The sequence below is a fragment of the Aythya ferina genome (assembly GCF_964211825.1).
Source record: "Aythya ferina genome assembly, chromosome: 2".
Classification (NCBI taxonomy): domain Eukaryota; kingdom Metazoa; phylum Chordata; class Aves; order Anseriformes; family Anatidae; genus Aythya; species Aythya ferina.
In genome coordinates, this window is record NC_140297.1 from 69,450,391 (window position 1) to 69,594,569 (window position 144,179).

The 144,179-nt window shown below is 38.1% G+C and overlaps 1 protein-coding gene and 1 long non-coding RNA gene across 2 annotated transcripts in view; both read left to right on the forward strand.

Moving 5' to 3' along the window:
* Positions 1 to 23,845: 23,845 nt before the first annotated feature.
* Positions 23,846 to 102,667, forward strand: LOC311432454 (uncharacterized protein; the record flags this gene model as incomplete). The annotated part of the gene is made up of 16 exons (XM_084510904.1): positions 23,846 to 23,877; positions 23,981 to 24,036; positions 30,232 to 30,298; positions 30,603 to 30,785; positions 42,082 to 42,168; positions 45,621 to 45,704; positions 50,551 to 50,720; positions 64,207 to 64,283; positions 66,430 to 66,559; positions 68,739 to 68,978; positions 82,851 to 83,114; positions 84,992 to 85,130; positions 89,708 to 89,869; positions 97,359 to 97,447; positions 101,188 to 101,327; positions 102,577 to 102,667. The coding sequence occupies exons 2-16, from the start codon at positions 24,025 to 24,027 to the stop codon at positions 102,665 to 102,667; spliced, it is 1,935 nt and encodes a 644-aa protein (XP_084367030.1). The 5' UTR covers positions 23,846 to 23,877; positions 23,981 to 24,024.
* Positions 102,668 to 135,148: 32,481 nt separating this feature from the next.
* Positions 135,149 to 144,179, forward strand: part of LOC311430823 — a 10,106-nt gene continuing 1,075 nt past the window's right edge. Inside the window, exons 1-2 of the long non-coding RNA XR_014689045.1 lie at positions 135,149 to 135,328; positions 139,890 to 140,053. This is a non-coding gene — a long non-coding RNA (uncharacterized lncRNA). The remainder of the gene's footprint in view (positions 135,329 to 139,889; positions 140,054 to 144,179) is intronic.

Below are 144,179 nucleotides of genomic sequence, written 5' to 3' on the forward strand. Positions count from 1 at the left end.
GGTTGTTTTGAAAAGCTTTGGAAGGCCACTTCCAAAGATTTCTGACTGTCTGAGAGTGGGTAAACAGTCATTCATTATCTTCACCAGACCAGATATCAGACCAGATATGTCTGGTATCACTGTTATCCAGAAATGATGAGATGACATTTTTATCTGAGGAAAGGAGTTGGCCACTTGTTGTTGATTCGTCTGGGTTCAGAGCAACTAAGCTATCTGTGGCTTAAGAACTAAAAGATGTCCAAGAAAGAAACCTCTTGGAAAGCCTGGTAATTGGTTTCAAGCATTTCTGTGTGTCTGATGAAACAGTGAGGAAACAACTTCCCTCCTTTGGCTTTTTAACCCTCATACAAAAAGAGGATGGTGGTGTCCCAGCAGTAGAATGTAACTGAGTGCGTGAGAAAGAAGAGCCTGATAATGGCAGCATTCGATCATGGAGAGTTGATGAAATAAGAAATAATGGTGTGCCCTCTACGAGTTATTACTGGTAGTTTCCATAAAAGCTGAGTAAATGAAGTCTGAGGCTCAATTAAACCACATCTCGTCTTTCTTCTTGTGTGCCCAGGACAATACATTGTTTGCTGTGAATAGACCACCCGAGGGCTGGTCATGTGTTTTGGTAGAAATCATAGTTTTGTCAAACAAAGCAAAAGACATAATTATAGACTTTTTATGTATAAAAAACTATTTTAATTATTATTGTGCATTTCTAATTAAAAATATGTTAAACAGTTGCCATTAAAGGTTTAGAAGCATGAAAACAGCAAAATGCCGGAGAATTTGTTCTGTAAAACCTAATACTGATTTGGCTCAGTAGCAACAGATCAGCAGGAATTCCTCCCATTTTTCAGAGGGTTGGGGTGAGGGAGTGGGGGGCAAAAGTTGTTTTATTTTACCAGATGAGAAAAATCTTAAAAGTCACAGTGTCAGTCACAACAGTTATGGTCACAGAAAGAAAAAGCAACCCTTGAAGCTGTAATTAGCCTTTGTATGAAATGTGTGGTAGCTAGCCATATGTGTTATTGGCACATATATTATGTGTATTCCTTAGATGTATGAAGTCTAGCTAGCAATATTAAGTACCTGTGAAATATAACAAATGTATAGAGATAGAAAGGAGGTATATGCTAATTCTTGTGGAGTTGTTGGGATTCTAGATGCGGTGAGGGGTGCACAAAAAAAGATAGAAACATCCCTCTGTAGCCTCAATACACCTAGATGTAAGACTCATTGAAAAATTTCTTTTTATGGTGTGCATGCATGGATGTCAATTGTTTTCAGATCCACAATGATTGTAACAAAAGTTTCTGCTCTAGATGCTCTGAGGACAACTGTTTATCTTTCATGTTACTTTAAAACCTTCTCTTCTGCTGGTATTTCTTCTAACCCCCACGTAAGTTACAGGGCAGACCTTGGAAACTCATCTCTGTTCAACATGCTGTGTAATATTCTGACCTTTGGTGCAAGCCATACTTACTATGGAGTTGCTCTGTTTGTTGTCAGCTTTGTTGTTAGATGTCCATGAAGACTGAAAGAATGCTTTAAATTATTCCTTGATTTCCTGGATGCTCCCAAGGATTCTTGTCTAATGTGCTCACCATTGCCACCTTTTCTGGTCTGCTTTTTCCTGTTTCTGTGGTGGAGCTGGCTATCGTTCCCTGTTGGAAAGGGACTTGCACTTATGAAACTCTGCTGACACTCAACATACAACCTTTCTGAACCCTATGGCCTTTGTGGTTTCTCTGAGAAAGATGCTTTTTGCATTTATTTGCTTAAAAACAAACAAACAAACAACAACAACAAAAAACAAATACTGTATGAATTAGAACAGGCAGCTATCTGCACTTCAGTTGTGGGTGTTTAAGGGCAAATCTATGGTCTTCTGTAGAGCAGAGCACAGGATGCTGTAAGAAGGAAAATACTGAAGAAGTTCCAACACTTGAGATGAAAAGATGTTCTCTGTGCATAATGAGTGTGCAGACTGATGACTGGGTCACTTGTGTGCAGTAATCAGTTCCAGGGAGCTACTTCTGGCTCCTTTTGGGCTTGTGTTTCCTCTCAACTTCCCTTTAAAAAAAATAAAAATTATAGTATCTAAAGCCTCAAGCATGGAGCCAGTAATGCAGCAGGATAAGGGCAGCACACAGCAAAAAAGCATTCCTTACTCCCAAGTATTTACAGTTCAAGTGTTAGAAAAGAGGTTCAAGTGTTCAGAGATACAGCAGAGATACAGATGTTCAAGAGTTAGAGATATAACAACGTATGAATAAGGATCAAGAAAAGTATATGGGAAAAGGCCTCAACATAGTAGGCATGACACACCAATAACTGAGTTTGGGACTAGCTTTTTAACATGCATTATAGCAATGTAAGTTTTAGTATATACTCTTTCTGTCATGTCTCCTCTTTTCTGCTTTTCTGGAGTGTAATGTGTAGTAGGCTACCAAAATCCTCATCTCCAAAGTAACGTGGTGTATATATTTTTTGGCTGGTTAAAAAGAATGTGGAAATTTAGAGAACTAACCTGTGTCTTTATTTCATTTTCCAAAATCTGGATCAAATAGGACCCTTAAATTTTGAACAGATAATTTTATAAGTGAGAAATCATGAGTGAGCTAATGGCAACAGTATATCACATGCAGTAAATAATCTGGGCAAGACCTGGTGCCATGAACTCCACTGGACTCCACCTCCTCCCCTGTGGTAATGCGAGCACTCTGCCAGACACCTTCAGCTGCAAATTTGTGAAAGATAAGTGAAGTAATGACCATCCAAAACATCTACTGTGTGTGTTTTATCAGCATGTGCTGGCAGCAGACTGTGGCAGAAAGTTAAATGTTTCCCTGGCATATCACCCCTGATTTGGGAACCTATGGGGAAAGTGTCACTGGGAACCAAACAGATCTCTCTGTGCCTATAAGCTGCTAGAAGAAGATATGTTGCAGCAGAGGTGTGCTTTGGCATTGTATAACATCTAGGTTTACGCGTCCAAATGTATGATCAGAGCTACATATAATATCTGATGTTTTGTAACCCCAGTGACTCACTGCCTTTCTTAAGGAGAGAAAGTCTCTGAAGCCACCTCCTGTGGCTGCCTGAAGGGCACGCCTTTGTAGGTCCCACCTGCTGCTCCTCACTTAGCACTCGATAAAATCTCCCCTCTTGCTTCTCTCTCCACTAACCAGGAAACATCCTTCTGTCATTGCTGGTATCTTGTGCCAGGTGGATTGGTCGTTGCAGGTTTTCATCATGTTGTTTATCAGCCACTTCTACTTCATAACACAAATATCTTCTCACTGTCAAACCCTCTGGGAGAAATTACCTGTAATTAGTTCATTCTGTGTATGTTATCCAGAGGCAGTCTTTGATAGCAGTGCTATCACATTTATTTTCCAAGTACCAGTAATTATTATTGAAGAGAAGAATAATAAGTGGTCTAAAAACTTTCTTATTATCTAGACCCCATTCTCCCCTACCCCTCCTCAGGCATGGGCTGGCAGTTTCATACTCATACTGTTTTCTTTACCAAGCTGTTTGTCAGCCTTGGTTCTGGAGATCGCTGCACACCATTGAGAAGCCAAAGAGTGGAGAGGCGTCTTGTGCCTATGGATTTGCCCTGGCACCTGCCGCGCATGCCAGCAGCTGTCTCATCGGGGGGGGGATGGGGGTGGGTGGGGGAGGTGGGGGAGGACGGGACCTGGACGTCACGGTCACCATAGAGACAGCTGCGAGGATTTGGTTTCAAAAGGTGAAGAGAAGCTGGGAATTAGGAAGGTAAGGCTGGGTCTGTCTTGCAACTCTCATGAAGGATTTTCAAATGGCACTCTATTTGAACAGGTGCCACAGTAAAGAGATGCTTTACTCTATGTTTATGTACATGTATATATATATATATGCATATAAATATATCTAAATACACAAACATTTACATGTACTGTTTTGAATAGATGTGTATGTGAAAGGACCAAATCGAGTATTTTTAAAGATCTTGCTGGTATTCTGCTGGCACTACTCAGATTAATTTTTCATTTACAGATAGCACAAAATGAGACTCAAGTTCTGTTTAAATTTTATTTTAAGAAGTAATAAAATATTCACTACTTAAGATTGTATCAGTTTCGCATGTAAGCAGAGTAAACTGCATGCATCATAAATTAACATTGTTCACTTCTGCCTCTCTTCATGATCCTCTGCTATGCTTTAGCAAGGATACGCATGTAGAGCAATGGTGAGTGTTGACAGGCAAGATAAGGATCAGCCATGAATCATTGTTTAACCACATGGGACTTTAAAGCTTGGGTTTATACTGGTCCAGAACAGCTTGCAAACAATCCCTCTCTGCCCACTCTTATATCAGCAGATAAAACTGCCCCTCCTGATGGCTTATTCCCTCCTTTACAGATGTGTAACTTATTTTTGGTGATGCATGGGCTTATTTAAAGGTTCCGTTTGTACATTTATAATCCCCAGCAAGGTGCTGATGCCAAATAGTTGTTTTTTTGTACCTTAACAGCATATAACTTCGTGGATATGTCTCTGAGGGGAAGGGAAAGTGGAAGGGAGGAGCCCATACAGCAGAGCAACAGGTGAAATATTAATGAGCAATGCTGTATAAGCATTACTGCAGACAAAGTACTAGAAGGCTTCTAGAGACTCATACAAGACCACGTCTGCAGTGTCGGGTGTCACTGGGGCAGAAGGGGCCGCATATGTCTTTCTGATCTCAGGCCACGGATGTTCAGCAGAGCCCTTGAGCTCTTCTCCTCCTTGCCCAGCCTGCCACAGCTGTGGCAGGGAGTAGCTGGGGCACAGCAGGTTTTGTAACCGTGACATGCTCCTTGCCTTGACAGCTGAAGGAAGTCTGCCATGGGAGCCAAATGTATTGGCTTAGTGTCAGCTCTGGGGTATCTTTCCTGTTTTGGGAATTCCCCATTGGGGAAGCACCACTGCTGTTGGGAGCAGAGATCAGAACTCAGCCCCTGGGGCTGGGGCTGTCCACTGTGGGAGAGGGTTTTGGCAAGGATTTTTTTTTTTTTTTTCCTATTCCTAGGTCTCTTTGATTTTATGAATAACTGAATGACAAGTAAAACTTCAGTATTTACCCTATGGCTGGATTTTCCACAGGGGTGTTTGCATGTGTGCGTAATGCCACTTGCGTTTATTATTCCTGCTGCTGTCGTCACTCACACGTTGTCTGCAAACACAGAACAAAAGGCAGCTCTCTTTGCAGTAGGCTTATGACCCAACTGCTTCATGAAAAGTGCAGAGGGAGAGCCTGGGGTCCCAAAGAAACCCTGAGATAACATTGGTTGGGCTGCCATTGTCAGACTTTTACAAACCATGGTAATATATGTATGCTTCATGCTACCAAAAGAGACAGCTGGGGTATATGTGAAGAACTGAATTCTCTATTTACAATGCAGTTAGTGTTTGTGTTTTTTTTGGGGGGGGGTTACCATTGTTGGGACATGCATCTATCTGGCTTCCATAATAAACTTAATTTTAAACTGATTTTATCTGATGACTGCCGCAGAATCTTGCCTACCCAGATTTTAATCATTCACCTTGACTTCTGTTTCAAGAACCTTCTGACCAAATTGATCTTCAGTATTGATAAGAAAGTCTGTGCTGGTGAATTTTCAGGTTTGACTCACTTTCTGAGATCAGGCAACATCTCAGTTATCACATGCTCTTGATTAATCATTTGATCAGGCTTTTTAGGGAGTCTAGGAACTGCAGTTATTCAGAGTTCATCCAGTTCAGATCCCTGTCTGCTGTAGTGGTGACTTACAGTTGTTTCAGAGAAAAGGAAACAAAATCCTGCATTAAACAAGAAGGAGATAAACTGTTGCTCTTTTGAAGCTCTAATAGAAACTGTTTCAGTATTTTTAAATATTTTTTTTCGAGGATTTTTATTAATAGAATGCACGAGAACATTCTTATCCATGAGTTTATCCTACCTTTTCTGGAATCCTGTTAAATTTTTGTCTTTGTGACATCCTTTGGCAAGCGTTTTTCTAATTTACCTTTTCATTGAAAGTATTTCTTAGATTTCTAAGAAATCTAGAAATTTCTAGATTTTCTTTGACAGATAAACCATTCTCTGGGAACTTGACAACCAATTAAGATTATTACAAAGTCAGATGTCAAGAAAGAAGCTGGATACTAACTGTACTTAGGGGGCTGATCTGAAAGATTTTACTGATACGAAAGCCGCTTCTGAAGGACAACAAAATCAGAAAATGTGGAAATAAAGCTTTTCTTGATAGAGACCTGTTCCATCTGCCACATTCAATCCTTTGGTCCCCTGTTAGCAGGGTCCTTAGTTTCTGTTCTCGTTGCTCACCCCTACAGTCTGCTCTGGCCAGAGAATACTTGTGCTTGGCCTGCTGTGGGAAGGATAGGAAGCCACACCTATTATAACAACAAACATCTTCTAACCTCTTGTTGTTTATTAGTGGTGGGGGTAATATAATTCCTCTGTCTAACTATGCATCACTACCTGTATGAATTGGTCAAGACTTGCATCTGGAAATTATGCTGTGACAAGATTAGTTTCTGGTCTTGGTAAATCAGGAATATTTATACACACTAAGTTTATGCCATAGTCTACTAGATAGATGAAGTTGCTTTACTTCTTGTACTATCTTCTCTCTGGTGTTATTCTGTGATGCTTTCACTTTGTAAGATTTCTTGAGTCTTTCTTTGACTCAGGAGGTTAAAGTAAGCCATAGCTGATTTCTTTTTGTATTGATTTGAGGATAAGGGAGAACAGAAATCATGCTGCTTGTTGGCATGTAGATAATTTACCGGTTTGTGTTGAGAAGATAGGTGAAAGCCAACGTGAAACTGATGCTGGACATGATTTCAGAATATAGATCTTGTCAGAATGTAGAGCTGTTTGTTCTCTTTAGACATCGCCATTGATCAGTGATCATCACCCAAAGGTAGATTCCTCTCTTCCAAGCACTTCCATTCACTGTGGTATGTGTTTGGGTTTTTCCAATTGTCTCTGAGTTCAGTTTTTTGTCTTTCAAGTGGCCCTCAAGGTACCTACAGAGTTTGTTTATTGTCACCTACATTGATTGTATAGGAGGATGAATGAGACAGGAAAACAAAACAGGAAAACAAACTGCGTTTGTGAGTACCCTATGTTGCAGTGAAGTGAGTCCTGTTTTGTGTGAATCAATGGACTTTGGGAAGGGCTTCTGGGAGCGTGGAAACCCTGTGGTGCTCTTGCCCTTTCTCTCAGATTGGGTCCTCATCAGTGAGGATAAATTTGCAGGCTATCCAGCCAGATTTTTTCCACATCGTAAAGGGAGTTATGAGGAACTCTAAGCTCTGAGAAGATGACTCAGTGCTGCTGGTGCTGAGTTAGACCTATCACTGTAGCCATTATAGACGCACACAGTCCACACCCAATTTCATCCTCTGCCCACACATAAATGTGTCATCTATCTGTGTATGACTTAAGTGCTTATATCAAAAACATTTACCTGCCAAAGTTGTGCGAATTGTCATAAAAAGTAATTATCTCCTTCCAACTTCTCAAGTGTTACTCTCCTCTGTGATCCTTCTGTCCCATCTTTCGATCTATTACATCTTCAAAGGGATCCTGTTGTGCATGTAGGTCTGTTTGGGAGAACCGTATTTACATTGCCAACTATGAGTCATGTCAGTGTAAACTAGCTAAACTAGCTAAAATAGTGTGTGATAGAAATCGACCTTCTTGCTTATTTTGGATTAAAAATATTATCTCTTGATGCCAAGTATTCCATTTGATGTTTAATTTGTATTACTGCAATTGATAAAGGTGTAAACTTTTTCATGAATAGCAGTTGTTGTTGTTGTTTTTTAAAATAGCCATCTGCTATCCCACTTATGCAAGTCAAGTTTATTAGATTGTATCAGAAGAATTGTATGAAATATAGCACTATGAAATTAATTCACCTTCCCCACACTGTATAAAACAGCCTGTGATTTCATTCAGCTAGTAGGAAAAAGTGACTTTCTAATCTAAAGGTATGTGAACACAAGTATTTTTTACTTTACTTTACTTTTACTTTACTTTATTAAACTTTCAGGCATATCAGAGATGTAGCCTCAGAGGGCCTAGATCAGGATTTGTGTGCATGTTCTTATCTCTGAGATTAAGAACTCTAAGCAAGGTTCCTTGCGGTTTCTTAGGTCTTTTGTGAAAGTGTAAAGCCTCAAGCCATCTTTCAGAGCACGAGATCACAGAGTTTCCCTAGGCAAAATGTAATCAGACTGTCTCAAAACAAAGGTGAAAGCTAAGGCATGACTCTTGAAGAAGGGGGTTTGTAAGTCATCTTCAACAGAAGGAAAAGAGGAGACATGATCTCCCAGCTGTGAAGAACTGTTCTATGTGCTGGTGACAGACCAATTGCTTCCTAATGCTAAACAGCCTAGAGCTAGAGAAAAGGAAGTCTTCTACTGTAGAGCTGGAGAAAGAAGGGAATAAGAACAGGGAAAATCAGTTTCTCTACCTAACTTTTCCCCCTGAGAGGCCTAGGGGATTCATGGCTTTAGAGGAATGGGTACATGGAGGCATGGTAGAAGACCACAGAAGAAAAAGCAGCTATTGTGAAACTTTTCTTGATTCACTTTGGCCAAGAGTCCTGAGAATACCTGACATGATTGGGTCTGCAGTGTAAGTCTGGGGGAAAAATACAAAACCCAAACCTCTGTGAACTGAAACCAGAATACTTCACAGAGTCCTACTCCTGAATCTAGTCATTTGTGAGTCACATCCTGCCTTACCTGACATTGCACAAGTGATTCAGAGAAAATGGCGTGATACGACTCCTCTATGGTAATTGAAATGAGAAGGATGTTTGCTGGCATGCATTTCTCAACATGCAGTACAGTAAAATACTTTTTTTGCAAAACTGTCAGCAAAGGCTGGCAGAACAAAGGAGGCCCAGGCACTAATCTGGGATAATGTACAGGAGATGGCAGGAGGAGCTGAGAAGATTTGAGTCTTGTGACAACTTTTACTGGAAAGACAAGAGCTCAAGTTTGACTAGTTCTCAAATGAGACTAAACTGTTTAGCTAGTATTTAAGAAGTAGCATAGAGTGTTAATGGCAGCAATACAAAAGGAAAGAGGAAGATCTTTATCAGTCATTTTCACTTTGGTTTTGTTTAATTTTTTATATAAAAATATTTAAATATAACTGTGTGAGCACATACCACGTTGTGTTTGTATGAGTTATTAAGATACTGTTACATGGGAACAGGAACAAGTAGGAGTTCCATTCCACAATGTTTGCAAATGCCAGAGAGGTTTGGCTTACCATAGGGTGTAGTGTTGGCTGGAAGGTTTGGACCTAGGACTGTCACTATTGGCACTATGCAATGTGCGAGGTGCAAAGCATGCTCCCTTTTGGGGTAACAGTTGCTTGGTAAAGGTTTCCACCACGAATCAGAGACTGTCCCCTATGGGTATAAAATAACGTAGCTCTTCTAAAAAGTGAGGATAGTAGCTTAGAGTGGTTGGAGATCTGGCACAAGGTCCCTGTTAACATCCACCGTTTTCCTGCCATCATCTACTACAATTCATGTAAGGACAGGTAAGAGTACTGCTGTTACAAAGCCCTATCTGATTGGGTTTCATGCAGCTTTCTTCTTCTGCATCCAAGATCATGGCAGCCTGTTTCACACCCACACCTGATTTCTCAATTTACTCTGCTCCGTCTTTAAAGTCTCTTTGTGCCATATAAAGCATCTGGTAACATTCAGTAACTTTCTGCACCTGTAGTTCTACTGGTTCAGGACTTTGCAGTAGATTTTCCTCACTCTAACATGTTAACATACAAAATGTGCCCCTGGGCCGAGTGCCAGAAGGTATTCAGTAGCACCAACTGTATACAGTGTGAAGGAAGCTGGTCTCAAGGCATCTCATCAACATCCAAGCTGAAGCAAATTCTTTGACACCCTGATATGAAACCAGCCTGTTCCTTTTGTCTGCGTGCCAAAGGAAGCTGTTTCTTCATTGATGAATAGGGTATGAAGTGTAAACTTTGCACTGAGACTGTGCAATAACCTTGCATGTTTTCAGGAGAAAGGGGATTGTGTATTCCTCATCATCTTGCACCCAGATGTCAGCATATGGGTTTTCTTTTTGAAGAATGCCATGCAAGCTTTTTCTCAGTTGGAGCTGAAGCAAGTGTTGTGTCTTACTGAAGTTCTTCAGATTCTTTTCCTCCTCACCTCCGATTTCATTTCTAAAATGATCTGAAAAGGGGGTCCAGGAAGGCTGGGCGCTCTTCAAGAGGGAAGTCTTAATGGCGCAGGAACGGTCTGTCCCCACGTGCCCAAAGACGAGCTGGCGGGGAAGAAGACCGGCCTGGCTCAACAGAGAATTGTGGCTTGATCTTAGGAGGAAAAAGAGGGTTTATAAGCTTTGGAAAAGCGGGCAGGCCACTAAGGAGGACTTTAAAGAAGTAGCGAGGCTGTGCAGGGACAAAATTAGGAAGGCCAAAGCTCATCTGGAGCTCAATCTGGCTACTGCCGTTAAAGATAACAAAAAACGTTTCTATAAATACATCAACACAAAAAGGAGGACTAAGGAGAATCTCCATCCTTTACTGGATGCGGGGGGAAACTTAGTTACAAGAGATGAGGAAAAGGCGGAGGTGCTCAATGCCTTCTTTGCCTCAGTCTTTAGCGGCAATACCGGATGTTCTCTGGATACTCAGTACCCTGAGCTGGTGGAAGGGGATGGGGAGCAGGATGTGGCCCTCATTATCCATGAAGAACTGGTTGGTGACCTGCTACGGCACTTAGATGTGCACAAGTCGATGGGGCCGGATGGGATCCACCCAAGGGTACTGAGGGAACTGGCAGAGGAGCTGGCCAAGCCCCTTACCATCATTTATCAACAGTCCTGGCTATCAGGGGAGGTCCCAATCGACTGGCGGCTAGCAAACGTGACGCCCATCTACAAGAAGGGCCAGAGGGCAGACCCGGGAAACTACAGGCCTGTCAGTTTGACCTCAGTGCCAGGAAAGCTCATGGAGCAGATCCTCCTGAGAGCCATCATGCAGCACTTGCAGGGGAAGCAGGCGATCAGGCCCAGTCAGCATGGGTTTATGAAAGGCAGGTCATGCCTGACGAACCTGATCTCCTTCTATGACAGAGTGACGCGCTGGGTGGATGAGGGAAAGGCTGTGGATGTGGTCTACCTTGACTTCAGCAAGGCTTTTGACACCGTCTCCCACAGCATTCTCCTCAAGAAACTGGCTGCTCTTGGCTTGGACTGGTGCACGCTTCGTTGGGTTAGAAACTGGCTGGATAGCCGGGCCCAAAGAGTCGTGGTGAATGGAGCCAAGTCCAGTTGGAGGCCAGTCACTAGTGGCGTCCCCCAGGGCTCGGTGCTGGGGCCGGTCCTCTTTAATATCTTCATCGATGATCTGGATGAGGGCATCGAGTGCACCCTCAGTAAGTTCGCAGATGACACCAAGTTAGGTGCGTGTGTCGATCTGCTTGAGGGTAGGAAAGCTCTGCAGGAGGATCTGGATAGGCTGGACCGATGGGCTGAGGTCAACTGCATGAAGTTCAACAAGGCCAAGTGCCGGGTCCTGCACCTGGGGCGCAATAACCCCAAGCAGAGCTACAGGCTGGGAGAGGAATGGTTGGAAAGCTGCCAGGCAGAGAAGGACCTGGGAGTGATGGTGGATAGTCGGCTGAATATGAGCCAGCAGTGTGCTCAGGTGGCCAAGAAGGCCAACGGCATCCTGGCTTGTATCAGGAACAGCGTGACCAGCAGGGCTAGGGAGGTGATCGTCCCCCTGTACTCAGCTCTGGTGAGGCCGCACCTCGAGTACTGTGTTCAGTTTTGGGCCCCTCGCTACAAGAAGGACATCGAGGTGCTTGAGCGGGTGTAGAGAAGGGCGACGAAGCTGGTGAGGAGCCTGGAGAACAAGTCCTACGAGGAGCGGCTGAGGGAGCTGGGCTTGTTCAGCCTGGAGAAGAGGAGGCTCAGGGGCGACCTTATCGCTCTCTATAGGTACCTCAAGGGAGGCTGTAGCGAGGTGGGGGTTGGCCTGTTCTCCCACGTGCCTGGTGACAGGACGAGGGGGAATGGGCTTAAGTTGAGCCAGGGGAGTTTTAGGTTAGATGTTAGGAAGAACTTCTTCACTGAAAGGGTTGTGAGGCACTGGAACAGGCTGCCCAGGGAAGTGGTGGAGTCACCATCCCTGGAAGTCTTCAAAAGACGTTTGGATGTAGAGCTTAGGGATATGGTTTAGTGGAGGGCTGTTAGCGTTAGGTTGGAGGTTGGACTCGATGACCTTGAGGTCTCTTGCAACCTAGAAAATTCTGTGATTCTGTGATTCTGTGAAAACAAAAGCACTCGAAATTCTCCTGCTGGGAGATAAGACCCCCCCATAATCTGCTAGGACACTTGCAGTTAAGGAATTTGAGTGTCAAGCCCAGTTTCTTGCATCTGTTAGATCCACTGGGGTCCAATTCCACTGTGCAAGAAAGCCGTGACCCCAGTATCTGTGCCCAGGTGGTGATGGCCCTGCATGGGACAATTCTGCTCCCATGCCAGCCTGGATATGTCTCTGTCAGGCAGAGTGCTTCATCCTTTCTTCCTCTGCCAAAGCAGATTCCCTGCAGTGCTGACCCATCTAGTGAACATCTCTGGTGCAATGCTGTCCACTAATCCACTACTTCTTTGAACAGTTTGAATTTCAGTTCATCTGATGAAACTCTGTTTTCATGTTCCTGCTCTGTTCAGTCTCTAACAATCTGGTATTATTCCTAGAACAGGTCTCTTTTAATTATTCCTCGCATTTTACAGGGTGGGAAGGGAAGCTCTGGATTTTTCTCTTTTCACAGACTCTTGGAGTCTTGACCGTGGTCAAACAATAAACCTTAAGCATAGCCAAGAACTGAATCTATGTTTTGGGGTCCAAATAGAATAGTTCTATTTTGAAGTCATTATTCTTCCTGTGATTTTTCTCTTTTTGGAAGACAAAATAAAAAGTTAATGCTTTTAATACACTGAACGTCTCTGTGTGCTTTGTTGTGGGATACGTGGTGTAGTGAATCTGTATCCATCTTTTGTTAAGGTGAACCCATCTTTGAGCTCAATATTAAAGAGCACAAAGGTGTTTTGACTCTCATATGAGGACAAAATAAATATTGGAAAATATTATGCTTATTATTTGTGTTATTATGCAGATGGCATACGTGAGAGAGGACTCTTGGTTCTCATCTGTTCTATTTTGGTGTACTGATATTGTGAGCACCTGATGGAAAAAAGGAATAAATACAATGAAGCTTCATTGTTAGCATCACAAAACTACCACCTTAAAAGCTTAGCAAGCTTCCCTTCCATCCAAAAATATGGGCTTCAGAACCTCTAGCCTGACACTGTAGACAGTTCTAGTTTATTGGCATTAAATGATGTGTTCAAGGAGAAATGAGGTACTGGGAAGTTTATAACATGTTACTGAGGGATAGCACTTGTATATTTATTATGATCTTGGATACATTGGCATGGCGTACAGTATGAGGTGAAGAAAAAAGCCTCCCAAATTAAAGGCAAGCTTCGTAATGACCAATCTTTCTAATTCATGCAAGCTGAACGTTCATTTGATGCAAGTAAGTCGCTGAATGAATTGGTTATGATGGAGCACGTAGAAGACAGACTCTGTTTTTCTTAGTCCACAGCCCTACAGTCATGCCATGATAGAGGACCTTAGGGAACTCATGGAGTCCTGCTGGATTTGGTTTTGGGAGAGGCTTGCCCACACGCAGCTCACTGCAGCATCAGCTCCTGTCATGTTTCTTAATTACCTCAAGTACCAGATATTTGCAAGAAAACATTATATGAAAGATTCATTAGCTTCACTGGTTCAACAGAGAGATAAAGATATTTCCTAATCCAACTCTCTACTACTCTGGGAACATCTCCAAAAACCAATGAAAATCCAAATTTGACATTCTTAATTCAGATGTAAAAATAAGGCCAAAAAAAAAAAAAAAAAAAAAGGGAAAAAAAAATATTCTAAACATCCTTTTATCCTTTTTGCATCTTAAGAAAGCAGAGCAGGGCCAACCCCCTTCTTTTTGACCTTAAATATCACCTTTAGGGAAGCATGAAGTGTTTAAAGTAACTAATCAAAGGTTTAAACTTAACCCTTAGGCATGATGATAACTTTGAACTGAAATGTCATTCCTTTGTGTTTTCAGGAGTGAAATGAGAAATGGAGAATTCATCCATCCATTCTGAGATAGCCATTTGCAATACAGTTTCCACTTGCAATGCACCAAGTTTTAGCTAGCAAGAGTATATCCATGAGCTAGGATCTGGAAGGGACATTGTAAGTTATATATACTTCATTTTGCACTTAACTTTGCTTTCTCTTTGGCAAGGCTCAACCACAGAGAAAAAACATGTGAGTGGACAGATGGACCTGAAGATTCACTGAAGGTTGCTTCCAAGTCCTTAGGATATCTATCTATTTTTGTGTGAAGAGCTAGGGGTTAATGATTCCACTTCCTGCCTTCATGATGCTGGGGATGATGTTGGGAAAGATAGGACTTTATAAAAATTTTCGGTGGTAGTTGTGGTGTTAGTGATTTAGGAGGTGAACTGACTTTACAGAGAATTAAATAAAACAGAGATAACTTTGGATTTGTATTTTCAACCATCATGAGAAAAAAAAAAAAAAAAAAAAAGAAAAAGGAAAAGAAAAAAAGAAAATGTCAGCTAAAAATAAACATGCAATATAAATGATATTTGTCAATCACCTGTCCAACCTAAGATGCACACCTGTGTGAGTTTTAGCACTATGAAGGTCACTTACACTCCTTCTAACAGATTTTCTGGATTTTCCAAGGTTTCCAGTTGCTACATTTTGGAAAGGACTTGTGCAGTATTGACAACATGCTTGAAAATGTTTAAAAGACAATGGTAGTCTTCTTGTTGATTTCTGCACAGCACCATGTACAGGCTGCAGCAAGATGGTCTACAGTGGCAAAATTGGTCTGATCTAAGAAACTAAAATTCATCAGCAGTTGGAAGTTACTACTGCTCCAGTGAGTTGTTGTAACTAACAGGGTCCAATCTGTGCAATTGTATTTGCACAGATTGTATTTGTATTGTATTTGCACAGTAAACCAGGCCAGCAAAATTTTCACTGGATATGCAAGAGAGTCATAGAATGACAGAATGAATCTTAAGTATCTGAAACTGCTCTCACCTTCACCAGAGTAAATGAGAAATAATTCCATCAAGGCAGTGAAATTATTCCAATTTGAAACTTCTGAAAATGGCACTAGAATGAGATCCTTCAGTCCTTAATTTGGTATCTGGGGTGAGGGAGGAAGGATAAGGAGTCAGAAAAAAAGAAGTGTAGTCACATCTTTTTAGTTCTGCTGAAGTTTTCACATTCCCTTACTACAAACACCCTCACTTGGGAGTTAATATATTACTCTGCTGTATTCAGTGAATTAATTCATGCAAATACGGAGAAGTGTATGCATAAGAGTTTTGCAGGTTTGGGACCTATAAATTTTAGAATAGACTGCTTTGTTTCCAGTTATTTTCTCCCATTTGTTCTGTAACATGTTTTTCAAAATAGTGAATAATTGTATCATCATCCAAACCAGATCCTAAATAGACAATCAGCTTGTAGACTGCAGTATCTAAAATGAGTAATGATACACTTTGTAGGACTCTTTTTTAAAAAAACCCTCTTTTGTAGTAGTGAAAAATGTAGTATTTAAAAGCTATATTTAGATTGAACTATGGGTGTAACCCAAGCTAGTAAAAGCCAAGAAAGCCCAGACTCACTTATACTCCAATGAAGCTGAAGATGGTTTTTTGATGCTGGGAAAATATCAAAAAACATCAGAAGCATCATAAAACATCTTCTGGCTCATCTTACCTGCTTCTCAAGTGAAACAGGCTATGAAACAGCCTCAAACAGGCTCAAGTGAAACACTGCCCCTATCCTGACCTAAGCAACCAGCTGTGGGACAGCAAATGGTACCCAAGTGAGTCAGAAGGATGCATGGCTACCCTGCTCCTCCCCAGACAGCAGAGAAGTGAAAAGAGGATGTGCTATCCATAGGCATCCCACCCAGGGACTGATGGGTCCATGGGCCAGGCGGCTGGGCACAGTAGCATGCCTCCACTATTAAACTGCTTCCACACTCTCTCTTGCTCTGTGATCTCTACCTGAAAGTCACTGCTGCATTCTACCTTGAAGTCCTTTCCCACCACCACTCCCCAGCCCTTTCAGTCCCAACCTTTTTTTTTTTTTTATTAATTAGTGATACCTGTTATAATGAGGAAGAGTTGGTGGATTCCGATCTCTCCTACCATTAGACAGTATAATTTTCTGCTTTGTTCTGATGGTGCAAGAACATAAATGTTTTCAGATCCTTGAAGCTATATTGCTTGTACTAAGCTCTGTCATTACAGGATCTAGTTTCAGGATATGTTTCCTCTGATGGAAAAGCTTACTTAAGGATCCCTTTTTGCTTGCTGGAGTTCCTTGTGCTCTGGCTGTGGTGCTACAGTCATAGAAGACCAGAAAAGCAGTTCAAGATTTAAAAAGAAAAAAAAAGAGTTTTGGGGGAGCAGGTATTTTTAACCCAGCTTAGATCTATGGTTATGTCAAGGCCAATGAGACTGTAGTGGGCTGTGGCTCAGGGACAGGAATGAATGACTCAAGAGAGGAAGGGGGCAGAGAGCAGAAATTCATGAAGCTGCTTTGTCACCAAGTAAAACATGTCATGGGATTGCTACTGACTATTCCACTTGATCAAATGGTATGGAAGTCATACAGAGGGTGTCACATTTTTTCAGCTACCCTATTGGTTAGAAGTCAGCTTCAACCCTATTAGACATGCTACCTACCTCAAAATGCAGGAATTCAGGAATTTGACTGAGGTCATGTTTAACAGCTCTTTGCCTGCTCAAGGTCTCAAGACTTTTTATTTTATTTTATTTATTTATTTATTTTTTGTAGTAAATGAAACATCACTAGCATTTATTTCCAATGGAAAACTAGTTCAAGGCTTCAAATCCCAGAGTCAGAATTCTGATTGCTAATTTTCCGTCTGCAACAAAGAAAAGTAGTGCTGAACCATGCTGACCAAGGACACGCAGTGTAAAAAGAGCCAGGCATGACCTGTTTTTTTTTTTTGCTGCTCTTGGTTGAAGACTGATGGAAACAGCTACAGACCTAAGGTTGCCTCTACCTACATTTTATTAGTTAGGTGGATCTTAAAAAGCAAACTGCAGGTCAGTTTGTTTAGTCATCAAAATATCTTTACACAACACTATTTCTGGTTAGCAGTGTACAAACAGTGCTGTTAAGTTCCTGTCCATTTTGTTGCCTTTTCGATTATTGACATCATTACCTTAGTTTCCTTTTGTACTCAGTGGTTATGTCTTATTAACAGGTACATGACAGAGGTATGCACTCACAGGGTTGAATATATTGATACGTATGTGTAGTCAATGTTAAATGGCATACAGAACAATACAAAGAGTAATGTGAATGTATAAACAAATAGACTATGTTGTCTCATGTTGACATGTATATGACACTAATCCAGAAACTCGTGCCAGAGGCAAGTGAAATACGTTTTAAACCACTAGAGGTATTCCTTCTGGGATTGCTTATACAGTATGATTTCTGTCTCTTTTCTTTCAATCAAACTCTACTGATCCGTTAACAACAGTATTGATATATCAGGTGGTATAATTGTAAAAGATGTTACTTTCACAAGATACATTTTCTTGTATTTTTCTGTGTATCTTTTCTGGTATTCTTGCTCAATTCAGAGGAAGGATGCACGTCAAAAAAAACCTTTAAGATTATATTACTATACACAGATATGAAATTTAGATCTATCACTGGTAAACAGCAATAAAGGCATTTTTTCTAGTGTTGATCATATGTGCTGTTTGCAGGGAAACTTTCCTGGAAAATGATGCTCTAATAATTATAGGTTCAGTCCTTGAACAGCAGTGTGTATAAAAGTTTTTTCTTTTTAGTAGTCATGGAAGCCAATGAATGAAGAGTAGAAGTTAACAAGGAAGCGTTAAATCTATGGCTACTGCAGACAGTCACAAAATGAACTAATTACTCCCTGAAAATAAGTTAGGAGAGAAACTCTGAGGCAGATTTCAAAAGTGATGGAGCTGTTGGCAATAAAATTGTGTATGGTCAAAATATATTATATTGCTTGCATGTTCCCTAATGGTAAATATTTTTCTATCTGTCTAGATTTTTATTTACATTTTTATGTATCCCCCTTAGATTTTATAGTATTGTTTTTGTGCAGTCAAATTCATGCACTGTTTCTGTCTGTTTTCTGTTCTGTGGTGGTTTTACCGTGCTGGGCAGCTAAACCCCACAACCGCTCTCTCACTCCCCCTCCTTTAAATGAGGAGGGGGAGAAGTAAAGCAAAGAACAACTCACGGGTTGAGATAAGGATAATTTAATTAAAGGGAAATAATTATAATAATTAAATAAAGACTACCATGAACTAAACAATTTAACTAAGGGGAAATAAAAGGGAAAGGGGAAAAAGGGAGGAAAACAAACAAACAAAATAAATGAAAGCTATATGGAAGTGCAGAGGAAAGAAATTACTCTCTACTTCCCACAAATGAGTGATGATTGACCACATCCTTGAAGCAAGGCCTCAACGCACGCAGCCGGTGTTCGAGAGGAGGACCGACATCTTCTCAACGAGAGCCCACCCCCCCCCCTCTTCTTCCTGTTTCCACCTTTTATTGCTGAGTGTGACACCACATGGTATGGATTATCCCTTTGACTGGTTTAGGTCAGCTGTCCTAGTGATGTTTCTCTCCTCACTTTTTGCCCACCCCCTAGGAGGGTTAGAGAAAGGCCCAATGCTGTGCCACTGCTGCTCAGCAGTAGCCACAACACTGGTGTGATAACACTGCTGTTCCAGCTACAAGTACAGAGTATGGCACTGTATGGGCTGCTGCCGGGAAAGTTAACATTCCAGCCAGACTCAGTACAATTGTGTATGGTCAAAATATATTATATTGCTTGCATGTTCCCTAATGGTAAATATTTTTCTATCTGTCTAGATTTTTATTTACATTTTTATGTATCCCCCTTAGATTTTATAGTATTGTTTTTGTGCAGTCAAATTCATGCACTGTTTCTGTCTCTGAAGCATATGTTTTTTTTAGGATTTGATGTACAGCTGAGTATTTTTAACTGACATGCTGCTTTAATTTGGAGGCCATATTATTTGAGAATTACAAGGCACAAAAGCCTTTTGTAGTGAAAGAACCTCTTTCACTGGAAAGGACTGGGATGTGGACAGGCAGGCAGAAGTCAGGACAGCATCAGTGCTGAAGTTCCTGGTACCATGACATTGCATCCAGAGGGGTCAGCAAAAACCCACCATGGCTGATGGGGTCACAGAGACAATGCAGAACATGCACTAAGTTTGTAAGAGTCAGAGTGCAGCTGAGAAGCATAGTGCTATGGGTAACGGCATGAGGATACAATATCTTAATGGGAGCTGGTGAGAGCGCAGTGTTGGTGTTGCAAGAATTCAATATGTACCCCATAGGCACCTCCAGCCTGGCCCCCTGGGAGCTGGAATAGGGGTGACTGGAACATGAGACGGGAGTGCTGAGAGCTCTTGGAGACAATTAGGATAGCACAACCAGACCAGTCAGGTGGGATGAGCTCCTGCTGACACATGGTTGCAGGGTGCATGTGCAGCAGGCAGTCACAGTGAGGAGAGCAGCCTCGCATGCACAGCCTGGTTGGAGGTATCGTTTGTTCATCTGATGTAGGTTTTGGTCTGCCTTCACAAGGTAAGAAGTGGCAGAGAAGGACGCTCTGGGATGATGAGCAATGTAAATGCTAAGCAGCAGTGTGGAAGCAGAAAGCAGGCTGAGAAGAGGCATGACCGTGACCAGAAGGAAGGTGGTTGCCATACTGTTGGCCTCTTGCCTATTCCCCCAGCCCTGCTGCAATGTTCTGGATTGTTTCTAAGCCTTATGGTGGGCAGCTGTGCCAAAGAAATGCCTGGCAAACAAAACCGGGAGATAGGTGTCCTGTTCTGGAAAGCCTTTTGTCCAGGTTAGGGTTGGCTTCACATTTCCCCTATTTCAGACTGTCTGCTGGGGATGACTAAAATTTTCAGTGCGCTCGAAGATAAGCTTTGGGATATTGAGAGACAACTGTCCCTGAGCCAGGCTCTGGAGCAACATGATGTGTTTGTTTATGTCTACAATGCTTCTCATTTGGTGGAAGATGGGAATACTGCAATGATGGCACAGAAGCCAAAATTTAGTATTTTGCTTCCACAGGAATTGCTGGCATGATTTAGCAGTAGGTATTACTACTTCATTGTATCATATCTCTGTAGATAGAAAAGACGTTTATCTACTTTTTCAAGCAGGTAGAAAAAAGGCTAGGAACATTAGTCTAACAAGTAAAGTAACTGAATGTGAGCTTAATTTCAAGTGTGTTAATGATCTTTATAAAATTATATTTGCAGCAAGATCCTTTATTTTTTATTTTTTATTTTTATTTTTTTTTTTTAATAAAAAAGAAAAAAAAGGTCAGGGGATGAAGAAATAAAGGATCTGAAACTACTTTGGAGGATCTGCTCCCAAAGTTGTTGATTAAAGAAGGATAATCACAGAGCTTGTAACTTCAAAGGTCAGTTCTGCTGAATTTAATGACTGATGGATTCTCTTCACCAGAGGTGCAATTTTCCCCTCAAGAAATACTTCTTAAAGACCAATGCTCCTGAGCTGGTATTTATGAGAGTGTCTAAAAGGAATTACAAGTAGGTTGTTAGGGTAATCATTTACTTAGTGGTTTCTGCCAATATTGTAGCACAGGTATCCAACAACAGTTCTTCTTAGCATGTAATAAATGGTGTACCAACTCAAGGTGAGAAAGAAATGAGGGCAGCCACTGTCATGACAAACTGTTGCTTTGTTACTCCTCCTATGAACCCACTGCTTCTCCACCAGCAGTCCCCAGCACCTTAGCTATGCCCACCATTGGTCTACTCTACCTATGTGCAATGCACTTGCCTGCATATTCAGGAGGGCTTTAAGAAGATGCTGGGTAGGCAGCTACAAACAGGATGGCTTTTGTGCCACAGACCAGAGTGGCAAGAACACTTTATAGCTACATTTGCAAGACCCTTATTGCTTGCAGGCTCTTAATGCAGCCCAGCTATTTCCAGTAGCTAAGCAAAGCATAAAGCGTGAACTAGTGTGAGGATGAGGTACTTCAGCCTGCACCAGCAGGAAGGTCTGTTGTTTTGATCACTTCCAGATCTGTGGCTGCTAACAGGAGCCCATCAATAACATTGTGATGCTCTACATTATTTCTGTTGCATCTAATTCTATTTAATTCATCTATTTTTCAATTAAAAACTTAGATTATTTATTACAGAAAGCTACTTGGATAGGATGCCTGCTTGATTTAGTTTCCTTAGTAATTCCTTTTGTGAAAAGAAGTGATTAAGAAGTGATTTTCTTCTGTAAGGAAAAAGGAAAAAATGTGTGGGGGAAGGGGGAGAGAAAAATAGTAAGTACCAATTTTAATAACTTTTTAAATAACTTGTGATTGGTTTGTTTTGTCATTTTACTATAAATGTGCTAAAAGTAACTGAAGTCCACTAAATCATGCAAAACATTACATCTGACAGACACAAAATATCTGGCAGGATCTGAAATAAGATTTTTATCTTCTTGATTGACTAAAAAAGTTATGTACTTAGGTTTTGCTGTACTCTGTCAAAACCACAAGACAGTTTAATTCTAAGGATTTAGCTGTTATCCAGATAAAGAAAATAGGTTGATGAGGTTAAGGCCTCAAACAATATCCCTTAATGCAGTGTTAAATGTACTGCCTGACTTTTTTTTTTTTTTTGAAGATAAAACAACGTCTGTAGCATCTTCTTTTAAAAATCACCAGAAAAGTCCTGAACCAAAACAAAAATTACCCCAGAAAGCCCAAATAATGGGAAGCTCTTGAACTCCAAGAAAATCACTGTTAAGACACTAATGATGTTTATATATTTTTGCGTTTGCTTACCTAATGTGGTCAATCACATTCTTTAAATTAAGATGAAACTCCAAGTATTTCCATTGATGTTTGGATTTCCAGGACCATTGTGGCTTTGAAAAAGTCCTTATTATTGCACCTTTGGCTCCTCTTCAAAGCACAGGCGTTGACCATGGCTGAAAATGTTGAATTTACAGCTTAAATCTTTATCGGTTCTTTCTGATGGCTGCTTCTTGTGATTCTACCTTTAAAAGGAGAGGAGACACCTCAAGCTTTTATTGCCTCTAGTTTATTTCAGGTTGTTCCTTTTTTGCTGCTCCTGTTTGAAACATAACTGTTTTGCCATGCCCTTGGACTCAGAAATATTTACCTGCTGTATACAGTGGATGTGCAATTGTATTGGAGCTGCAACAGGAAAAGTCATGTAGATACTGCCTGGGTTTGAAAACCCATCCTGGATTTTGGAATTGGGACTCTGGGGTTGTTATCTAGCTATCATGTGTCTCAGAAATTTGACCTTAGCCTACCTGTGTGATTTCCATAGGGGCTTTATTTTTAGCATCATAAAATATTATGGAGCTGAGGACTTTCGGTGTGGTTTCTGCAATAGTTATGGGCTGTGCTGCTGGGGCCCTTTGGCTGTTCACAAGAGGAGAGGGAGTCGCTGGCTTCTCAACCCCCTGCATCACATCAATGACCCTGGCACCCCAAGTAGGGCACCAAAATCCGGAGGTGATGGCAAAGGTCAGCAGACTCTCAGTATTTGCAAGTCCTGGGCAGAGCTCAGCCCTTCATTCATTACTGAGCAACCAAAGCCACAATGCAACCTTTTTTCTGTGGAGAATTTGTGGCCCTGTTCACTGTCCATTGTAGTGATTTCAATGAATCCTAAGCACATACTTAATTCTAAGTACTTTGCATGGTACCCTTAGGAGAGAGAGTTTCCTCAAATGGGGCCAAGCATGTACTTTGTATGGGGCATCCTCTGACCCAGTAGGTTGGTTGAATCTTCTGAGGGACTCTGAAGGGATATTTTTAATTGTTCAGTCTTGTTTTGTTTTCAGCCTCTGCAAAATAATCTGAATGTGTGTTTGTATAAATACATAAAGGAAAAGCTGGCAGAGAAAGAAGCCTACTATTCATTGTGGTTCAAATCCTGCGACCAGGGAGTCAGACTGAGTTTTGCCATTGATTGGAGTGAGCACAGGAACAACCCATCTAGCCCTTTTGAAAGAATATTTTTTTCCCACGTAGAGACAAAAGCAGATAGTATAAAATTGGAACATTTTTGTTGGTAGGATACATAACTTGTAAAATCATTGTAGGCTTCCATAATGGTTATAACATCTGTGTAGAGAATAATTTCCATACTTTTAACTGAATCTCATCACAGGGAGAGAGGCACAAGTGGGACTCATTTAGATGCAGGATCACAGAGGCATTCCTGAGTCCAGCAGGTCTGGCACTGCAATTTCCAGTTTAGGTATATTCCACAACAAATTTCATATAGTTTTAGTGGTTACTGTCTATGAGTAGGAATTACCCACTCCTTCTGGGCTAATTCTGTCCTCAAATATTTCCTTGGTGGTGTTGTATTTAAGCTTAAACTACTTTTATTTTATTATTTTTATTTTATTTTATTTTATTTTATTTTATTTTATTTTATTTTATTTTATTTTATTTTATTTACATGACCTGATACAAAGTTTTCAAAAAAGATGAAGCGAAGCACTGTCCTCACTTTGCTCTTTGGTGAGGCAGAAGGGGGAACTACAGCAGCAGCAGACCTCCATCTTGGCAGGTTTCTGGGCTGGTGCTCTGCAAGTCTGTGTGTTTAAACCTAAGGGTATCAGTGGCAGCATGTGGACTGAAAATTCAGATATGATTCCTCTCTTTTGTTGTAGGAGGAAGTGTTTTTAGCTGTGGGTCTGAGAAAGGACAGGCTGGCATGGAAAAAGAGGTAAGTGAAGAAAAAAAAACTTTTAGAAAAGGAAAATTAAAAGGCTATTAAAAATGCTATTCCTAACATTGCTATTTCATAATAATATTTGTCATGTGATGTGAGGGAAGTCAGCAGACACGTAGGCTCCTTTATATCATTGACAAGTCAAGAGGATGATTAACGAGAATATCAGACAATGTAATGGTAGGAGAAGGCCCACAGAAGTTAAACAAAAGTGCCTTCAGAATTTAGAGAATTCCCATGATCCATAGTAGGACCTCATTGTGCTTGTCTACTGTTTCTATTTTTGATTAGATTTATAAACACAGCACCACATATTTTCATGTGGCTCATAGCCCCAGGGCAGAGTGAGATTGACTGCACTGAAACTGTGAGGCTTGTGAATTTCGGGCCAGGGATGGAGTGAAATAAGTAGTGTAATTGTTTTTGTGGAGTGACCGTGGGACCTCCTCTGTTCTGAATTACACATGGTTCAACCCTTTGACCTAACCAACCTCGGCAATGCCTGGTAGATCTCCTAAAGCTGTGCTGAAAGGTCCTATCAGTGACATGTTGGAACATTATCTGTCATGTGAGATGTGTGCCAACAACCATATTAAACTACATTAATTACTAGTGAGGCCATGTTTGTGACAATCTCAACTTCATTTAACCCATCATCATGTTAGTTATTGTTTAAACAGGAAGAACAAATGGGGACAATTTATGAAATCAAAATGCAGCACTGGTGTTTTCTTTAATAAATTGTATGCTTTACTTTTGCTTTGTTTTGGTTTGTCCCTCCCCTCCCCCCACCCTGCATTTTTGTTCCTGTCATCAGCTCTGTAGTGTGAGTTTTGGAGGGATTTTTTATTTTAAGACTAGGCAAGAAAAAGACTGCCTCTTAATAGATAAACTCATATGCCAGTGTAATTGTTATTTTGTTCAGTGTAATTGTAGCTGATATCACAGTTGACTGCAAACAGTGCTTGTTTTCTAGCAAGAAAAAAAATCTATGTTATCTATGCTATGCTATGCTATGATATATGATATATATGATAAATTTATGCTATGGTAGTTTATGTAAGACAAAGATCACATGTGGATTAGTCACTTGATTTACACCTTTTCTCCTTCATACTCTACATAGTGCATGTCTGCAGAGCAGTCTAGTTTGCACACCTCTGGAACAGGAGTGAAGCACTGACTTCTATTATTTTAATTCTCAGAGAACACCTTCCTCATAGACCCAAACCTATAGGTAGCTAAGCATACTGTGAGTCCTCAGAAGGCAGCCCAGCATGTAGAAATTCAGGAGAATTCTTTGCACGTGACCATTTTCTGAAACAAATCTGAATTTTACTGCATGGAATCTGAATTCCTCCATCGCAGTGCACAGGATCAGTCATGACTAGCTGTGCCCAACATTACGTTAGATTAGACTCATAAGGTTACATCTTTCACTTTCACATGAAGCTGCTTTTTTTCAACAGGGCTTTTCCCTTTAGCCTCATTTTCTAGCAAGAACAGTCTGAAATGAAGCAGGTATTTATTTATTTATTTATGTATTTTAATTGCTGCAGAGTCAGCTAAAAAATGTGTTTGACCCTACCAAGTGTCATTCTCATTAGCAGTGAAGAGTTTGCTCTCTGTAAAATCTAATGTGGAGTGCTTAAAGCAGACAGGTGCAAATTACAAGCTGTTTCTCTTTGGCTGCCATCCCTTAAATAGACAAAAGTAATAGGCTAGGAAAAGGGAAAAGGTTCCAGCTCCAGCTGCATAAAGGAAAGCCTTAACAGGGACATACCAGCTGGTTACAAGAAATAAATGCTGTAAATACCAACTAACACATTTGTGTCCATGCTCACAGAGGAATATGTTTTTAGTAAGGCTCCATCCCTTTTTATGCTCGAGGATCATTCTTTGAAAACTGCGCTCTGCTTTATGTTTAAAGGCTAATGCTCTCACTGAAGTAAATGAGAACAGAAGCCAACATACCTGTTCCTGTTTACCATCATTACACTCCTTAGAGCATTTCAGGCATTATTAGGTTCTTGGAACCTAGCAGTTTGACAATATTTCCAGCTACTTCTCTTTTGGCTGTATTCAGACAAGGCCCCAAAGGGAAAACAAAACAAAACAAAACAAAACAAAAAACAACAAAAAAAGGATGAATCTGCTGAGCTAGTTTGCTGATGTTAGAAACAGTTGTTCATATTAAGAACACCTAATTTAATTTCATGAAAGAGACATAACATGCCAGTATGTGTATGAATCTAAGGTATGCATTTCCTAAAAGGAACTAAAATTCTGTCATTCCAAAGTTGCTCTTCTTTTTGACTTCCAGCTTGCATGGGGACTGCTGTCTGGAAGCAGTAACTTTAACTTTAACTCTAAGGCTGCTGATGAGGTCTGTCTGTGTGATCTTCGTAAGCAGATAAGGGTAGGGAGACAGCTCAGAGCAGAGCTTGTTTACAGCAGGACAGAAGAAAACAGCTAGACGTAAATGAGGGCTGACGGTTTCATGAAGCACAATTGGTTGATCACAGATTCAATATGACTGCCCTGAACTGAGCGATGATCCGTACAGTATGCAAAATTCACTTTCTTGCTGGTCTGCGCCCACCAGCCTTCCAGCAGCTTTCCCAGAGCCCCTCAGCCACAGCTTTGAGTGGAACCAGAGCTGAACACAGCATTGTTTTACCCAATTCCTTTTGACAACAATCACATTCTTTTAAAAACTTCATAGGTTTTAGTTGTCACTGGTTATAAATGATTTTTTTTTTTTTTTCTTCCCTCACTGCTGCTGCTGCTGTTGCAGTTCTCACTGCTCTCACACAGACCTGGGTTCTCCAAGTTCAGATACTCCCACTTTCTTTTGTTTAAATTAGTATTGGAAAGCAGGCTGCACATTTTAATGCCAACAGTGTGTGCAGTAACTGCAAAAAGGCGTGTAAAGGTTTAGGCTGTTTGAATTACATGATTAGTTTGCATTGTGATTAGCCTCTTCTATATACCCCTGTCTTTGCCATAATGCACTACAATGAAGATTAAAAAAAAAAAATAAAAAAAATTAGAAGGCAAGATTTTATTTCTCACCATCTTTGGCAGAGCTGACATAGGATGAATTGATATCATCAGAAGCTTCAAGCTTTCATTTGACTTTGTGAACACTGGGTACCCCTTTCCTATGTGCCAGTTGAGGATGGCATAGTCTTTGTGGATGTAAGATGGATCAATTCCACAGCAAGTGTAAATCAGCAAAGCCTTCCTCTCACTTGAGATTCTGGCCTCAAGTGATATAACGTTATTATAATAAATGCCTTTTATGTTTATTTTTGGATAATGTTCTACAATTAGAAGATGTGCTTTTTTTTGTATGGATGCACATTCACGTGTGTTCTTCTGGGTATGGTCACATAACTGGACATTGCCTGAAAGTATGGCATGTGGTCAGTGAAAAGATTTTTTATTTGCTATTGGAAACCGAAGTTTTGTAGGTACACATGAACTGATTAAAGAACAATCACTTTAGACATAAATTTGCATAAATACATAAATTAACTAGTAGTAACTAATGATAAAATTAATATAAAATGTTACTGGATAATTTTGTGCCTACTCTCTGATGAGAAGACAAAGTATTGTAAGGGACGGATGGGGGAGGGCTGGGAAAGGAAACCTAAGAGAAAGGAGAAAAAAAAAAAAAAAAGGATGCAATTCATAGCACTTAAAGGTGCCCATGTTTAAAAGAGAAGGATGGGGAAATTTTCTGGAGGTAGGTATGAAAGGAGAAAAAGGAGAATGTCTTCTTCTGAACCACAAAGTGGCAAGAACTTGTGTCGATTACTCAAACACCACTGAAATACTCCATTATTGAGTTACTTCGAGAAGTAACCCTGAAGAATTTCACTCTGCTGTAGAATATCAGGTATTGCTTTCATTCTAAAAATATAGACTCATGAAAAACGCCTTTTCAAAGGTGCTCATGTTAAGAACCAAGAGCATCACTTCTTTTGAAGTTCTTTGTAAATAAAAATCACAACCATATTACATCGAGTACTTAAAAATACTAATCTGCACTTAAGTGAACAGTGCCAAAGAACATAGACTACCGTGTCCATCCAAAACAATTTTTGGTGCTAACTATACTGATTACAAATGAAAAATAATAATAATAAAACCTCACAATAATACTTTTTTTTTTTTGCTTTTATTTTTTTTTCACTTTTATTTTTTTTTTTCCTCTGTGAAAGAACATTTATATGTCTTACAGGCTATAATAATTGAAAGGTAACTATGACAAATACAGTCCACAATTTGTTTTGCTGGGGAAGTGTGACATGAAGAAGGAATATGTGTATACATAGAAAGTAATGCAGATCATAATTCCATTGAAGTTGCAGATGTATACTGATTTATAGTAGTTGAAAATTTGCCCCAGAATATTTGTCTAGATGTTGTATGCTTTATTAATGTAAAGTTAACAGCTTTGTGTTTTGATTATATAGATTTTAATAAGAAGAATTATCATGCAACATTGTTACAAATACTGGTGGGATCTTTAAAACTAAATTAAATTGTTATGATATGCAAGGAATACAGAAATACTTTCATATTGCAGAAGTGATATAATTATAACGATACTAACTGAGCTAATGTGTATTTTTGAAAGAATTTTCAGTAGCAGAAAAAATCAAAAGCAGTATGGTGAGTTTCTGAACCTAGTGAACCCTTGTCAAAATTATCATTAACTTCATTTGTGCTGCACACAGCTTGTAAGAATTTATTCCATTGCTTTGGCATTTATTGTAGCTTCCAGAATGTGTTTAGTCTGCCTTTTTAAAAATAAATAAATAAATCATTTACCTTTAAAGAGGACAGAAATCATCTTAATTTAGAGGAATTCTACTGTTTTCAGACTAACATATATTCAGGTATGCGTATATATCAAGATATTATATTAGATATAGATAGATAAATATTAATCTGCCAGTACTATGGTTCAGTTGTTTTTGACAGATTTATTGATTGTGTCTGCTGCAAGTGTGTTTTTTTACTGGAAATTGACACCCACAATCAAATGGAAAAGATGGATTCTTTAAAAATTGCATTTTTTCAATGATTCTTGTAATTAATCCTTTTGTATTGACAGTTTCCAGGAGCTATGTTGCCAGGACTGGTCTTTATCACCGAACAATTAAGCAACAGGTTTAAAAAAAAAAAAAAAAGCTCATTTCAGGAACTGCCATATGACATTAGAAAAATAAAAGGGTCTGAACTGTTTTCTTGCTTTGATTTTGGCTTTAATTAATATTCCCAGATGTGCTTTGTTTTAGATAATTTTTGCCTGCTATGACTGCTAGCGTCCATTTCAGGGATCTGTAGCTACACAGGAGCCCATATTGCTAGTGCTGTGCAAGGCATTATACCAAGATGGAATTTAGCACTTGGGCCGTCCTGCTGTTACTAGTGTGACCATGTTTCTTCTGGGCCTTGCTTCCCTACAGGAATTGGAACTTGTCAGAGTTGAGCTCCTCCAAGATCTCTCATTATTTGTTTTCACTGTAGCTCTGTTGGCATGTCTCTAATTCTAAATCAACTTTTCACTGTTGTAATGAATCCTGCCTCCTTTCACGCCTGGATTGTAATCTCTTTTGTGACATCTAGATGTAAATTATTTGTGTTTAATTTTATTTTATCCTCTCATATGAGAGGGTAGAGCTCGTTCATTTTTATCTGCCCTGTGATGAACAAATAAACTGATTATGTAAGTGAACCTAGGAAATGCAGAAGGAGGAATGTCAGAGAAGCCTTTCTGCAAATATTCTGCATAATCAAACTTTTCTAAATGAAGCATTGAAGTTCTGCAAGTGAAATAAAGCAGTTGCTGCTGAATGCATGCTGTAAAGACAAGCCTTATAATGTTTTTCATTTGTTGAGGTTTCTTTGCATTAATTAAAATTGTTAAAAACACACACATACAACAAGTATTTTAATGTGACCTTCATTTGGCATTTATTTTAATTTTTCTTCTATTTTATTTAATTCTTCCACTTCTGTTGTTCAATTAGTGTTTGACCCCTTTAGCAGAGATGTAAATTAAATGACATTTCAATGCCATCCCATATTTAAAATACTGTGTTAGTTGTGGATCATAAAGGATGATCTTCATTCTTTAGCTAACTTATTCATTTAACAATTTCCCTCCAGAAGTTCCAGCAGAAGGCTCTGAAGCAAACTAAGCAGAAGAAATCTAAGTCGGCTGAATTTCTGATGGGTGAGCCTTGCTTGATGAGTTATTGCTCATAATTTGTGTAAGGATTAATTAACTAATTACAGACAAATGGCTGTGGGCGAAATTTTGCTCTTGCTTGTCAGGGTGCAATTTGTAATTATTTTAATCATTTATTCTTTTTTTTTTTTTTTTTTTAGAGTTAATTTTAACCTAATTCTGTTTTGGCGACATTTGAGGATGATACACTTGAGTCTTTCAGCAAAGGAATTACTAGAAGGAATTTTCTGCTTGTCATTGAAATACACTTTGCCATAATGTGCTCTTCTGACCTCCTTGTTTTCCATAGTAAAAGAAGAGAGAGAGAGAGCAGCAACAGAAGGCATTGAAAATCCAGCTTTTAACATCAGCAGCACAGATCTTTCAGCATATCAGACTTCAGAAGAGGAAGTTATTAGACATGACAAGCTGCATAGCACCCTTGCAGCTCACCAACAAAAACTGAGGCTGCAAGCCCATGCTGAACCAAGAGGTGAGGCATCAAACTGGATTACCCTCAAATGGAGTGACAGTGGCTGCATTCCTCCTCTAACCTGCACGCTCTGCCGGGCGTTCCCATCCTGACACGTCCAAACAACCACCCCTGAAAGCCCAAAATACTGCTGAAAACATCAGGTGACCACATGTTTAAGGACCTGTGTTCTGTCTTCATGCTCAACTGGCTTAATGGGGATGCAAGTTGCATGGTACTCCCTGCCAGCAGCTGGGAGTGCAGGGAGACAGTTCTTTTTGTAGCACATCCTGTTAATTTGTACCAGGTTGGATTTTGGAGGCACTGCAGCACACAGATGCTGCTCCCTTGCTGGCTCCCAAGCACTGAGTAGTTTTAAACAGCTTACAGATCTGTAATTGATTGTTGTCCTCAGATCTCCCACATGCCCTCAGTCAATCAGCATATTGCCTCTGCTTCATTATATTTTTCAGCCACTTGTGCTCAGATATTTTTCGCAGAGAGTCCTGCTCACAGAGCTTGTCCAGGGGAGTGATGGTATAATACCCGTGTCTTTTAAGCTCAGACTTGATACAGCATCCAAAAGAGATACTACCTTGCAAAGCAATCTGTTTATCTTTTAGGCTAGTTCAAACTACAAAGAGCTTCACTGATACATCACTTTTCCTATCACAGAAATTTGGTGTCTTTTAACCTATTAATTGCTCCATTTTGAATTATTATTAGTATTGAATGTTATGACAAATGGTTATTTTTACTTAATAATATGATGAGGAAAATAACTTAAGAATTTGAAGGCATCTCATGAGATATATGGGGAAAATCTTAGCTAAGATTTAAAGAGCAAGAGTGCTTGAAGTCAGACTCAATCTTCCCTAAATGCCCACTGAAAACACCACTGTATTGGACTGTGTAATCTCATCATCTTCAAGTGGACTGTGAGCATCCATGAATATGTAAATGTGCATCCAAAGCCTGAATTTTACAAAGGAACCAGAGTAAATGGTATGGCTTTGAAATGTCCTGCTCACCTAGCATTTCCGATTACGCTCCCAAGCAGTGATGCTCCTTGCTGAGTACCTTTGAGTAACCAACACAGGTATTTAAATGCATAAGTACAGGCTCGTGAGCTGAACTTTAGGCATTTGCTTTTAAAACTCTGAACTTTGTTGTGTTAAGATTTTATCGTCACAGGACTGGAGAGCCCATGGCTTCTGATGGCCTCTTGCAAAATTAGGTTTGTCTGTTCATTTAGCTTTCATGTGACTACATGGAGCAGAAATTCCCTGTCTTTCCTTTGCCAGCCTGTCAGAACAGTGATTAAGTGGACAAAGGGATTGATTGTTTTTTAATGAAATATTCTATCTGGCAAAAATGAAGTTGGACTCACTGGAGACTATCCACGCTTTCAGTCACTTCTTCAGAAATTCATGAATAATTTCTCCAAGAAAGGAACATTTTTATTTTTTTAAAACCTGAAATGTGTTCTTAAATACTTTTGATATTTCATCCACAGTAGCATTTTGTTTAACAAAACAAAACAAACAAACAAACAAACAAAAAACACCTAACTGAACATAATATTTGTGGAAGGAGCAGAAGTGTTACATTTTGCCTTGAATGCAACACGTTAATATTCAGCTAAGTGTTATCATAGTTTTTAATTGTTGAAAAGAGTTGATTTTTTCCCCTAGCAGTATGTATTCCTCCTCAGCCTTCTGTTAATCCAGTTAACCAAAAGACCAGTTATTCACATAGCTCTGCCTCTAAGTCATGCAGCTATTAAAAAAAATAAAATAAAATCATCCATTTATGCCATCATAAAAAAGTCTAGATTGGAAGAGACCTCTACAGATCATCTGGTCCAATCTTGCATTAAATTATTCTTAGTCTAACTTATGTCAGGACTTGTTTGGCAGTCACAGGGGCCAGTTCAAACTTATCAAGAGTGTTAATAAAACAACAGCTTCAAGCCTGTCCAGAAACCTGCCAAAAATTGAGCTAAACCTTCTGGTACTTCCTGAGCTAATTTTCCCTATCCCCAAGTGTAATAATACTTCATTAAGGAGGGAAAGGGAAAAGCCAACTACATAGATGTAGCATCACATGATTGTAGTAGTAACTGATAGTATTTCACAGTCTGAAGTGAAGACTAGGTTATGAATAGTTTGTCCCTTCTTGCAGCACTGCCCTTCATGTGGTTTGGGTCCAACAGAGCCCAGGGAACCTGTTCCTTCAACCTGCCTGTCTTTGCTTTGCTCCATCCTCATAGCTGCTTCTATTTCAGCTTGCAGCAAAAATGCATGTGAAAACTACCCCCATCTAGTGTGGTGCTAACTCGATCAGCTTCCTTTCTTCTGCCATTAGATCTCAGGAGACACTGTGGAGTTAACAAGAGATGTTTTAAGACCAAAGTCTTTACCCCATCTCTTCTGGTTCCTAGGAGGCAAGGCTTAACGCCACCCTGGAAGCTCCTGCCCTAGGTGAGGATTACCACATGTACATGCAAGGCTTGTTACCTCAGCCTGTAAAGCGACAGCCTTTTCTACACTTCATGCCAGGTTTCCTGAAGGGAAATGCTTGCCAAACACAACAACACAGCCTGTGTAAAATAAACGTATTTTACTCTACAACTGTTTCCATTCATTTTTTTCTCCACTTTTCTTCCCCAGATGCCAATAAAATACACGTCCTTTTAGGATTTCCTCCCCTCCACAACCACCAAGTTCTCCTTTAGTTCTCAGACACCAGGCTGAGATTAGGTTACTTACTCAGTGTGGAATAGCAACTCTAAAGCTTGGTGTTAAACTGCAGAATGCAAAAGCAGTTATAACCTTAAGCACACTATTATTTAATCACGGCATTTAGCAGATTACAGGTTCAACACACTACATAAACAGGCTGGATTTTCAGGCTATGTACTTGGAGGCAGGGCATGAGATGGCATTGCCTTTCCATTGTATTCGCACCCATCACCTGTGTCCTCAAAGGCAGCAAATAATAGCTACAGGGCTGCAATCATTTCCTTCATCTTGTAAGTGTCATAGCCCATTTTTCTGCCAGCAATTGATGGAGGGAAGTGTTCTCTAGGAAAATGTCCACCTGCTTTTGAGTTGTCTTCTCACACACTTCCATGTTAAGGATACTGCAAGGAAGTGTTAATATTCAGCTCTGTGTTTGAGGCAGCCTGAAAACATGTTCCTGAAATTTGGCACAATGTGCAGAATACACAGACTTTTTAGGGATGAAACAGCCCATTATATTGCAGCTTGCTTGCATCTGGCCCCTAAACACCTTCATTCGCAGGTGTGTTGAAGCTATATTGACTTTTACGTTTCCTTTCCCCAGATAACAGTAGATTATCTGAAAATGAAAGAGTTTGTGAACTGATTTTTGCCTTTGATAATTGTGAAGAAAAAAATACTGAAAAGATTTAATTAGAGGCTTTTTCACCTTTCATACTAGATTGGTGGGGACTGCTCTTGGGACTCAAAGTGCAAGTCTCCTGCTTGCTTTGCTTGTGGGGAAACTGAGGAAGAGCATGATGCAGTCACCCTGCAGGCCTGTGATGGAAATAGAAATGAAACCTCTGATCCTTCTTCCATCACTCCGTCATGCTGTTCTGTGCTTCACACAGTCATATTTTCTATGATGGGCCATATTACAAATTTTAACATCATCAGTAGACCATTATTCAGAAATAGGTTGTTGTGTAACATTCTGCTGCCTGCTTTCCATCCTTACTCTTATGTGATGAAGACCTGGTACTGCTGTTAAATATTATAGTGATCCAAGGGAGCTGGTTATTTACTGAGATTTATCTTGTGATTATCAGCCAGCTAATTGGTTACAGTGGGTCCTACCCTATTTTGTCTTTATGATACACTGACATTTTTTGATCACTCCTAACCATCATTTTTGTTTCTTTCTCATGAAATTAAGGTTGCCTAGCAGTGGTCTTATCTTTGCCAAATTGTGCAATTCATTTATTTTTCCTGAAAATACTCAGTTTCCTTGTGACTACATCCAACCATCTCTTCATTCTCCATTTCTCCCTTTATTCAACTCAGCAAGCATTGAATTTGCAAGAATTTTTCATATTGGCTTTCATATCAGTGGGAGGCCAAATAGGCAAATTTCCCGGTGAAAAAGGTTTGGGGTCAGGTCACCCAAATCTGGTGGTCACCCAAAACACGTGAGCTCACGCACCTGATATTAAGGTGAGCACCTATTGGCTTTTCTCTTATTTCCAGAGGGACTTAAGTCCGTAACTCTTGGGACAGTTCACATATGTTCAGACTGGCTTGCTAAAGTCTCTGCCCAGCAAAGATCTTCTAGCTAACTGTTGTGCCAAACTTCCAGGAATGTGCTGTGTTTGGCTGAAGGCAGAACATGAGGGCAGTTGCTCAACCTCAGCTGGATGATGTATGTCACAAGCAATCCCTTAACAAAGGGATATGTACTTAGCATTTTATCATAGGCTTGTAAAACAAATATAAATCTTTTTCAGCATTCAGATCCTTGGTAACTGTGATCAGATAATAGGTTAGTGGCTTATAGCAGTTTGTACTACTCAGTGTTTGTTACAGCCACAGAACAGGTCCAGCTAATCCTGACAAAAGTCCTATGGGATGGTACTGTTTACATTTCTACAAGATAAATACAATTTCCAGCCCTCGCATGGAGAGAGAATATATGTCACAACAAATTAGACTGTGTTCTTTCTGGGGTGCCAGTTACACATGCAAGCTGCAGCATCCAGACTTGGTGCTGTCCGAGCATCCTCCCATTGCATGATCTGCCTTGCATCTGGCCCCTTCAGAGTTGGTTGTACAGAGACCTTCAGATACCATGATACTCCATGGCTTTTGCATACGAGATGAAAGAAAAGCTAGTTGTCTTCTGTATCCTGCATACTTGTGCAAAGTCTAGAGGCAGTCTGACCATAAATGTTTATGATTCAAGTTGAATTGTCTCCAGATGACAAGTGTTCATTTTTTCCTATCACTCCCAATACACAAATCTTTTTTCAAAACTTGCTTATCTCCTAAAGTCAAAAGTCCTAATTAATTCTACCATTTTATTTGCAACAGGCACTGTTAACATCTCATATCATTTGCCCACAGAGATTAACAGCATTTAAAAAGGGGGGGGGGGGGGAGAGGAAGGGGAGGGAAGAAAGCTTGTTCAATTGAAAACTAAAACCAATTCTAATTAGCATAGGTACAGCATGGAATTAACATGGATATACTGTTTCTGGGAGCAAATTAGTTTTATACGCAGTGCTCTACTGCACCACCTCCTAGCTGTGGAGCTAGTCTGTATGTATCTAACACGGTGCTGCCTGCACTCTGTAGGGAACATCACACTGCAGAATAGAGCTGTTGTACTCCTTATCAAAAGCCAAAGTAGAGAAAAGCCTTTGCTTAGGGAAGAGTTACTGCTGAAGGTAGTTCAGCTGTGGCAGGGCAAAATAGGACCTTTCCTGCTCAAGCACGTAACTGGGTGAGAACCTCAATCTGGCAATATGCAGACAAAACAGACTTTGGGAAGGAGCCATGTAGGATATCAACTTCATAATAAAAATATCAGCAAGTGCATCAAAATTAGTCTGTTAAGAGAACTGGGAGCTGAGGCTTTTTGAACAGAATCTAACTGAATTCTGAAGAGATATTAGATGCCCACTGGAGAGACAGTAAGCACAGATGAAAAAACTCAACTGCTAGGAATTCATGTTTATTTGCATGTAAAGAAAATGGGAGCTTGTGACACTGGCGTTTGCATTGAAAAAATATTTTCATAAAGGATGGAACCAGAAATACGAATTAAAAACATACACTTTTTTTCTGAAGCAACAACAAAAAGTTGATATCTAATAATTCAAGTTGTGTGTATGTGGTTCCATGCTTTCTGATTTCAACAGGGACTTGAAATGGAAATGCCAAACCCAGTATGCAGGGCATGATGGATCACCATGTATGCATAGGAATAAAAAGAGTTGTCATTGGAAGTAATTTTGCGTTGAATTACCCAATGTGTAATCCCATTTAAATCAGCAGAACTGCACAAGGTGTAATGTAGTGTGCAAAACGTGATCCATTGCATGCAATTTCAACAAGGATACTATACCACTCATCTAAGTTATGTGCTAAAATTAAATTTGTGAAAGGTATGGGGAGAAGAATTGTGAAGAATGGATGCATTTTATAATTGGGAAATACTCTTTTAGAAGGTGACTAAATATATATTTTAAAGCTAACAGATTGTCCTTGGGAATTATTTGCTTTGTAGTAGGGCTGTAGGACCCTCAAACTTCTTACTGCTTTCTGCAGGTTCCCTTGCTGGAACCAGCTGAGCCTGCTTACCTGGTAGCACTCTGTATCCATTTTCCCAATTAACGTGTCACGTTAGCTAATATCATTCCTAAATGAGCTCTATCATCATCCGTAAATCTTTATTCATGTCTTCAATTGGCAACATTTCCCCAGGTCTCACACTGGTGTTCCTTGGCACAGGACTCTCTGAAAAAAAAAAAAAAAAAAAAAAAAAAAAGGTCTAATTAATGCTGTATGTCTGCATAGAGATATATGTGGTAAGTCTTCTTGGAGTAGAGTCATGGAAAGAAAGATGAGTGAGATGACTATGGTGTTTTCCAAGTGCTGGGCATGCTGCTTAGGTTTGTGCGCAGACGCTTTGCCAGCATCCTGTCAAAACTGACAAGTGAGTTTATTCAAGACTTGCAATATAAACATCAGACACAGTTATGTGGTTTACTCATTACCTATGGTCTCTACTGAGGATAAGAAAAATTACATATGATACCTTTAAAACGTTTTAAAAATTGAAAAGTCAACTGTTGATGATAGTATCTTAACAAGCTGTGTTTTCAAGATGTAATCTACAGTCCAGGCTCTTGCTTCATGGTCTTGAATTTGAGGAGGCCGTTAAAGCCCAATTTTTCATTGAATTCTTCCTAGTACTCATTAAAATGTGAAGTTCTGTGTAAAACTGTCCACCTTCTGATGTATTTGGTAATAATCTGCAATGCTTTGCAGGAATCTTATTTTAGATCTGCATCTAGAATAATATGAATAATATCTATACCTACAGATGACTATTTTAGATATAAATATGATAAAGTAACTTATGTTATCCAAGCTGTTTGGCTTTTATACGTGACATAGATTGGCTTATATAAATTTCAGTAAAGGCATTTGTAATGGCCACAAGCTGAAGTGGAGGTAACTTCACAGAGAATTACTGTTGTTTTGTGGATTACATGTCAATCACTGTTATTCAAAATTATTATTATTTTTTTTAAAACTTCCTAACATTTAGATGTGAGTAGATATAACACAAAATTTTGGAATAATCCTCATAACGTTTTCTTATAAAAGTTTCAAACTTTCCTTAATTATTTTCCAGTTTTAAATCATTCAAGAGCTTTTAAATTCTTTTTTTTTTTTTTCTTCACATCTTCACTTTTTAATTTTTAGAGGGGGCTTCTTTCTTATACTCTCTTATACTATACTTGATTTTGACTTATTCTTTAGACTTTTTTTTTTCTAAAAATGCAAATAAATGAAGTGAAACAAAGAGAAATGTGGGAGGTGGAACCCTTCTTTCCATTTTCTCCTGATTCCAAACCTTAGCTCTTGCTGGTCAAGTTGAGTTAGGCACCTCTCTTAGAGGGTATTCAGGTTTGACCCCAGGACACTGCTTTGGTTCACACAGATGCATATTGTTCTTCTAAAGAAACCAGGAAATATGCAAATACAGAATCTTATACTTGGTCTGCTTAAAGTGTATCTGCATAGCTTCATCATTGTGTTTCAAGTGCACTTTAGGTAAAATGGTTTCTCATACTGGAATTCATCTTCTAAGATGCCCCCAACTTATTCAAAAGATTTTTAAGAGTTTCCTTATAAACAACCCCACTAATGTTTTGCCAAGTTATTGGTAGAGAGCTCTGTTGACCACACAGCTACCTGAAAAGGGAGAGCTGAAACTCATTAAGGCAAGTTGGCTGAGATCATAATCTGTGCACTGTTTTATAACAAAATTTGATCTATGCAAAAATTTTTGCTTTTGTCCCAAGCATCACTCTGAAAACAAGCATCTGAGAAAGCTTACTTAAGCTTTTATTAATCAGCCACTTGGTTATTAGTAATTCCTTTATTTTTACTTTGGTTAGGAGAAGCTCAACCACTCCAATGTAGTTTTGTTGTTAAACTTAAAACACAGATCAATAATACAATATGAGGGACAATGGAAAAATTGTCCGTCATTGAAATTTCTTTTTGTACACTTGATATGTTATTGGTATAGACTATTTGATTTCCTTGCAGGGTAGAAGACCTTGCAGAAACGTAACTTAGTCATGCCATTTCTGTGGTATTCTCAGGATGTAGACTGTATAATTGATTACAGACATCTTAGCTTAAAATCCGTCTTAGAGTTTCATACAGTCTTAGTAAAATGTATGTAGTCCCCTGGGCTGCATCTGAGGATTACGATAATTTTATTAGCAACTCCTCTTCCCATAATTAAACTGTATAAATTCCCACCTGGTCACTGTAGTGCCAACACCTTTCTTTCCAGTTTTATTTGAATTTATAGATTATTCTTGTTTTGTTCTTCAGTTCTGATTTCCTGAATCATTCATTGTGTTTTCCACAAGGTAACATAATTTTGAGGGAGTGAATAGGGCTTCAAATTGAGTTACTGGGTTGAGTGAACATCTGGTTCAAAGAAAAGACCCACGTATCCAAAGTTGACTAGATCTTCACAGGAGGAGATATTCCAAGTAACTTGCTGTCTGAAAGCACTAAGCTGTACATTGCTGTTCAAAATACCTGCAAGCAAGCTCTGTATTAACATTTGCTTTACTGTGTTTATACCGTGAAGTAGAGTAATGTGAATTCCTTAGTGGACTGTTAATTTACATGTTATACACTTTCAAATATTTCCAAAAGCAAACATGAAATGATTAGTAATTCATTCACATGCTCACAAAATGTTATTAGTAAAATGCTTTGGGCAGTATGTTATGTTGACTAAAATTGATAATTTTGTATTTTAAATCTAAAGTTAACTCCCTCTACCCCTTCCATACCTGAGGATCAGCTGAGTCCAGAGCTGCATATCCTACCTGTAACTGTGTGGTTCAGTTCTCAGGGTATGTTGAGCTGGGAGGAAAAACAAAACAAAACAAAACAAAAAAAAAGCAACAGGACAAGAGCAGCGATCTAAGGTTTGCAGAGATTACTTCTCTTCAGAAAGCCTCTCTGCAAGTCTTCTGTGGTGTTCTATATTTTAAAATGTCTTGTTCTCTTTAAAATCATCATAAGGAGGTGATTCTGACATTTAGTATTCATTCTACCTATGTGAGTTTTAAATTAAAATAAAATTAAAAAAGCAGTACATTGCTATGGAGACATCAAACCTGGTTGTTCTTTTTACTTCTGCACAATTTAGTATCTCCAGTTGTGTGTGGTTCTCACAGAGCTGTAGCCATGGATGAAGTGTTTCGTACTCACTTCTAAGAAGTGAATTTTTTTTTTTTTTTTTTTGAAGAGGACCAAAGAGCAATCTGTTTAATGTTTTTGTCAGTGTATCTCTTTTTAGAATAATGGTTTCCATGCCTTGTAGACTCAAATATAACATGACACTTCCTCCTAAATGCCAGTTATTCTGTCCAGAAGAGTTCTGCAAGTCTTCTCCTCAGAGTTTAATACTAAACCCAAGGGATAAAGAACACAGGGTATTAAAATTCAGTAATAGTTATTGTGGTACTAAGACCATACAGAAGCCCTATGTGCTAACTGCATATTGCTTATATGGTTGCAACGTATAACTATTTACATTTATAGCTATGAATTAACTGAATAGAGAGATGCATCATAATTTTCTTCTTTAGCACATGGGTGAATTATTTTACCAACATGTGAAAGGGTGTTCATATAACATCACGGTATTTTGTGCAAGAGAAAAACAATTACAGTGAATAAGGTAGAATGGCTCTGTTATTGCAGTACATAAGACTTTGATTACATACTGCCAAGATTCATACTAGCCTAGTAGTTGTTGACAGATAAAGTAACAAAAATGAAACTCATTTATTTTTTCTTTATTGAGACCTCAAGGTAAAGCAAATTTTCAGTTCTTGTACTTACTACATTGAAAGAACAGAGACTGACAGTCAAAATGTGCCAGTCCAGAAATATAAATTAAACCTAGTTTCATATCAAAGTTTCATTTAGTCTCTGAGAAGGAGCTGCTGTTCAGATTATTTTTGATCCTAAACCAAATATACTGTTGACTACTATAGTGTGTCTTGGATAAATTAACCCCCTCACACATTTAGTTCTTATGTACTTTCTAGGATATAGATTTGTGCCTGCTCAAGCAATTTTACAATTTGTTATAGTCTTAACTATTTTATTTTTTCCTCTGTTTAATAATAATTTACTGTGTTCACAAACTCAATGAATGTAAGAGTGGTTTTAGTCGAGTAGTACTTTTTCTGAAGGAAGGACATATTTTGAGAGAAAAAAAAATCTCCCCATCCCCCTTGTGTAAAAAGATTTCTTTGGGCTGATGGCACTTGGAGTTCCTCCAGGCAACTAGATGCTGCATTATTCCTTGATAAGTCTAACAAAATACTTTTTTTTTTGTGTGTGTGTGAACTTGATTAGTTTCTGAAGAATGGATACAACTAGCTGTTGAAATGGAAAGTGCTAAAATGAGCATTTTTATTCCATCAAAATCTTGGATTATCTACCTAGCCCAACTGAATATAATTGCTGTTCAGATTAATGAGGCAGTATTCTAGTATCTCCTCTGTAATTAAACACTTCTCTGGTTGAATACAGTATTAAAGATGCACCAGACGTTGAAACCTCAGTGGTGAAATTTAAAACTGATGAAATTGGAGGGGTCAGCTGTGAAACACAAATTTGTCTGCAGCATCGGTAATTCATTTATAAAATGTGTTTCAAGAATAATTTGGCTTATGTTGGGGATGTTGGATATTTATATTTTTTTCTTATCATTCAATCATCTAAACTTGAGAATTTTTTTCATTAGTTCCCAAGTAAAAGTAACATAAAGTACACTTGTTTCCAGAACTACCTTTTCTGACCTTTCACAAGATGATAATTGCAGTACTAGTAGGCTTAGAAGACTTGTTAAAAAAAATTAAGCTTATAAAGTAGCAAGAAATGCCCCTGTGCTTGCTGGTGTCAATTTCAAAATTAACATTTTGGTTCATGTGCTTCTAATAATCACTGACCCTTACTTCATGTGCTTTCCACAGGAAATGAATACAGCAGAAATTACTTTGACCTGCTGATGGATGAGGAAATAAACCCAAGGCAGTGTGGGATGGAGGTCAGTGAAGAAGGTGAGGCAGAATTAAGTATGTAATTTTGGTGTCAGAATATTCTTTTCCATTTATGAAAATTAGGTGACAAAGATCACATATGCAGTTTCATTTAAATATTGAAGTTTACAATTTAAATTATAAGTCTTACCTGCTCTGGACATGATAGGCAGTATACATAGTCTTTGATCAAGGACAGTGAGCTGGTAAAACTGAGGCTGTGCTGTATTCACTCAGCTTATTATAGCAATAACAATGAAGCACACTCCAAGAAAACTGTCTACCCTGTGTTCTCTTTAATTAACCTAGTTAGTCCAGCTTTTTTGCATCCCAAAGTCCTTGTTTGAGAACAATTTTGTCATTAAGTTGAACGTCTGCTTGCCTAACAGAAGAGAAACCCCAGGGTCTGTAACAGTTCTCAGCGTAACAGGAGGCCTCTTTTGGTTTTCTTTTCACCAGTTTAGCCAAGATACTCAGCTTTGTTGTCTGTGGGTACAAGGAGTAGGAGGGTGTGGCTCTGCGGTATGGGGAGAACAGAAGTTATGCCTAGGTATGAGAGAGATTAACTAGGAGGTATTGTCTTTTGCTCTGAGCTGAGGAAATTCTCCTTTGCTTTTAAATAAAAAGGGTGGGAACGGGCCTGCCCGAATTTGCATGGACTTAAGTAAGAACATTATCATGGTAATGAAGTTCTTAGCTGTGCACAGAATGTTTTGGCCCAGCTCCTGTTAAACAACCTGATAGCACGCAAGACTGATTTCCACATTGTTACCTTCCCGGCCGTTCACTTTTTCAATCCTTGTAATTATTTCTACTGCAGAACCTCTCTAGAGACACAGTTGTAGTCAAATGTAGAAAAAAAAAAGTGTAGGTCTGAAAATTTGTCTACTGCAATATCTCAAAATAGTTCACTTTGGAACTCGTGACATTTTTTATTCTGAGTAGATATCAAGATTTAAATTTTGGAGGCAAAAACATGTAACTGAGAAAAAAAAAAAAAGCAGGCTCTAGTACACATCAGTAATTTGAATTTCTGTGTACTGGTGAAAAAAAGATGATGATTTTAGGTTTATCAAGGGCAAATCACATACAACTCTAATTTCCCCATTACTTGTGTAGGACAATGACATACCTTAGAAGTCAACTTCTGTCTCAGAGTTTTTAAGTGAAAGAATTTTTCTTGTCAATACTGCTTTGGTTCATCTTATGAATAGGCATCATGAGTCATGATTTGCTTCATATCCAGAGAATTAAAAGTTTTTTTCTTTTCTTTTCTTTTTTTTTTTTTTTAATTATAATTTGGAAAAAATGAAAGCTCTAAGTCCATCCAGTTGTGGGTGGTGGAGGAAGAGTTAGGTTTAGGCACTTGCATATCAGACCAGACTTGAGGTCTTTGCATGGCTGTCCTTTGGTGCTCTTCCTTTTTCTTCCTTGGCAAAACTCTCACTCAGAGGTTGGGGAAAGGCCTCTTTGTTGCAAGCTTGTTAGGGATGGTGCTGGCCTCAGGTTGGCTGTGTTGAGATCTGCAGAACAGCTAGAGCAATTAAAATGTTATAGTGACTAACATCTCTGCCAAGGACAGTGGTAGGTTGCAGGTTGGATGGAAGCATTTCTCTGAGAGAAATAATGCATACCTGCATGTCACAAATGTGACATTCCATTACAGATTACCACCCCACCTTTCTCTTAATATTTGAAGCTGTAGTATGCTGTGGAGAATTCTGTTCTTTCTACTTATTTATATTTTCTTATCTTCTGTTAGTCATGTTTTACCTAGAACCTTTTGGACTGCATGTTGAAGGCAAGACACTGCAGTTTCAGGTGAATTTTTCTTTGCATTCTCTTGTATAGTCCATTTTGGTATTGGGCAGAAAAACAGTATGGTTCTTCAGAAACAAAACAGAGCTTCACTAGAATTTATCTAAAGCCCTAAAATACCTAGCTATTTGGAGTATGTGTGCATAATATCTTTTTATTTTTATTTTTATTTTTTTTTTCCCCTGTAATAATGTCTTTTACAAAATGTAGAATTCTCCATGGTTTCCTCCTAAATTTTGTAGGATAACTAAATCAAAGTGGAGCCAGTGAAGTTAGTGTGGGGATGTCATAATGTCAGTTTCATGGTCATTCTGTGAATTTGTCCATCCCTTAATCTGATGCCAGACATCTCAACAACTCACTATCCCATATATTCACAAATAGTTCTACGCCCGGTTTCCGTCTTTTCCTTGTAGAAGCGTCAAATAAGTGGAACTGCATTTGTATGTATTGGACAGAGTTTAAAAAGGATAGTCAGAACTGTAATCTGGTCCTAGATGGTGATCGTCTGATTGGAGACCACATGCAATTGCCTTCTCTTTCCATCTAGCCATAAGTGGCCACTAACAAGAGACAGAAGCAGAACAAGATGAAGAATTCTGTGCACACTTTAAAGTTACATAGCTCTTATGACTTAACCTAGTCAGAACCAAAGAGAATAGCCAGTAAAATACAAATCTTCACAAATCTTGTACAATGTTAAGTACAATTTCAATGAGGTCATAGGGGGCTTCTTTAATGGATTTTTTTTCTGTCAAAATTGAGATATTAGCAATTATCTTTTCTATACTTGATAAATAAAACTTGTTCTGGAAATTTGAGTTGATAATGCCCTGAGAAGAAACAACCCCCCATTATGGGTTTGCCTTTCCTCCTCTACCCTCAAGTGAACATTTCATTTAAAAAGAGTCACCCTATGTAATTTGTAGATTACAGTTCACCTACCTTAGGTACACTTTAGTCTTCTACCAGCCTACTTTCACTGATGACTTAGAGAGCCAGAGTCTGGGTGACATGGATAGTCTCAGCTGGTCATTTCTCTCTTAAATATAGACATTTGAAGTGATTTTAGGTCTCATGGAAAAAGGTACATACGTGTGTGTGACCCTTGCTCTGTTTAAAAATCTGTAGATGTTATTGGGAATTTGAATGACAGACCTGCAACATATTGTAATACCACAGCCTATTGTAAAGTCTTCTCACACTAGAAATGTTATCTTTATGGACAGCAAGGTAAATTTTTTAATAAATATCCAAAATCATATTAGAGAAGAAATGGGGTACTTTGATTTTTATTATGAATCAAATAGAATCCATCTGGTAATTTGAATATAGCTAGTAATTTCATCTAGTTTATTAGCAGAATTAGAAAAATTAGGTTTCAGTACGGACCAAGATATAATATTGATCACCCTTGAAAACTGTGCAATTAAATATTTTTTTACTTTAAACTCTGTCATGATTCAGAAGAAAATGACAGCTCTGCAATGAAACTATCACTATAAAAACTAATCTTTGTGTTTCAAAGGGTTTCTTTTGTATTTGTATATGTTTATTTATGGTTCAAAATAATATGCCATGAAATACTACTGGAAGAAACAAAGAAACAATAGATATCTTGCTGATTTATTTATTTATTTATTTTCCCCCAAAAGATCCTGTGAAATTTGAGGAGCAAATCCTATATGGTAAACTGATGAATTTTCTAGAGGAAGAAAGCGAGATGGTGGACTCCCAAGGTAAATAACAAAACCATTTGCATAAAGGAAGACAAAACTCTCTTGTGTCTGGATGTGGGGAGGAGAGTGGGTAATCTTGAACTCAGAAGAAAAAAGGATATTGATTTTAATGTGAGCCTGTAAAACCTTTTCCCCCAAATGTTTTCATTTTGAGTTGCATTTATGTGGTTTTAAGTGTAACTTCAGTGGCATACTTTCTTTAGACTGCTTCACTGTATGTTGAATTCCACCCAAACAAATGAAGATTGGAAAGGTCCTTGCTTACGTGTTTAACGCTAGAAATCTAAGTCTTTATTTAGGCATCCATAAATGGGAGGTCTATTTGTCAGATGTACTGGTCATGTCATACAGTATTTGAGGTTATCTTCACAAGGATTTACACTAACAGACAAGTTAGAAAATGTCTTTTGTGGCTTTGTGAGGAATACCAAATAGATGTTCCGTCTACAGTAGAAACAACAAAGAGTAAGAGAAAATATTTATTTACCTCCAGACAACATTTTTACTTTGGCTGTACTTATTTTTGCAGCCATTTTTAACATCCACTTGATTCATGAAAGTGCTACCACCACAGCCTTTACAGAAGGTACATACCTGCTGTTCTCCTAGGCTTCATCCTAGAATAAGAGATGTGTAAACAAGCCTCAGCTCATGGCTACCCTTGTGTTTTTGAGTATTCCACTCAGTGTGTCTTCTCCCCACCCACCACAACCACCTTTCCAGTCTTTTGTGTAAAATTATTTTCTGTTCTTTGTACTCTATGTGGCTTCTAGTCATATTTTATTTTCTCAGCACCTACTCTGTCAGAGGGACAGAACAAGCTGTTGGCTACAGCACTGGAGCTCCAGGAGTTGCAACATATTTCCTGACAATTGAGCTTGTAAGCAACTTTGTTCTAGAAGAGCTAAAGGATTTCATTGACCTGGGGTTGTGAAATCCCTTGAGCTGGGACTGGTCATATCAGTAACATCTTTGAAACCTATTTTGTCTTACTTTAAATGCAAGGAAAAGAAAGTACAAGCATAGCTAATTCATGCAGATAGTTTAAGCAAAAACCTTTAACAAATTATTAGCAAGTCTCACATTGGTGCACGTTGATATGGACCTCCTCGTTGCTGAGAAAGCTTACAGAAATGCTGCAGGTTGATTGCTGCTTCATATAACAACATAGATTAAGTAAACAAACAAACAAACAAACAAGAAAACTTGTTGCTTGGCTGTGGTGAAGTCAATGTTGATTCTATAGGAAAGATGGTCATGGGGTCTCTACCTGTAGTACTTATGTTGTCCCCCTCTACCAATATTTATGGTATTTCATGGTCTTCAATAGCTTTAATTTGTTTGTTTAAAATATCCCTGTGAGATTAAGGAAAATGTCCTAATGTAATTTATAGGCTGCCCTCAGGTAGGGTCCAGTATTCTTTCCATTAGTGTTTTGACAGTTAGCTGCAGGGGGTGGGGCTCCCCCGAAGCCATGGGAAGGGAGGAGAGAAGGTCTTTCAGACAGTGGTTCAGCCCACCTCACACATGCACCTCTTAATTAAACAGACTAATTACACTCTAGAAGCAGTTCCTCCTTTTTAAATTGGTCTTTAGAAGGGTCTTGGACAACTGACTTAGACTTGACCAAAACAATTTGAATGCATGTGGTGTGCTTTGATGATGGTGATCTCACTTTGAGGCTGCTGAGCAGGTGGGCATCATGCACAGACTAGTCCTTGGAGCCCTGACTTTGCTGCCAGCTCAATGATTTAATTCAAAGGCAAGTAAAGCTACTGAGAGGTGTGTTTTGCACTCCACAAGCACATCAGAGCCTTTGTGAATACTATGAATGTGGAAACTAAAGTAGTCTGCTGATGTCTTCTCTCTTAGCACTTTTATTTCTAAAAGAACCATAATGGATATCAGAGGTAGTGCTATGGATGATGGAATGCTCCATAGAATCCTGGCAGAATTTTTGGCTTTGGCGAATAAAACCCTGAGAAGAGCAGGACTTTCATGAGGAAACAAGGATTGTGCAGTCTCCACCTCTGTGTGCATGTATGGGCTATATTAGTCCTGCTTGTCTGTGGTTCTTCCTACAAATTTTTGAATCTGTTTTCCTCCTCGCACCCCTCCAGCCTTTTTTTTTTTTTTTCTTCTTCCCCCGCCCCCCCAACCCAGAGAACAATTCTCTCAGGTCTGACTTCCCTACCAGTTTTTATGGAAGTGGGCAGCTGAGCAGAGCAGACAAGTGTTATTAATGTCTCCACCGAGGGAAAAACTAATATGGGAGCTTGACCCTTATTAGACATCAGAAAATCCATAGAAAACTAGGATTCATTTGGTTCCACACTTACAGAATGGTTTCCTTTTTTTTTTTTTTTTTAAATTTGACCACTGAACTGAAAAATCACAGTCATACAGTCCTAATTAATAGATGATCTCCAAAGGAAAAGAAAGAATGTATCTCTCAGAACTTATATCATTGCATACTTAAAACATTTTCCACTGAGTAACATGTTGGTCACTCCTATGGTAGGTATTAAATCATATTATAAGTAATCTAAAAGACAATATTGGTTGTCTGTTTTTTTTGAAAGATTGTGGTCCATGTACGTTTAAAATGATGCCAGGTGCCATATCATAGAAAACAATTTTTATTATATTATGATTTGGCAGCAAGAGAAAAATTAAAGTAAAATGTTTTGCAGGATTACAATTGTTTGATGGCCTTTGGTGATGTTCTCTTTTAGCTACAGTTTATACAGTCTTCTAGAGCCAAGTAGCCAAAATGCATTTTCCTTATGGATTTTATAAGTACTTTATACCTTCAAACCTGTGTTGAGGTATAATATGCTGTTGAACCTGTCCTTTAAATTTTCATCTCAGTATTCAAACCACTGCTACCAGATGGACAAGTGCAGGTGTAAATGAAGTTACAAGCAGCCAAGCTAATACTGTATACATTATTTTAATTTTTATTTTTTTATCTGTGCTTAAATGACTGTATGTATCTTTTCACCAAATACTTTTCAAAATTAAACCATAATTTATGTTTGCATTTTTAGCAGTTACTTCCCTTGAAAAGGTTTTAGAAAATGTTATCTCTCTTCTTTTCTTCTTTTTCCACAAAACTCTTGTTAATGAGCCTGGTGTCTTCCAACCAGATTGAATTCACTTGATAGAATTCCTCACAAACATAACAAACACCAAAAGTATATAGTCAGTCAGTTCTACCAAATCACTGTATTGTTGCCTTTGCAGACTGAATGTTTTTATTCTTTTTGTATATAAAGCCAATCTACGCTCAGAGGATTTGCAATAGGAATGTACTGTCCCTTCCATGATGTAAGCTTGCACTGCTCCTGTGAAAGCAGCAAGTCAAATGATTTACACCAGCTGAGCATATGTCCCATTGTGTCAACACAGTATGGAAGGGAACAAGCAATGCTGCATCCTCTGCTGCTGGCAATGTTTTCTTTTCCAGCACTTCCTGGATTTTTTCTGTGCTAGCCAAACCCTTAAAGTTACAGGAAATTTAAATGTAAATATATTTTTTTTTCTTTTTTTTTTCTTTTTTTTTTTTTTTCCTGTTAATAGTTGTAGGTCAAATCACGTTTCATTATGTTTGTAAGATGCTACGCAAAGAGATTCCGTGTACCCTAAGGTAATGGTTTCGGTTGTTTATATCTACTGTACGCTTCCCCTAACATGATTTTGAATTTGTATCCTGTTGTAATTAAATAAAAAACTACTTCCTGTGTGTTGGTGGCACTGAGGTGATTTAAGTACTCAGGAGGCTCAACAATTAAAGTCATTGCACAATGAGTAGTGAGCAAAACTGAAAATTTTAATAGCCTTAGTTTTATCTTTCCTTTTCTGGTCTTCATTAGAGAACGAGAGACTTCAAAGGGGCAGGATAAAAAAATCTTCTAACTGTTTTCATGTCTTAGGATGGACAAAGAGGAAGGCAAATAACTAGATATGCCTAGTTATTAAGAGGAAGGCAAATAACTAGATTTTTTTTTTTTTTTCAGGGAAAGTCAGAGATAACTATGAAAACATGCACTTACACAAAGAAATATGAAGTCAGATGTGGACAGCGTGATATATGTCATATCTCAGTGATCTTAATATAGAGGAATGAGCAAAAATAATTGTCTTTAATATGTGTACTGTAGCAGATATCAATGAGAAGATATGTTTTTAAGTAGCATATTGAATTGGAGTAAAGAAAGGAAACAGTTTGTCTGTGAGGTTAGCTTTATGAATGGGATTTATTTTTATGTATATACAGCACATACCTTTTGGTTCTGCATACATCATGGCAGTGAAATCAATGGAATGATGTGGGTGAGAGCAAAACCGGACCCAATTAATTAGGCGGGAGTTGCACACACACACCTTGGGAAGGAATCTGATCCTCTCGGGTGAGTGGGAGGAAGATGAAATGCTCGGTATGGCTCCCTTAGGGAGGAACCAAAGCCTCCCTTACAACTGAAGTTATTCCTAATCTTCCCCAGGAGTGAAAGCCAAAGTCATTCCAAACCAAAATTCCTTTAAAATTTACTGGGAAGTGAAGTGACCATAGACATGCATTGCACCCCTTTTTTAACCTCTTACGGAAAAAGCTGCACATGCTAAATTTGTTCCTGATGTTGCTTTTGAGGATAGTATTCCATATTCTTGGTAATGGTACTTGGAATCTGCCTGTGTTTTCATGGTTATTCATTTCTAGTAATTTTACAGCATATGCATCATTGTTTTTAAGTTTCGGTGGGCCAAACATCACAAATGAGGAGTACAAATCAATGAATGAAATCTCATTTGCTAAGTGAGAATCTGCCTCTTTTGTTTCAAGCAGCCCGTGTCACCAGTGAAGATTTTCCAGATTCCGTGATGCCTGTCAGCTTCAGTAAGACATGTGACCTTCACAGGGAACTTGAAGATGAAGTGATTCCTTCATATATCAAACAGTTTGAGAGAGATGTTCAGGATGACATAATTCTGCTTGGCAGCTTTTCACTGGAACAGGTCAGAGTTAAGAACTATAAGACAATTTTATCACTGGCTTCATAACATGATGCTAGCTTGTTAACCTTGTACACCCCCATTCTATTTCACTGCCTAGTGATACATATGCTGTGAAGGAAAAAGGTAACCAATTTCATTGGCCAGCTTTATGTCTCTGGAACTTTGCTAAGCTGAGCCTTTATCTTTGTCTCCATTTCAATATGATTAAAAATAGATTGCCTTCCCTGCTCCTTTCCTAAATAGTGGGGTGTCTCTGACTGCTCCACAGTAAATATTGCAATTGAGTTTCAATCAAGAGTCTAAGCTTAGGATATCTCTCTCTGAAAAATTTAACAGAGGCTTATTCATCTATCAACAAGGAAGTTCAGATTGGAACCCAGGCAGGATTTATGTAACAATATTTATTGTAGAGAAGCTAAAATTATTCTCAATTTATAAATCGTTGTGTAAGATTATGGTTTTCCTATGGTTTTCTTTCTGTCATTTCACAGTCTGAAGAGACAAGGTGAGGTTTATGTTGACAAAGGTGCAAATTTTCAGGGTTGAAATGATTCTCTGGGCACCTAACTACCATTTGTCCCTTTGAAAAATCTCATACCAAGACAAGGGGACAGGAAAAGAGATTAATTGATGAATCTATCATTTTTAATTAGCAACATGAGAACAGTGCACTGGCTCTGATGGGCTTAAAATAGGCTATTCAGTGACTGATGGTGATCAAAGCTTTCTTTTATTTTCAGAAGAATTTTTTTTTTTGAAAATTTTCATTGTAGGACTAAACCTCATCATTGCCTAGCTCATGTTGGTGGGGGACACAATTTCTTTCTTTGGTGCTTCTGTCTTAACCGTGGTGTGGCTGTATTTCCTTCCAGATGACTTTTTCATTGCTGTATGCATCATGGGTAAGAGGTGGTTTAGGGAATATTGTTCTGAGAACACAAAATGGGAGGAAAAAAAAGGTAAAAAGGCTCAGTATCAAGAAAATCACCTGCTTCTTGGCACTGATGGAGAAGGAATCTGAGAATAGATGAACTCGGGATACTGCACCTTTCCAGAAGAGGTTATAGTCTGTTGAGAGTCTGTACTTCAACTAAGTTTGGGTTATTTGGTTGTCTGAAAAGACTCAGAAGTCTCTGTGACACCTGAAGAAACACAACAGATTTGTCAGTTCTGTGGTTACATTCCTTCTGAACAGAGTCATTAAGAAGCTGATGGGCTCACTTAGACCTACTTATTGCATTTCTATTTTATTTTCTTCCAAAGGAAAGTAAGTCTTTATTTAACATGATTGCACTGGTATATCATCAGCTTGCAGATAGGGACTCAGTGCTTTATACTGCATAGAAAAAGTCTTGAATGCCTGTGTTTCCTGTCCCTTCCTGCCATGCATCTCTGACTTCAGCTGTCCAAGTCCTATTCAGGAATTCCATCATACTGATGTGATATCAGGTGCTACATCCACATCATGCAATGCTAAGTGTAACAGGAGGATCACTATAAAATCTATACCAGTTTCTAAATTAGTGTTGTATACATCCATCCTTACCTTGGAAGCACATAGAAAGGGGTCTTTCAGCCTCTATCAACAGAAAGCAGAAGATGACATTGGAAACTGGGGTTGCAAACTGTGTTGGGTCTGTCTGGGATGGAGTCACCTTTCCCTGCATCAGCCCACACAGTGCTGTGTTCTGCACTTGTAGCTGGAACAGCACTGATATCACTCCAGTGTTGTGTCTATTGCTGCGTAGTGCTGGCACAACATCAGGAGTCCTTCCAAGCCCCCAAGAGCCAGCAGGCTGAGGTTAGGCAAGTGATGGGGAGGGAACATCTCCAGGGCAGCTGACCTAAGCCAACCAAAGGGATATTCCATAACACCTGATGTCACACTCAGCAATAGAAAGGAGGGCTCTCATGGGGCTGTCCTCCTGAACAAGCACTACGCGTTTTGAGGCCCTGCTTCCTAGGACGTGGCCAAACATCGCTTGTTGATGGGAAGTATATATTTTTTTCCTTTCTCTCTGTGCTTCTGTGCGGCCTTATTGTTTCTTTTGTTTCTTTTTTTTTTCTCCCCATACCCTTTCCCTTTAATTTAACCATTCTCATCTCAAACCTCGAGCTCTTTGTGTTGTATTTTCTCCCCCTTTCTCTTTGAGAAGAGGGGGAGTGAGAGAGCAGTTGTGGTGGAGCTCGGTTGCCCACCTGAGCAAAACCACCACACAAACATGCACCCCTTATGTCCTCCTAGTATTCCAATACATCTAACAAAAATGTGAGCACACTCTGTTCTTCTTTAATAGACGTTCTGTCTGTTTGCTTTAATCTGTGGATATACACCTGTAGCACTGACAGTCAGAAACTACTGACGCGTTTCTGCAGCAGTTGTGCATTCAGAATGCTGTCCTATTCTTCAGAATCTGCCACTGCCATCTTTGGGATGCTGCCAACTTTTGTTGCTTGAATGCATGTTTAGTGATTTGAAAAATCTTTAATTTACTGCATAGTATTTACTTTGTATTGAGAAAAGATCCTCCTCTTCCTTCTGCAGGGTTAGTGAGTAACAGGTGTACTTTAGCCAGCATAATTTATGATTAGTTAATTTAATCTGCCATAAAGACATAAAGTGAGCCTGAAACAATCTTCTATCAATTTTGCCGTTAGAGGTAACATAATATTTTCAAATGTCTACCAAACTGAGTAATTAACCCTCAGGCTGAGTGAAGGAGTCTAATAGACATCTCTCTCACATTCCTTTGCTTTGACAAAATGAAAACAAAACATGGGAGCCCAGGGGTTAAAAATAGCAAGCGAGAGTTTACGGTGCATGTGAACAGTTTTATAACTGAGGTTCAGAAACATACTTGAGCTGTTGCTGCTTCATTTTAGGCTGCCAAAAATTTCCTCCAGTGAGGCGTCTGATTTGCAATAGGGCTTTGCTGGCAGTGTTGGCACAGAGGACATCCATGTATTAACTTTCTATCCCATAGTTCATTGCTTTTCTTCTCTGCTTTGTAGATTCATGGTAAATGGGTGGCTTTTGTTTAAACAGTAACTCAGTGTGTGACATCACCATGATTAAAAGTTTTTGAAACAGCTGATGCATTTTCAATAGTAAAAAAAAAAAAAAAAAAAAAAAAAAAAGTTCTGGAACTTTAAGCTACAGCTTTGTTTCATGTTCTGTTTTGTAATTGCAAAAGCTGATAGTTGAGGTTGGCAAGAAAAAGCATAAGAGGAGATCTGATAGGTTGTTGTAAAGAAAATATTAAGCAGATACTAACATTCTGTTAACCAGCACATTGAAGAATATTAAATTCTGAATACAATACTGTTTCCTGTGGCCTGCCATGTAGCCTTACAGATTTCAGAAGCCCCAATGACATTTGCTTTTAATAAAGAAAAATAAACTGTATTGAAAGAAAATCATAAATTTGGCCCTGTGTTACAGTAAAAACTGTGCAGGTAAAACCAAAGGAGGCTATGCAGAATTCCACTGAAAACATTCTGTAATGAGATAATCCAGGGATGCATGCTTATGGAAAGGACTTGATTTTACAGTGAAAAGAAATGTGCAGAGGAGAGGCCTGACATAATCCTGGCTTAACGTGTTTGATTAAAGGCAAGATGCTTTCAAAATATGAGAGACTGCTGAGGATGAAGCAAACACTGGTGACTGGGGTGAGTTTGTACTTGACAGGCTTTTAGTAACACAGTCTTTCCAATCCTTGATTCAAATGACATGGAAAAGTGCCAGATCTAAGATTTTCAGCTGTTTCTGAACTGAGACAATAAAAGCAACTACTCAAGCTTATGAGTGTTCTCAGAGGAAGTTAAGAGTGAGGCAATGATAAGGATCAATACTGCCCCAGAAGTCAATAATATCTTTCTTGCTTGACCATCTACTTCCTGTGGCTTGGCCAGTGTTCTTGACTACATATAACTTGTTATCAACTTCTATCTTTCTCTAAAGGACTCAGCAGCTGCTTTTAGCCCCCTGTGCAGGCCATAACACCTTGCAGGACTTGGTCATTATGACCATATAGTCAGTTTTGATATAAGGCCTCAATGTAAATTAATCAAGAACCTCTGAAAATAAAGTGCAAATTTTGCTCTTAAGTACTAGCAATTGAATTTATAGTAGTAAGAAATGAGTTATTTGTTGCAGGAGGGTAGTAATAAAATGTTGTCTTTTTTCATGAATTTTACATTTTGGTTAAACAAAGGTTAATGCCTCTGTATTAGACCTAATATTCTTACAGGATCAATATAATCGTTCCTCTGATTCCTTGCCATGTCATAGAGAGATCAATTTGTATGTTGGTAAAGTAATCAGTTTTCCTTTGGTTAACAGTGGATAACATGGGTAAAATTTGATACTATGTAAGGCAATAATGAATTTTCTCTCTAACCAGGATATAATCAGTGGTATCAGGCCTCGGTCATATAAAATACAAATGTGCATTTGCTTGCATGTTCTACCCTATTGGATAACACTGTTATTTACATATAGATGGTACCTGAAGACCTCCTTTCAACAAAGCTGAAACTTGCTAAGCATTATGCCATCCTGTGTGATCATTCCATGTGAATATGATAATTGCATGAATAGGTACAATACAGAATAGGAAGGTAACTTTTGCTCAGATGAAACCTGGCTACTCCTGTTTGACATTTGCCAAGATTTTATGTCTGTGGTGTTCAAATGAGTAATTTCTGTTTTGTTTTGTTTTACTGAGAATTGCAGGTCAAGAATACAAAAGCTGACAGTTTCTCTTACACCCCGCCTTAAAGGTGGGTTACTTTGTTTTCATAAAGCTAGCTATACACTACCCCCATTATTTGAGTGTCAAAGCATCTCCATGGTGTGTTAAAATAATGATTTCTATTCCATTTATGTGAAATAGTAGGAATTTATGGATATCTCCATTTTACTGAGGAAGAACAAGGGTACAGATGGACTAAAATCTATGCCCATTAGAAGTGCTTAGCACCTTATTCTGGAATATGTCATTAGGACAAGCTCATCAAATTCATCGTAGTCCTCCTAAATAGAATACTCGAGAACTACAGAAAAAGCACTTCACTGAAATCTAAGCTCGAAGGGAAAAACACAAGGCAAATTTCTCAAAGCCTGGGACATTGGGCTTCTGGCCTTTGGACTTTTGATGTCATAGAATCATAGAATATCCAAGATGGAAGGCACCACTGGAAGGCACCATTGAGTCCAACTCCTGGGTCTCCAAAGGACACCTCCCCTCCCCCCACCCCACACCCCAAAAAAAAAAAAGATCATGTGTCTGAGAGCATTGTCCAAATGCTTCTTGAAGTCTGGCAGGCTCAGTGCCATGACCACTTCCCTGCAGTCCTGCTTTGTCATAGTCCATGCCTCTCAGCTGTTGGTCTGCACGCATCAGGCAGACTCAAAACCAGACCAGTATGTGTAGCTATGGGGCTTCTCCACTCTGGCAACATGACATTTCCAAATATCTTTATTCTATCAGGCTTGCTCCTGATTCCTCAGCAGGAAGCTTGGGAACCCTCCAGACTTTTAAGGCTCCTTTCCATTGTTTCTGGACTCTCAGATTTACAGGCTTCTTTTGGAGGCAGAGGAGATGGAAAGGGAAGCAAGGAAGCAATGTCAACATAAGAACTCTGGAAAAGATGTTTTACGTATTTGTAAAGAATCTGTCACTGTGCTGTCAGGAAACCCGTAACATTGATAGGGCTGCTCTTTTTAATTGCAGTTCTCTTTTGATTGCTTTGTTCAGGAGGTATGTGGATTTTAAGTCAAGTAAATATTTAGATGGCAGTAATGAAAATCATGTGAAAAATTTTCTTTTATTTTTCACTGAAAAGGAGTTCACTTATGTTTTACTGTGTTCTTTCATTCTTTAAGATCAGAAGGGCAATCAAACAACTAAAACAATTCTTGATATTCTATTGGGCTGGAACAATGAATTGTACAGCTACTGTAAATGATGATACTGCATTTGCTGCTGCTTAAGATAATCTGACTGGTCAGCTCTCTGGCTCATTATCCTAATACAAACTCAAGTAAGGAAGTCTATTTCTATGGTTCAATAAACAGAGGCAATTGGAAAGATTCTTCAAAGAGAATCAGTGATTACCAAATCCTGTTGAAGTTTAAGTGCCTTCATCAAATACTGACCACCTGTTAAAAGAAGCAGATCTCATATGAACATTGTAAAGGAAAGAAAGAACACTACTGACACGTAGAGGCATGAACCTACAAATATAAATACAGTGAAAACAAATTTTTGGTTGCTTATATATTCTCCATTTTTTTTTCCAGTGAGGCTTTATTTGTATTTTTAATACACGTGGAGAAAAATGTAGCCCCACTTGTAGCTAAGTATACTGTTGACTAGTTTTTATGACAGTAGACTCTTTAGGGGGGTTAAGACTACACAGGTTTTACTGAGTTACAAATAAATTAATTTCTCTAAATGTTGTACCTTTTTTCTTCTGTCATCTTACAGTAGAACTGACTTCATTGAGAGGAATCTGTGCTGGATGGTACTTTTGAGCTTTGTTTCATGGAATAGAATAATTCAGGTGTAAAAAGACCTCTGGAGGCTTTCTAGACCAACCTCCTGCACATAGCAGGGCTAACATTGAGCTTTGTCAGGCTTTCCATGTATAATCTGAGTTTAAGGGTTTTGGAGTTGTTCACATCAGTTTCTTAATGTGAAACATAACCAGATCATCTGTAAATTGAGGGGCATAGGAATATTGGGAAAGACAATTTAGTTGCATTACATGCATACTAATTTGCTTCTGTGTACAAAGGTGGGAAATCATCACTGTTGCTTAACCTGCTGGCAATCTGTTAACATAGTTGGTTTCTCTCACTACTGTAGTAGACCCTTGGACAAGACACAGGTTTCAAGACGAGGTGGTTACATTGATAACATATAGCAAAATGTATACATTCAATGATGTCTCATCATAGCATGATGCCATGATATCATTGCTCACGTCAGCATTTGGAGAACAAATCAGACAAGAAGAGCTACATTTCAGCTGAAAATGTGAACCAATTGTGCATTTCAGTTAAGGTTGAATAGAGATGGAGCAGGATGGGGAATTCCAGGAGATCATCTGTCCTTTATAGAGAAAAAAATTTAGATGTGGCAACTTGTCATTTTCACTCTTTGTACTGGGTCTGGCTGGAATGTTAACTTTCCCGGCAGCAGCCCATACAGTGCCGTACTCTGTACTTGTAGCTGGAACAGCAGTGTTATCACACCAGTGTTGTGGCTACTGCTGAGCAGCAGTGGAACAGCATTGGGCCTTTCTCTAACCCTCCTAGGGGGTGGGCAAAAAAGTGAGGAGAGAAACATCACTAGGGCAGCTGACCTAAACCAATCAAAGGGATATTCCATACCATGTGGTGTCACACTCAGCAATAAAAGGTGGAAACAGGAAGAAGAGGGGAGGGGTGGGCTCTCGAGAAGACGTCGGTCCTCCTCTCGAACACCCGCTGCGTGCGTTGAGGCCTTGCTTCAAGGACGTGGTCAATCATCGCTCATTTGTGGGAAGTAGAGAGTAATTTCTTTCCTCTGCACTTCCATATAGCTTTCATTTATTTTGTTTGTTTGTTTTCCTCCCTTTTTCCCCTTTCCCTTTTATTTCCCCTTAGTTAAATTGTTTAGTTCATGGTAGTCTTTATTTAATTATTATAATTATTTCCCTTTAATTAAATTATCCTTATCTCAACCCGTGAGTTGTTCTTTGCTTTACTTCTCCCCCTCCTTATCTAAAGGAGGGGGAGTGAGAGAGCGGTTGTGGGGTTTAGCTGCCCAGCACGGTAAAACCACCACACTCTTATATCTAAGTCACTTACATACAGTGAACTGTACCTAAAGCATTGTATCCCTCACGGTAATTTTCAAATACTAATGATAAACCAGTGAATTTCTATTAATTACAAATGGTTCAAGTGTGTCTGCACACTTGAAATAGACAATGATGTGAGATTAAATACAAATGGAAGTTACTGAGTAAAGCTAAAGCCAATGCTTTTAGATTACAATTAAGTAGGCAAATTTTCAAGGCAGTGTGATGTCAGTTGAAAAAAGGAATGGGGACTGTAACGTCAGACCTAAACATCAGTTTTTATGGGTCTGTAACAAGCGGATTATTTACTATGACTCAGTTTTTACTATCTGCAAAACATACCTAAAGATAGATACCTGCATTAGGGAAGAATAAAAGAATTAAAGGAGTAAAGTTGCATGAGGGACTTTGAAAAGTTTATAGAAACAATAAAAATATTCTGTGCTGAAATTAACAAACAGGTTTAAATTAAGGAAGAGTGGGGGAAAAATACCCCCACAAAAAAAGACTCAGTATTTCTGATCAGTATTTCCTTTCAGTTTCTCTTCAGTTGTCCATGTCATGGTTTGCTGTCAGTATCCAGAAAGTAGAAAAAACTGTAGAATCCTGATTTTCTACATAGCTTATGAATATATATAGATAGATAGATAGATATTTAATATAAACTATTTATTTTAGATACATGGATTGACATATTTCACTTGGTTTCTACTGGCGATGATTGTTCTATACAAGCTTATACTGGATAGAATATGTTCCCTAATAAGCTGTAGTTGACATCTTCCATCATGTCTTCGTGTTTAGGCTAAGCTTACCTGGATCTTGGTAGCAGGTGATTTCTAGGCTCATCTGAAGAGATCTGAACTTACAGAGTTTTGACAGGCTGGCACATTTATGCTTAAAGTCTCTTCATCAATGGAAACACCATTGCAGCATTGTATATTTTCAGTGCTCTGCTATGGTTGTCAGACACTCTGATAAATGGCCTTGCATACACTTACAACACGCTGTAGATCTTGATGAGGACATCAAAGCTTTATGACCTTGATGCTGCATCTGCTCAACTGTGAAATGAGAAGCATTTGAAGTAGCACCTAGTGGTCCTGAAGAAACTACAGGTGGCCTCTCTGCGTATGGCATGTTAGAAATGAGAAGGGCAAGTCTTCTGTTGTGTGTCTGAAGAGGCAAAATCTTTATTTTGCATGAGCTAGGTAGCTCAGCGGCAGAGATCACTTCTGAATTTTCTTGGTGCCTCTTAAAATAAGTGACTTAAGTTCTTTAAATTGTTTGAATTGTCCTCTTGGATCAAATCCCTGCATGAAAATATCTGAGTTTTGGGGAAATGCAGGTCTTTGTTTAGCATGTTTACTTTACAGCTATGGTTTAAGTTTCTGTATCTGTTCAAGATTAGTGTCTTGAATTGAATATATATGTTATATAAAATTGTACACATCTCCAGCAAGGTACTGCTTTCCAGTGTTGATTGGTAGCTCAGTCTTCAACACAGAAAAGTTGTTACAAGTAAAGTAATACTTTGCAAATTTATCAAAATGATCAGCCTATAATGTTGTCACTAAATGTATCTGTATTACTCTGTGTAACAAGGGTGTAGCATAACTAAAATAAATCTCACTTTGTGTTCTGCAGTATCATTTTTTGAAAGAGCACGAGTTCTTCTATTTCTAGCCATTACAAATGGCTCAGTTGTTTGTTTTTAACTTTATGATCATGAAGAGCAAATTAGTTTAATTTTCTCATTGGAAGGAAAGCCATGGCAGAGGAGTTGCTTTTTCTCTCTTCCTTCTAAAGACATGTTTGAAAGTTTGTGACATGTTTTTGACAGAGGGCACCATGAATTTTGACACAACTTTAACCCTGGTTTTTAGCCATCTCCAGGCCAAGATCAACCAAATTCCAGTAAACAAAGACAAGTAAGAGTAGTGCAGCTTTCAAAGCTTTCAGTCCAGCTACTAAACTCTCTTTGCTTTCCATGAATGGCAGTTATCCTGCTTACCTCTTAATGCCTAATTTCCCTCTGCAGTTAACATGGAGGGGATGGGACTGTCAAAATCTCACTTTGGTGTAAAGAAAAGTGAACATATCTTGCAACATTTTTTTTTCTTGATCTCTTTTTTTTTTTTTTTTTTTTTTTTTTGCTATACATTGCACTAGACCTTGAAAGTCACTGGGATTGAACCTCCTTGCAGCAGACATAGTGTGGAGGAGGAGGGCTGGGTAGTACCAGTGAGACTAGAGACATGGGTTTTGTTTCTATCCCTGCTGAATCTTTGCTAGGTGAGCTCAGGCAAGTCATTTGCACCACACTCCTCCCAAATGTAAAAATGGGGTGGACAGGATGTTATGGCAAAATGATTTGGAATGAGTGGATGGAAATCCTAGGTAAAAGCTTATATTAGGGTGTTTGTTTATGGCTGGAAATGCAGCCTTTTGTGCGTGTTTCCACCTGCACTGTAATGTACTCATAAGTGATTTCTCAAGGTGAAAAAGGAAGGGATGCTGGGATGCATCTCTATGTGTAGTTCCCTACATGTGGAGGGCTACTGCAGTCCCTGCTGGTGGCGTCTCCGCGCTCCCACTGCTGTGCCCCTATCTAGTGGGGAGAACCTGCAGGAAGGTGGACCCTCACAGCATTACTCACAAGAAGTGCTATTTCATTAGGGCTGAAGCTCAACTTAAAATTTCAAATCACAGTGGGGTGAATAGTTTAGTAGAAGTTTGTAATATCAGTACTAGGGCTGGCCAAAAAAAAAGGAAAGGGTAAATATTTTTACCGCAGGACTTCATTAAATGATAGAAAAGCAATTCCGTTTTGCTTAGAAGCTTTGATGAATTTTGTGGGCTTTGTCCTAAGTGGAAAGGATGTGTTTTGTTTACATTTTTCCAAATTGAAAATTGCTAGAGGAATCAAAATCTACCGTTTGTGAAGTAGTTTCACAATGAAAATAGTTGGCACTGATTAATAGCACCAAGTCAGGTTCTTGGTTTTGCCTCTGCTGTAGAAACAATATTTAACATTGTGCTTCTGTAGGCTGATCTCAGACTGAAAGACCTCGTTCAAATATTGGTCTTGATCATGCACTCTGAAATCAATAGATGGGCCATTTGTATAATTACACCTCAAGGTAGCTGATGAAGAAACTAAGAAAGACTTCTGAAGAAGGGAGCTCCACAGCTAAATCGCTGCCTGGGTATCAGGATGGGAAATAGCACCAAGCAGTGCCGGGATTGAGCCCTTCTGTCTTCAGGCAAAAGGCCCTAATTCTCCAGTACATCCCATGTGAGCTCTGATGGGCATCCAGTGGTTCCCAGATTTTAGTCACTTTTTCTGAAGGGGCCCTCTATGTCTATTGACATGAAGAGAAACCACATTTCATGCCTTCTTTTTGGGAACACCCATTGTCAACAATGGGTCATTTTTATGGTCTAGACATGCTGGTGTCATGATGAGAAATGGGTGTTTAGTTACGTGTGCAATGGTATATGCTATTGAGTAAAAGCACTTGGATTTATTCCAGTAAATCTCTGATTCAAAGAATATTGCTACAATGATTATTCCACATTAAAAATGAAACAAAACAAAACAAAACAAAAACAAAAAACCAACTGCACTGGTTTTGAAAACTTACACATTTTTTCCTTTATTAAATTGCTTCCTGGTGATGGAAATGTCTAGGATTTTTTTTTTTTTTTTTTCTCCTACTGCATCTGATTTCCTTTACTTGCACACCCCTGAGGTAATTAGTGTAGGTTAAAATTTACATAACTGACTTTGGGGTTTTGCAAATAAGAAAGATGGAAATTTATTCAAGGTGGTGAATAATTCATTTTAAAGCGAGTTCCTGCTTTTTTTTTTTTTTTTTTTAATCATGTAGAAGATGTATTACAGACTCATAGAGGTTTTCTGAATAGGACCCTAAGCATTGAATTTTTGATATATTTCTTAGTGTAGGTAAAGAAATATTAACCATGACTCATTGCACTTTTCCTGTTCAATAAGATTTGAATAAACTTAACAAATTTATTAGGTAGATGATAGAGCTTTTAAAAAATTATCATGACACACTGTGACAAATATTTTACTAGGATCCAGTAGAAATAGCTTTAACTCATATTCCCATTGCCACTTCAGAGACAGAGATGGAAAACAGCGCAGTTCATACAGAGAATCCCAGTTCATATTTTCTTTTGAATATTCATTATTTAATTAAGATTAGAAAGATAAACAAGGGGATTGGATAGCTATGGGAGTCTGGTAATATAATCTTTTTTTTTTTTTTTTTTTTTATGTAAGCCTAGACTGGCAATGTCTGAAGGTTGTAATCTTACAGCTACTTGATATTTTAAGTGAAAAAAGTTTTCTGTGTTATCTTATTTCTTAACCCAGATGCCCACCTTATAAACATGGCTATTCCAGCTGTCACTAAGAGCTGGATCCAGCAGATAAATCATGAACTAAGCCTTCCTCTTGCCTTCCTAACTTTAGCGTTACCTGCCTCAGTCCAAGACTTTAAAGCCTCTTTCCATTTGCTACCAAACTCTGGTCTGCAGCTTTTGTCACTAAACTTTCTTTAGAACATTTAACACTGTTGCTTGGCACAGTGAAATGTCCCAGACATGACAGCCTGGTGCCCATGCCTTTTGGGAACTAAAAATGTTTCTGTTTGGTCCTTGCTGTCACTGGGATGTCTCTGCTACACTGGCAAGAGCACTTCTCTGTGGGACAGCCAGGGAAGACCAAGCTACACTTTTTCTTGGTGTGTTCTTCTGTGGCTGCACTCCCTACCAGACTGTGGGACTCAGTTGCCCTAACAGAAAGCTCCCAGCTTTGCTGGAGCAAGAGATGGGGCAGGAGCCAGCTCCCAGACCTTCCTAGGGAAGTGGTGTAGGTGGTGATTCACCCGGCTGGAGAAAGAAAATCAGTGACAGTATTTGTGGGGGTGGGAGAAAACATGGGTCCCTGTTCTGGAGACTTATAGTGAACTTAAGCCAAAAGCAGTCCAGGAGCATGAGGGCTTAGGTCCCACTAACAGAGAAGCAATTGTGGAGGGAGCATTGCCCATGATACAACTGCCACATGGAGAGCTGGAAGGGCTCAATGTGAGCCAATTTGGTCATGTCACCTTTGCAATCCAGGTATGTGCAATGCCTGACAGGAGCCTGCAGGATTTATTGTATCCATCTGAGGCTCTCTGCTGAGACAACTGGCAAGTCATACTGTGTTTTAAAGCAAATATGTTGTCTCTACTTTACTTCTAAATAATTTAAACAAGTTATGTTAAAAGCTATACACAGAGATATATGTAATATACTTTTTTGTAGTCTGCTTTCATACTCTGATAATATTTATTTTGGAAATGTAAAGGATTCTTTGCAAATAACTTTCCCAGTGCCTTATTTTTCAAGAGAGATTCCTACCCTTCATTGAAAACAGACAGATTCTTGTCCAGAACTTTTGCATTCTTTCTTCCAAAATATTTTTGGCTTTAAGGCTTGACAACAGTAGATAATTTTACACTTGTAGCTTGTATTTTCATGTTTTTCTGTATGTTTGGAAACAAGCTTTTTTTAAAAAAATTATTTATTTTTTCTTTTTTATTTTTTCGGCATGTAGGTCTCAAAGTACCACAAGGAAGTCTCTCACCAGAACAAACAAAAGTTGCAAGCCAGGATTCATGAGCTCTTTCAAAGGTAGGTCATATAAGAACTACTTTGTACTTCCAACTAATGTGCTTTCCCTCCAAAGGCCTTTCAGTGTTTTACAGATATTAATGAATGGAACTTCTTGCAGACAAAGAACCTCAGACGTAGAAAAATTAAGCCTGTGCTTCTGAAAGAGGCCTCTGTTTTTTGGTTACCTCCATTTTCAGATACCAAGCCTGGGCTGCAATTTTTAAGTGCTATGCACACTGCTTCAGAAGGTGATCAAATGGCTTCTCCTAGTGTCCTTCATCCCTGCCTCTGAGTTACCCTAAGAGAGTAAAGGAAATATGAATTGGAGCAATATTTTCATGATCAAACAATGCATGACCATCAGATAAAGACATGTATCAAAATACCTGTAAAGAAATGAATAGAGGAAATAAATAACTCTCATGGATAGAGCTTAGGAAGCTCTGTTCTACTGTGACAATTGATGAGCATGCTGGTGAGCACAAAAGATGCCTAATTTTACTGACTAAATTATTCTCTTGAATCTAATACCCAACAAAAGGGGAGAAAAGAGGAAAATGTTGCAACCCGAAAAGAGATCAACTGTGGTTATTTAAATGTTTGATGTTCAATAATGAAAACTGTTTACCTTCATAATTGTGTATTAGCAGCTAATAAAGGCAATAGATACAGTAGTTTAAAAGTAATAAAATCAACAACAAAGTGTATTTAATTTTAAATTGAATTGCAAGCAAATGGGTGTCCTAATGAACCCCTGTGTCAATGCAGCTCTAACCAAATTAACTGAAATAATTTCCATCATGAGAAACTAAATAAGTACAAAGTTCCAAACAGACCATTATTTTTGAGGAGGAAAGTTAACTTCTCAGATGTTTCAACTCTAAGAGCTAGCTAGTGACTTTCAAGGGACATCTTCTACTCCCTCCATTTAGGGAAATTGGACCCAAGTTTACCTGAATGCAGCTCAAAGATAAAACTTCTGAGGTTGGTTGACCATGCATTTCTTGTGTTCAGTCCTTAACACCGCAGATTCTCGTCATTAGTTTTGGTCAGTTGTGGCCTGGGCAAAATTCCCAGTTATGTCATTGACACTAATGTCTATGCAGACCTTCCAGCTAATTCAGATGTTGTCTGTGCATTTACATGATTCAATTTTCCTGGTAGAAGAATCTGCAAAACAATTGACCTATGTGCCAGTGACAATTTAGCTGATGCAAATCTCTATATATGTTTCTAAAATAATCTTAAAAAAAAAAAAAAAAAAAAAAGGGTAAGCAAGATCTGAGTAGAAACTGGTTTACAGCAATGTGTCAAGAATTTGGAGACAGGACTACCTATTTTGCATTATTGTAAAAGACTTAGTTCTCCATTTGATTCTGCTGAGCACTAAAACTGGAGATTTTCCCATACGTTACAGTGTATTTTGTGCATCCTGTGCATTAAGTAAGGTGGTGTTGGAGTATCCTGTAAAATTCTGTACTTACACCACTTCCCGGAGTTCTGTTTTGGTCTGTGGATCTCCCTTAAGCGAAAATTCCTCATGGTGATATAATTACCCCAAAAGCTACTTTAACAAAAAGTTAACATATGAATGCCAAGGAAAGTTTAATGATTGACATACAGATGAAAAGCTCTGTGTGTGCATTTATGTAGTTATATATACATATACAATTTATCTATATAATACTACTTTAAATTAGGTTTATAAAAAATACAAGATTTATATCTAAAGCTATAAGATTGTTTTGAAAAAAAGACTCAGATTGATAAAAGCAACTCAGTCCCTAAGGAACTAATGATTCCCAAAAACATGTTTCAAAGCTGTCAATTGGTCCTAAAAGTGTCAACAGAGACAATGACTTCCTACTTTAATTTTGTTAATCTTGAATCTGAGCCTAAAAGTTCCTTTATCTCGACATGTGGCACAGACTGACAAATAAAGGTTGTATTACTGGAGCTGTGACTGTATTTTTCCTGTGTTACTTTTTGAAGCCTATCCATTTCTCTGCATTGCACACTGTTGTTTCCCCTAGGTGTTCTCTGCAGGGTTTATGATATATTCCAGGAAAACATCAAACTGTGATGTAGTTCCAATGGCAAGTGTTTCTCATGTCTGCATTGTAGTTGATTTCTTTGCAGTTCTTCTTCCCTCTTCCCTTTGTAGCCACTGCAGAGCAGAAAGTCAGCCATTGACAGCAAAGGTGAATGGATGTGAAGAAGAAATTGTAGCCAGTTTTGGTAATCTTGCAGGCATGAAAACTGGATTAAATGGAGCAGCAAGATTTTGTGGGAAGGTAAGGTTCTCCACAAGTGCTCTTTTTGCTAATGCAAACTGCTAAAAGACTAGATCAATTGTATTGCATTATCCTATATTTTATTTCCTTTCATGGTTTAAGAGGATAGAATTTAGCATGTTTGAAAAAAATATACAACAATAGTACCCATACACTTAAAGAGAACATCTAAAGCTATTAATGGTGAATCATTTGGGCATGACAAGAGTTCTTCAAAACAGTTTGTCAGTGCTGGCCAAGCAAAGTCTTTCAGCAGCAGATGAGAAAGTTATGCCACCATGCAAATGAGACAGGCTTGAAATATGATGAATCTTCTATCTCCTTTTCCTACTCAACTGACACTCGCTTTCAGGAAGGTTGTAAATGCAAGAGAGATTGTGGTATAATTCCTCAGACTGGCGTTTCTGCCCCCCAGTCACTATTCGATTATCTTCCAAATTGCTGTGTTTCAGAGAGATAAAGATTTTTTATGGCTTGCTGACTTGAAACAACCAGAAGAGCCAGAAAAGAGATGGCTAACCGGCCATGCATAGTAATTCCATTGGTAAATGACAAAATCTTTGTTTGTATGACATTTCCAAAATTACTACAGAAGATGAATCTAAAATACAAAATGTCACATTTGGCATGCAAAACTATCACTATATATTTCAGTATAAAATTCATAGAGGCGTTTAATTTAGAATGTGTTTAATAACGAAGTCTGCCTGCATCAGTAATCCTGCCTTGAGGTTTAAAAAGATTGTCTTATTTATTCACATAGTGTTAATTTTTTATATATGATTTAGAAACCAAAAATATTAAGGTTAAATCTTCATTGTTAATTAAGATTTTCTAATTAAGCTGAAAATAATTGTCATTCAGATTAGTTGTTAACTATGGTTTGTGTTGAAAAACAAAAGAACTTTAACAAATTCAACTGTTTATTTAACTGCTTAAATTAATTCCAGAAGCTTTCTATCTATATGGAAATATGCTATCTATTCCGAAATAAATCCAAGGCAGGATTAAAGAAGAGATTATTAGCTACCGTATACTCAAATTGCAAGACTAGTAAACCTACTAGTCAATGTAGCCATTTGATTTTGAAGTGTGACATGGATTCTTATGTTACATTATGCTAGAAGAAGACTACTCTTACACTAGAATTTTCTCAAAATAGTGGAAGAAATTGGTTCCTTATTGGGGGAAAAAAATCACTGCTGATTTGAAGCAGTAAATAATTAATTATTGGAGAAGTCATTTTAGTCATTGAAGTTAACACTGGAGCTAAACTGGGACTGCCTGTTATATGCATGATCTTGCAGAAAGTATTTGGGAATACTTTAAAAAAGTATTTCAGAAAGTATTTGTGAATACATACCAGAAAGACTAATATGTATGCTGATATAGTGGGATGGACCCTATACTATTACACAGATGAGACTTGCAAGGATCATACCACTATGCCTGTTTTCCTCTGCCAACCTCCACACTACAAGCTGAGCATACTAGAAAAGCACCAAAAAGACATTTCAGATACGCAACACAGCATTTATACCATACTAAGCATTCTGTAACTCAGACAACATCTTGTCAACAGCAAGGAGCAGATGTTTCCCTTTGTCTGGACTTGGCATAAAGGTGCCTGTAGGGAGTTGTTATTAAACTCAACACGTGTTGCACTTTGATTACTATTTTTAAGAGAATCTGATTATATGATAAGCAGAAGGTGAAAGGATACTCTGCATATTACACAGCACTAACAGCCTTGGTAAGGCTAATAATTAGTATGAAAACATGGTATGCCCTGCCTCTCTGTGCCTGCAGCCTGCTCATCATGTCATGTATTGTGCCCGTCCTACAAAGCATTAAATATTTTTGAAGGTGTTGCTTTCCAGTGAATTCTGCCTTACTATTGCAGACTAATGGTTTCTGGTGTCATACTTCAACAGCTCCACCTTCCCCTCAAGGATTGAACTGAAGGATTTTATTAGCAGTATTTCTATTATTTTTTTATCTGTTATATCTACGACTTTTGACCTTCCTAATTGCAGATCCTCAGTTAGCAATAGGTAATTGCAGCCTGAACAAGAAATATGCTTCTTGGTAACTATTTTCACAAAGAAATTTTTTTCTGGCTAATTGTATGGCTAAAGTCAGCTCAACCCAGGTCAGTAACTCAGAGCTTTCTCCCTAGGTTAACTGCTCCAAGACATCGCAGCTGATAGAAATCCACATCAAATGCCTGAGGGGAGTCAAAGATAAGGTTCCCAAAGGCCATTATACACTGAAAGTTTCCATTCTCAACCGCTTAGGTGGTCGCTTACTGCAGTGGCCCAAACTGAAGGAACAGCCTTGGATCAGGACCACTCTGCCTGTTAGTCATGATGGAAACTTCTACAACACTGAGATCTACTTCGGACAAAGTATCCACACAGTAAGCAACACATCTTAAATATGCTGTCTTTGCTTTGAAAGTTAAAACACATCCGCTTATTCTCCTTCAGGCTTATATATTTAATGCATTCCATCATATTCATAATTTATTTAATAATTTAAGGTGCAATTTAGGAAGGTGCATTTTTCCCCCCTAGGTTAACCCTCATCACTCACTCTAAAAGTGCCAAATATACACTGCATCATGTAGTGTTGTCAGCTAATTTTAAATTTTACTTTTATTCTCTCTTATCTACGCAGCTTGTCAGCTATGTAATTTGATTTCAGTAAAGTAGCTTTAGAATAATAAATGAACGAGTGGGTGTATATAAACACATGAATGCCCAAATCCTTCTGTGAGCTTTTAGCTCTATTGACCCCTATTTGCCAAAAAAGCAGCATTTGGATTATTTTGGAAGGAGCCCAAACACTTGAGGCTCTATTCTGTCTTTTGTGACTGAGGCATACATATTTTCCTGCCTAAGCATGCTGTGCATGGCAGGATTGTTGTGTGTCAGTTGCTTGCTCTTGTAGCTAATGCCTAGTGCTGGTTGAAGCATTGGTCTTAGCTAAACTCTCTGGCACACAAAAGCTTCTTTACAGTTTGGGAATCAACCCTGTTTTTTCTCAGTGTCTTTTTCTGTTATGAGGCATTGATAGATTAGGAAGGACAGCTTTTCTGTTTTCAATTACTATTTATTTTACAGTACAACCTGAACGGCAGATTTCTTTCCTTCACCCCATCCACTGCATTAAGCATTATGTAGATACAGAACAGAAAGACAGTCCCTATTCCTTTCAGATAAAGCAAATTTACATATCCAACATTGATGCTTTGAGTTACTTGTGGATAGGTCATTTCATCTATTGGGTTTGTGATATGTGAATTGCCTCTAAGTCACATTTTCTGCTGTTTAATTGTTTATCATTTGTAATAGATAATGAACAATCTGTTCATAAATACAGCTGTTGGCATGAAAAGAATCACACATACAAAGAGGGAAATTGTGAATGTGACTCTCACATGATGTTAAAACAAATACATGTAACTGTCAGAGAAATCACTGATGCCAAGTTGAGATTCCTCCATCATTGGGAGGATGAAGTATTGTCTTCTCAGATTTCATTGAAAGACGACTAAGGGCAGTACTACTGAATGACTCCAGCAAGCCCCACCTCTTGCTTTCAGCATTGTGTTTCTCCTGGGTCTCGCCTGCTGCTTTGCTCCCACTGGGGAATGTCCCCTATTCAAAACTGCATGGCTTAGTTCTCACTACTAAGCAAGAGCTAGTTCAGAATGACCAGTCTCTTGTCCAGCTCCTCCACAATGTGAAGGAATCACAGAATCACAGAATTGTCTATGTTGGAAGAGACCTCAAGATCATCGAGTCCAACCTCTGACCTAACACTAACAAGTCCTCCACTAAACCATATCGCTAAGTTCAACATCTAAATGTCTTTTAAAGACCTCCAGGATGGTGACTCCACCACTTCCCTGGGCAGCTCATTCCAATGCCTAGCAACCCTCTCAGTAAAGAAGTTCTTCCTAATATCCAACCTAAAACACCCCTGGCATAACTTTAGCCCGTTCCCTCTCGTCCTGTCACCAGGCATGTGGGAGAACAGACCAACCCCCGCCTCGCTACAGCCTCCTTTAATGTATATTTTATAAAGAGCTGAGCCTCCTTTTCTCCAGGCCTCAACAAGCCCAGCTCCCTCAGCTGCTCCTCGTAGGACTTGTTGAGGAGTATGTGCAAAATCTGAATACTTGTCTTTCTATGAATCTCTGCTGAGTTGTGCAGATACCTCAAAAACTGCTTAGAGATGGCTAATTTTGCTCCATTCAAAGGTCTGAGAGAAATGTTTGGTAATTCTACCATTGTTTCAGAGTTTGATATAAAGTACCCTTTGAATCTCACAGAGGACATCTTCACCAAACTTCATTTTAGTCTAGTTAACCAGTGTGCAGGTCTCAGGGAAGTCCAATTAAAATTCAGGACCAGGAGGAGCAGTTGGACTAAATGAACCCCTGTTGATTCCCTGTCTTCATTACTGTATAATGGATAGAAAATCTTTCATAATTTTAGAAAGCCTCCTTCATCAGCTTATTCTAAATACATACGTGTTGTATCCTGAACATTTCTACTTTTCTGTTCTTCCACCTTGGAATTGCCACAAAATCTGAATGTGTGTTTCAAAAGAAACCCCTAAGATCTGTGCTGAGATGGGGAAAATTTCATGGTTCAGATGATTCGTGTCTACTACAAAACTTAGTGTAAGCAGTGAGGTCTTATTGGTGAGATGCAGATGAGTATCTGGGGTTAAACACAATCATAAATACAGCACTGTTGCCCTGGGATATATTACAGGGGGGAAATGCAAGTGCTCACAGATGAAGAATAAGCTTTTGTTTTCATTGACCAGAATAATGATAGGAGTTTAGTGTAAACATGGTGAAAAGGAAGACATGCATGCTTGATATTGAAGGAAAGCCTAGTTTTAACTAATACATTAGAGAAATTGTTCCAGAACACTACATCCTTCCAAAAATAATAACCTTGTCATGTCGGCAAAGTTGGTGTCAGCATGGGTTACCTGCTGCGTACAGAAAGTGCTGGTCATGTAAGTTAGACCTGCCTCAGGGCTAGTCTGACTTGCGCACCTGACCTTTTAGAAATGTTTTTTGTTCATTAATCAATGTTCTTTGCTCCAGCTTGCCAGCTCCCCTTCCTTCCCCTCCTTCACTGTCCTCCTTTCTAGTTTGTCAGCCTACCTCCCCCAATAACCTCTGACTACATACTAGACAGTGGCTCCTAATAGTTCCAGTTGAATTTTATTTGGTTTTCAGTAAGGCCAGATGGTCACACAAATTATACTGGACAAAACATACACGGATCCTTTGGATAGGGATAAAATGTAACTGCTGTTTCAAATGACTCTACCATTTTAGGAACAGCACCTAACAGCATGATCTGAAGGAGACTTGTTTTAGACCCTGCATTTCAAGGACATTTTCACACATTTAATTTATGCAAAGGGGCTGTAGGCTTTCTGTGAGTTAATGATGTCTGGTTTACATGAAGCAGGAGCTAATCTGAAGCTTCACTCACCTTCTAACACAAATTGAAGTCAAACTCAATCTGAAACAAACAAAAAAATGCAGTAGGTTAAAACTAGAGGTAAAGAACCTTTGTTCTTAAACTTTCAATATGCACTGACGGATTTTTGCCAAGTTTGCATTCAAAGTTGAGTAAGAAGAGGATAAGAAAGCAGAAATGCTTACTTTGCATCTGGTAAGGCAGTTATTGAAATTAGATTTTCCTTGACAGTGCCTGCAAAGTTGTAACTGCATCATCTTTACACCAGCCCAAGGATTTTACTAGTATAATTTCCTTATCAGTGTCTCATAGTGGCCAAAATCCTACTGTAGTTAAATCCTAGGTATTCAGTGAACATTTTTTGCTTAGTGTATTTACAGCAATGCCTTATTACTCCAAAGGATCCATGTCACATCACTGGTGCAGTGTTAGCAAGTCTAGATTATTACATTTTTCAGCTTAATTATGACTTTAAGAGCAGAAACAAAAAGTTGTGGTGCATGAAAGTCTGATTTTGCTCAGAAAAATAAAATTAGTCCACTTAGTTTAGTTCAGTGAAAATTAAAACAGCTGTACAAAATAATTATAACAGTAAGATATCCCACACTTTTCAGAGTCAAAATATTCATTGCCTTCAATGGAATAAAAATTGAGTGTGGCTAAAATGGCACACTTTCTTTAAAACAAACAAACAAACAAACAAAACAAAGCACACACACAACTGTTTTCACCTATAATTTGTTATCATTACAAAAATAATTTCAACTATACATTGAAAGTTTCTCCTACTACAAAAAGTGAATTTGAAAGAAATGTTCCTATTTCAAGTATATGCAGATTTTTAAATTTAATTATAAACAGACCTGGAAACTTTTCCCAGAAAAATATTACCTGTTAGGAAGTGAGGTTTTGTTCAGAAGGGGAAGTTCAGGTAGGAAATTTTCAACATTTATGAATAACACTGTAAGCTGATGAGGTTGCCTGCAAGTGACATTTAGAAAACATTCATTAAGCCACTCATTCACCTGCAATGTCAGTTCAGCTCTAATTAAGGGAATCACAGAATCATAAACCGGTTGAGATGGAAAGGGACCTCTGGAGGTCATCTGGTCCAACACTCCTGCTCAGGCAGGGGCATGTGTGAAGCTTCAGGGCCAGTTTTATCGGTGTTGGGCTTCTCAAGCAGCCTTTTGACCACAGTCTCACTGCACCCATTTGGCAGCTGCCCTTCTTCTGTGCCAGCCTCTCAAAATTGGTACTTTGGCAAAAAGAATGTGAGCTCCAGGAGTATGTCATCACAGGAGTGACACATTTTCCCCAATGTACCTGGAACTGGAGATGGCACTAAATCAGTCCATATGCATATTGAACCTGAGTTGGTGACAGAACAATTCACATATCTGTAGATTTTAAGGAGTATATCAGCTGGTTAATATTTATGTATCAGTGTGGCAAGGTACTAGCAATATTGTAACAGTAGCTGGGTACCATTTTGTTTTACTTGAGGGAAATTCAGTATGAATAAAACAGCAACTTTTCAAACATGACATTTAATCCACACATGTAAATCATACCAGGAGATCTATTATTCATTATTAAAAGGGCACCATATTTTTATTACACTGAAAATGAAACACAAATGCTGTGAAAAATTTAGTGCCTTTTCCTGAAGTTTCAGGACACTTATCATGCAGTCATCTAGCAGAGGCTGACACTCATTTTAAAATATAGCTACAAAAATTAATAAATTTAAGTCTTTTGCTTAGAAAAAGAGGATGTTCCATTTCACTGAATGAGGTGGATTTATTTTTTATTTAAGGCTTCCTAAATACTTAAGATGGCCAAGTACTTTAGTAATGTTAAGACTCAGATTTAGATCTATAACAAGTAAAGTTCATATCTTTGTTGTTATTAGTCATTTCCAGCATTTTCTTCCCTGAAGTGCATTTTGAAAACTACATACATCAGAAACTGATTAACATGTCCTAAGGTATTAATTCTTAAAATATGATGAAACAAACAGTTTCAAGGAACTTACTTTCTGTATGTCAGCAGCTGTCTAAGGACTCTGATGCTTTTAGTAATTACAAAACAAGGTATCATTAGGAAAAGTAGAGCACAAACTTTTTTTCTCCTTTATTTTGTTCTTGAGCTAAATGGTGGCACAGATGAAGAACATTTAGCTGTAGGACACTTTATAGGACATAGCATAAGACTCTGATACACGATGAAAAAGATAGGAAGTAATAACACATGGCAGTGCCAGAGGACTTCTAAAATGAGAGCCTCTTAAATTTTTCCTGGATGCAATTATTTGCAGTTGGGATGATAAGGTGCTACGTGAACCTTTTGGTAAATGCAAAAGCTAAGCTTAGATGGATGCTTGCGTGTATTTGAAGACTGCAATTCTGTTTTTTTTTTTTTTTTTTTTTTATGTTATTTTATTTATTTATTTATTTATTTATTTTTCACACAGCAGGAACACATATATACGACTGCTTCTGGTTTGTTTATCAGAATTTGTTTGGGATTTTGGTTTTCAGGTGCTATTTGCTAACAATCTTTTTGTAACAGATCCTGAAGATGTGTGTTTTCAGAGCAATTCTGTCCTGGCTGTATTACACCTCTGGGGACAGGTCATTATGGTGTATTGCAAGCAGCCCTCAGATTTGGTGCTGTTTATACCATGTTCAGTCTGGTGCTGGACCTTCAGCAGTGCTCCTCTTCCAAATGGTTGTGAACTTTTCTCCTCACTGTGGGTCTAGAAAACAGTGTCATTGTATACCAATCACAATTCAGCTGGAACCAGCTGAATTCCCAGGATGGCACTGGGGCACTTTGCTGCCCGTTGATGGTCTTTACCAACATGGAAAGCTCCATTTCCAGCACTGTGTAAAGACTTGAAGGGATTCATTAAGTCTGGTGTGCTGGCATTATAAAGCCATTGCATAATAGTAGAATCTATTGCATCTACTGTATTAAGTGTTATGCAATTGATTTACATATGGAAAAGGTTAAAGCTTATCCCTGTTTTTGTTTTCAATAATTATTTGGACTTATGTTGTATGTTGTCTAGTCATTGTGTTCATGTAGGATTCTTGGATTGTACTGCATGTGCTCTTGCAGCTTAGACCAAAGCATACTGCCCAAACACCTCAGAAATGTGACCTACATTATAATGCATCGCATCTAATTTAGGATTAGATATGTGGTCTGTATTGGAAATAGCTAGCAGACATATGTTAAAAATCAGGAGTGTCTTGGTACAGGCTTTTACTTTGGACCACTGTGTGTCCTCTTCCTTAATTAATGGGAAATTATATCTGTAAGAGTGCTTGGTATGAGCCAATGGATGCAACAGTTGGGTGCAATATCTTATCGGGCAGATCAGCTGAAACACAGAATGCAGCATTCTCTGCCTTTATCCTTAGCTCCAAGTAAACTGCAGACAACAGAGGACACCAAGAGCAAACTAAATATCTGTCACAACAACAACAAAAAATAATGATGAGAGTGTAAAAATGTTGTGAGTGGAGCAATTCCAGGACTCACCAGATCTGACATTCTGGGACTAAAAAAAGGCTTAAACTGTGTGTTGGTCCATATCTGCAAGCTGTGAGAACCAGAAAAACATCCTCAGAAGGCACTTTTTTTCTTAAAATGTCTGGCTTTGAAGCACTTCGTCTTTTCAATAGTTATCTACCTACCCTATGAGGAAAGAGTGAAGGAGTTAGGCCTTTTCACCCTGAAAAAGAGAAGGTTCAAGGGGGACCTCATCACAGTACTGCAGTACTTAGAGGGTGTCTACAGAGAGGACACAGGCTCTCTCTCCACAAGGAGACACATGGAGAAGACAAGGAGCAAGTGGTACAAGTTGCACCCAGGAGAGATTTCAACTCTATATAAGAAAGGAAATTTACACAGTAAGAGCAATCCATCACTGTAACAACCTCTAAAGGGACATGGTGCAGCTCCCATCACTGATGGCTTTTAAGATGTGGTTGTACAAGTATTCTGGATAATATCATCCAGGCATCTCCTTCCCACAGAAAGATGGACCTGGTGGTCTTTTGAGGTCCCCTCTAACCTGTGCAGTTCTCTGATCTGTGAACTCAACATCAGCAGGCTAATTGCAAAGCTGTACAACAGAAACGCAGAGTACTTTATCATTAAAAAATAAGAGAGAGGGAGGACCTGTTTAAATATGCAAATTTTAAGTAGAATACACAAGAAAAGGGGGATTTGTTTGGAGGAGCCAGTATCCCTGTGTTTTTGCTGAAGGAGCTGTTATCTGAGTCCTGGAGAAGGGAACAGATCCTGAGTGAGGTCTGGACCATCCATGAGCATGACCTCTGCTGTGACAGAACTTTTCTGATCAGGGAAATGTCACTGTGTCCTAGTCCTGATTGAAACTTAAGAAGCCAGCAAGTGTTTTGCGAAATGTGTTTGAGAATCCAGAACAGCATGAGGAAAGAGAACTGGAAGGGAAGAGCCAAAAGGGGAGGAAAACTGTGTGTTACTGCTCTGGGGACATGGGAAGACCCAGGCAGGGAGAGTGTGGTGAGCATCTCAGCACCTCATGCCAAATGAATAGTGTCCTTCTTGGGCTCCTTGGTTTCCTGTGGTCTATGTGTTCTCCTGACATAGAAGAAATAAACTGCTGTTTTGTGTACGGCCTACTGTATCACAGAAAACTGATGCTCTGACCAGGCTGGAATAAATCTCAGGAATAAATAACTGGCACAGGAGTGGCAAAAGAAGTAACCTCAGTTCCTGGTTTCAGCTTACAAAGGCAAATTCTCCTCTTGCACAATGAGGTCAGAATCTACCCAAGCCAGCGGTATATCACCCGAAACTCTCAGGGAGGCTAGTGCTGGCTGTACCATACATTACTACTCCCTGCTGGTCAAAGAACAGAGAAGAATTAGCAGCAGATGTGCCAGGACAATTAGCAACAGATGCAGAGGCTGAAGCTCACAGAATGTGAACATTATTTCCTGGTATTTGCAAAGATAAAAGGCCAGATTCTGGTCCTCTGGTGTAAGGCAATAGAGCTGCAAGAGACAGAATCGGTGTTAACTGTGCCTTGAGTTATCTCCTGGAAGAACAGGAGGCGCTGGAAAATTGTCACTGTTGAATGGCACAAAGGTGTTTCCATCAGGGCAGTCAGAACTGCTCTGAGAAGGCATTGGGGTGCCTTGGCCAGGGAATGTAATTCTCCTGGGTGTGCAGGGCTTGGCAAGCAATGCTGAGCTTGCAGGCGCTGCACCATGAAAACTTCTGTCCCATACTACCCCATAATCAGGAGATTTTGGGTGCTGGATCACAGAGAAAGTAGTGGTACTACAGCAGCATTTAAGGAGATTCTCAAGAAACATGGAGAGAAGACACTTGGATGACCTATGTCAGGCTTGAAAGGTCTCATCTCTTTTTCAGAAAATAGAAATATATACATATATATATATATGGGAAAATGAATCTGCACAGCATCTGCACAGCCCTTTGATTTGTGTGCTATTCTGTATTCAGATACCCGTTTACAGGCAGGCAAAAATGGAAAGATGGGGAAGTAAGTTTCCATTCAGATGATAGATAGATAGATATTCTGATGATAGATAAGACTTTTGGAAAACCCTAATAACCCAATATTGTATTTTTACCTCAGTCCACGTTTGTATTTCCTCTCCTCTGGCCTTTTATAAATTTCAAAGTTACATTAACACTTCCCAAGAATGCCCTTCCATCTGCCTGTATGCTAGCTTTGCATGTAAACAGGGAGGGCTTGAAATCTGGTCATAAAAGCTCCGCCCTGTTTTAACAGTAACAACCTTATCTCCAGCACTTTTCATTTTACATAGTGAAATAATTTATTTTATTTTTTAATGAAATGGTTTGATGGGAACAATCTCCTATTTAAGAGGTTTTATACTGGTGTTTTATGCCAGTAAGGTTCATTTACTACACTTTTCATAATCAGAAATGGTGAACCATTAATTTATATGTTGTTTTGCAAGACTCTTCTATATAATAAGTAAACATCAAGTTGCCTTTACATTTCTTAATTTAGTTTAATCCATTTGAGTGCTAGATGTTTAGTGGTCTTTTTTTTTTTTTTTTTTTTGTGTTATGTGAATTTGGAAATGGCATTTTTATCCTTTTTCTTCTAAATTGAAAGCATTTGAAGGTGCAGAGGAGAGAGGCAAAGGTTTATTTCTTCTCTGACAAGGTTAAAACCCAATAGAAAGTCAGACAAAAGCCCCAGATCCTCACCCTGGATCTGTTTATTGAAATATTCAGATAGAATCCATTCTCTCTCTAGAGTAAATGATTTCTTTGCTGAAATTATGGTGGCATATGGAGAAGTAAGATATATTACAATAAAACTGATATAAAACAGTTGAATTCAGAAATAGTGGGAAGAGATAATTTTAGTTCACCATGATTTAATTCAATTAAATGCAACAATGTTAACTGCAGACTAAGAAGAATTACTTGTGTGTGTGCAGGAACACACAAGCATTATTTATTCTCTACTGCATCTCTATCTGCAGAAGAAATTACACCATGGAAAACCGGGCATAGGATGTTTTCGTACACTGGAAAAAGCCACACACTTCACAGACCTCAGTGGAAATTTCACCTGAGTAAGGAGAAACTGTGAGATAACCTGTCATAGATTAGATCCATGGATTTATGTATTATGCTCTTTTTGGACATCAGCAGTGATGGTGCAGGCCTGTGGACTAACTTGCAAAATGGTGCCTCAAAAGAGGTTGCTACCAGCAGTGAAAATATTAGCTGCTAATTTTTTTCTTCAGGAACAAAACATTCCATCCAGACATGTATGCCCATCCTAAGCATTGCCCCAAGCCAGGCAGTGTTCTCTGCAGATGCATGTTCTCCCACAGCTCCAGAAAGCACCTCTTCTTGTTTCCTCCAAGGACCTTAGGTCTCATAGGGGAGAGCAATTTGCCAATTCCCCTTCCCTTACCATTCATGTTGCTCCCTGCCCTCACCTGCAAACAGGGACACCAGTTCACAGTGGCATGCAGGATCTCAAGGACTGTGGACTTTCATAGAGACATTTCTAAGGTGCCTAAATGCCTTTGTGTTTGCATGTCTATGGGTCTTGCTGGCCATGCCCCAGATCCTCGCTCTTGGACCCTGCCTTGTGGAAGGCTACTGAAGGGCCAGTGGCACAGCCCTGAGCTCCCTCCTGGGGCAGACTGGCCCTGCGGCTGCAGGACAGCAGGCTGTGGCAGATGCATGTTCACCGTGGTGATGGGAATGGGTCTAGCATGGGGATGTCGGGGAGACTCCTTTTCAAAACTCTTCTGTTTCAGCCTGACTGCCTGTTCCTAACCAGCAGTTCCCCTGTATAAGTCATGCTCCCAGCATCCGTCGGGATGAAAATGAAAGCCCACAGGCTTTTCATTTTTTGTATGAATGCTTGGCACACTGGCATAGAGTAACAGGAAGAGATTTGGCAAATATTTCTGTATAGATTCAGCAGAAAGAAATTGCTTATTTGGTAGATATATTTTATTAGACTGTGCAAGCTAAGATGTGTCCTGCCTTGGTCAGACATTTGATGTTCAGGTGTGAGAACTCCCAGAATGAATCTTACAACCTCAGGCTTTGTAGCATACAGTTGTGTGACCAAATCCCTCTTTTTATTCATTATATGTTTGGATTATGGAATGGCATAAACATCCAGCTCCTGTAACTCTGAGCGAAGGGATGCTTTCAGTCCTAAGGAGTGATTTTGCGATCTAAGACTAGGATGAGAGTTTACAGCAAATGAAGAATAACAGTGAGCAGAAAACAAACAAGTGAATTTTTAATAGTCAGTCTGACTACCCTTACGTCAGCTGCCTGACCACTGTCTGTTCATAGACAGGCTGGTAGAAGAGGGCATACTGTTGAGTCAATTTTAAAAAAAAAAGAATAAGTCTGGAAACAAGGGAGAAACTGAAGGGGATGTTGTGATACAGCAGTGATTGCAGCTGCTTATGCTTTGGTATTGCTCAATAATACAGGTAATTGTCTTTGATCGTATCCTTGTAACCACCACCTTTAATTTGTTGCACAGAGGTTACTATCTAGCACCCAGCTAGCCAAATGAAATGTATGGCTTGATTAAGGATCTCTTTTGTCAGTAATTTGTGCCTAATGCTTTTAGCTTTCCCACGGGCTGTTATAGAAAATGGTAAATCTGGTTTAAATGAAACCTGATACTGTTAATGGTTTAATAGCAGCTGCCACAGGGTTATGGCATTTTTCAACAGATCCTTCTGTTACATTCTAAGCCTACACTAAATCTTAGAATATATTTACATAATTAATATAAAGTACACCTACATAATAATGACAATATTTATAGTTTTAAAATATTTCCTTAAATGTCTTCCTCTGTATTGTCATTATTTAATAATATAAAACTTGAAACACAAAAGCATACTATTATAAATAATAATTTATATTTACCTCATCCAAAAATACCTAGAACATAGCACAACTATAAAAGCATAACACCTCCCAACATAGAAATCATTAATGTAGGTAAATCCCTTAACTGCTTCAGAAAAAGACAGAAATTGTTTCTATTTGGAGACAAATGTGTCTATCTGGAGGTCTTGGTCTGAGTTTCAAAAAATGCTGAAGATACATCCTACAAGACACTCAGAAGTTTAAGTACTCAAATTAGAGGACACCCTTGAACATCATGGCTTACATGCCAATTCACAAGGAAGAGAAAGAAGGAGCAAAGGTTCCTCTTTCCCCGTCTTCACTGTAAAACAAGGTAATGTAAATGGGAAGGCAACTGTACCAAGGCAGACACTGCTAAGAACTTTGAGAACTGAAATAGGAAAAAAAAAAAAAGGTGGAAAATGTAAAAATAATACAACAAAGTCTCTATTACAGAAATATCCAAGACAATTTAAGCGATTAGGCAAAATTCCAGTTCTCAATTATCCAGAAGAATGTGTAGGATCTACTGGGTCTAGCTAGGATGTTAACTTTCCCTGCAGCAGCCCATACAGTGCTGTGCTCTGCACTTGTAGCTAGAACAGCAGTGGTATCACACCAGCGTTGTGTCTGCTGCTGAGCCGTGCTGGCACAAGATCAGGACCCTCTCTAACCCTCCTACTAGGGGGTGGGCAAAAAAGTGAGAAAGGAACATCACTTGGGCAGCTGACCTAAACCAACCACAGGGATATTCCATACCATATGATGTCACACTCAACAATAAAAGGTGGAAAAAGGAAGAAGAGGTGAGGGGTGGGTTCTTGTGAAAACATCTGTCCTCCCAAACACTGGCTACATGTGTTGAGGCCCTGCTTCAAGGATGTGGTCAAGCATCTCTCATTTGTGGCAAGTAGAGAGTAATTTCTTTCCTCTGAACTTCCACACAGCCTTTACTTGTTTTATTTTGTTTAGTTTTCCCTTTTCCCCTCCCTTTTCCCCTTTCCCTTTTTCCCTTTATTTAAATTGCTTAATTAATAATAATCTTTCCTTAATAACTATTTTTCCCTTTAATTAAATTATCCTTATCTCCACCCATGAGTTGTTCTTTCCTTTACTTCTTTCCCTCCTCTTCTAAGGAGGGGGAATGAGAGAACGGTTGTGGTGGAGTTCAGCTGCCTAGCATGGTAAAACCACCACAAGGATCAGTGGAGAAGTAAATGTTCTGATGAGTGAGTGGTGTAGCTGACCTATTGTTCCCCTTTCTCCAGGTGACTGCCTTTCAGGTCTGGTAGCCGGGGTATGATGGCAGCCACCTTCCGTGTTCCCGATTTTGCATGTTTTTTAGTTGTCCTTTAGAATGAATTAGAACTGCTCAACAGGACTAGGATTAACCCCCATGTTAATTAAAGAACAGTTAAAATTGTGGCATAGGATTGGATTCCCTTGTCTTTGCCCTGCTTCATCCTCTACTTCTTCATGGCCATCTGCTTCACGTCCAATTTTTTCACACAGCAAATCTTATAGAGGGATTTATGTAACTTCTTTATATCAGGATTCTTCACCCCTGATTTTCAAGTCTATGTCATGGAAGTGCAATTACTCCAGGGCCTTAAGGCCCTCTTCAACAGGTCTATACTCTTCAACAGGTCTAAACCTGCTGAGAATAGCTCTGGCTATCTTATAAAAAGTGTAAAGGGTATTAGCAAGGTTTTGGTATGTTTGAGTTTTCCACCTCAGATTCCTTTTTGACTCCATACTGAGATTCACATACTTTGCAAGAAGGGCTTCCATGTTTTAAGTTAAAGGAGACTACTATTGTGTACCAATATCATTCCCAGAACTGTGTGGAGAATTTATGACTCAGTGAGGAGCAAGCATGTGTTCTCATTAGGTATAAGAGTAGGTGATCAAGTAGGTGAACCCTTCAAAGTTGCTGCAGAAAGAACCCAGTGGTGAATCTGAATAAGATTTCACAGGGACGTCTCATATTCCAATGTTGATTCATTATTATTTTTTTTTTAATTTTCTCGGGGCAATGTTATTCTACTACTGGTAAGTAAAGAGACTTTCAGAAAGCCAGGGGAAAAAAGAAACCACAAAATTAGCATGAATAAAGTGCACAGCATTTTCTGTCCGAGTGGGAAATTGTTCAAAGACGTGATTTAGTGGAAAGAGTTTTTCATTGCTTTAGTGTGCAAAATTAATTCAAAGTTATGATGTTTGTAGAGTGTTATATGATAAAAGAAAGATGTTTCCCTTGTGATGTTTTTAAAACAAATAATTATTTTATTTTCTTCCTTTGCTAGGTTCTACCACCTAGAAAGGCTGTGAAGCCGGGCATGGCAGTACTCTTTGAACTCTTCCTTCTTGGTGGAACCTATACTTGGATTGATCGAGAAGTGGGATGGGGGGTTTTTCCCTTATGTGACAACAGTCTGAATGCTTTGGAGGGAAAGTTTAAATGTCCTTTCCTTAGAGGCCATTATGATTCTAAAATTGACCGATTCAAAAAAATTGAAAATTTAATTTCTCAAGACTTGGACCATTGGTTGTGCAATCTATACTTTCAGGTTTGTACATAAACATTTCTGTTTTGTTTAATTGAGAATAAATTCCACATTTTTTCCCCTGTCATCCTTAATCCTTTGTCCTGTTTTCAGCTAAGATAAAGTTAATTTTCCTCCAAGTAGCTGGTATGGTGCTGTGTTTTGGATTTAGGATGAAAATAATGTTGATAATAGGCCAATGTTTTAATTGTTGCAGAACAGAGCTTACACTAAGCCAAGGACTTTTCAGCTTCTCATTCCACTCTGCCAGTGGTGTGCACCCCCAGCCAGGGGGTGCACAAGAAGCCAGGAGGGGGCAGAACCACACCAGCTGATCCAAACTGGCCAGAGGGATATCCCATAACATATGGTGTCATGCTGAACAATTAATGTGGGGTGACTAGTTGGGGTATGAGGGAGGACCGCTGCTCAGGGATGGGAAGGGCATTGGTCAACAGGTGGTGAGCAATTGCATTGTGCATCACTTGTTTTGTACATATTATTATTATTATTACTGTTACTGTTACTGTTATTACTATTATTGTTTTATTATTTCTCTTTTTTTTTCTGTCCTATTAAACTGTCTTTATCTCAACCCACAAGCTTTTACTTTTTTTCCCCTGATTGTCTCCCCCATCCCACTGTGGAGGGGAGGGTGAGCAAATAGTTGTGTGGGGCTGAACTGCCTGCTGGGTTAAACTACAACATCCTGTCTTCGTAAAAAAGAACAGTTTATCAAGCTACCTACTAGACATATAAAGAAAATGAACATCAAATACATCTCCAACTCTCACCTGAAATTAATGATTTTTCAAAGCCAGATTGTATTTGAAATGCTGAAATACTGTTTGTAGTCCTGGATCAAAAAATAAGACAAAGTTAAAATTCTGAGTTTAAAATTCTGAGTTTAAGCCTGTCACCAGTATATGTGAATTGGCACCACAGTTTTAGTGAATCTCAGAGGTGCTTTTGCAGTTATACATGGCTACAAAATAAAAGAGTGTGGTTTATGATATCATTGCATTTGTATGCCTGGGATCCCTAGCTACCAAGCGGCGATCTGTTGTAGAAACCTTACTTTTGAATAGGTTTTTGTCCAAACATACATAACTTTTTTTTTTTTTTTTTTAATAACTGCTTTAAATAGGCCTGAATTAAGAACTCTTTTTCAGTGGAAGCTTTGTTTCTGGAATTGTAAATTAACTGTGTTGTTTGTAATTGAAATATGTTCCCTCATTTGGAATCCTAATGAGACCTCAAACTTATACCTCTTTTATAGTTGTTTCTGGATCAGGAAAAAGTAGTTACCAAAAGTGGTGAATTTTGAAAGTATCTTAATTATAACATGGGTTACTTAAAATAAAGTGTACTTATTTGTTCTGCATTTTTTTGTAAAGGTGTTTTTAGGGTAATCTTCATTTTTAGATATACTAAGGAATTGAAAATAACTTCAGAATCATGTAAAGCAACAAGAGTTTATAGCAAAAGACATAGCATCAGACAAGCTAGGAAAGGGCAAGAGAAGAGTCAAAGTAGTTGAAATAGGGTAAAAAAACTCAGAAAATTAGCCTTTCAACACAATGCATAATCCTCGTGGCTGGGATGATTTAACAAGCCAGGGAATCTATACTTTCCTAGATGATTTGGACAATGAGTGACCTCCATTTATGGGGTGTCCACCTTAGTCTGTGTGTAAAGGAAATGCATACAGGAAACTGATATGAGAGCAGAGTGTAGTAAATGGAGTATGGAGAAGCAAGAACATCCTAACATGCTCATACCAGTGGACTTCTAGAGTTCACAAATAGTGTATGCTTGTATGTTTTGGCTTTGTGGAATATTGAACTGATTATGTGTTTTGCTTTGTGTTTTTTTTTTTTTTTTTTTTTTTTCCTTAATAGATGATTAAACTACCACAGGATTCAGATAAACATGATGTGCATCTTCATCTCCCACCTGAACTTCCCATGTATTCCAGTATTGCTGAAAAAAATGAAAAGAATGGTGCTTCAGAGAAGGTTAAGTGTCATGGACCACAAGGTGATGATTTCAAACTTTAACATTTAAATTCAGGCTTTTATTGGAGCAACCCTTCATTCCATTTCAATATTAGCTAGTTGTTAGTGTTCTTGTCAGCCTAGATTTTCCTCGTTCAGGTATTGGTCCAACATGCGTTATAGCAGGAATGGTGATTCTTTTTTATTAAGATTGCTTAATTTTGTTTTCAGTTGTGAGCAATTTAAACCACCCTCATTGCTGAAGATGAAACTTTCCATGCTGACTTCTGCTTGAGGCTGAATAATGCTTGGAAAGTCACAGTAATAATAGTTCAGCTGGTTTTGACAACAGGCTTACAGGATTTTTTTTTTTTTTTAATATTACTTTATGTCTAATTATTTTTGGAAGAACTCTAGCACCTCCCTGGGCTAGAACAGGGACTTCAAGTTTGACAAGGAGATAGCTCTAGTGTTATAGTCATGCCTTATGCTATTCCTATGAAATTTTATTAAGATTCAGTCAAGTGGTAACCTAGAGGAAAGCCAAATTATCATTTGCTTATGTGGAGCAGACCTCCCCAGAAGCTTCCTTGCAAAACTTCTAAATGTTCCCATTAGACTGAACATCCTCTCTGGCCTCAGTGAGTCTTCTGAGGTAGCTAAGCTGAAGACATAATTAACCATATTGTGGTGGCCCTTCCCAAATTAGTTATCCTCTTCCCTTAGGAATGCAAAATTGGAAAGAATGGGAGGACACTGCCATTGGGTTTTCTCTTTCAGTGTGTGGGATCTGACTGCAAAGCTGAAAGGGACAATAAGAATTATTTTCTGGCATATAGACATGCTTATGTTCCCTCTTGTTTAATGAATTGAAGGATGCAGCCAACCCACAGGTTTTAGGGTCTGTGTGAGTATTATGTGTAGATCTGAAACAGAGATTTAGTTCTTAAAGACAGAGGTTCATCAGGCATTTGATAACAGCAGCAGTGATGCATGATAGAAGACATGGGAGGAGAAAGAGGAGGATGTTGTAAGGAAAGGAGGAGAGCGGATAAGCAGTAGTCATTTACTGTGGCAAATGAACAGCTCAGGTTGGATGTGTAACATCAGAAGAGTCCAATAGAAGTATTTTCAGACTGTGAGAGATAGTTTAGGAGATAAAGTAAATGAGGTTTGCCCTGCATCACTTTTAGGCTAAGCAGCAACCAAACTGATCAAAAGAGTTTTATGTACCCTGATACCAGAACTACAGAGGTTTAAACATACATCATTATGAGGATTAAGGTCTTTTTGTTGCCGTGAATCTTCTATATGTCTGCTAAGAATCTTCCTTCTCCAGATTCAGAACAAACCAATGAATAGTAGATTCAGAAGGTGGAGTTGCAGCCAATTTTTCTCAACAGTGAAAAAGAGTTATAGACAAGCTTTTAATAAATCAAAACTCATCCTTACCATTATTTTATCCTACCATTATTCTTTCCATGCACACAGACACACACATAACAAAGGGGCTGCAGCTAAATAGATAACTGTTTTGGAAATGAAGAAAAACCTGAGATACTCAGATGCAGAAAGATGTGTTTCTAAGAACTTAGGAAAAGCATTAGTGTATGTCCTATTTGACATGCAGACCTCTGAAATATGCTGATAAGCTGATCATGGAAGATCTGCAATTTCCATGCCACACAGATTTACATTAACAAAATTCCATGAGTAATTTCTGATATTGTTTATATTTATTTATTTTTCTTGGAACCTTCTTTAAAGATATTATTAGCTGCTAATATCCCCCATGGGTTTGCTTTTTAATGTATCTATGCAGTGCTACAGTATGCTGTTTCTGCTGGTGATATGTTGCTAAGAGATTTAATAATGGGTAAACAAACACAACATGTGGTAATCCATTTCAAATTAAAAGTTTATTAAACGCTAGCTTGATGACTTTCTGGCTATTTACAATTAAAGGAATGAACCTTAGGGAACTGGAGATCACGTGGTGAAAAATCACGACTTCAACATTTCCAACAGAAAGATGTGTTTATGATCTGTGGCAAGCTGTCGCACATTGATATGCTCTATAAATACTATATTATATCTGTTAAAACACCAAAAGCAGGAATAAATAAATAAATAAATAAATAAATAAAAGCAGCTCTGTTAATGTGACATTAAGGTTGAGACACAAACCAGAAAAAGCAAGAACAGTCTAAATGAAGACTGGTGTTTTGTAACTCACTCTACTGCAGTAGTCTAAATAGTGAGTGATCTTACATATCAATGCCATATGTGGTGCTGCAACATATAAGCAAAATAGAGCAGGTTAGAAGATGGTGTTTTATCCTTCACTTCAAATTTGTCTTGGTTATATAAGTTTAGGACAGAACCTTCATATTATTTCCACTGACTCCAGGCTACATTATTCTTTTAAACCGTAGATCTTTATTGAGCTAGGTATGGCTCTTCCCTCCTACACAGGATCTCTCTTTCAATGCACACTGTAGGGGAATGCTACCTAATGCTCCCTATAGCTTCCATTCTACCTTCCTTTTAGATTATGAATGTGCATTATCAGATCCAGTGCATGCCTTTAGTCCAAATCACGCCTTTTCTCCATTCTTCTGAAGTGTTATTCCTTGTAAGGTTCATGGAAGAGGACAGCTTCTGCTTCCATGGTCACCATTCTCTGCTGTTTTTAAGAAAAGTTTCTGTTATTTTTAGTCTATTGCCCCATTGCAGGCTCAACAGGCTCTGTCAATAAATAGATGATAATTTCTGCCTGGAATTCATTAGCTATTGTTGTGTGTTTGGAAGGCAGCAACAACTCTAATAACATAGGTATGAAAATTTGATGCAACTAGCATAGGTTTGGATATAAATAAGCAAGTATTCTAAATGCATGAAAACATCTTTAGAATCAATCTCCATATAAAACATTAGACATAAACATTCTTGAAGAGACTGCTCTTTATCAAAGCAAAATCCACAGCTAGATCTCTGTTGACTTTAGCATCCATAGAAGAGGGGATTCACATGTGTAAAAGGCCAGTGTAATTCAGTTGCATTCAGAAGAGTGTTAGCTCTTTCAGCCTCAGCAAAGTAGCTGGACAGAACTTTCATATCTGTTCTCTAGTTCAAACAACTTTAGATCAGACCCATTTAGGAAGTTTTACTCTACACCTGTTGGGAACATTCTTCCAGTTACTTGCTTTGCTATCTGTGCTATTCTTCTGGCTTGTAAAATTAAAGGAAAACCCACTTCATTCTAGTCAGTTATTCACATCTCTTTAAAATTGGCTAGTTTGAAGTTCTGGCACTGAACTAGCATGTAATGATTTGTACTCAAGACCTCAAAAGGGTGCTTAGAAGGGAGAAGGTGGAAGAGTGGCTGAGGAGGAGTAAGATACTAGAATAGCTTTTTCAGTGCAATGTTGTGTGCCATTTTTGGCCAAGTTACAGTAAAAATCACTACCTGGAGCTAAGCACTTATGATAAATGGTACATCTTTTTAAGCAGAATCTTGAAAGTTTCACAACTGTGTGGAACCAGGAGGGGAGTTTTGCATTGTGTTCCTAAGCCATGGCTGCCATTGTGGATGCCCTTGCTTTGAAACCGCATAGGACTGCAGGCTGGGAGTTTGCCTTTACTGAAAGCTAAGGGAAATAAGTGCTATGTGAATTTTTGCTCTAGCCTGTCAGTGTTAGAGCTGAGGCCAAGGTTTTCAAGGAAAATGCTTGAAGGTAGCTGAGTTGTTTTGGTCCCAGCAGCAGGATGATCTCGCTGTAGTAGAGCTATGATACAGGCTATATTAGCCTGGGTAGTGTTACGTTAGCACGATTGCACTACTTGTGTTATCTGGGTTATCAGAGACGTTTGTTGCTGCTGTTTTGCAGGGTGGATGTATCATATGGAAGGACTCCCACTGCCTCATCATTCTTTGGACTAGATCCTTATGAAGGCAACATGCAGATTTTCTAGGCATCTATAGTATTTTCTCTCCAAGAAGTCTGCTTGTCCCTCATTCCCCCTGCTCTACTACACTTCAGGAAGATAAATAAAAAGCAACTTAACTCTTCAAGAATGGTTTTAAGGACATTTATTTGCACTAGCATATAATGGAAAAACAGCTCATTCTTTTCCTAAATTTTATTTTCCTCCCCCTACAAGGTTTGCTGTCTTATGGCTGGCTCATGTGCAACATGAATCAACCAGAAGAAAACTTAATACAGCTGATTTTTTTTTTTTGTTTCCCAAACAACAAGCATATAATGGAAATAAATATTATAAAGTAGAATCATTTTCATTTATACAATTTATCCATTTAAAATACATTATAGAGCATTTTTTTCAGTATTTCTTCCTACTTTTTGCTTGCCTGGCTGTTGAAAGCAGCATTGCTTTCTATCATTTGGCTTTGGCAGTCCCCGAAATACACTGGAGTTGTAAAGCTTTAAACAGTTGCGCAGGTCTTTAATTGTAAATTAGTTTTGACAGAGCTGCTAGGCAAAGGCCTGGCCCATACCGTCATGATGCTAGCTGACAACCCCTTACTGCTCCTGGAGCAAGGAAACATGTGGAAGGAATTGTTCTTCTACATTTCGCAGCTTGTCATTTCCTCTGCAGGGCAACCTCTGACCTCCCTGAAAGATCCTGACACCCATAAGGGAAGTATTCCCACTGTTGTAAAGGAAGTGGAAAAGCAGTTTAATGCTGCAAAAGGAGGAGAAGCGTGTGCACCAGAAGAAACTGGGAGGAAAATGGAAGAGCTTAAAATGCATCCAGCAGGTTAGGACTTTTATTGCATCATTTAATTTACTCAAAGTTTGCAAATAGATCTGTTTGGCATGTGTGTAAATACCCTCATCTCCCTTCCCCTTGCTCTGTGATATCATCTCATAATTATTTCACTAGGCAAAGGAAGTGATGGAAGAGTTTAAGTCGATTCTGAGGGATCAAAAGCAGCTTAGGCAAGAAGGTACAGAAGTGGTGGGCTCCTCTGTCTAAAATGTATTAGTAGGCCAAATGTGTTAGCAATTACAAGGTGTGTGTGGAGTGTACTGACAACATTAAATTATGGCTGGTGTTTCTGTGATGTTTTTACATCCTTTCATTTTATTTGTTCACTTATATCCATGGATTACATGTTGTTAGATGCTTGGGGAGTATTTATTCTTCCTGCAACATTTTTAATAGCAATATCCTTTATTAATTGTGCTGAAATACAGTAGGAGTGCTTGTCTGTATTGACATCAGGTAACATTTGTTTCTGGGACGTGGGATTTCTTTTGAAGGTGAAAGTCTTGCAAATTACACTGTTCTTTTTATCCCAGGTAAATTGTGTTTCTGAGAATTAGGTAGTATAACTCCTAGGTCCTATGCTAAGCTCATATGCTAGCATGATGTCCAGAGACAGATTCACCATAGGACAAGCTAAACGAGGGGTTGCCCCCATAATTAGGGTCTGCAGTTGTACCCAGCACTCGGGGCTCTCCTACCTACTGCAAGGGTCAGCTTTTGTTTTAGGGAATGGATGATTCTCACTCCCTTGAAGTGCAGAGAGAGCTAAATGTGCAAGTGACAATAAATGAATCCTGACACTTGAAAGAAAAGTGCAGTTCTCCTTTTACAGCAGGACGTTATGGTAGGCCATTTTAGACACTGAACAGAAAAAAAAAAAAAAAAAAAAGACGTAAGAAATAGCTACCTGAGGGTTCCTGCATAAGCAGTAGTTCTTGGTATTTTTCAAATCTGTGGTCTTCACAGAACTACACAATAGACATCTGGATGGTGGTTTTAAGCCAGTATTCATGGCAGTTTTCCTTTTAGAGCAACCCCCAAAACAATTCAAAACCATTTCTCTGGAGGTGTTTGTTGACTGACCAAGAAGACTATGTGTCTGCTCTTACGAGCACATGAGTTGAATAGCTCATAGAATGTTAAGTGGGTACAAGCAGAGGTAAGAGCTTGCATGGCATTGCTTAGTAAGGACTTATAACAACTGTGCATTGATATTGACCACCATAGATGCATAAGAAGGAGAATACAGAGTTAATGACAATTTCTGCTAAAGGGTGTTGGTGACAAATATTAACAAGGTTATGGAAAAATTGTAACTAAAATTTCAGTACACCTCATAATAAGACCAACACTTTGTTAACATGTCTTTTCTGGATGTTGTTCCTTCAAAGAATATAATCACGGCTCTAACTTAGATCTTTTTCCCCATGTTTTTACTTTGGGGAAATTTACATGGAAATTCATTCAGTTCATGCGCACATTAGTTGCGCAAAGCAGCTTAGAGCACTCACAGTATTTTAATACGAATAACCTGTATGAACATAATTATATTAAATAATATCTAATGGTATTTTGACATTTGCTTTTTTATCTGGTTTATATTTTTTTTGAAGACTTATTCTCCTTGACAACATTTGGATGGGTCTACATTTAGAATGTATAAGCAATTAATTTTTGTGCAGGTAGACAGCTATTCCTTCTGCTCTCTTCTGCCTATCCCCATCACCAATGTTTACCTGGGTCTAAAACTACAATGTCAAAATTTTATTCAACTTAGTTATGTGGAATTTAGTAGATGTCCAATGTTAAATAAAACATTTTAGGGCTCATATTTTCAATTCAAGGTCTCTTTACAAATACCCTGAAACAATATATTTAAAGAAGTGGTCTGATTTTGAAAGGTGCTAAATTACAATGACTTTGATTGAAGTAAGATTAAGAAATTGTTTTGCGTAATTAGAGGATCTTACTTAGTATACTCTGTAAGAAGAAATACTACAATCACGTACAGAGAATTAAAAAAAAAGATCTGGTATAATAAGGGAGCCTACCTGAACTTCCAGCAGACCTCCAAAAGCATCCCTGGATTTGCAACAGGCAAAAATTATTTTTGTTCATCTTTATTCACATATCAACAGATTTTTTTTTCTTGAAGAGCTCAATTTATGATGCTTGGTAAGTCTATTACATGTTAATTTAATTCAAAACTTTGATTTCAAAAGTTTTGTTTGTTTTATGATGGAGGATTGTCAGTAACGTAACCAGTAAACTCAATATCTGCACTCAGAACTAGAAAGGGGAAAATGTTTCACTTTGAAATCCTCCAATTAGTTATGCAGTATCATGTATAAACTAGGATTTATAGTCTATCTAATGTTTAATTTCAACAGCATTTTCCTGCCCATCAATGCTCACCCCAACAGGCAGTGCCTCCCCAGCCTTCCTGTCAACTGAAGCCTAATTTATTTTTTTCATAGTCTCCAATTACACATGTACCACAGTAAAAATCGTGGAAACGTGTTAAATAATTGTCACAAATATTGTTAGTCAACCTGTGACAGAAAGCTTTCTGTTCATGTTCTGTTTTTCCTTCATTCCAATGCTTTATCACCTTTCTATAGCACACCCAGAAGAAATGTTTGGACCCTGATTTTCAAATCTACCAGCTCAGAAATATTCTTTTGTTTAATGTCTGTTTTCAAAAATAAACCAAATATTGTCTGAGAATATTTAAGAACTTCAATTTGAAACTCCCTCCATGTCTGTGAAAAAAAACATTGCAAGTGAATTGTGTCCTTTCATGATATCAAAAAACATTTGTCTGAACAAAGCTTCAGAATAACACCTAAGAAAGGGAGGCACTCAGTCTAACTTTGGTGCTCTTGCAGATAATACTCAGCATTGTATTCAGAACATATTAAGTTGTCCCCTCCATATAAAAACAAACAAACAAAGACACAAACAGAGACACAGCTTCATTGTACTTTTGTTATTATGTTTGGACAGAAAGAGTTTATTTTTTAAAACAGACTTGTGTAAGTGAGAAATGGTTCTGTTGAGAGGATTGTTCTGTTGAGAATACTCACAGATACTTCTGAAACAATTTTTTGAAAATCATTGAGTCTTCCTTGTAGTATTTCTCATTATGCTGTAACATGATTCTTTTTCTAACATGCTGATTACATCTCCATAACCATTGCATGCAGATGCAAAAGTAATAACCTAAAATAAAAGCCCCCAGAGCTGTTCTCATTGGTAGTTCCTCATGGGTGCCACATTCAAGGGAAATATGTTTTAAAATGAAGGTTACTTGCCCTTCATACTTTGTACAGGCAGAGACTCAGGTGGCTGAACCTTCTCTTTCTCTGATGATTTTTTTTTACTCTAAGTGGGACTGTGTAAAGGATTGGGTGATTCTTGCAGATAGGATTAAATTCAACTCCCACTTACAGTTGTGCAATCAATATAATCCACATTCTTCTCTTTTTCCAATTCTTACCACATCGATTGATTCCCAAAGGGCAGGGTGTAACTGAGGAGAGAGTCCCGTTTGACTTTTCGTGTTGTTCTGTAATTCAACCAAGTTGGAGATTTGTGTGTCTGCTGCCCCACTCCTGGGTGGCACCATTGTAAAATTCTTACCCCCTGACTAAAAAAGAAGTTGTGGCCATCTGAAGGGAGTGCACTTTATCCTTCTCTGACTATAAAAGTCAGAAATATTTCCTGTCAAACCATCTTAAGCTAATTTCCTAGCTGGTGACTGTCCTGTTTCTTTTTGTTCACCTTTTTAAAAATTGAGTGTTTAAAAATGCTCATTTTTATGGTGATAACAATTTCAGTAGAAAGAACAACTGAATTTCTAAACATCTTGTCCAATATTCAAACAGGATAGAGGAGACTCAGATCCAAATTACTTTCTTTTTCTCTTCAATTTTGACTTCTGCAGGTCTCTTCCCACCCCCGAATATCTCAAAATTTCACAGTAAATTATCTATATGTATCCTTTAAAACATTCATAGTACAGACAATTTTTCCCATTCCGTTCCAATCCCAGTTCACAAAGGATGTATCTAACTTTTAGGTTTTAGGGCAACTTTGAAGCAAATGTCTTGCTCTCTGGTTCACTTTGCAGAGTAATCTCAAGATCAGAGGGTCTGGACTCCATTAAGATGAAGCTAAGCAACAGGGTGCACTTTGGGATTATGCATCAGGTAGGACAATTAGGTCCATCAATTTCCAGGATGAGACTAGTGCAAACATGAAAGAAACCCTTCAACACACAGTAGGATACTCAAAGCTTACTGTGGTCCTCGGAATTGCCACTTTCACTCCACAGACCCACTCTTATTGCACCACAGTACTTGTTACAGAAGACATAACCAAAAAGGGTAAATTCCAAACTTGATGTAGGCGATTAAAACATTTACATTATACTCTCCAGGGCCTGAGAGGCAGTAAGACACCCTCCATGATTAAGAGTCATGCTAATACTCTCAGGTATTGCCCCTAAAAGGCTTATGCTGAGAAAAGTAGTTGCATAGAATTAATATTTTAGTTTCCAACTTTCCATCCTTTTTATAAAATGTAGTTCCCAGCTGAACTCATGGACTTGTCACAGGTGACATATTCTTTGCATCTCATATCAGATGTGAGCTATGTAGCATCTAAATTCTTTTTTGGGTGGACCTAATATAACCAAGAAATAAGATCGCCCTCTTTCCCATTCTTTCTTAAATCTAGGTGTTATGTTATGCCTATTCCAAAGTGGTGGGTAAAAATGTCAGCTATTTTTTCCTGTTTGCCTTATACAGATGCATATCATCAAAACCATTCTGCTGGAGTTCCTATTAGTACCTGATCACTGATTTAAAGCATTGCAGTTATATTAAGGTTTTTATTGTTTTTGCCAGGTCCTGGTATAATCCCACTTTCCCATTCTTATGTGAATTATCTAATTTATTAACAGAAAGTTTACCTTGTTGTACCTTTATCATAGTTATGATACCTATCTTTGTTCATTCTTACTTGGTGCTATTTTCTCCTCTTCAAATTGTTCATTTTTATCATGAATGTTATGCTCCCTTGTCAGGGAACAAAATGTGTTTTGAGTCAGTTTACTAAAATAGTCACTGCTAAGTGCTATATCTGGACAAAGTTGACACCTTTGACATTTTCTAAAATGGCAAAAATAACTGTATTTAAGGTATGATTTATGGGTACTATATATCAAAGCAATTTCTATGTTACTACAGTTTCTGATGCAGTCATCCCAACTCCTTCAATGAAGGAGCTGTTGATAACACAGCTAATTAATGTTTTATTAGTTTTCTGTGGTCAATTTTAAAGAGTCTTTAAAAAAAAAAAAAAAAGCTAAAATGCAATTTAATAATGAAGAACTCTGTGAATCTTTTTTTCTTTCTCAGAACTGCTTTTTTTTTTTTTTTTTTTTTTTTTTTTTTTGTGCATATGGAAGAAACAATGTCTACATAGCTCAATTTTATAAGTCGCATTTCCCCCCACTATGAGCAACTCCTATGATTAAAAAGAAGACTGGAGTCTTTAGATGTCTTTCTGATTGCTGGCCTCTATTAAAATCTTCTTAAAATAATAGATAGGTTTAATTCCTCAAGTCAAAGAAAAATTATATCATCTTAAGTATTTTCCATATTTATTATATTGATGAGACTTGGCTATAGAGAAAAAAAAAGGAAGCAAAATCTCTTGTATTGCAAGTTTTAAATGTACCAGGCTAAGGTTTACTTAATTAGAACCTCCAGGCAATAAAGGAGCCCTTTTTTTAAATTCTGTGAATCTTAATATGCTAAATAATGCAAAGCTTCAACTCTTCGAGCATGAGACACACATCTGGCAGCTTAACATTTAAATTACAGAAAAAAAAAAAAACACAACAAAACACAACACTTCAGTAGTAATTTTCATGAAGAAAAGAGTGGGAAATGTATTATAACTAAATTTAATTTCTTTTTAGATTTTTCATCCTGTCTAATTGTAAGCATTTGCCATCTCCTTTATTTATTTATTTTCATACATTTTTTTTTCTGTACTTTTTATTGATCTTTAATTTGAGCAGCTTCTTACTGTTATAGCATTGAAGAGTTACAAGGTGTTTTTACTTGGCAAAAATTGTTTAGAGAAATCTATGAGGAATTAAAGTAATGAGCTCAGTGGTATAGAAAGAGACAAACATTCAGAGGCTTACAAATAAAATATTAAAAAAAAAAAGCATGTAATGATTAAATAACAAACTAGAGATCCCATTTCTAAATTGAGTACCATTGTTTTCTTTATTCTTTTTATTGTGTGACTTTTATTTTTATTTTTTTGTCCAAGGTAATTATTGCTTTGTTCATTTGCCTGCAAAAACGTTGTCAAAGTTTTCATTATTTCAGCAAGGCTATTTGGGAATTATTTCAGTTACAAACAAAATAAATAAATAAATTGCACAACAAAGAAAACCACAGCAACCATCTTTTCAAAGGTATGCTTATATTTTAGTATGTGTCTGTGTATGTGATACATATCTTTTGTATCTGGTCCTGTATCACATGCATGGAATATGTGGAAAGGATTCAAAGTATTTGTGCCACATATGTGCAGAAGTGTGACAAAACCCAGTAACTAATTCGTGTAACTTCACTGATTTCAGTAGACCTCTTCTTTCACCCCACCTGTAAATCCCCTCTGAGTGCTCAGCATATATATATACCTGTATATCCATAGATCTATAAACAAACTGTACCATATTTTTATAACGTATATCTACAGCTATAATAGCTAAAGGCAATTATGTTTTTAAGGACACTTGACTGTCTTTTATTTAGGGGGAATTGGAACCAACTGGGAAAAAAAAAAACACAAAACTAATCATTAAGTATATTTTTGGCTTATCTTCTGTGTGCCATAGATTAAGAAATACAATGCAGACATTTATTTCCTCCTCACCATTGCTTGCCATTATGTGGGAGTACATTTGTGTTCATGCTGCAGGTCACTGCTTTTACGTATTTTGACGGACTCACTAACTAAGTAAACGTTGCTTAGAAAACATTAATACTTCAGATCCCCATGCCTCATTTGGTGACATTCTCAATCCGCAATCATGGCCATGCAAGAAAACAAACTTTCTTCTCTTTTCAGATGAACATATTCCGGAGTGTTTAAAATATCTTTCACTGTTCTTCTTGAGTCTATTTTTTTTCCTACTTATTCTTTCTCCATGGTATTTATACAGTCATTATTTCCTGCACCACAGTATCTGAAGTCTTCCCTGCATCAGCCTAATGCTTCTGGAAGGTAGGAAAAAACAAACAACCTACTTATAAGTAGGACAAATGGGGAAAAATGACCTGCCTGGAGTCATGCAGGACTGTGGTGGAGGAGGGAACAAAACCCAGTTCCTTCCTTTTCAGAGTTTTATCTTATGTACCAATATAAAAATGCACCTTTTCTATTACAGAGAATGATTTTTACCAAGATTGCTCTGGCTATACAGATGATCACTGTGGTATCTTTCAGCTGAAAGAAGAACAAGGAATACGGCACAAGGTACTGGCTTTAGTCTGAGCATCACCATCACCCTGCAAGTGCATGGTGAAGCCACTGGAGCTTCCACCTGTGCCATTTAGGAATAAGTTGGGGGTGTTGTTGTTGCTGGGTTTCTTTAACACTGTGGATTTGATTACAGCTACCATAAAGTTTTACGTGGCCAGCAGTATTTCTGTCTCCTGTGTCTGTCTCAGCCAAAACAAAACAAAACAAAACAAAACAAAACAAAACAAAACAAACAAACAAAAAAATTTCCAAAGAGGAGTAGGAAAGACCATCCAATAATCAGGCAATAATAATAACAGCTTGATCGAGGCTGCACTGCAAGGTGATATAATTTCAGTGATATTTAAATGCAACATAGATTTCCTATGTATATATAAACTTCAAGTCCTCATTTCCTTGTGCAGAAGAACCATCATCAGGTTCTTTTTAGTATTCGTATTCCTTGTAAATTAGTCAAGGACATAATTAATTTGTGAACAAATATTTTGTCAATACAAGGTACCATGAAATCACATATGTATTGTGACAACACCTCCTGGGTGAGTTATACCACATAAATACTGAGAACTAAGACAGAAGGAAAACGTGTTCCTGAAAATTTGTCCATTACTTCTACCTGCATAAGCTGATGTAAGTCAGATATTTTCTAAGCAAAGATGCCAGTTTTGTCTTTAAGTGTTGCTACCCTTTAGCTCTGCATGAACTGTGATTGCAAATGTGAATATTCGAATTAACAGTTCTGGCAATTCATCTCACCCTGTTCTAGTCTACTCTGAAACATTTTTAATGCTTTTAATTGCCAATGGAAAAACGTCATCATGGTTAAACAGTACTCAGAGTACTCTTAAACTTGTATACATGTACTATATGCATATACCTGTACATGTACCATGGTATGAATACCTGGTAGATGGGAATTATTATTGCAACTTTGACTTTATTAGTGTTTTTCCATACTTGGTGATGATTTGCATATAAATATCCATGAACAAAACCAAACTGGGCAATGGGAAATTCCTGCATTTTAAATGACTATGTTTTCAAGTGACTTATTTCTTTAGGGAAGTAACTTAGAGAAATCAGTTATAAATGAGTTTAACTGCAGACTGATGTGTGTGTAGTCTTATATCTATAGGAAGACCAATCTAAAGACCAATGAAGTGGGTGTAATGGGCAAAGCAACCCAACCCATGGGAGTGGTAGAATGAAAGTCATTTCCTACAATCCCATAATAGCACATTGCCTTTGAACAAAATGCCACACTCTTATAGGATCCTCAGATGTGGCTAGCTCTCAAAGCCACATTAAAGTGACCTGATTTTAGCAAGGTGCATAAGCTCAAGGGTAATTCAATACTGTCTAGCCCCTTTGGATTTAGTGAAATGACTCACTAGCTTACAGTTATTGACATGTTTAAATAGATTTCTGAACTGAGAGTCTTACAAGAAAAGTTCTGCACAAAAGAAACGTGAGCATGTGAAATCTCATTTCAAAGGTTGTAAGAGCCCCTCTTTTTTAATAGGATGAGTGAACCCTAATGTTCAGAGATCCCTGTTTTAGCACATTCAAGATTTAGACACTTAATCTGAACTATGTCATTTAGGCCTACTTGTAACTCTAAATTGAAAATGTCTTCTAAAATAATTTTACTCAACAATCGTAAATTGGACACAATACAGAACTAGCATAAACAGGGGGAAGACAGCAGTTCATGTAGTGGATTATTCAACTCGACTACCACTTTTCCTTCTGAAAAAATATATATATGTGTATGTATATATATATATATATTTAAACACAAACAGAATTTTGGGTCTCACCTAACCATTTTGGGAAAAGTAGATTACATCAGTGAAAACAAACATAACCCTTCAGACCTCCAATCACCTATGCTACAGAAGTACATAATCTCCCACTGAGTATCTCCTGAGCAATGGGCATTAGCGACAACTTATTTTTTGTTGCAATTGGAATACACACAGTTGCATGTATTCAAGATATTAAATGTTTTCTATGAAGGACACAGTGCTTCTGGCCAGTAACTTCCATGAGAAGTAAAATATATTCTGTTGCCATAGTCCCATCCTCATGCATATGAGCAAGCTCCTGCTTTTGTACTTCAGACAAGACCAAACATAGTCTCAGAGAAATTCACTCATAATGCTTTTCAATGCTTTTAGGGTTTATGTTTTAAATAATATTTTATATGTATTTTGCACAGGAACTAGTTTCATGGAGACCATGTCAATGTAAGGCACTTTACACACTACAACCAACTATGTAGCCGGGACTTTTTCTAGGGAATTAGGCCAGTCATGTAGTAAAGTGCAATGCTATCAGTAGCTGCTTGGCATTAGTATTTAAAAAGAGCTTTGAGTGTGCTACCCTTTTCTAGTCTGCCTTAACTCTTCATATTTACATAGAATCACTTTTTGACAATATATCCCATTGCTTGTGGCAGCTTTTCCAATAGCTGCTGAATATATAATGCTTGTGTCATGTTTACCAATAACAATGTTCAGCATTATGTAGGCATGGATATGAACCTCTGTCTGTTACGTCCATGAGCCTTAAATTAAAATTCAAAATGTAGCTGCAGTCTAGGTAATCCAAGCTTCAGAATACAAATTTGCCTTTTAGAGCAAAATAGTTTACTGAGTGAAAAAGGAAAAAATAAATCTTTGTAGATTTCGTAATTAGTGAAGTATACAGTGATGTAACTACATCTAAAGCTAAAGCTTGGAAAGCTTGTTCCTTGGAAACTTTGAGATTTTTGAGATCAAGAGAGCAAATTTGGATATTCTTTTTCATTACAATTTGCATAAACATGAAGGCCAGAAGCATCCTTAAATCATTTAGGTTGTCTTCAAGGAAAGTTTAGAAAATTTTAACCACTTCTTCAGTAAGATCAGTAATGTCTTCAAGTGAACTACACTAGTTTCCAGATAGTCATTTACTCTTAACCTTGAAGGCATCAAACACCTAGAAAACCCTTCACAGAGTTTGCTATTGTGCTTAGAAATGTATTAATAGATAGCTTTGTTAAGTCCCCTGAGGAAATCTGTTTAGTAATGGCGTCTCTTAGTGGAAGTGATGTCCAGTCCTCTAAGAAGGGTCAATTAATGCCAAGCACACAAGAAACTTGCAATCACTCAAGAGAAAGGTGACGCTAGTGCTGAATTGGGCCTGAATAATAAGAAGAATTTTATTCCAGTGATAAGCACAGATTATGAATCTATACTTGGTGTTGCACTGAAATATGCAGTACTATCCCAACTCCTCCTCTGTTCTGGCACCAGAGCAGTGTGGCCTGGATCAGAGTGGATCCAGCTGAGAGCTAACCCAATTTAAAAAGAAAGAGGCCAAATAGTGTTAATTCCCTTCCTAGATCAGCTCCCTCCGTATGCTGTGTGGATTCTGTATGGATGTCCAATTTTTATGCTGATAAAGTGCAGTGAAATGAGAAGGTAGAGGAAGGCTAGATGACTTCTGGTGTCAACATGAGTTAAGAGGATTTCTCAAACCACCAACGTATAATAACAAATCAATCCATTGAATGATACTCTTAAGCATGTTGAGCCATATTTGCCACTGCTTTTTACAATTTTCTTGCAGAGTGAGAAGTAAGACAGAGATGGAAGTCCAAAACAGGGTGAAATTGGCAGCTCTTTGTTAGCTGTGCCCAGCTAATCACACTACTATACTTTTTATTTTTTTTTTCTTTTCATTTAAAGATCAACTGGAATAACCCACCTGAACAATATTATCAAGAAAAATCTGGTCCTGTAAACAATACAAGCCTGGAAGAAGGTAAAGCATCTTCAGAGATCAACTTTTACTTGGAGGAGTTAGAGAAGTATACTTTTTCTCTATGGTAAGTAATCTCATCACCAAATAACTTCACAACCCAGAAGCATGCTTTGTTATTCTTGTATTACAGAGGTATCTACATTCAGATGAAAGTTATTAAGCCACAAATCCAATACATAAAGTTTGACAATTACTTAAGCAATGTCAGATTGTCACCTTTCTACATGCCTATTATGATTATGACATCATAGGCTATTTTTCCATAGAGATCATTTTTCTGTATGTGTGCTATTTGTTCAGGTAAATATTAAGTATTTTAGTTTCTGCTGTTTGCTCACAGTAGCTCCTGGCCTTATTTACAACATGTATACCTTGCCTGGAATACAGGATTACTGATTTCATTGTACATTTCTTCCCAATAAAACTTTACAACCAATATTTCATTTTCATTCACAAAATCATTGTAAAGTGAAAAAAGGGTATTATTTCCCCTTCATAGATAGGGATACGAGGTAAGATATTTCTTGCATTTATAAGCAACCAATGTTTTTTGTTTGTTTGTTTGTATTTTACTCCTTATTATCTTGTATGACTGAGGATGATCAGAAAAAAAATTGGAAACAATTTATACCTGATAATGCAATTTTGAAATTCTAGTATTGCTTTGAGAAACTGTGAGTTTTGCCAAATAAATAAATAAATAAATAAATAAGGAGTGGAAATGGAAGATTTATAGCAAAATCTCAGTTCTGTGTTTTAGTAACAGTACACTATTATTCTTGGATGTTACTTTAAATATTATTTTTCTCTATTATAAAATACAGATATGGGTAATGACATAAAATGAAAAGATAATTTAAAATGAAATTAAAAGACCTAATTAAAATGAAATCTTTTCTTTTACTTATAATTGTTTTTCCTGGGATTTCATCTTCAAGGTAATTGCAAAAGTTGGACAGTTATTTATAATTAGTAGGAAACAATGAAGACCCAATCCTTTGTGAAATGAAATAACAGTCTTTCATATAACTGTATTGTGATTTAAAAGTTCAAATTGTGTTTTGAAAGTTCTTAACACAGCCATATTGTATATCTCTTCCACCTGCAAATCATCTCCAAAGTCTCAAAGCATCCAGAAAATGAACATCAGGATAGGGAGGATGTCTCCAAAAATTTGGGTTCAAATGACTTCCCTATCAAACCATTGGAAAGCAGGATTAACTGCAAACCAAGCAGCCTCCAATATTGCTAGTCTGGATAATAGCCTGTCATTCCCTGCTCTCACTTGCCATGTTCAATTCATGCTTTTAAAGTTTGGCAGGAAATCGGGTGAAGACACTACAGAAACAAGGTATATTTTTACTATACAAACCTGAACTAATCCCTAGAGATGGTCAGAACTGAGCATTGCACGATGCAACAATCAAGTGGAAAAAGCACATAATAAAAAAGACTGACATGACTTTGCTGAACTAATCAATATTATTTTGGACTATTAAAAGCTCCTGCGTCCTGGCCATGATTTAAGAAGATTTTAGAGTAGCAGTGTTCATCTAAATATCTTTGCCTGCTCCCACTGTTTTATTTACCTGTCTCAGTTTTCAAATTATATTAACCATATTATCATCAATGATTTCCATCTCAAGGTGCTTATTTTATGTGTCAGTGTTTCTCTTCTGCGTCTTTCAGAGTTACAGCAATCCAATTAATTTTAAAGTCAGTAACTGGACAGCATCAATCTTTCTTTCCAAAGTCATTCAGCTTGAAAATGTTGGGAAATGGGGCCCAAATTCACTCTTCCTTAGCAGCAAAGAACTCCTGGAGCACATATTAGTTTCTGGTCACTGTCCCTTCAGCAGCCTAGCTCCAGGCTTTTCAAGCTCATGGTCTCTGTGGTGGCATGAATATATGGTTTGCACCCTGTAAGGTGCTCCAGCAGGAACAGCCATTATATGGGACCTCAGCTGGCATTCACCTCACAGGCATGGGATCTCAGCTGGCATTTACCTCACAGTCTTATATGGGACCCAAGACAAAATGATGGTTCTCTCCTCCTTTTGCTTTTCCATTTCCTCTGCTTGTCATTTCTGAGGAAACCTGGTTGATTTTTGGATCCCTGTGCCAGTGTGGACACTGGCTTTGCTGTGGTTCCATTAAGGGGACCAGAGCTATATTTGAGCACCATGAGTTACAGGGTGCAAACCATATATTCCCAGTATGAAACAAAGGCTACCAAGCATGCTTCCCAGTGACTGTGCTTTCTGTCCTTCAGTGAAGACAGCTGAGGATAGTATTTTATTATTTCAATATGCCATTCTATTTACAGCCTTTGTCATCCTGTTTGAAATAAGCATCACTGTTTGCTTTTTTTACTTTTTTGTTTATTATGTGAAGGTCCCATGAGCTTAGAACAAAACAGAATTTAGAGAGCATTTCTTTGCTTTCTGCTACACAAGTGGTAAAATGTCATCTTTATCAGAAAGAAAAAGAAAAAGAATGGGAAAACAAATCATTCCATTCTTGGTAAAGTAATATAGATATTGTCTGTAGCATGCCATGTAAAGAATACGTCTTTAATCATCCTTTTTTTTTTTTTTTTTTTTTTTTCTTTTTTTTTTCACTGAGAGTTAATTCAGTTTCTGTCTGTAATTGAAGGAGTATCAGATCCCATACAAGTTGTTAATTGCATTTGCTAACATGCCAGTATGAGGTTTCAGTTGTTATTCACTTCTGTCCATCTTTTCTCCTTTCCTTGTCTCCTACTTTCTCCATCAAAGGGCGTCAAATCCTCTTTGTCTGTTTCCAGACCTTCCTCTCTGCTAGGATTGCTGCCTTTTAAAAAATGCAATGCAAGATAATTAGCTACTACAAAATTTTTTAAGAGGACTTTAGATCTGGGGGCAGCTTAGATGTCCATAAACTTCAGAGTTTCAGATGCTCCAAGATGCAATCTGAGCAATTTCCTTGATCTTTTACTGCAGCTGGTAAATCATTTATTGGGGCAGGTTATTTTACAAAATCCTCTTTAGAAACAAAATCCCATAAAATGTATTTATCATAAAATACTGCACAACCAACAGTCTTCAAAGTTGTACATACACAGTATTAATTAAAAGCTAGTGTTGTATTGTGACAAGTTAAAAGTATGCACCCACAGTCTCTCTTTCCTTCTCTCCCCCTGACTCTCCCTGTATTTATTTCTCTCTCCTTTCCTCTCTCTCATCATCTCTTTTCTTGTAGAGCTTGCCAAGGGGGAGATTGCAGAGCAGAAGCAAAATTTTGTTTTGTGATCAAAAATAGCTTTTTTGATAACTGTGATTATTTTTTTTCATTGCTCTAGCATCCTTGTCATTTTCCATTCAGATTAGTTTGACAGTGGTGCCTCACATCCATCGGCCAACCCTTCTTATAGCGGGCATCACACACGTATGTAATAAAAAGATGACAATTCTGGCTCCAGAAACCTACAGCCTTCAGCTTTGATCTTTCAGGCTGCTCAAGTGGCTCTTCTACTGCACCCATGTGCATCCTTGCTGAAAGCAATTGTCTTTTTCTTAGACCCAGCTAGTGGAGGGGGAGATGAGTCCAAAACTTATGAAGAAAGAGAGCAGGTTAAGACAACAGATGAGTGTGGTCGTATATTAAAAGGAGGTGTGCACAGTTAATGTGATCAGCAAAAGGAGAGCTTTGTAGGTACTGCTGGAGAGCTGACTCCAGGACCTTTCCTCATACCATGGCTTTGCTGAACCTCCTTTCTCTCAGCAGTTTGCCTTTCTAGAAGTAAGAGCCCATGCAACCTGTAGCAGAATGTGGTGGCTATTGTCTAAAACAGATGAAATCTATAACCTTGAGAGAGAAAATGTTTGGACAAATTTCAACCCTTGCAGCCCAAAACCTGCTGTCAGAAGTTTTGTTGTTGGTGGTGGTGGTGGTGTTTTTTTTTTTCCTATCTTTGTTCTTCAGTCCCCTGAAATAAGCAGAATTTGATGAAAACTGTTCTTCACAGCTTTTTGTCACTATAAAGGCAGATTTTCTGAAAGGAGATAATAAGTACAGAAGTAAGAAATAATTTCAGCACTTCCACATTTTAACACTGCTTTTTATATGTTGTTGTATTGGAGTTAGAAAAAACATCCCAGATTGCAAGAAGTTTTATCTGTTTCAATAACCCCAAATAATGTCATAAATGATTTCTGTGACTCTAGGAATCAAGTTTGACTTCAAATACAAACAATGAACTAGTAGTTTCAATTACCACCAACGTATCGTCAAACGTGAACTCTTAAGGGTTAATATCGCACAGTAATATAAAAGTAACAATCATCCTTTGTCTCCATGTAATTAGCTTTTTAACAACATGCCTGTAGCTTATATCGAGGCTAAATGCTGCTTTGAAATGTTTTCTCCTGAGCTCCAAACGTGTTAAGCTGATTTTGGCCAGCTTCTGTAAAAACAATTTATCGCAGGACACCATAAGTCATGAGGCCGAGTGGTGTATTGCCCCAGGTAGCTCAGGGGTAGGCTGGATGGTGCATTTCCAAAGGAAGATCAGAGAGCATCTTGAGACAGGAGATAAGATGTTGTCTCACTGCACACAGGCATCAGTAAGAAATAAATCCTACCTACATGTAGATTTACATACTCACACCTCTAAAATCCTTGGGCTTGGGTCAGGCTTTGGTTCTGACTTGTAGTCATCAGGAGCAGACTTGGTCTGAGAAGGGTAGGAAGGGGAGAAGAAACAGGCTCTTGGCAGCACACAGCAGCCCAGACAAGGTGATAGGGTAGATGAGACCTTTGCAACGCTGCACCTGTAGCCCTGGTTTTACCTAATCTTTTTTTTATTATTTTTTAATGAAATCACTAATCATACTGAGGGACAGGAAGAGTTAACTGTAAGCAGCACAATATAGTAAAGTTGTTTTTAATAAAAACAATAAAATTCTTCTTTATAACACACATGTGATTTGACATTGAAATAAATGCAGATGCTTCTTTGCTTGGTGTATTCCCTGTTGTGCTTTCTAAAACACCTTCACATATGGTTTGCCTCATTCCTGTGAAACTGCTTGTTGTTTATGTCATACAAACAGAACAGATTGAATTTACACTGAGCAAGGAGAATGATGAATTAGACATTGGAAAATCCTTGTGTGGGTGTTTAAAATTTGTTCAAAATTAGTGGCGCCTGTTTAGAAACTTTCCCTGGATTCACCCTTGAAGTCTTCTAAAGATTTTGTTAAAATATAGAAGAGAATTGTGTGTCTGCCTATGCTGCCTTTTATTCAAATATGTAACATTTAGCTAAAATCAAAGGTCAAAATTTACCATTTTTTTATAGCTGTACTAGTACAATCTCCTTCTTGTACTATGTAGAAAATATTGTCACTAAGAGTGGGCATTCAACTTTCTTTTTGAAAAAAAAAAAAAAAAGGACTGTCTCTTTATTGCTTGCTTTAAAAAGCAAATTTAAAAATTTAAAAATTAAAAAAAAATTAAGGAAGAGTTTCTCAGTAAATTCTGAGAACCCAATTTCACTGTTTCTTCTCCATTTTGAAGCATATTTTTTGTTTGTTTTTGTTTTTTAAGAAGGAGATTTAAAGGTAAGCCAAGTGTCACATGTTAAGAGAAATTGGAAACTCCACTATTTTATTTGATTACCCTCAAATACTTGATATGCCCTTCCTAAAACACTAAAGCTTTGGCTATATGAGCATGGAGTGTCACCTGCATCAGTCTTGATTCTGTACTCTCCATGGGAGTTTAGTTTTGCAAGCAAGTCACAGCAGGACATAGGTCATGGATTTTTTTTTTTTTTTTTCATTTATTCAGGTGTTAGATTAGTGCTTACACTGGTGCATGTCTTTACAACTTTGCAGTCTGAGTTTTGTATCAGACTGGTACATATTTCTGTGGAGTTTTTGCTTTAGTCTTAAGCCTTGTGGGGGATTTTTCTGTTGCAGTAAATGTTTATTTTCTGGAGACTTCTACTTATATGGACAAATCATTAAATATAGCTATGGTGTCTTCCCTGTTCCCTGCATTTTTCTGAAGCTGTCTGTTCCTCTTTTTGTTTAATTCAGTACAGTTCATAAATGGACAAAGTCTCATGAACTGCATACATTCAGAGAGACTGTGTTTCTTTGTAGACTGGTATAAATGAAGAACTATATCCCTGCATCAATGCATTATGGTAAAGTGGTGTAAGTGAAGGGTGAATGAGAAATAAGTTGTATCTCTTGATAATACAGATGTGGAGACAGAGGTGACCAAACTGGAAACAAATGTAAAATAATAATAAAAAAAAAAGGTGCAGATATCTAAAGTCTGCTACCTGTCTGTCCAAAATCAAGTAATTTAGGTGGCAGAGCAACATAGATTTGGATATTCAAATGTAACAGGGAGTTTATAGATCCCAGAAGTGACCAGTAGATTAAGCAATCAAAAACATGTTTGCCCTTGTGTCCCAGCAGTGTCAGAGAGATAGCTGTGTGCCTGTATTTATATGCAATAAATTCTGTCTTTGATTCCTCCTATCATATAACCTGCTTAAATATTTTTAGCCATAACCTTCAACAGGTTAAGAACATTAGGGACTCCTTCTAGCCACAACTAACTTGTTTTCATGGGTTACATGATATTTGGTGTTGCCAAAATATGTTCTAAGGAGACATAAGTCTTTTCAGAGATGTCTTTTACAGAGTACTTTTGCAAAGCCCTCTAGTATCTATGCACACAGTTGATTTTGCCTGAATTTGATGGTACTATGGTGATAGAAAAATTTAGTATTGCAAGTACCTATTTACTCCAATGGAGTTATGGTTGACAGTAATTTTATTTATTCACTCAGGATGGTGAAATGAGTTGGCAGCTGCTGCCCTTCCTCCTGCAGGTTCCACATCTGTAGAACTTTACTAGTTTACAGCTGGCTTCTGAGCAATGGAGAGGAGAAACTGGTGATACAAATCTCTCAGTAGGAAGTTGAGAGTGATGAGTGAATAATCCCTTACTGATGCTGCTAGTGAGATTTTTTTTTTTTTTTCTACTGGCATTAATATTCTCAACCAGAAAGGAGGAGTGGGCTCAGTCCTTGAGCAACTTCATTAAGAGTATCAAGTTTTCATAGAGATATTGGCAAGGAACTTGTGAGGTTGCTATGTGATTATATGTAATGGAGCAGGAGGAGGAGGAAAATGCTCCTCAACTCTGGAAAAGACAAGTCACAGTTTGCCCTTGCCCTCTTCAGAAAAACAGCTTTATAATTCCTGCCAAAATGCTTGCTTTTCCCTCTCCTCCTCCCCCCCTTAATGAATTCCCATTTGGTGAAAGTGAAAGAAGATGGCAATAGTCAGTGGAAAGCTGGTTATGAGGACAGAATATGGCTTTCATGCATGAAATTTCTTTTCTTCTTAAATACTAGGAATGTTGAAATCTCCAGTTGCCAAGCAACCTGGGTTCCCAAAGTTGTTGGAGCTTTTGCCAGAAGGGCAGTCAAAGTGGCTCTCATTGAGTATTGCTGGCATTCCTCCATCACAGACATTTCAGACCATTTAGCCTTGATTCCTGCTCAACACAAAATCACTTCTTGGCCTAGCTTAATTGCTCTTTGCTTTCTTCAGGCTCAGAAGAAGGTAGAAGACTTGACAAGCTCTCTGTGCAGCATTGGGTAAGGAGAGATGTGGTGGTTGTTTGTCATTTAATACACATTCTGTTTCCATGAGCTAGAAAAGATCACATTACTGATGACTAGTGGAGAAAATAAAAGCTATAAGTGCACAATACACGGTCATCTCTAATGAATAGAATGAATAAAAATAATAAGTGCATTACGTAGCTAACTGTCACATCTTCAGGGCACTACAGTAAATAAGAAGGAGTTAAACATGTGCGTTAGCAGCAAAATGGGTACCACACTTTCTATCCTATCAAGTATAGTGTGGAGAAAAAAATATGATAGATTGCTGCTTTTTATCTGTTACTGCCGTGGCACAGAAGCATAGACCATATGTATGTAAAACAACTTTGTTATTTCAGTAAATTCTCTAACTCTTTCTGTTGTAGCCTGTAGCAAAATGAATAAGTAGCTGAAAATCCTGGTGGGATAGCTCTGAATCTATCAGAATAAAATACCTCTGCAGAGGCATAATTATTATTAAATATACAGTGATGTGTGACAAAACAGCCCAGTAAGCTAGGAGGGTCTCTGCCCTTGCAGGCTTACAGTATAAACTGAGACACTTTGCAAAGGATGAGAACAAGAAGCTATGATGGTAAGCTGAAAAGAGGAGCTGAAAAGAGGCACAAGAAAGTTTGAGCAGGTGTGGGCCTTCTAACTGCAGGTCACTCTTGTTTCTTATCCCAGAGGTGATGCAAGAAGTGTGAGTCACCATCAGAATGGTGAGATGACAGAGGCTGAAGTCATTGAGTGAGGATGCTGGAGTTTTCCTATAGTTTTATTAGTGGCTTTTTATTGGTTTGCTTTGTCCTATAATGATTCGCTGCATGTTTCTCATCTCCTGTCAGTGATACACATTGCTAGCTGCTGGCAGTATTCAGCAAAACAAAAATACCAAGCAGTCAGTCAGCCAGGGCTCTTGTGTCTTGCATTCCTGCTGGGTGCTGCACAGGTGATGAAATCCTCCTTCTCACTGACTTAGCAGGACCAAGATTTCATCCCAAGTAATTTGTCCTTACTTTCAGTGGAACGCAATAGGTCTCTTCCTGGTGATATCCTATTGGGGCAGTATAGAGATCTGAAAGGTGAATATGAAAGAACAGAGGAAATTGCAAGATTGCAAGAACCAGACCTAAACTGACAGGTTTGGAAGTCTTACAAAATTCTGAATAAACTACATTGTCTGCCTTTTGATTCAAGGGAAAGTCTGTCAAACTGGGAATTTGCAATAGTCATGCTTGAATGTTATAGAGGTGTGAATCATTGTCTTCAGCTTTTTTTCAAATGGACTAGGTAGTTCTTTGATGTACTTTGTCCTTGTAAGCTTCTCATACTGGTACTGAGATCTATCCCAGTGTTTGAGTTAGGTCTCTGCTGAGAGATGATGACTAGAAACATTCTGTTCTGTTTGACTGATGGGATTCAAAATGTTCAGCTATTCATTCTTGCAGCTGTACTGAATGCTGAGTCTTTCTCACAAATGAGCAGAGTTGCCTTCTCTGACTGTTAGTCCTCCAGTCTAAACAATCACAGGGGGAGAGAGCTGGGGACACAGCAGAAAAGTTCCTATTTGTTGACAATTACTCAGAAATAGAGGGCAAGCTATTTCACAGACTGACTATGTAACATGTTCTGCATTGTGTACCCATTAATCCAAAAATTACTGTTCCCTTTGAAGCCTGCTGTATGTAGAGGAAACAGTGCCACCCTTAACCAATGTGTGTATGATTTTAGACCAAGTAACTATTGGTTTGTATTTGCCTTGAATTTCAGTTAAAATTAGTACAGGGGCCTTATAGTATAATAGTTTGATAAGTTGTAGGGTTTCAAAGTTGTAATAATATCCATTTCAAAACATTGCATCATGATTTTCAGCTTCTATAAGACACTTGAATATATGCTAATGTCACAAGTATTCAATTTAGACTTAGACGTGGAAGGAATTTTGAGGAAAGAAGAGACTTTTTTGTCTCTGAATATCTTTCCCTCTCTGGCTTTAACATACATGCATTAGATACTGGGTTTGACCTACAAAATGGCAGAGGGTAAAGGGTGAAAGACACATATTCAGTCCAGTTCATCATGTGACAAAGCACAAGGCATATGGAGAAATACTTTGTCTGTACATGGGTCATATATTTAAGTACATGAGCCATTTGAAAACAATGCCTTTATTTATTTATTTATTTTTTCCTGGAGACGGCTATAAGAACCAGTATTTCCAGTGTGGTAGCCTCTCTCTTATTCTTCAGCTTTCAGGAAAAATATGATAAATGGAAGCTTTAGCCACCATAATGCCCGTAATTTTTCCTCAAGGCTGAAAATGAATAAATACTGAATTTCCAGATTTGAGGTTCCAAGGGGAGGTCAATTGCTGGTAGCAGAAACTAAATGATCTTGCAGTAGCTTTCAATGGAAACACACTTCCTTGATATTTTTTTTCAGTTCCTAAAAAGTGAGCAGTCCAGTTAAGATCATAGCAGGACCATCCAAACAGTGGCCCAAGGAATGGTTCCATCCAATATATATCCGTGCCTTTCAGCAATTCATTGCGATTGTATATGCCCCAAAACGTAGTGCCAGCTGTGCTGTGGCCACAGGAATGTGCCTGCACATTCACTTAATTTCATTGGTAAATTGGCTATAATTTTTTGTTAGTACCCCAGCTAAATGCATTATGCTATGCTAATAATAAGTCCGAATTAATTCTGGGAGGGAGTTTTCAAAGTGACATACAGCAAGCTGGTGTCCCAGTGGTAGGTTTTCTCCTGTGTGTTAGAGTGGAAATATGTTACATTAAAAGCTCTGTCTATTAGACTATCTTGATTCTCTAAAGCAATGAGTCCATTTAACTTAGTGAGCTGGTTATTTTCCAGAATATTTCCAGTTCTTTAATTTTAATTATTCATATATTCTAAAAAGTAGTAGTGGGAGGAGAGATGGGTGGATTTTTTTAATATGAACAGCTATCTCCTAGAAGTTCAGTTGAAATAATTTCATATTGTTAACTTATATTTAACTTAAATGGGAAATTCAGGGAAATCTGACTTGGACAATGTAAAAAAATCTCAATCATGGTATAAAGTGACAAGAGAAGTAATATTTTAGGCCTGGCCCACACAAAACTGCAGCCTTGCGGAATTTTCCCATTTGCCTTCACTGGGCTTTGGATCAAGCCCTGGGGATACAAACCATAGTTCACGGGTTTATGCTTATTGCTAATTTTAGAAACAATGCCAGGGTTCAAAATAGGGGCGGCATTCCACATGCACCAGGAGTAGCTTTGAGTAATGTTACAGGAACAATAAAAAATTCTTGCTACTGGGAATGTAAAGCTCTGTGGAACTTAGATGGGACCTGACATTTATATAGTTCATCAGTAGCGTAGATCAAGGAGCGCTACTTTTAGCAAAGAATGCATATTCATTCTTTTTTGTTAACCTTTTCTTCACTGCATTCATGACGCGATTGTATGGGTATGTAGCTGTGTTTTAAGAGTTTTTTAATTTCAGTTGTTGCTTGAAGCACTATGCTGGAAATTAGACACTTTTAGTAGTTCAATTATTGTTGATTTATTCATCCCTCTTGTAGATACAGTGAATGTAGTTACTATAGTAAGGTTATCTAGTTCTGAATGCCAAATGCCAAGTTTCAGATCTTACGTCTCGGCAACTGCAAGACTTATTGGCCTGGAATTTGTCATGCCAGAAGTACTGCCTTATGGCGTTTATTTCACAGATTTTCATTAAATGGGGGAAGACGAGAGAATAGTGCTTCTAGTGACATTGTGCATCAAACTGTTTACTAACAGTACAGGGAAATCAGTTAAAAATAACGTACTCCAGGCTTTGTTCTGCTGTTTTCCTAGACTTCATTGGAAGAATGACAGCATTACACCAAATATAAAAATGTTAATCTGGAAACATGATTTATTTAATATCACCCATTTTGGAAGAAAAAAAAAAAAGAGAGAGAAGGGAGAGAAAGAAGAAAGCTTAGAACAACATAATGAACTAAAAATATTATATAATGCTTGAACATTCATTAACTTTGTTCTAATTTCTCTTTTGGGGGAATGAGTCAGCAGAAACATGCTTAAATTCCACTAGTTTTAGCATCTACTTTCAATATTTTGCCAAAGACAGTGAATGCTACAGTAATAGGGCTGAACCTCAGCTGAGGTAAAGTTGTTCCAGTGGAGTGATGACAATTTATTCTGACTGAAATGTAAACTTTCATGCTAACGTACTGTAACACTTTCCATCACACTGTAGACTGTCTACACATGAAATATAATGCACCTAATGGCATTTAAATTAGCAATCATTGGAGACATCTGTCACACTATAATCTTTCCTAGTCACTTGTAAGGTCCTCTACCACTTAGTCTCCCTCTGCTTTTCAATAGCGTGCCTTGTGGTGTTGTTACTCTACACCCAAAGATATCAGCTCTCATCTCACCTTGTCACTACCTCTACTTTGCAGCTTTAACCTATCCCTTTTACTTGGGGAGGACTCCTCATGATACTTATGAAGCCTCTTTAATCCCATCCTCCCCAAAAAGGCAGCTAGAAATCATTACCATCAAGCTCCGCTTAGAGTCATGAGAATCTGAGAGGGCTGAGCCTGGTGTGATGTCAAATGAAAGCACAGACCCATTCATGCCTTTTGAACTTACATTTCTGTTTAGTTCTCCACCATGCAGTTTTGCAGTTTCAATGCTACATTACAACCTCTCTGAAACATGAGCTGGCAATGTTATTAGTTCATATAGCATTTTGATGCTTCTAGAACAACAATATTATATATATATTATATATATATATAATATATTATATATATATATATATATATAAAGAATGCCAATTAATCATTTGCATTTACCATTTAAAAACAATAGGACTTCAGCTGGTCACTATTGCTACAGTCATTTAAATGGTCATACATAAGTAAGAAGGTGATTGTAATAGTTCAGCCAAAACCTACATGTATAGCAGGTGTGTGAGAATGGGTACGCTCATGAGTGATCCATAATCAGATGATAAGAAGCACTATGTACTGTAGTTATTTTGTTTCAATGTCTGTCATCAGCTAAAGGTGTCATATTTGGTTTGGATTAAAATGAAAAATCACAGATCTTCTTTCTTAATTTGTAGCTTTCCCCCAAAACAGTTAACATAAAAATTTTGACTGGGAAAAGGGGGAGCATAAAAGTTCTTTTCCATCGTGATTATTTCTTTCAGAGGTTGAGGATAGTATTCTATGCTTCAATTAGGAACTCTGCACTTAAGTTTTCTTCAAATGGTTTTCACCAAAATTTTAAGATTTTGGCTTTACTATAATAATGCCTTTTGTACTATCACTGCTTTGTTCTCATTAAAAAATAAAATAAAATAAAATAAAATAAAATAAAATAAAATAAAATAAAATAAAATAAACAACAAAACAGATTTTTTTTAAAGAATTGCTGAACCTAGAATACATCAGAGTCTAATATTCTTTTGATCCAGAGTTCCTTGTTGCTTTTCTGATTGTCTTCAAATGCCTGTTTCAGACCCACTGATATATTAACTCTATTTTTTTTTACCTGGCTAATTCATGTATGTGAAATGTTTCTGGTTTCACTGCTGTCCCCTTTTCCTCATTAGTGGTGCACAGGTTTTCTCAGGCATTTGAGAAACACACGCTGTTCCAGAATACTTTCTAATCCATATTTGCCACTAACTGAATTATACATGGGTGGCATAGCACATATTCAGTCTTTCATCCTTATCTGTTACTTCATCATTACTTTCAATCTGCAGTGAAAAATGTGACTAACATGTTGTGTGGTATAGACACTTCAGGTTGAGATCATTTATGCATGGTTTGAATTTTGATGAAATTTTATACTGCCCTCTGGGCTAAACACTTAACCTAAGTGATTGTCCCAATAATTTTGTTGAATCAAACCTTTTTGGATAGAAGTTTTACCTTTCATTATCTTCTAAATTGTTTATTATAAAGCTTTCCAAGAGTGTTAGGAAGCAAATAAAAAGGACACAGCTTCTGTTTATCAGTGATTCTGTGAATCATTATCTTGTCATTATAAATGACTGGAAATAGGAATATAAAGTACTTTAACTCAAAAGACCATGTGTTAAGTCATAGCTGTCCAACCTCAATATTTTTTTCTTCTACAGCCACAAGATTGGATGTAATGCAAAATTTGAAAGTATAAATGTAGATCTGTCTACTTACAAATATTTATGTATATTTACATTTGGTACAATTAATTGTTCCAATTTATGTAATTCTCAAGTTTAACTTTTTAACTGTAGCAGTTGTATGATCTTCTTATATTTACTTGTTTGCTATTAAAATTGCTTCTGCTCTATTTCTGTCATTGTTAAAAACGATGCTTCAGGTCTCTATTTGGGTTAATTTTTATTTCAATTACAAACATTCTCTCCATGTGGCTTTATTGTTTTTGATGTTGAAAAGTCTGGAATTTATTATTATGAGCTGAAAGCAATCATTGAACACTGACATTTTAAGTATGAAAATAATGCAAGAAATTGTCATTCATTCATTCAAGATATTCCATTTCTTGCAACAACCAATTATAAGCTGGTGCTTTTAACTGGAAATGTGTTTTCTTCAGTTTTCAGCTGAGCATATTGTAGAGATTTTCATTGTTCATAACCATGGGAAGTTGCTGATCAAATATCACTCGTTACTTTTCGTTAGCAATTTTTAAGTTAATGTCCCTAATTTGTAAACTAAATTTAGGAAAACAACTGTTTCTTCTTCAGAAAGTGACAGCTTTTTAATACATTTGAAATGTCTAGACTAGAACTAAGTGGCTTGGTTCAGAAAGGTTGTCACTGTTGCATGCTGACCATTGTGTTGGCGGTCTCCTCTGTAGTCCTTGTTTTCTAGTCCTCTCAATTGAGGTTGGTCATGGAGTGGTCTCCCATCCTGCCTGTCCTCATGGCTTTCTTTGGTGAAAACCTGTCTCAATGGGGTGAGGATGGAAGGAATAGCACTCAGGTGAAGAAGAGCAGGGTGTGCATCTGGTGATCATGAGGTCAGTGTTAAGCCCTGAAAGTATTTGACCAGTAGTTTGTCCATGGCACTGTGTCTAATCTCCTCATTTCCCACTAAAGCAAAGGCTTCCCGGGGAGGCTACATACTTGCCCCCATGCAGCTTGGTCTCTTTGCCTGTAAGTTGCACATTGGGATGGGAGTTGCACACTGGTATATACAAATGAGGTGATCTGGCAAGAGTGCCTTAAACAGCTGTGGGCAGTAGAAATGAAGAGCTAGTTACCAGTTCTGAAGAGAGAGACTGCTGAAACAAGTTTTATTTTTTCAACACCAAAATCCAAGCATTTTATCAAGAAAAAAAATCACATGGAAAGGCAGTTTTCTGACAACCACTGCTAGTCAGAAGTCCCAATTCTCTTTCACACAGGAGTCTCAATGGAAAATTTTATGGCTAGCCCTAGTACAGACTCTTTCAGAGGTGTTGAGCACCCACTGTGCCCATTAATTTAAATAAGCCCATAATGTGGTTAACATTTAATAAACTTGCAGCCTCCACATGAGCCAGGTTTACTGAGTGTTGCCTGCTTCCCTGCTGGGTCTGAGTCTGCTGGTCTGGATAGTGCAAGAGACTTGGACTCAGCACATGCCTTTACCCCTTGTGTTTGTTAGAACTCCAAGCAAAGACTACTGAGAATGTGTTTTCACCCAGTAGAGAAGACTTTTATTTGAGGATAAGCTTGCACACAAGTAAACTGAAAAATGAAAAGGTTTGTATATGGAAGAGCCCTTTTATTTTTGGTTGTGTTGCAGCTAAGTTATCAGAATTGAACTCTGATAATTTTGATAAATAAAAGCAGTGTGTTGCTTTAGCAGTTAACACAGCACTCTTCTGTGCCTGAGACATGTTAGATCTATTGTGTGTGGACTAACAGCATGCAAATGTGCAAGAAATGTGGTGCTCTCTAGATGCCTTGCACACATATGCAGCTCTCTGGACAGTAATGCAGTAGTAAGTCTGACATAACCCTGACTATCAGACTGAGTGTGTATATGCTCTGCAGTGCATGGGAAAATCTGTTCCTTATGAGAAAGCCCAGAGGTATTAATCCTGTAAGTAGAACAGCCATGGTTCTTGAATATGAAGTGAAAGATATCTTATTTTTTTATTTTATTTTACAAAATTATGTAAATCTTATGTACTGATTTTTGTTCAGCACAAAAGGCTGTATTTTCTAGTATGGCTCTGTATTAGAAGGTTTATTACTACTCTGATCTGTTGGGGGGCTTATTTCCAAGTCACACTGATCAATCTACATATTAAAAAAAATATAGCCCCCAAACAAATCACATTGTAAGCAGGATTTCTTCAGCTTTTGGAATTATGGATTAATGAATCTGCCTATATGAAATTCCTAAACACTGTTTAATGTTGGAATTGCATGGACTTTTGTGCCAGACTGAGAACTGCATGTTTGATATATGAGCTATCTGCTTTCTCTGTTTTACCTTTTCTTCCTGATTTCATGTTGGACAGAAATCCCAACTGATGAAATAGTAGGGTCAATTATAAAGATCCATTAAATAAACTTAGATAAGCACATATACATGGTATAAACGTCTTGATCAAAGGATTTGCTTTCAGGCAAAGAGTTGACCAACTGACAAATGATTGGAAATACCTTTTTTTTTTGAGGCCTGTATTGGGTGATAATAAAGTGAAAATAATAAAATATTGAGGAGGCATGCTCTTTCACTGACTATGCTGGAGAAAGTGTAAAAGACTACTTGTGGAAGAAGCAGTGTCTTCCAGAGGAGAGACCATCTCTGGGAAGAGCAGAGGTAGAGAAGATCCTAGCTCACTGAAGAGAACTCTGACCTCAGTCGAAGGAGTGCTCAAGAGCAGCGAAGACGTGCAAAAAGGATGATGCATTAGGCTTGTGTTTTTACCACTATATGCTCCAGGAAAGATGCATCATTAACAAAGAGCAGTCACAAAGCTGCAGTACTGTAGCCCGAGAGGTTAGACCTCACCTGGAGATAGGCTGAGACAGCTGGGATAGTGCATCTCATTTTTCTGGAGGTCTAACACCTGTGCCCAGAAATTATGCCAAAGGAGGCCAAGGAAAGAAATGGTATTTCTGTCTCTTGGCAACAGTGATACAAGATCACTGAAAGAAAGCAAAAACGTCGGGGTAATTTGACAATTGACACATCAAGGCTTAGAGGCTATATTAAAAAACTACTGGGCATGTCAATTAATTTACCTTTACTTCATTAATGAACATCTTAGCTATGCATCTTCTGTTTGAAGCAGCAAGCAATCATTTTTCCAGGTTCCTTCATGCTATGACAAGTCACAGTCCTCCTGAGACACAGATGAGGCAGGGTATAATATAGCATGATTATTGTTCCTAATTTCATGACTGACTCTTACCTTTCCAACTGAAGGGAAATTTAATACTTATTTTGGATGTCAAATGCTGTCTAAAAAAATGAAACCTATGCAATTTGACATTCTTCAAAGCATCAGCTTTTACCATACTTTGAATTTTATTCTTTTGCAGTAACTCAGTTTATCCACTACTTCCAATCTGAGATTCCAGTCAAAGAATCAAAAGAAGGAACAAACAAACAAACAAAAACAAATCACAACAAGAAAGTACCCAAACCATAGCACACTCCTCCTTTTACCATGAGAGCTTTGAAGTTGCTGATGACCTTCATTAAATGCCACACCAAACTTCTGATGTGCTCAGCTGTGAGTCTCATGACCCACAAATAGAAGTCAATCTAAATCATGGACTGGTTGTATTTGTCTTTTGTGTCTAGAAGTCTGCTGCTGAAATTTGCTGAGTGCCTCTAAAAATATAGCAGAAGGTTCACTGACAAAAGGCATTGTCTTTGTAAGTCCTACCTTCAAATTTTGAGCCTAGCAAGTAAAAACTATTTAATGAGTAGACACACACACACAAAACAAACAACAACAACAACAAAACCAAAAAGCAAACAAGAACAACAAAGAACAACAATAAAAAACACAAAACCCTAAATTCTTTCTGTCTCTTACTTCTTTTGGTAATGATTCAAAGTCTTTAAACTGAAAGAATAACATCAAATACAACCTGTGAACCAATTTGGCTTCAGGTGAAAACAGAAGTAAAATTTTAAAAATAACACAGTATATTAACAAAATTTTAAGGTTACACAACGAAAATATCATCAAACAGAAGCTAGGAGATGTGAAAACTAAAGTTTTAACATAACTTAAAGTTCTGAAGCATTGTGGATCAATGATTAAATTGCAAGTATCAATGATTAAATTGCAAGTATCTAGGCATCATAACAAAACCTCTTCAAAACTGCAAAAACTCATATGGATATTGATTAGCTGTGAATTTAATGAGTCACATTTTGTTTTTAAAGGAATTTGCCTTTTCTAAGTCCTCACTTTCTGACCTCTCAGGATAAAGTTAAAGCTTTCTGTGATGGTGCGGATGTCTTAGGCTAGCATTCTACATAGATTGGGAAAGATGACAAGATGAAAGATGTAGTACACAAATAAATATGTTCTTTGCAGAGACTTATTTATAAGCTAGTCTATTTTTTGCACCCCAAAATCCTTCACCTACCCCTATGCTTCTTATTACTCTTCTCTACTGGTGTTTTTCAATGATGCTGGTTTGTGTCTTGGCTCATATTGGAGGTCACTCAGTCACACCCAGCACAGCTGTTTTGGATGTGCCTGAGAGGAAATGCCGCAAAGAAAAGCACAGACCCAGAGCACAATTTAACCTAGAGCATACAGAAAACACGTAACAAGTTTATTATATTATATTTTCAGTATCACAAAGCAGCATTTCTACCAGGAAAAAGATGGCCCTTGTATCATTTGAGTGCATATTTTTACACAGTTGGAGCTATGTATCGCCATGGTACTGCACAGTAATTAGCTGTAAATTCCAGGCTTTCTTAGCACCAGAGAGAAAGGTTTGCTTTTCATAACAAATGTCCCCTTTGGGAAGGAAATTTCAGATGAAGAGCATTTCACTGGATCAATAGATGACACCAACAGGAAAGGAAGCCTGCATTTGTCTTGCCATGCCTTACATGTAGCTATGGGCAATAGAGAAATGTATGTTATCTAGAGATTGTTTCTGATAAGGGGATATCCCTCAAACACCCAGTGCAGCTAGCAATCATACATTGATTTCAGAGAAACAAGCTGTGGCAATTTTTTAATTTCTCTTTTATACTCTGGAAGCAGAGGACTAAGGCCATGTCTTCATATTGAAAGAAAATTTGTGAAATTTCTTTCTGAAGGCAGCCTATTATAATGCTGCTTGAACACCTTGAACACAGCTAATATCCATTATGTCATGTAGGATAGCAAGCAGGAAGGAGAGCACTGCACAAGAAATTGCAGTTTTCTTTCTTTCGCTTTCTCTATTTTTTAAAGGCGGAAGACCTGATTTCTGTAAACAACCCCCTAGAGGTACTCCCCTACCAATAGCAGTCCACCGTGGAATAGATAAGGTTCTCATTATGTATCCCCCATGTCTTGATCATAATTTCTATCATGGTTGACATTCTGGTCCAGTTATATCAGGTACATTCTGTATAAGTCCTTTAGAAGACCAGGATAAAACCCTGCTGAATGCAGGATCGTTTTGCCTTGGGGAGAGAGTTAGTCAAAGTGCACATAGTTCAAGGTGGATTTCTAGTCAGATTCTGCAGCACTGGGGCATTCTAAAAGAAATATTTTTGAATTGAACATAGCTCAGAATGAATTAAATTAGTTCTTTAATGCTTGTTTTTTTCTTCAGAGCCATCAACACAAATTACATTCTAAAATAGGCAACTAAATATAATAACACAGCATTAAATTGAAAAGAAAAAGTTAATACTGTTATTATGTGATGCATTTTGTTTGACTAAATTGTATAGATAATTTCCACCATAATTTCAGTGGTGTTTATAAAGATCTTTTAAAAAGATTTCAGTTTAACATTTCATATAGCTGTACTTTTTCATAATATAAATGAATTTAAGATATCCTTACAGTATCTAAGTTTTCTCATCTTGATAACTACTTAATGAAGTTTTAAATATAATAGCATCCCAGAGTATTCTGCAAATGCACAGAACATTTTTCCCTTCCCTTCTTATTTTTATTTTATTTTATTTTATTTTATTTTATTTTATTTTATTTTATTTTATTTTATTTTATTTTATTTTATTTTATTTACTTTTAAATTCCCTCAGGCTTTTAAAGATTTATCTGACCTGGCCCAAAATAAATTTGTTTCTTTCAGAAATCAGCTTGTATTAAAGTAAAAATATATTTCAAAATGCAGTGCTATAACATCAGTCACCTGCTCAAAACTCAAATTGTTCTAATTTGTCAAAACCTGGAAGAAGAGTTCTTCCAAATGGTTTGTTACAGCTCCATTTGGACAAAGTAAGCATCATAAATACTCTGAATACTTCAGACGGTTTTCTGTTTGTGATATTTATTTTTCACTGTATTGCATTTTCCTTGTAGTTTCATGAACTGCCTTATCTGGCCACATTTAAATCTGCAAGGATTTATTTGTAACTATGTTCTGACCAGCATTATGTGGTTCACATTGTACTTAATTTTCTTCATGGACTGGTATTCCTGCATTAAACACTTCTGTGCATGGATATATTGACACACAAGATAATATTAACTGAGATAATTGATGTCAAGAAAAAAAATAATTCCTAATGAAAAATTGCTATAAATACATATCTCCTCCTTCCCCCAGACTCCATTTGTTTTGCCTGTTTAGTTCTATCTTATAAATTTTACTATAGAAAAGGGAAGGTCATTTTTGTCAGGTCAGTACAGAAGCTAATAGAGGAATAACGCTAATGGTCTTTTAGAAACATATCATAATACATACAAGCTACAGCCATAGATTCACCTTTTTCTCTCTCATTTTCATACCCACCTATTCCTATTGTGAATCAGTATTATAAATCTGCACATGAAGTGAACTGTGCCTTCAGTTCAACAATCAACATCCTAACTTTAGCATCTTCACACATGTATGATTAACCTGTTGCCAGAGTAAGAATAAGAGCATACAAGAATTCAATTTTTGTTTCAGCTTTTTGCTGTAAAAAAAAATAGATACAACTGAAGAAGTAAAGGAGCTTTGACTTGTGGCTTGTCTGTGTTCATATAAAATGAAGTTTCATTGCTGCACAGCCAGCCAGCAAAAGGTCTTTCTGAAACAAGACCATCACATGCAATACATTTCCTGCCCTGCTATGTCCACAGCAGCCTCGAGTTTGTCAGTACTTACGGAATGTGGCCATTTGACTCCAACTGTACAGGCCAACACTCCTAGTGTGATACCGGTACTAATTAAGTCCAGAATGGAAAAGAGGAAAAGATCAAACTTGTGACCTTTTTTTTTTTTTTTCTTTTTTTTTTTTTTTTTCCCCCTCACGTCTGTCTCTTATTTTGAAGCTTCATTATGCTCTACTCCAACATTCACTGTAAACCTTCAACTGTTTGCTTGGTGGAGTTTTGACTAGTATTGAATTGCCATTTCAACTTGGCAACCTCAGAGTCTTGTTTCCCAATGGCCTGCCAGCTAAATTGGTGTGTTACAGATGAATGCACAGCTCACAGATGGTGTTTGAGCATTTAGAGGCTCTCACAAGTAGATACGTATTTGGTCAGAAGGAAGATTACATTTTTCCTCCAGACAGAGCAAATGTCCTTGGGGATGTTTTCTGTGTCAAGGTAAAAACAGCTCCACACATCAGGTACAAGAGACTCTGTTAGCATAACCAAGAATATTACATATATATACATGTATATATATATATGTATGTATTTTCCTTCTGGATATGTTGCGCTGCTGCTAGTAATGTGAATGAAAAGTTTTATCTTGATTCTCCTGAACTTCTCTAGATACTTTAGGCCTAGCATCTCCTTTATTTTTACCTTTTTTCTTTTCAACTGGGTTGAGCTTGAAGGTGTACTTATGAATCCTGGTGACCTGTAAAGTTCTTCCTCACAGCCTAAACTCTTTGTTTTATTGCTCATGCACAAGTTTGAGTATTTATGCTACTTGCTGTTGGAACAACTTTGTGGATAGCACTGTGTTTGTGAGACCTATACCTCCACTAACATCTCTCATCCTCCCATGTAAGGATTGTGTCTTTTTCTCATTCATTCATTGTTTTTGTATTTACTTAAAATGGTCAGAGGGCAAGAAGTAGGGGAGGAGTTACATGCTTTCTTTTCCTTGACTGACCTATTCATGTCGTGAGGATGAATAACAGGCTGTCCGCTGTTTTTTGTTCCTTTCTAGTATGAAATATAAAACAGAGCTTCTTAAAAGTTCTGCAAGCTGCACTTGAGCTTCCTTGATTCATGTTTGTTCTCAACCACAGTTGGAACCAGACAGACTAGAATATTTTAACAAAGTCTGTTCTTGTAAGGTTTTCAGACTATTTTGCAAAGCCAGCAGGCTCATGAAAATGCAGTTGAGCATGAAATAGGCAAAGTTTTAGTTGCCTACTTAAACTGCAGCCATGATGATAATCATTTATTGTTGTCATTTTTGTTTTGTTATTGTTAGATGCAGCTCAAAACTGAAATGTGCAAAGCACTGATAGCTCTCTACAAGGAACCACACTGTCCTCCTGCATCACTGCTACTCTGATGAACTTTTGAACCCTCCTTCTTCCTATGCTTCCTTCCCCATCTTGGTAAGAAATCTCTTCTTGGGAATTTCTTGGTTATTCCCTCAGGAAATTCTTAGTTGGCTAGAGGCAGAAAATGGGCTCCTCTATCAGCTGTACGTCTTCAGGTAAAGGGGCTGCTGAGGACAAGAATCTGCTGGTATTCACCAATTTTCTGTTATTATAAGATCTTTTATAGTGAAGGCTGAGTGTTGAACATACTGCAGCTAGCACAGATGTATTGAGAGGAATATGAAGCTCTTAGCAGTTCCTTCCCTTCTTTAATAAACACATCTTGGCGCAGTGATCCACAGTGCCCATCCCCTAGCTTGGAGGGTCTACCCAAGGCAACAGCTGTGTCAGGATACTTCCCTCTGAGCTTTTTGGCACGAACAGGTTACAGGAAACATTCAGCTGATGTGTTTGTTCTGGCTCCTGGCTATGCATGCCTAGGCTGTTGCTGATCCAGAGCTTGATGACTGCTGGCCCTCTCCTTGTGAGTTGATGCAGCCTGGACCTTGTCAGGGACTCAAACCTGTCTCCCCTCTCCCCAGCCTGGTGAGGCAGCATGAGTGCTGCCAGGTACACTCACATGCTTATGTCATGCTGTTTGAAGTGAACCAAAGCAATTGCTGCAATTAATGGCTGACTACTTTTCCTGTTTTGCAAGCATGTTTACTTCTTAAAGCCTTCCTTTAGTGCTTTTGGATTTTGTATACTTCTGGCAGTTTCTTTTTTCCACCATGTGTGCACCTGAAAAATAAGCCTACCATGATTTCTAGTATTTCATCTGAATTGTGGTTTTGGATTTTTCAGCAAGCTGCAGAACAAGTGCTCCTATCAGCATTTGGAATAACCAAATATTAGGAATAATCTAATATTCCTTCAGATTTTTGTTGCTTCTCTTACAGCAGATAGTCCCTAGATAGTGCCTGTAAACATTGGTGGTACCCACTTTCTCAGTGCTTGCAAACCAACGAATATGAAGTGTAGCTGTGTCCTGGAAAGAGATGGGCAAAAGCAGTTTTCATCCTTAGCAAATGTTCACTCTGTTTATATTCACTTTGCATACAAATAAACAAAAAAGTAGTATTTTATTAGGAATCCGTGCATAGAATAATGGACTGTAACTCAGCAGAGCTCAGTTCAGAGCTCTGCCACTGGCTTATTGGGCAAAGTCATTTGTGTCATCGCCATATAGCCTGGAATAGACTTTGTAATGTAATATGTGCTATATAAAGAAAAAAATATTATGCAGGAGGAATGATAATAAAATCATTCTAATTATAACACTTTTTTTTTTTCTTTTTTAAATATTTGTTTGTGCTGTGCACAGTGGTCTGAAACAGACTCCATTCTGTCTTATGCTTCATCAGTAATGCTGTTGTTAACTGGATTCCGTTCCAAAGTCTATGTGTGTTGATATATTTTCTTTAGATGTACCTTCAAATACAACTGTGCTTTTCCATTGAAAATGATAACATTTCATTGTAGTAAATCTGGGCAGCATTTGTTGCATCTTCATTGCTGTTGCAAAGCTGTGAAGAACCTGGACTGATTTATGGGTTTCACACTACGTTTAAATGCCTACCATTTATGGTGATAACAGGGAGGGGTCCTTTTATTTGTAAACTGAGTAAATGTGTTGCACAGATTCTTGAGCTGTGGAAACTGTGATCTCCTAAAAGTAATTTGCATAAAGTCATTCATGTTTGCATTTGCTCTTTAAATATTTTCTCTGGCTGTATGAATATATATAAATATAACATTTATTTTGCCTTATTTTATGCAAAGTAAATAATAGATACATTCAGGACTGGATCCTGAATACCTCAGCTGGTATACACCAGTGTAGTTCTGCAACAAACAGGGCTACATCAGCTGAGAATCTGCCCCTACCATCAGCTGTAAGTGCCAGTCTTTTAGTGCATTATACAAATGTTCACCGTAGTTTGTCAGCAGCAAAGCTGTCACCCAACAGTACACACTGCCTTCTATCAGCCATTACTTTTCTGTCATCATCATCAAGTGTAGCTTAAGAGAATCTGTGCATCGTTTCTCTCCTTCTGAACAATTTCCATTGAAATAATTGACCTGCTTTTATGGTAATTTAGTCTCTGCTATTTGTTACTCCAGCATTTTGCAAAGAAAAATGCAAAACTAATGCCCTAGAACAGAAACATTCAGCCAAATTACTTACCAGTAATCCAAGGAATCATGGATAAATCCATTCCTCAAGAGGCTTCTCCTTTTGAGCTTTATACTGTTTTCACCCAAGGGTTGAGATTTGATGTTTTTCTGGGTGGAGGGGTTGTTTTATTTTTGAAAGGTAATGCTCATGCTCTCTGCCCTAGAGCAACTTTATATAAATCTCCTCTGAAAAGCATATCTGCCAGCACTGTCACTCCACCCACAAGCTTTCACTAGTAACAGCAGCTAAAAATATTTAAAGGGGCTGTTTCCACTTGTTTGGTGCATTTCATTCCATGTTTCTGCCTCCTTCTTTCTTCATCACTCAAAAAAGTCAATAAAAGATATAATTTAAGTCTTGTGTTTTGAAGTGACAACCAGCAAACAGCCTTATACCATGATTAATGAGTATTCAGGAATAGTTTGCTATAACTTACAAGTAGGTTGGGGCCTACTGAATTTGTGTTACAGTAAATGGAGAGATTCTGGTTATAGGTTGGGACTTTCACTGAGTCACCAGATATACTATATTTTCCAGTAATTTTTACCACTGCTGCAGATGTTCACATCAAGGTGTTATGCAGTCCTAGGGAAGTACAAGGTAGCACAGAAGTGACACTCAAGGAGTCTGGAGCATCTGAGAAGTTAAACAGTAACAAGGACCTTAGTTTCTGTTAAAAGCTAGAAACTATGATGAACGTGTGTGATGAAAATCATGACGTCTTTTAAATAAATAAAAAAATAAATGCTGTTTTGAAAATCAAAACATACGTTCTTCATACCTAATGAATATGTTTTTCTTGATTTCTTTGACTTCTAGAAAGACTGGCATTCTGTGGAGTTTCTGCATTGCTTTTTTTAGGGGAAAGGTGTACCAAAGTAAAGAGATCGTAAATGTTGCCCAGCTGGTTTAAGCAGGACCATTGTCAGTAGAAGGCTTCTGGGGTTTGATAACAGCTAATGTGCTCTGAATTTCTTTACTCTCCTTTGGAGGTTTGTTGAGTTAGGTGGATTCCCGTGGCTAAGAAAGTCAGCATCTCAGGAAGGATGACAATGCACAGACATTCTGCTCTTTTTCATCTTTGTATCCTGAAAAAGTGCAACTTTTTGGTAGTGATAGTTCACAGGTGGAAACATTAGTTCTAGTGTGACCTCTTGAAAATAGAAGTAGACTGGGAATCAATCTGGGGCTGCAGGAACATTATGAATATTTTTATTACTGCCTGAATCTTAGGGAAGTTTGGTAGCAATATTTTGTATTGTGTGCTCATTCTGCTTACACAAGCAGCTTCTACACGGGGGTTGAGTTACGGGGTTGGAGTAGTTGTATTCATGAAACTCCTGTGAAAGTACTGATTGCATAGCTAGGTTCTGTCTTCATGAAGCTATCTCACCTTCCCAACTTAGCATTTTGGTCGTTAATATATCTCCATGTTTCTGGTACTCCAGGATCACTGTAAATGGAAGAGACTTGGTATTCTCAGCACTCTATTTTGAGCTGCATGCCCTCTTTCTTAATCTCTGTGTTGGGTAGGAGTAATGATTGATGTCTTGAAACATTTTACAAATAGTATATTGAACATTTCACTCTGGTGTTGCTTGTTTGTAGGTATCTTAATTTAGTAAAGCAAACCCAAATAACCTAGTATCAAAAGACTTTTACATGAAATGAGGTGATGATCTCAATACAGACTTTTGTGGAAAATACATGATTACTTGTTCTCGCAGTACAGAGTTGAAGATTGGCAGTGTTCCCTATAGGATACGGATTTCTTCCATGGGTGAGGCCGGGTGGGACATCTATGTGATTCTGCTTGTTTGATGAAGGATAAGAAGAATATTATGAACTAAGACACTAAGACAGTATTCTTTTTTTTTTTCTTTTTTTTTTCTTTTTTTTTTTCTCTCCCCCTTTTTTTTTTTCAACAAACAACAAAAACAACAAACTATTCAGTCTAAGCTATAAAACTGTGTGGCTACTCCTGCCCTATTAATTCTCCTAAAAGGGTGAATACCTTATGTGTAGATTTGGAGATTTAGACAGATTATTCATTAAATTATTTTTATTCTATAATTATTATTAAATTATTATAAATAATTATTAATTAATAATTATAAATTATTAAAAAGGAAAAGAATTCCTTTATATAAAACAAAATGTAGTACAGTCTAGATTCAGAACACCCAGACTGCCATGCTTATATTAATATAATACCACAGACAATTATATTTCTCATTTTATATTTTTATTTGTTTCTTTCTCACAGAGCATGGACTATGATTTCATAATGTTAACGAAATATGTGTGGTGATGCTTCTGTAGGCCGCTGTGGGTAAATAATTGCAATATGAGGAAAGTGATTCATAACGTAGCTTTAAGCCTTTAAAGTAGGACTTTGTGATTGATTAGGATATAAACAAAGTAGACTGCAATGTTTCAAAAAGCCCTTCAAAGCTGCTGACAAATCAATCTATAGTCACTGGAAGAATCACCAATTTCAGACCAACACATTTTTCTGTGGGAAATTTGGGGGATTTGTACTTAAGGCCTTATAAGAGACAGATAAACTAATTTTTGTGGTTTTTCCCTCATAACTACACCTCATGTTCTTTGAACAGTCAGGTGAGTAAAGCTTGTGCCTTCTCATGAGAAGAGGTACTGGTCTGAAATATCTTTATATTTTTATATGTAAGATATCTTTAATACCTTTATCGATGATCTGGATGAGGGGATCAAGTGCACCCTCAGTAAGTTTGCAGATGACACCAAGTTAGGTGCATGTGTCGATCTGCTCGAGGGTAGGAAGGCTCTGCAGGAGGATCTAGATAGGCTAGAACAATGGGCTGAGGCCAGCTGTATGAAGTTCAACAAGGCCAAGTGCTGGGTCCTGCACCTGGGGCACAATAACCCCAAGCAGAGCTACAGGCTGGGAGTTGAGTTGTTGGAAAGCTGCTTGGCAGAGAAGGACCTGGGAGTATTGGTTGATAGTCAGCTGAATATGAGCCAGCAGTGTGCTCAGGTGGCCAAGAAGGCTGACAGCATCCTGGCTTGTATAAGAAGCAGTGTGGCCAGCAGGGCTAGGGAGGTGATTGTCCCCCTGTAACTTGGCTCTGGTGAGGCCGCACCTCAAGTTCTGTGTTCAGTTTTGGGCCCCTTGCTACAAGAAGGACATTGAGGTGCTTGAGAGAGTCCAGAGAAGGGCAACGAAGCTGGTGAGGGGTCTGGAGAACAAGTCTTACGAGGAGTGGCTGAGGGAGCTGGGGTTGTTCAGCCTGGAGAAAAGGAGGCTAAGGTGCGACCATATTTTTTTCTATAGGTAACTTAAAGGAGGCTGTAGCAAGGTGGGGATTGGTCTATTCTCCCATGTGCCTGGTGACAGGATGAGGGGGAATGGGCTGAAGTAGCACCAGGGGAGGTTTAGGTTGCATATTAGGAAAAACTTCTTTACTGAAAGGATTGTTAGGCATTGGAATGGGCTGCCCAGGGAAGTGGTTGAGTCACCATCCCTCGAGGTCTTTAAAAGATGTTTAGATGTAGAGCTTAGTAATATGGTTTAGTGGAGGACTGGTTAGTGTTAGGTCAGAGGTCAGACTAGGTGATCTTGGAGGTCTCTTCCAACCTAGACGATTCTGTGATTCTGTGAAAACATGTCTCCTCCTCTTCCTGCACAGGTATCCTGCTCAACACCAAGTGTCAGGACATATACAATGCCAAGAACAGACCCAAAATCCAGGCCTATGGCTGGCAATTTTTTTTACTTTTAATTTATTTTTATTATTTTTTATTTTTTATCTCTCCTGCTTATTCAAATCTAGACCAAGTGCAGAATCCTCTTGAGTTTCTCCATTGCTACTTGTATTTCTGAGAGATATGAGTATTAATTTCTGACTGCTAGAAAAAGAAACATACAGAGCTATCTAAGAAATACGTACACGTAGACAGGAAAATGCTTTAAAATAGTATAAAGTACAGTGCAAATATTGCTGTCACTTCTTCTCCAGTCATATGCTACACTTAAAAAAGCCGGCATGTTTTCTTCCACAAAAAGATCTTTATATTTCTAAACTTTCAGAAGTCTCAATCAATATAAAAAATGGCCTGAGTAAAATGACATCATATTAGTCCTAGAGTCCTGCATCTCAGCTGCTTAGTCATTTAAATCAATGGAAATAAGCATAACAGTTACTTTCAAAAGGTCAAAGAATTTACTGTCTTTTCAGCTTTGAATCAGCTGAGATACTCCAGTTTCTTGGAAATATAATGCCAAGATTGCATCTCTGCATCTCATTTTTTCCCCTCATTGGAAAACAGTGTAGTAATTAGCTTAAAGCGCAAATCACACCACAGTTAGTAGAATACTATACACTGCAAGTTCCCTTCTATTTTCTCTTTCACTTGCAACTAGTTTAAAGAGGAGTTTTAGCCCACAATGTGTACTCAAATATTTGACTAAAGCTCAAACTCCAAAAAGCTCTTCACGTTTTTAAATAAAATAAATCGTTGGTCAGTACAAATATGACAGTTATTTTACCATTTTCTCAGAAGGAAAATAAGTGATGAACTGTTCCTTGGAGAGTCATTTATAAGAAAACTAAAATGAAGGCAAAAGTCATTTAAAAACTTGGTTTTAAATGCAATTTGTTGTCTTCTTTGTAAAAGTAGCATGTTTTCTGGGAGGAAGCACAAATCATCTAGACAGCATTGGAAACAAAATTCTTTTTTTTTTTTGTTTCTTGTCAGAGGTGTTGGTCAATCAACTGTTTTGATCGGAACACATTTATCTATATAACAGGGCTTTACTGTGTTTCAATAAATTCCTTACCTGTTCTTCCAATGACTCTTTGTTTTATTTCCATGTTTTCAGCTGCCACTCTGCTGTTGAGGTGAAACTGTCCAGAAGGGTTGCTGAGCATTTCCATTTTGGGGTATATGCAGCCTTCTCAGAGCTGGGAGCTGCACGCTGGTGTTCCTGGGACTTCTGGCTGCTTGTACTGCTGGTAGTGTTGCTTTGGTTTGTGAGACTTTACCTGCATTACTGTAGCCAGTGGATCTTCCTTAAGACCATCTCTGTTCCAGTTACAAAGTAAGTCCTGTCGCCTTCTCTCTCTGTTGGAATATTTATACAAATCACTTGATTTAAAGCAGTTCCTTTATGTTACGAAGAGAATTGGCGACTGAGACTAAGGATTCTGCATGCAACCAAGATAGAAGCATTTGCAGAGATTCATAGAACAAGGACCACATCCAAACACTAGATGATCTGATATGTAAGTGTGACCCTAACAGAAAGGGGAAATATATCTTAAACTCAGAACACGATGTGTCCATTTGTGTATCTTGTGCCACCCTTACCTCTTACTCCTCTGAGATACCCAACAGATTATGTATCTTCCAAAAGAATAATTTATCATTTTGGATCAAGTATTTCGAAATGCATAAGAAAATGGTGTGGCCTTGAGGTGAGGAGTAGGACATAATCTCTTTGAATTGCTGGAACTCCTAGGACATTTTCTCCGCAGCTGAGATGCGGGCCCCTAAGGAGGAACAGATACTTTCTTCATATTGCCAGAATTGGCCAGACAATTCATCCATTAGTTAACCATCTCCATCTTTGCAGGTTATTGCCGCCAATGAGCTGTCATATGACAATGGTGCACTCCATACAAACTTCTGCCACATGTGTTTTGTGTACTTCATCTGGATCTTTGGATAACTGTTTTTTGTCTAGATCACTTTAAACAACCTCTAGCATGGCTAATTCCCTCAGGTACTGGACACCTCTCTCCATAGTGGTCAACTTGCCTGGATGACAAATAACATCTTCCTTGAAGGGATACCTTTCCTTCATGCCTGGCTTCTGCCCTAGGGAGCCACATTGGAGTACCTGCTGCAGGGGTTGGAGTAGCTACAGGGCCTGTTGCTAGGATGCATCCAGCTACTAAAAAGAAAATTAATTCTGTCCCAGCTCAAATCAGAACAGAAATGCACAGAACTGAAGAGGCATTTAAATCATACTTGATGTTACCAAATTGATCTATAAGTAAAATACTTCAGAATAATTTAATTTTGATATATCAGTTTTACTGTGATGACTACAATGGGTTGACATATTTTAACTATATGATACATTAACTTTAGAACAGGAATGAGAATTCTCTATAGAGCTCCAGGAAAATCATTACATGTCATCATTTGACATAAAAAAAAAAAAAGATGGATAGGAGAACAACTCCACAAGGTGATATATACCTAGTTCCCTATATGTTGCTGTGGGGAAGAGAATGGGCTTGTAGAAAAACAAAAACAAAAACAAAAAAAAACCTGTTGTATTTAGGGTAGGAAAGATTTTTCCAGTACAAACATTTACATACACACACATATATGTATATTCACTTTAAAGCATCATTAAAAAAAAATAAAAATTGGTAGGTGCTAGTAACTTGCAAATCTGTGACCTGTCTCTGCTTTGAGTTAACTAGGTGATAACTAGGATTACTGGGTAAAATTTGAATAGGGTGTCTGGGCAGACATTGGACAGTGCTGGTTATGGTTAAAGTGGCCTTCTAGATCTTGATGCAAAGCCAGCCATCTCTAGCTTCTGGCCTTGCACAGACCAGGAGGGCTCAGCCAGCTGGCAAAAAAGCTTTTGGGAGGCCAAGCATCAAAAGCATGTGAAAGCAAAGAAACAGAACAGAAGGAAGCAAGGTGTGACAGAAAGGTAGTCATGCTCAAAGACAATAATCACAGCTGTTCCAGACAGTCAGCTACATTAAGGATAATGTTCTCAAGCCAAGATGCCTTGAATCAGCATCTGAATCTGGAGCTGCATTCCCTCAGAACAAGAGATCAAGTTGTACACCCTCCAGTTCCACCAAACACAGTGGTAGCATTCACAAATCAGAACCAAAGTGAATATCAGACCACTTTACCTATAGCTAGGAGCAAAATCTAAGGCACTTCAGTTGGCTTGAAATTTTTGCCTTGTGTTTCAGCATCTGTACATAACTCATAATATCTTTTGCAGTTCCTGTCTACTACAGCACCAGCATATTTACATAGGCAAGCTTTTCAATTCCTTCTTACACAGTGGCTAATATAGGAAAATATGATGAAAAGGACTTCAGGGTTGAGATGAGGACAGGGAGATCACTCAACAATAATTGTAATGGGCAAAATAGAATCATAGAATCATAGAATATCCTGAGCTGGAAGGGACCCTTAAGGATCATCAAGTCCAACTCTTGACACCGCACAGGTCTACCCAAAAGTTCAGACCATGTGACTAAGTGCACAGTCCAATCTCTTCTTAAATTCAGACAGGCTCGGTGCAGTGACCACTTCCCTGGGGAGCCTGTTCCAGTGTGCAACCACCCTCTCTGTGAAGAACCCCCTCCTGATGTCAAGCCTAAATTTCCCCTGCCTCAACTTAACCCCGTTCCCGCTGGTCCTGTCACTGGTGTTAATGGAGAAAAGGTCTCCTGCCTCTCGACACCCCCTTACGAGGAAGTTGTAGACTGTGATGAGGTCTCCCCTCAGCCTCCTCTTCTCCAGGCTGAATAGGCCCAGTGACCTCAGCCGTTCTTCGTACGTCTTCCCCTCCAGGCCTTTCACCACCTTCGTAGCCCTCCTCTGGACACTCTCCAACAGTTTAATGTCCTTTTTATACTGTGGTGCCCAGAACTGCACACAGTACTCGAGGTGAGGCCGCACCAGCGCAGAGTAGAGCGGGACAATCACCTCCCTTGACCTACTAGCGATGCCGTGCTTGATGCACCCCAGGACACGGTTGGCCCTCCTGGCTGCCAGGGCACACTGCTGGCTCATATTCAACTTGCTGTCTACCACGACCCCCAGATCCCTCTCTTCTAGGCTGCTCTCCAGCGTCTCATCGCCCAGTCTGTACGTGCAGCCAGGGTTTCCCCGTCCCAGGTGCAGGACCCGGCACTTGCTCTTATTGAACTTCATGCGGTTGGTGATCGCCCAGCTCTCCAACCTATCCAGATCCCTCTACAAGGCCTTTCCACCCTCATTCGAGTCCACAACTCCTCCAAGTTTGGTGTCATCAGCAAACTTGCTCAAAATACCTTCTATTCCTACATCCAGATCGTTTATAAAAATATTGAAAAGTACCGGCCCTAAAATGGAGCCTTGAGGGACCCCACTGGTGACCGCCCGCCAGCCTGACGCAGCCCCATTTACCATAACCCAGCATAGGGAGATTTATATAATTTATTACTTATTACTAACAAGCTAGAGCAGTGAGCAACTAAAACCAAAACCAACCAACCAAAAACCTTCCCACCATCCATCCTCTTCTATATACTTCCCCTGAAAGGCACAAGGGAATGGGGAATGGGGGCTGCAGTCAGCTCCTAACTCTGTCTCTGCCGCCCCTTCATGGTCACTTTCTGCCCCTGCTCCCAGTGGGGTCCCTCCCACTGGATGCCATCCTTCCCGAACTGAGCCTGTGGGAGCTGCCCACAGGCAGCAGCTCTTCAAAAACTGCTCCAACATGGGTCCATACCATGGGGTCCATTCGTCAAGAGCAAGCTGCTCCAACATGCGTCCTCCATGGGCAGCAACTTCCACCAGATCACCTACTACTGTGTGGGCTCCTCCACGGGCTGCAGCATGGAGATCTGCTCCATGTGGGACCCATGGGCTGCAGGGGGACAGCCTGCTCCACCAGCCTCTCCACAGGCTGCAGTGCCTGAAGCACCTTCTGCCCTCCTGCTGCACTCACCTTGGGGTCTGCAGGGCTGGTTCTCTCTCCTCATTCTCCCAGCTGCTGTGGCACAGCAGTTTTTTTCCCCCTTTCTTTAAATCTGCTCTCACAGAGGCACTAAAAACATCAACTATTGGCTTGGCTCTGGCCAACAGCAGGTCTCTTTGGCCTGTATGGAGTAGCTTCTGGATTCTTCTCACAGAGGCCACCCTTGCAGGCCCCTGCTACCAAAATGTTGCCATGTAAACCCAATACACTCATATAATCCAGCCTGGTGAGTCCCAAGGATCTAGAATTGTATTGAGTGAACTGAGAGATGAGATCAAAGGATGAGGAGGCAGGAGGAGAAGGCTTTGTGTCTTTGAGTAGCTTCATACGCTTGTGATTTACAATGCCATGTGCTGTGTGTGTTTTTTAATGGTTTATCCAAGAGCACAGACAAACTCTCTCCTTGTGCTAATTTACAGATTCCAGTTTTTCCCTCACACTGTTGAACTGTGCTACCAGAACTCCTTGCTGCAGACCAGTGAAGAGTTGGTCGTGGTTGTGGTGGGACCCCTAACCTTGAACGCTGGGCTACTTCTTATGGTCCTGATCAAATGGGGCTGTCAGCAGCTGTTTGGTTCATTCCCTTCCTTCTTGTCAAAGTTTATCATAGCTCTGGGACTCTGGACAGTGCTGGACCCCTTGGCAGTGTTAGTAGTGGATTCGTTCCTGGGGGTAAGTCACTTAAAATAACTTGGACATGAGTCCTTGACGTAGAAGTTTGTTTTATTCAGTGAATCAGTGGAAGATAAGAAATTCCACCCCTGGCAATGGAACATGAAAGTTAAAAAGAAATTAAATAATAATGTTATTATTTACTTTTTTTTAAACAAAATTCCCATCTAATGGAGTCACCATGTTTCTGCATAAAATTAAGAGCATTACACAAGTCATATATGGATATAAGAAAATGAATACACCAGTGGAATGATTGCATCTGTTTTGAAGAGGATTACTGCACTTTTGGATGTTAGCAGAGATGGGTTAATGAGCGGTCCTGATTATTAGCATTAGCATTAGCATAGGAGATATTTCTGAGCACTGAAACAGACAAAATGAAAAAAGAGCAAAAGCAAAGCAAAAGGAGAGGGTATTGTGCACTTATTTGACATGCAAGGTAGTTAACACTATTTTGTGGAACACCTAGAGAGACTTGTAAGATAGGAAGATGAACTTCTTTATGGAAACACCCCCATCGCACCTGAAGTCATATGTTCAAAGCCCTCAGCTCTACCTGTGCCTACATATGGTCTGTGTAGCACATCTGTACGTTGGTGGCAAGGGGACTTCTGTCACATACAGTGGCCAGTCTCCCGGAACATGCCTTTCAGATCCAGATCTCATTGTGCAGCTGACATAGGGTCCTTTTGATGGGCACAGGGCGCTACAAATTTTTGTGAAGGTGTGATACTGTCCTTCCCCTGCCCGCTTTCAAAGACATCTACTTCTGCTGTTTACTACAAATGAAAGGGTAATCTACAGTCGTTGTCATGGAACAGGTCTTCTCATGTCTCTTGATTCCTCATTCACTAACCTGAGCTCTCCTTTTAAGTCCTGTTAAAATGTGATTGTCCATTGCTTACATAATGTTTCCCATTGTGATGTTTTTCAAAATTAAAATTCACCTGTTCAAGTTTAATTGTGGCTTGCTTGGGAGGTAATGCCTTATTTTTAGCATGTGATAACACACTGTAGTTTTCACTTGGACAGCCTGGCTTTTTGTTTGTTTGCATGCTTGCTTGCTTACTTGTTTTTAATTTCATGGTGCAAGCCATGCACAGAATTGAGTTTTAATTGTAATTACTCAGATGAAGATTTTTTTTTTTTCTTTCTGAGGAAGAAAATGGGTATTTTCCCAATATCTAGGCTAAAAATAACTAAATTTTTACACACACACACCCCATTGGTGTATTAAAAAATCTGGAGGAAAGGTCTGAGTGTGGTCTACTTTGCCTTTACCACAACTGCACTGAGAAAATTGTTGCTTTTGACTTCACTAAAATGTCCTTGGTTTGAGTCAGTATGGCTTTGTTACCAATTTCAAATAGGGCTTGTTTGCTTGTTCAGAGGGAAATGTGAGATATGAATAAGGTAAGTTTTGATTACAGTGCACACCCCTCTCTGTATTTTATACTGAAAATTTGGCAATTTTACCCACTGAGACTATCATTGGTAGAAACTCCTTTGTTCAAATATTACACTATATAGTATGTGCATCCTTTCCAAAATGAAACTGTCTCTTACATGTGTTTTTGGTATCCCATTTATGATTTTTTTCTCCTGGCATTCTTTCAGCAGCTATTTCAGATTTACTTGCCCATCTATTTCAGATCAAGCCTTTTTGAATATTATGCCATAGTAATATGAGTTATTTTAGTGCTAGAATATATTTTACAATCCTAGATGGATTTAATACTGATGAAAGATGACAGAGAGCCCTAGGGACAAAGGTTTTGCTGTTTACTATTTTATTATTATTATTATTATTATTAAGGGAAGACTAGTTAGTATTTGAATGCTTGCGGGATTTCAGCTCTTAATGTGAGATACTGTGTGAAATTTGTGAATCCAGGCTTGCTTTGCAGAAGGATCATTCAAGGGGTAAGAAACTTGCCTATGACTGTGTTGAATTCAGTTTGAGTTCTGCCAGAGTTTTCCTGGGACCAGTCACTTTGTACAGCTTGTAAAATGCACAGTAGCACCTCTTTAGCAACATGGATGTTTGTCATCCTAAAAAACATTAGAGACTGTGAAGTGCTCACATGACCATCACTGTGTGATGTGACAAGTACAGAAGACAGGTATTGATGAATGCTATTTAAATAATTTAAAATTAAGACACCTTTCTTGGATTGTGTCTTTGAAGACCACAGAAGGACTGTCACAATTGCATAGTTAGAAAGAAAATGATAGAGAGATACATGTACACTTCCTCATGCTATTTTTTTCTCTTGCCAGAAAGAACTGCTTGGATAAGAAAGAAATGTATTCTTATTTGCCATTCAGAATTTTGCTTCTTTGGAGGGATCTCAGAACATGAGCGCTCTGCAGAGGGTTTTCTTTGGTAGACAGTCTGCTTGGTAAGAAAAGGATGGAGGCAGCCAACTTTTTATGCAACAAGAGCAAGTAAAACATGGAGATAAAAAAAAGAGTTTTTTTTTTTTTTTTTTTTTTTTTTAAATATATTGACAGATCTAAATTAGTGACTAGTCTCTATATGTCATTGCTGGTCTCCCAGAACCTGTAATTTAAATTATAGAAACCTGGCATTGTTGCAAAGGGTGGAGAGAGAACAAAAGTATAGTCAAGAATTTTATCCCTTGTACAGCTCATCACAGGACTTGTAAATGTCATTCCTTTGCTATGCATGTCACCACAAAGTTAGCCAAAAACAGGGAGAAAGTTTTGACTCTGCTAAGGATTAGTCCAGGCAAGTTGTTCCAGAAGATGCAGGTTTCCTGAAGCTCAAAGGTCACCAACTCCCTCTCTGAAAGATAAATAATGGATTTTTTGGTGGTGCAGTTTCACATGTCCTTGCAGAACATGTTAATAGGATTCAGCTTGAATACTGCTCTCACTGTGTCACTTAAAAATAAAAAAATAAAAAAATAAAAAAGTGAATGGAAGAATTTTCTGAGAAGTAGACCTCTGATTCAAGTAGTTGAATTCTTCTAAATCGATCCAGCAGAGGGCAATAATATGTCAATACAGTAGCTAGTTCTTAAGAACTAGATATGGAAAAAAACAAGGGGGGAGGAAATCACATAGATTTTTGGAAAACCTGTTCCCGCATTTTACTGGAAGTATATTGAAACATAGAGTGCTGCAAAACCTTCAGGACTCTCTGTGAATCCATGTTAAAATACACAAAGTACATTATTCCCAATTAGATTACAATTTTTATTCTATGAATATTAATTCCTTACTGAGATTTATTATGTTGGATATTTATTTTATCCTCAGTAGAAGGAAAACAGTTATTTATGTTTATTTTGTTACAGAGCAATTGAACAAAAAGTATTAATTGCATAGTTAAGTAGGATATATAATGGTTATGTATCTTAGTAGAATCTATTAATGATGCAACTTACAGCTGCTACTTTGTACAATTAAAAGGTATCTTTAACTCCACCACAGCAGTGGGAGTATAGTCAGATCTCTTTAGTAGTACTGGTTTCACTGTGTCTCTATTTCTTCTCAGGAAAGAATGAAATTGAGTAAGATGGTTGCACCATAAAATAATGTTTATGCTTGGTGGTTCTTCAGAGTTACAGGCTGTTCTTTGTGGCTTCTCACATGGGACTGACTGGATGCTAAGAGTGGGGTCTGATGGCAATATCTCATTTTATGACAATACATTCCAGGCAGACATGGTAATGCATGTATATAAATTGAAATACTGCTTTATAAGGGGGAACTTGTCTCTTTTGCACTTAAAGAAGGTCAGCCTCTTTGGGCAACACTTAAAACTCTGCTGGTATGCTCTGTTGATCTCCTTGCAGTTGCTTTCTCCATTTTTTCTTACCTCATTGGGTCTCAGTGATGCTTGGTGAATCTACCTTCTTTGACTGATGATGTTGTTTGCAAGGCTAGTAGAAAAGCTATACTAGGTATTAGCTAGCAACACATGCAGACAGGGTAGTACTTCCACTGAGCTTTTCAGATAACATTATGGTTGGTTTTGCTTTCCAATGGTAGCACCAAACACTGACTTGTTTTGAAATTGAGAGCTGGAGCATATATGCCATCCAAAGTGTACATGTTCAGAATGATGAATGGGTATCTTGATGAGTCTGATAGGAACCAGTATTCTTCTTGTAACAAGGACACCTTGAGACTGGTCAGTTTGGAATTGTGCACTGGCACAAGTTTTTTCTGCTCACTCAGCACTCCCAACAACAGCAGCATAAATCATTTAATATTATTCCACTGGTCATTGAAATAAAGCAAATTTCAGCCTTCCTCTCCTTCCACTGTTTCTCAACTATGTTAATGAAACCCTCATTAAGTGCTATTACTGTGACCTTGAGTTTTGTTTCATGAGCCACAAAGTCATCTATGTAAGTTAAACATCTTGTGGTTAATTTCAAACTTTGTGTCACAGACACAAGATGGGTGAACCACAGATTACAGTTAGCACTTCTTATGAAGAAATTCAGGTTCTTTTATGTCTGTAGGTATATAGGCTAATTAAGTTTGGTGTTTGCTTATGTCAATCTTTTTTCCCCCATGGCAGCGACTTGTGAACAGTGTAGAGAAACCCATTGCTGATGCTGCAAAGCTCTACTGGGTCTTTCTAAGAACAGAAGAGTCGGGGGTTCTCGGTGCTCTAATCACTGTGATGCTTTACACAGTCCTGTTCATCATCTCCTCGGCAGTGTTGTACCTTTACTTTCTAAGGTATGTCTCTTAGTTTCATTATTCGCTTAGGAATTTAGGCACAAGCTCCTTCTCTTGTAAGATAAAATACAGTGATATCGGAAAAGAAGTTTCAATGACACATTACCAAAACCCAAAATTGCAGACAATCAGGGAGGTGATGGCTCCTGTGGCCCCAGTGAGTCAAAGAGGCAGCCATTCCACAAAAGGAATGTAATTGATACCATGAGTTTTCATTATGTCTATGAGCCTCTGCTCCATTGGCTTCCAACAGTGGTGTCTATTTTCACAGTTTAAACTTTAAAGTATGTATACTTGCATTTAGGTACCTTGGAAGACCTTATCTTTAGACTTCCAAGTAGGGTTTTTTAGATGACAAGATTTTTGGCTTGATGTGACTGAGGCTTAAATACAGTTCACGATGTAGAATCATAGAATATCCTGAGTTGGAAGGAACCCACAAGGATCATCAAGTCCAACTCCTGGCATAGATGTGACTTATTCCAACTCATTTTTTTCATGACTTCTTCATATTATCAGTATTGCTAGTCTTTAGTTCATCATGAAGTTTGACCATCTGACTTTCCACCCATCTAGCTGGCACCATTAACTGTACAGGCAATAGGGACAGGCGTGGGACACTGGAAACAAATGAGATTGGTTATCTAAATTTATCTCGGTTATCTATTGCCTAAAAAAGTTTTTTTTCTTTTTTTCTTTTTTCTTTTATTTTTTTTCTGAACAATTCATCCATAATGCAGTATGAATGTTGTACTGGCATTTGATTCCCTTCAGCAATGAACACTGAATAAGCACCAATAAAAAACTGTATGCAAAGGCAGGGTCTAGGCAGGTATAAGAATAGTAAAGCTCAGCATACTCCCTCCATCTGACAGAATCATCTCTCAATCTCCTTTGCACAAACTCCATTGCAGCAGGCAGAAAAAGATAAATGGCAATCTATATTTCTGCATAGCATTTCAGAGTTCCTGCATTCCTGGAAGCTGTACACAACTCCAATGTACTGGTAGTCTAGTTAATTAGTTTCTGAGATGTTAATGCCTTCTTAATCATTGACTTAATAGTTTTGAATAGCTTCATAAGTTTTAGCTGCTGTCGTTTATTACTCAGGAAAATTAATTTAAATTAAAACATTTGTAAGGCAGGTTTTTATGAGAATATTACCAACATCTTCATTGTCTGGGGAACAGGTGCAAGATCATCAAAGGTTTCTTTCCTTCTGGATCAATTTTCCCATAATGTTTTCCAATAAAGGGGTGGGGGAAGAATGTTACTGGGGGAAAAAATGTTGTCTTAGTACAACACATTTTAAAAATGATTCATAGCAAAATACAAAAACAAAGGGAAGATAACAAAATCTGTTACTGTGCATAAGGTCTTTGAAGTTCTTTGCCTGATAACAAAAAGAAACATTTTGAATACTGGAGTCTGTGAAGGGTGAAGTTATACTGTGAGCTTCTGAGATTGGATAAACTTTCTTTTCCTCATCAGTCCATACCCCAGCAAAATGGGAACCTTGTACCTAGCATACTTAAGCAACACATAGTCCACTAATGATAGCATTAAAACATTTTCAAGTATCTTTAGGGAAAACATCTCTGCAATTCATAACTTTAACTGCGTTCCCTTAATATTGATATAATGGCATTTGTTTCTAAGATAAAAGTATTGTAAACAAGACATCCGTTTGTGTGAATAGTCCTCATCTGTTATATCCCAGAAGTATTCTTCTTCTAAGTGTTGAGTGATGTCTTTTGTGTCCTAAGACATTGGTCCACAGGAAAGACTTTGTCCCTTGGGTGCCATTGTTTGGAATTACTCACCTATTTGCCATTTAGCCGAATTGTTCAGTATAAAAAATATAAAAAGTATTAAAAATATAAAAATAATGTAATATTTATAAAATATGTAAAAGTATAAAATTTTTTCACTGTCAAAAAAAATATGAGAAGAACAGTCAACCCACCAGAACACCAAAGAACGTAGGGGAAATACCTGTTTCTAACAGCTGGAAAGCCTTGTGCCAGCAGTAGGCATCTTTTTGCATCTTTATAAAACAACATACCTGTCTCCCCTTGGGTGACTTGGGACTCTGTAGTACCTGTAGCATGGAGAGATATTCTCATTACTTTTTGTAAAAATGTAGTGGCTCTGGTTACAATTCCTTCATTTTAATTCCACTAGACAGTAGAAACAGTCAGGAATTTGTTGGTGAAATGTTTCCTGCACTGTGAGAAAATCCAGAGCCAGCTCAACTAAAAGTGTCTACTGGAAAGGGTTTATGTCTAAATTTCTTGGTATTGATTTTTTCTTTTTTCTTTTCTTTTCTTTTTTTTTTTTTTTTTTTTGACAAGCTTCAAAATTCTACATTTTTCAATATTAAAAGCAAAATGATTTTTTTACAGTTTTTTTTTTTTTTACAGTTGTTTTCAAAAAAACGTGAGAAAGTCTCAAATAAAGACATGATGTATTGTTATAAGCATTCTACCATTCAGTTTTTGGTTTGTGTAAATTTTTGAGAAGTCCATTTTTTGATCTGATTTTGTATAGAAAGCCATTTCAATGTTTTTTGGTCTTCTTTGTGACAAATAAATGAAGTTGTAGATATTTGACTGCATCTCATATCTCCAGGACATAGCATCTGAGTTTTGATTTGCTCTTTATTGCATTAGCAATAGAAATTATTCTTATTATATTTATAGAAGCCATGTTAAGATGCAAGAAGTGTTTTGTTAGTTTTCCTGCCAAAGAAAAGAAATACAGGTAACAGAAAGCAGGTAACAGAAGCAGGCTGAGTATATCTGGGCAAAAAGAACAATGCTGGAAGACAGGCTTCATGATTCCTAATTAATTCAAAGTTAATTATATTGTTTATAACCATGTGCTTAAAATCTTCATATAGAAAATGCTTATGGCAGCAAATAGACAGTAATTTAACTGCATTAAATTTTGCTTCATTTAAAATAAGAATGTTACATTAAGTGAGCTTAAATAAATGGCAAGGTCTTGTTCTTGTTTAGCAAGATAAGTGGCAAGTTATTGAAATCGCTGACCTGGAATTTCAAAGACAAACAGCATAAAATGTCATTGTTTTGAGATGAGTAGGAGACCAGAAAGCCCACAAGCTTGATTAGAAGTTTTTCAACTAAAATCAAGATATTACTAAAGTATGAGTGAATGTTTGCAAAAATGTGTCTGTTGTAAAATAAACATCTAATGTAGATACATACAGTAAGAGAAAAACTTTTATTTGAAGAGGCTGTGAAATATGCAAAATTATGCCGTGAAAGGTATTAATAATGTTTTAAAAAAACCCTTCTATTCCACAATGTGTTTTAAGATGCTTTAGTACTCTTCCCTACCTCAGCACTGATTTGCATTCCATGCTTTGGATTTTCTTCTATTATTTCCTGATACCCAGTTTATATTCCCAGCGTTAGCTATATCTCAATTACATTGTTTTCTGCCACTCTCTTGTTTTGATAAAAGAATCCCAAACTGACATCTAGGAAACTACAGCAAATTTATGGCTACAGCTTCAAAAATGAATGTTTCAAAAAGGGAGGGTATGAAAAAGATGTACATAGAAACTCTTTGCAGCAAAGCAGGGGATATAAACCCCTAATCTGATGGTGAGGCCAGCTGCCAGATTTCAGTATTGGAATAGCTACTCAATCACAGAAATTCCTGGATGTAGGGCTTGACCCTAAGGTACATATTCCCTTTTCAAGTTAAAGCTAAAGCTCCTTCTGAGATCAAGTTGAAAAACTGCCTTTTGGTGCCTCTCCTTATTTCTGTTCCATACTAAATCTCAGTTTGGTGCAAAATTGTACTAAACAATTTATTGAGTGTGCTTTGCTGCAATTCCTGTGTGCACTGTAAGGTGAGATGTAGAGCTAGTGTAAATGTGAACTTTATTCTGATTTGGTTGATCGGTCTGCTTCCCTCCATCTACCCATTGGTTATCAAATACATGCTAACACAACACCCAAGAATAAAGATCAGCCACAAAACTGCTTCTAGTGTTGCTGCACATGAAAAGGAGAAGAGTTCAGGGGGTTAAAGAATCTGTGCCTGTGCTCGTTTCCATCTGCCAATAAATGAAAAGACCTGTGCAGCACCACAG